Here is a 136,325-nt window from a genome sequence, read left to right as displayed (position 1 = left end):
TCCTCCGTGACAGCATGGGCAATAGCCGTGGCGTCGGCTTTGCACGGTAAGATACTATTATCCTTCCGGCAATCATGTGTGACATTCGAACTGACGCACGCCACTAAAGCTTTGAGAGCCGCGATGTCTGCGAGCAGGTCATCGACCACTTTCACGGCATCCCGGTCGGTGAGGAGAATTTCTTGATTCAAGTTCGGTACGCCGACACTCCTGCGCAAAAGGAACTGAAGCGCATCACCGCCGAGCGACGCCAGTATCGTACCAACGAATACAACATCGGCGCCTACGGCACTCATGCCGTTGGCATGACCCCAACCATCTATGCATCTGGCATGTGGGGACGTCGTTCCGCTTCCGTCCCTTACCAGTAAGACTTTGCTTGTCCCCTCTCTAGAGCTCAACTCATGCTGACAGAAGTAGCAACACGACCCTCCGTCCGGCCGATGACAACGCTGATGCGGGAGATGCCGAGCAGGGAACCACTGAGGGAACCCAGTATGGCATCTCCCAATCAATGATGTCGTGGGATATACTAATTAATTTCTCTCAGCCAATGCAAGGCTGAGCCCTCAGCCACTCCTTCCGAAGCCGGCACAGCCGATGAAGGAGTGACCATTGTCGACTCTCCTGCAGTCAAGACGGGCAGCTCGTCTTCTTCGCCTGTCAAGAAGGACTGACTCTGAGGTGTTGGTCATTGTGCTGCAGAAAACATGTCTTATCACGGCATTTGCATCATCATTAACTATGTTCATCATCATACCATTTTGGAGCCCCCTCTTAATCAATCTCTGGTCATCAGTCAACATCCCTTCGGATTCTTGTTGCCAGAGATCCCTGCGAGGGTGGTATTATCACATTGATCTGCGTCTGTCGAGGAGGGAGACACTACAACATCTCCGAGTTGTTGAAACCAAGGATGGATTTTATCGGTGCTCTTAACACTACCATGGGTGGAGTTTTGAGTCTGACAAGCTATCACATTGTCTTGTTCTGTGTTCTTTTGTTGAACCATCTAGTTTCCAGTCTCCTTTTTTCCAATTGTCAGGGTTTCCAAGGAAACTAGATCGGATAGCACTAATTGACCCATCATGTTACCAATATCATCTCGAATGCCATGTGCCGCCGTGAACGGTAGCTTCTCTGGCTGGAAATGGGGTATTTAAACACATCTAACTGCCTATGGGAACTTGATTGGAGTCCAATCTGCCTACTTCGTAGCAGCACTGCCAATTGACAGGTTGGCCATGTCGTCTCTGGGTATCTCGACGCCTTTGTCCTTTTCTGAAAGCGGATCGCCAAGGCCCCCTTGCTCTCTAATCTCTTCATCTGGATTGCTTCCCCTGTCACTTCCTTCCTCGTATTCCTCGTCCTCTTCGCTGTCATCATCGCCACTTCCTTCATCACCTTGTCCCTCGTTACCCTTTGAAGCGTTTTGCTCTCTGATAGCAGCCTCGAGGTCTTTGGCCATCTTCTTCGTGAATCCCGACGCTTCCAAAGCAGCGTCAATACGCCTAGCTCCGTCCTTGCCTACACTCTTCTTTGCATCTTTGAAATATGGCCCCTTTTCCGTGCTGATAAACTGGAATCGCCTCTCAAAGAAGCGCTTAATACAGTTGACATCCCGATCAAAGTACATCTCGGCGTTTTGGTGATCCATCGAAACCATTTGCGGAAAGTCGATGATGACTGGCACAAGCCTGACTGCTTCTGAATCTCCATGATCGCCAGTAGTCGTGGATTCCCCATCAGCTGCACCAGAAGAATCGACTTTCTCCTCTTTGATCATAATGTTGAACTCGTTGAAGTCTCCATGAATGAGGCCATGCTTGGCCAATCTGAGAAGGAGAGCTATGAGCTCGGCGTACAAGCCAGCCGGGTCTGGTATTGACGATATCTGGCGCAGAGGGAATCCGTCGATGAGTGACATGACGATGGTGTGCCGTGACTGCGCCAAAGGATTGGGAACTGGGAAACCTTCTTCGTGGAGTGCCTGCATGAAGGCGTACTCTTTCATGGCAGCTAGCCTCGAAAGGTACATCCATGAGCCGCCCTGTCTCTTTTTGAGGTAGTCCCTGTTGGCCTTGACCGTGCGAAAGGATATGCGCCCGAGACGGTGGATTTTGAGCACTCTCTGTGTCCCGCTGTCGTCGGCCACGATCATGATATCGCTCTCCTTTCCCACGCCGATTCGGTTTCCCACGCTGTACACCTCCTTTCGCGATGCATACGTGTGTAGGGCAAGATAGTCGAGCCCGCCATAACTCAACCGGTAGCCGTCGTACTTGGCCTCTTTGACACGCGAGATAAGGCCGATCTTGGCAAGGTTCGATATGCTCCTGTGTACACCGCTGGCACCACCTCGCAGGCGCGAGAGCTTTTCTATCAGCGGGGTCGGGACGATCTCGTGATTCTTGCTGCCCATCTCGACCTGCACAGAAGACAAGAAGATTAGTTTGAGCGTCACTAAAGTAGTACTCCAAGGCTGGTGAGGGGTCTGCATACTGCGGTCAGGACTCGCCAGTCGTCAGCAATGAGGTGGCGCATGGCCTTGCTGTCTAACTTCATGATGGCGAGATACTCAGCGACACGTCTACAGCAGTTATTCGTACAAGTGAGTGCTGCGGGCCTTGGAGATCGAGGTGATGCGCAACCTCGAAACGGCGAAAAATTCCATGGACGTCAGGCTGGAAGGTGGGATGGCGATAAGGAAATTTCCGATTAGATTAGATATGGGCGCATTCTGGTGTACCACATATTCGAGACGGAAGTCGGATTATTTGCACCTTCCAGGCTCACAGCGGCCCACTTTTCCACCCAGAAGGTTTGATGGGGCGTGCCCTGCAGTCCAGCTAGGCGGCAAAGCCTCGCGTACCCATCCAAGAGCTCCAGTGTACAGTTGGTGCTGCCATCAACTCGACAGAGCTGTATCTCCATTACCTCACATCGACCTCTTCATCCACCCACGCGACTCAATCACGTTTCCCATTTCTCCCTCCCTTCAAATCTATCTCCGCCGACCAGCGCTGGCCGATATTCTGCTCGTGTTCGCCAGCACATCCAGCTCGCCGAGACACTCTGTGGGCTCGCAGACATCATCCTAGCCACCTCACCCGCGCCCATCTGTGAACATGGCGCAAGACAGCGAGCTGCCCAAGGCCAGCGACAAGGGCAAGGAGAAGGCTGTCGATGGGAAGGCTGAGGACGCCCCCAAAGGAAAAGATGGCAAGCCTGTTGCGAATGGAAAGGATGAGAAGGCAGATTGTAGGTGAACCTTGAGACCTCAGTATGTGCTCCAATGTCTTGCTGACAAACATTGCTTATAGCATCGGAGGAGCTCAGTGAAGAAGACCAGCAGCTCAAGAGCGAGCTCGATATGCTTGTAGAGCGCCTGACGGTATGATCTCCCGGACTTTTCGCACGCATTCGTTTGATGCTGACCCAAGCCCAACAGGAATCCGATGCTACCCTGTACAAGCCAGCCATAGACGCGATGAAGAACTTCATCAAGACGTCGACCTCATCGATGACTGCTGTCCCAAAGCCTCTCAAATTCCTACGACCGCACTACGAAACCATGACAAAGCTGTACGAAGAATGGCCGGCTGGAGATGACAAGAATTCATTAGCCGACGTGCTTTCTGTCATTGGCATGACTTTCTCGGATGAGGACCGACAGGACACCCTGAAATATCGACTTCTCGCCCCTTCTCAGGACATCGCGTCTTGGGGCCACGAATACGTGCGCCATCTTGCTCTGGAGATCGGCGAGGTGTACGCCAAGAGGATAACGGCAGAGGAGTCAACGCAAGATCTCGTTGATCTTGCAACGGTCCTCGTTCCCCTCTTCCTCAAGAGCAATGCCGAAGCCGACGCTGTGGACTTGATGAGCGAGATGGAGATCATCGAGGACCTGCCAAAGTTTGTGGACGAGAATACCTACGCGAGAGTCTGTTTGTACATGGTCTCCATGGTCAACCTCCTCACCTACCCCGACAACGACCAGTTCTTGCGCGTCGCTCACGAGATTTACAACGAATACAAGCAGTACACCCAGGCCATGGTTCTGGCCATCCGACTGAACGACATGGATCTCATCAAGGCCGACTTCGACCAGGCGCGTGATCCTGCCCTCAAAAAGCAGCTGGCCTTCTTGATTGCTAGGCAAAAGATCTGGCTGGACAACATGGAGGAGCTTGAGGACGATCAGATCACCGAGAGCCTGTGCAACATCCGGCTCTCGGAGCATTTCAAGTCGCTGGGCAAAGAGCTCAACATCCTCGACCCGAAGACCACCGAAGACATCTACAAGAGCCATCTGGAGAGCAGTCGCGTCGCTGGCATGACCAACCTTGACTCTGCTCGTCACAATCTTGCCGCCGCTTTCGTCAACGCTTTTGTCAACGCTGGCTTTGGCAACGACAAGATGATGCTTGTGGAGAAGGACAAGGAGAGTTGGGTTTGGAAAACCAAGGACGAGGGCATGATGTCGACGGTGGCATCCCTGGGAACCCTGCTCATGTGGGACATCGAGAATGGCCTCGACAAGATTGACAAGTACACGTATGCCGAGGAGGAACAGATTCAGGCTGGTGCCATGCTGGCCATCGGTATCATGAACTCTGGCGTCCGTCTCGACTCCGAGCCGGCGCTTGCCCTTCTGGGCGATGATGAAAAGCTGGGTCACAAGAACCCTCTTATCCGCACCGCTTCCATCATGGGCTTGGGTCTTTCTTATGCCGGGTCCAACAAGGAGGACCTGCTGGAGAAGCTTTTGCCCATCATCACCGATGCTTCACAGGACATGCAGATCTCAGCCATGGCCGCGCTCGCCTGCGGCCTCATCTTTGTTGGCTCATCACATGCCGAGGTCAGCGAAGCGATTGTCACCACCCTGCTCGACGATGACCGGAAGAACCAATTGACCGATAAGTGGACACGCTTCTTGGCTCTTGGTCTCGGTCTCCTTTTCTTCGGCCGCCAAGAGGAGGTCGATGTCATCCTCGAAACTCTCAAGGCTGTCGACCATCCCACCGCCAAGCCCACTGCCGTGCTTGCAGAGATCTGCGCGTGGGCCGGCACCGGCGCTGTTCTCAAGATCCAGGAGCTGCTACACATTTGCAACGAGCATCTTGAGGAATCAGAGGAGAAGAAGGGCGATGAGCTGCTGCAGGCCTATGCCGTCCTCGGCATCGGGCTGATTGCCATGGGCGAGGATGTGGGCCAAGAGATGGTTTTGCGGCAATTTGGCCACCTGATGCACTATGGCGAGGCCAACATTCGCAGGGCTGTCCCTCTGGCAATGGGCCTTGTCAGCCCCAGCAACCCGCAGATGAAGGTCTATGACACGCTGTCGAGATACTCCCACGACAACGACAACGACGTCGCGATCAATGCCATCTTCGCCATGGGCTTGCTCGGCGCGGGCACCAACAACGCCCGCCTCGCTCAGCTCCTCAGGCAGCTAGCGTCGTACTACCACCGTGACCAAGAGTCGCTGTTCATGGTCCGCATCGCCCAGGGCCTCGTGCACATGGGCAAGGGCACACTGTCCATCAGCCCCTTCCACACTGACCGACAGGTGCTCTCTCGCGTCTCGGCTGCGGGTCTCCTGGCGGTTGTGGTGGCCATGATTGATGCCAAGCAGTTCATCACCTCGAGCTCGCACTACCTACTCTACTTCCTCGTCACAGCTATGCACCCACGCTTCCTCGTTACCCTTGACGAGAACCTCAAACCCCTGACAGTCAATGTGCGCGTCGGCCAGGCTGTCGATGTTGTCGGCCAGGCGGGTCGCCCCAAGACCATCACCGGGTGGCAGACACAGAGCACCCCGGTTCTGCTGGCATTCGGCGAGAGGGCGGAGCTCGAGGATGAGGAGTACATCAGCATGAACAGTACTCTCGAGGGTCTCGTGATCCTGAAGAAGGCAAGTCTCACACGCACACCGCGTCTTGTTTATGTCTGATTCTCGCATTATACTAACACTTTTCCCCCTCGCAGAATCCAGAGTGGGAAGATGGCAAATAAGGGGTGGCAATGGATGGTACAAGAGGCAAACACCCGCCGTCAGCATCAAGTTCTCCTCTGAAAATATCTCGACAACTTGGTGCAGGACGGAAAGAGAAAACAACTCATGTATAATTACGCGCGATAATCATCCTAACTGCCCGAGCCGGCTGCAAGCCACCTCGGGCGGTGATTGATCATAAGGATAGACGAAGGGGAGCTTTATTCGGTTTTTTTTTTGTTATGATATGTCAACTCAGTTGTTGTGACCCGTCTCGGTTCCTTTTCTTCTCCCCGAACGGGGAACTAGAAAGGAATTGCTCCTTGAGAGGAGTTGCGAGTGCCCGTTCCCTCCTGAATTGCCTCGCCTGGCCAGTGCGTGTGGAACTGCTATATATCTTGGTGCCAGATCGGTTAGACCGGCGGAGAGATGGGTCCCCATGGACGCTTCTTTTGGTATATTAGAACACGCGCAGTCACTAGTACTTGTACAGTTGTTGGGACCTGGCTGGCCATGCGTTTGTGTGTCCTAAGACGATTCCTGTAGCATAGGTCGGTAAGTAAAGGAGGTCCATCTACAGGTAGGAAATTGATCCATGATTCCAGAGGGTTCCATGTCAAGCGTGAAGGCTGAGGTGGTGGTGGCTTGTGGGGACGCGCCTAGATAGGTACTTACTTTTAAAGTGATGGCGCGGGCGCGGGTAACGCATCCATCAATGTGCACGGGGCCCCGGATGACGCCACTCATAGCCTTGAGCCCCCATCAGATCAATGTGATAACAGCTACTCCGTATTGCCTCGGCTTCGACTCCCGCTCTCGGAAGTATTTCCCCCACAACGGGCCTCAACCCCAAAGGACAACTCTGTTTGCTCATCTACTCCTCGGCATCCAAGTGTTCTTTATTTCGTGTTTCTTGTCGTCTCCCTGGCCTTTCTGGTTACTCAAGAAGCGTTGCCAATCGCACATCCGTCGGGCTGCGACGTTAAATAACCGATACCGGTACTCTGACTCGACGACCAACATCACGAGCACACGCAAGACATCGCAGAGTCCCATCCAGCAGACATGGCGCGAACACAGCCAGCCTCGACCCTGCTCCTTCCCCTCCCCAGGGGCACTGTTCTCCTCCCGGGCGTTGTCCAGCGCATCCCCGCATCTGCCAACCGACCCGACATTCCCGCCCTGTTGTCCAGCGTCTATAGCCGTGCAGCCTCCAAGACGGCCAACGGCCGCGTCGATACCGTCCCCGTAGCGTGTGTACCTATAGCTTCGCCAAACGTCGGCCCTTATGGACAGCTCTTGATCAAGGATGTCGATCAGCTCGGCGAGGCAGCCGACGCAGCGCAACCTGATAGCAAGCGGCCCACCAAGGGGGACTTGTTCTCGTGCGGTGTTGCCGCCAAGATCACAGGCGTCGAGGGCCGCAGCTCTGCTGGTGAATTCTCCCTCCTGGTCGAGGGTCAGGCGCGTGTGAGGATAGAGAAGATCACCCAGGAACGGCTGCACTTCGAGGCGAGGGTAACATATCACCACGACGATAGTATGTCCAGGGTCCTAGCGCACCGATCCCTCATGGCAATGTTTCACCGCTAACAACACTTTCCAGTAAATGTTACCGATGCAGTCCTCGAGGACCACTTCCAACACCTCAAGACGTTGTCTCGTGAACTTGTCAACCTTCTCAGGATCTCTGCCATCCTCTCACAAGGACGGACAACTGCGAAACTTACACCACTGCTGGCGAGGCGCCTCGATGTGTTCATCAGTAAGAAGAAGATTGGAGAGGCAGGCTCGCTTGCAGACTTCATGGCCAACATCGTCGAGTCCTCATACGATGAGAAGTTACAGGTGCTGGCCCTCTTCGATGTCAAGGCTCGACTCGCGAAGGTCATCGAGTTACTTGAGCGCCAGATTGGCAACATAAAGAACAGTGTTAAGATCACAACCATCACCACGACGGCAATCCCGTTCACCATTGAGTCCGACAACGAGCAGAAAGAAGGAGAATGGAAGCCTCTCAGGCCAATGCAGGGTAGGCGGCCTGCTCTGCCCTTCGGCCTGCCATTCCAACCTGGCCAAGGGGGCAACGGCCCCATGGGCCAAGGTCCTAACAACGAACAGGAACCCGACGAAATTGGGGAACTGCAGAAGAAATTGGAGGCTGCCAAATTGAGCCCGGAGGCTGCCAAAGTTGCTGAAAAGGAGATCAAGAGACTCAAGAAGATGATGCCAGCGCAGGCCGAATACGCTGTGACCAGGGGATATCTCGAGACCCTTGCCGAGATTCCCTGGTCAGCAGTCACGGACGACAAGCTGGGCCCGGAGACATTGAGCAGAGCAAGAAAGCAGCTTGACGATGACCACTACGGCCTTGAGAAAGTCAAGAAGCGACTCACCGAGTATCTTGCCGTTCTCCGCCTGAAACAGTCTATCAACGAGGACGTTGATGCGCAGATCAAGAAGGCCGAGGAGGAACTGGTCGCAGCTGACAGCGAACCCAGCACCGATCCCGCACAATCGCCTGCCGCGGAGAAGAAGCAAGCAGCTAGCGCCCGGCTCGACATTCTCAAGAGCAAGCGCATGATGGACAAGTCGCCCATTCTACTCCTCGTCGGGCCTCCAGGAGTTGGAAAGACCAGCTTGGCCAGGTCTGTTGCTACGGCTCTGGGCCGCAAGTTCCATCGCATCTCGCTCGGAGGTGTACGAGACGAGGCCGAGATTCGAGGTCACCGGCGAACCTACGTCGCGGCGATGCCGGGCCTTATCATGCAAGGTCTCCGAAAGGTTGGTGTTGCCAACCCCGTCTTCTTGCTCGATGAAATCGACAAGCTGGGGACCTCAAGCTTCCACGGAGACCCGTCTGCTGCTATGCTGGAGGTACTCGACCCCGAGCAAAATCACACATTTGTTGACCACTACGTCGGCATTCCTTACGACTTGAGCAAGGTTCTATTCATTGCTACCGCCAACAGTCTTGACACGATCCCTGCGCCCCTGCTAGACAGGCTGGAGATGATCTATCTGCCTGGCTACACGACTCTCGAGAAGCGGCACATTGCCACGCAACACCTTGTCCCCAAGCAGGTCCGAGTCAACGGTCTTGCCGAGGATCAGGTGGCTTTCGATCAAGACGTCATCTCCAAAATCATCGAGTCGTATACCCGCGAGTCTGGCGTCCGCAACCTCGAGCGCGAAATCGGCTCTGTCTGTCGTGCCAAGGCTGTGGAGTTTGCAGACGCCAAGGACGGTGGCAAGATCGAGACTTACAAGCCGCAGCTCACTGTTGAAGACATTGAGCGCATCCTTGGCATTGAGAAATTCGAGGAGGAAATTGCCGAGAAGTCGAGCCGGCCAGGCATCGTTACGGGCCTGGTAGCTTACAGCTCCGGCGGTAACGGGAGTATCCTATTCATCGAAGTGGCAGACATGCCGGGTCACGGAAGCGTGCAGCTCACTGGCAAACTGGGCGATGTTCTCAAGGAAAGCGTCGAGGTAGCCTTGACCTGGGTCAAGGCTCACGCGTACGACTTGGGCCTGGCTGAGAGCCCTGCCGAGGATATCATGAAGAACCGCAGCATCCATGTGCACTGCCCATCCGGCTCAATACCCAAGGACGGGCCTAGTAGCGGCATGGCGCAGGCGATCGCCCTGATCTCGCTCTTCTCGGGCAGAGCAGTCCCCCCAACGATGGCCATGACGGTAAGACCCCCTTGCTCTCCGAGCAGCCGATATTTCTACGCCAAAAGGACCCTCACATTTCCCATGTTCTCAGCGTGGACAACGTGGCTGACGCGAAGGTGTGACATTTTAGGGCGAGATCTCACTCCGCGGCCGGGTCACTGCCGTCGGAGGAATCAAGGAGAAACTAATCGGAGCGCTCCGGGCAGGCGTCAAGACGGTGCTGCTACCCGCGCAGAACCGTAAGGATGTCAAGGACCTCCCTCAGGAGGTCAAGGATGGCTTGGAGATTGTGCACGTCAGGTATGTCTCATCACACGTCCCTGCTTCAGCCCGTCGAGTCCACCCCTCCACACCGTGTGACGAAGCACTGCAACTACCGACCGGTATTCGATCCCTTTTGCTGACCCTATTTGTCATTTGTTTGCAGCCACATGTGGGAAGCGATCCACCACGTCTGGCCGGACGCGCACTTCCCTGGCGAGCAGCAGTATGCAGCCCTCGAGAGTCATCTGTGATAGATGCATTCCACGTCACAACGCTCTACGTTGGCAGCGGGGATTGTCGTCAGTGAAGACGGCATTAGTATGGACAAGTACCAAGACCTTTAGCGAATCAAACGTGTGTACATTACTTCCTCTACGTCCCTGGGGCACAACTCGCCTAACCCACGCATCACACTATGCATGTCTTGGTTGTTCCCCCTTCCCCTTTTCTCAGAGGTTCATTGGTATAGAAGGTAAGCGAGGTGTTGCCTTGGCTTGTGTTTCTCGCGGTTACAAGACGATCCTTCCTGAGGCATTAGGTAGATGTGTACAAATGTTTCGCAACCTTTTCTGCCCCCTTTTCCGTCCACAGTTGGCGACTCTTTGTCCTATGTTCCCTACATACTGCAGCCAGGGCCACGTTGTCGTTGCGTTGCGTCGTGGGAGTCTCGATCAGGATAGAGAGAGCACGCTTTGGAGCAGTGCCTGCATGACCGGTAGACGGTTCTACGTTACAGATAGAGGATGTCTCTCGTCTAGATACCGAATCGAGCCAATCCCAGGAAGCGAAGGGGGATGCTGTCGTGCCCCGACTGGCCCAGGTAACGGCGCCCGGCAGAGAATGCACATCGAAGCAGCACTCTGGCCTTTTTGCGCGGTTCCATATGCATATCATAAGCTGACGCACAGCTTGTCAAGGTCATGCCCTCCTCGGAAGCGCCCCGGAAGGCCCCAAGTCTGTGTGTGTCTTTTCGATCCATTTGGTGCGAGGGTCCCTTTTCGCTTGGGACAGAGTGGTTGCGTGAATCCATGTAACGCCCCTGTGCACGCACAAGGAAAAAAACCGTTCGTTCGCCAACGACTGCAGCAATGTCTCGGCTCCAGTTGCGTTGGCTTCTCTCGGGTTCCTCCCTGGGTCGCTGAAAAATCTGGGCCCTTACTTTCCGAGGTCTGAGACATTGGCCATGAAGTATCACACTGTGTTGGGATCACGGCCGGCTCATCGCGTTACCTGCAAGTGTCCGACCCCTACCTAGGTGGCGCGGAGAGGTTGAGTCTTTGCTGGGCCAGCAGCGGAAGGGTCGAAGCCGGGGGCGGACAGGCAGGTACGCGTGTGTGTGAGGCTCAGGAATCGGAATGCCGTTATACACTGGGTTTCGGTGCATCGTGGCGCATGAGACAGGCGTAGGGTCAGACCTTTGGGGGGGGCCACTCGGCCCAAGGAGCGTGCATCCTATCGAAGATGATATGTGACGGGGTCCAGTAAACCATCTTTTTTCTGAAAGTATGCAGTCTAGATTCTCGGTTCTTCCAAAGCCTGGCAGCCTGGTGAGATGGGCCGTTTGGCTCCGATAGCCAAGGCAAGCTCTTTCTCAAGATCCCGGGGTTGAGGAGAAAACAATCCGACGTTCACGACGTCACCCCGGCGCTCACGCATGGATTGCAACCCATTTGGGCGATACTATCTTGCACTTTAATCTACTTGAGAATCCCCCGAGCTCCCCGGAACGAACCTAGATCAGCTGAAGTTGCCTGTCTTGAATCTCGATGTCGACATACCTCACTTGTCTCTTTCAAGCTGTATTCCAGGAGGCCTCTTATCAATTTGGGGTAACCTCTGGAGTCAATTGCAAAAAGGTGTCAGCCAGTATGGTCTTGACTTGGTACAGACCTTGTTCTTCTTCCGACTTCGGTACTGATGGCAAAGGTTCCAAACCAGGATGCTGGGGGTACTCACTCTGCATTTCCCACACTACATCTGGTGCACACAACAACCAGGTACTTGTATTCGATCTCTACCCGTGCAATTACAGATTAGCTCCTCAGCGTCGACACGTCATGAGATGCGTAGCTTTTCTTGCCAACCAGCCCCATTCCCACGCGGTGAACCAGGCTCCGCGGGCATAGAATGCCCTGGTTTAGGGAAACCCCACCATCGCACCCACCGATAACCGCACGAGAGTTGAATTGCATGCAATATAGGAGGGAGGCTCTTTGAGCCACATTACCTGGTAAGATGCGTCCCAGAGGGCGTCGTGTCGGGCGGGATGGGTTAGAAGGGGGATGCGGAAACTCCGCCTCCGGTCCTTTCCATGAGTACCAAGCTTGGTATCTTTTTTTTAAGGCTTTCTTCTTCTGCTTCTTCTGATATTGGCGCACAAAAAGACCAGACACTGTCTGAATAGAGCATGTTTGTTCTTGGGTTAGACTAGGACGGCCATGCCATGCCGTGTGTACTGACTGCCTGCCCGTGCCCTCAAGAGTGGAAATTCACTTGTATGTGCTTGCAGGCGGTTTCATACAGCACTGGCCAGACCACTCATCCGCGAAGATACATGGAGAAGAAAGCCGAAAAGAGAAGCAAAAACGATCTCACTTCCTTCTATTGTGAGCTCGTGAATCGTCATCGAGTTGCCCGTGGGTTGCAGTGCGTTGATACCACAACTCAGTCTTTGTGCAAGAAGCAATATTGAGCTTCTTTTAACCGCGACAGAGCAAAAGGCCCATCTACGGACGTGGTAGCACCTTTTCATATAAGTAACCTGCTATAGGTAGGTAGGGTGGTTTCGGATTAACAGCGCAGGTTAAGGATGACCATCCTGTCAGCCTTATCCGGCAGTACTATGCACGAGAGTAGCTCCCGAACCATTCCCAATAATGGCCGTAACTGTGAATTCTACATGTCCCGGCATCCTACGAGCCCATGGTCGCGTGGAGAAAGGAGGCAGAAATGATCACCAGATCATATAGCCCAGGCTGAACGGTAGGAGCAGCATCGCGAGTTCGGGTCGGAGAGCCCTTCCCAATGTGGCAACTGCCTTCAGACAGCCTTGAACGCAGTCCAAGATAGCATGGGAAAATAGTGCGACGGCTTACACGCTTGGTCTGGCAATCCTTCGCACTGATCTGAGACTCCCGTTGTCAAAGACAGGGGGGGTCCAGAGGACGGCGGATACCAGTAGGCCGCGGATCGCCCTGGGCAGGGAACTGCCAACCTTACTGATGACAAGAGTGTACAAGTCAGTGTAATCCTGTTTGGAGTGTGACGTGGATCGTTCTTTCATCTCAAGTCGAGTCGCTGTTTGTCAGTGACCTGCATGCATTCGACGGCCCGTGTCAAGCATGCAGCCCTGGAAGCTGGGCAATGGAACCGGCGGCTATTTCTGTCAGTCTCTCACCCAGGCCCCCCCTGCTCTGTCCGTCAAATCCAGATTGGGTGCCTCCTTCTTTTGCTCGTCGCCCCTTCGCGAGGCGTGTCACAGCTGTGCGCAGGATGTAAGCGTCGTCTCCAGGGTCGAGACACTCTATACTTGTAGACATGATGTGGGCAAGAGAGAAAGGGTGGAACTTGACCTGGAGACGCACGGGCCAGGAGGAGGAGTATGAGACTTGGGAGAGATCTGTGCAAAATATCCGATGGGATTGACGCCCTGGGCAGATCGAGTGAAATTCATTCGGCATATTATCCCCTTGAGCATGCTCATTTCAGGTATATGTGGTTGAAAGCGATAACATATGCGTACAGACTGGGGCCGTTACGAGGCCCGAGGCATGGTGGTTATTCTCCGATAGGCGAAATGAGAAAGTTATGCGTCGTGTGCAGGGCAGACAGGGGGGGGCCGCGCTCGAGCACATCTCCAAAAACCTCGCTTTACGTGTGGAGGAGCGTGTGCATACTTACAAGTACATTGTGCTCCCTTTCGTGATCATCCCCGGCACGGTAGGATTGAGCATGGAGCAGCTTGCTAGACTGATGTCACCGACAGGTCAGGAGAAAAAGGGTTGGCGAGCTCATAAACTTCGTGGTCTAATATCAAAAGCTCCGGCTCATTTTCAACCCTGGTCAGCCTCGACGAGAGATCAGGCTGGACTTAGACCTTTCGTCATGCGTGGTCGTTCAGGACGCTCGTCGGATACCATGGCCTCCAAGGCCATCTCGCAATCTCTTATTAGATGATAGACAGCCCCATGTCGTCAACGATAAAGCAATTTCCGCAACTGGCAGAAGGGTGTCGTACAGGAACTGTGGGACAATTCACGACTTGACATCCCTCAATCATGTCCCGAATTCTGGCAAAACGGAGGGTCGAAGATATGTAGCGAACCTGAGCTTGGTAGCCCGAGCCTGGACGAGCATTGAATAAAACAGCCAGCCCACAAAAGGGCGGATGACATGGAAAGAAGGTGTTCCATGTGTGTCGGACGAGCGTTCCGGCGACAGCACGTTACGGAACAGCGTTTGGCGTCTCCCGTTCGCTCAGTCGGCGACCACAATCTTGAATCATTGTCGAGGTCACAGCCCCCCGGTCGTCTATAGATGCCAACTACCTAGAATGAGATCAGCAGGCTGGGCCTGGGTGCATTCCTTGTACGTACGTACATCTGAGCGCGTGTGCACCCTGCACCCCAGAAGACTGGCAGACGTCGTTAGATCTCTCTCTGACTGCAAGGATAGGTACAGGCTGAACAATCATTTGTGGAAGATGTGCAGCAGGTGCTGTAACTAATGTGTAATGAGCCCAAAGAGGTAAGTGGGAAGCTGCTTTGGATCCCCTGGGAGCCGTGCACGAGAAGGCCAGATGGTGGGCTCCGTCGCCCCGTGGAAGATTGCCTGGCACGCCTGGCACCCTGGACGATGGAGGCTAGGCACGGTAGTCATCCTTGTCCGGCCCGCCCCCTGGGTTATATTACCGCAATTAAAGACAGGAGAAGAACAGGTGTTCGCCCACCCGCCTGGCCTAATGCGACCTGGAATCTCGGTACGAAGGCTGGGGATAGCCGCTAGCGTCGTTCCGGGACCACCGTACCGTAACCACTTACCCATACCAGCCCGCACTTTGGCTGTGGACCTGCGGATATCCCTGGCTCACGCCTATTGTCCGCAACGACATCTGTGCGAAGAAGCGCTGACTAGGATATTCCCAAGAGCCCGACTGGGTGGGGAGAGAGGTCCGGGATACCCAGCCATGGACTTGCTGTCCGCGGGGACTCTGTGGTCGAGAGGTCCAGTTCATTGAGACGCACCTAGGGCGCATAATGTTACGGGAATACTGTCACACACGCCGTGTCGTGCATGCATGGATCCTGTCGATCGGATGAAGGAATGGCAACACAAAAAGTGATAGGATTAGGGTCGAGGATCTCAATTCGCCGCCAACCCTGATCATGGCTAGAGTCGAAATGATTCCGGACAAGGGCTTAGGTGGGATGATGGCCCAAGCACCAGACTGCTTGCCTCGGCCGTTGAGTAAGTGGCTGCGTTTCCAACAGGATGATGACTTGCATATCTTCTCGGTACACATACTTGTAGCCAACACTACAAGTAGGCATGCCGCGAGCAAGTGACAGGCTAGATAGGTAGCCTTGCTCCTGCTCTATTTCGAGGCGTGCCTACTCCGTACAAGGCACGTTGCCGAGACCTGCCTCGACTATGCCCGTGTCGTGGTCGTCCAACAGCTGCTTCAAAGCCGTTTGAACTGGGCAGTCGGTGTCGTCCATTGGAGCAGGACGTCGAGTCTGGATCATTCACCGGTAACGCATGAATGAACGGTAGAGAAAGGCTCCAGCGGCGTAGGTAGACAGAGCAGCACTGCATGTCAGGATGGACAGGAAGTCTGTGCTCCTCCGGGGCCCGGGGGTCCTGGCGCATGAAGCAAAGACCACCGCGGGTTCAGTGCTGTCAGGGTCAGGGTCAGAGGGATCCGCTTGAGGAGTCGTGCCCACAAGCTCGGACCCCACTGCTTGAATGTCAGCGAAATTAGAGTCCCAAGCCATGTGGTTGGAGTGCGTCCCGTATCGTTAGGGTAGCATTCCACGATGGATCTGGGCGAGGGTTCACCGTTCATCCCTGCCATTCACTGGTCAGATGTGCGCTCCCATGAAATTGAAATGACAGCCGCAGTCAGGATCAAGGGGTAGCATCTGTGTTCGTCCCAGCCTGGAGAGGACCAGCTTGGTCAAGAGGAGGAGCAAACGCGTTCTTCTGCATGATGTGGCCAGTCTTGCATCTCGCTAGTACCTGCATTGGCGCGGTATCGGGGTACACTCTCCTAGGAGGGTCGCGGAACGGCACCTTGGGTAGAAACCTTAGCCGTCGGAAGGCCTGAAGTGATCAGCGAGTCGTCGAGCATGGGCCAAGAGAGTCACCGTGCACCTGACAGGCCCTGGACCTCTGAGCTCTGAGCTCTGACGACATCAGCTAATGGCCACGGCGGCGCCAACGGTGTGAGGCCGCCGTCTCAGGTGGTTCTCCATTGGCCAATGGGTCGCCCCTCTGATCGGTCGTTATTGTCCGGGCTGCGAAGCGTGCCTTACTACGGAGCAGGGCAGACAACTAGGTAAATTGCGTCCTGTGAGAACTGTGTCGAGGCTTCAGAAAACAGGGAAGCCGAGGTGGCCGCCCTGCAAGCCTGAGCCGGGCCACCTTGCATGGGCCATGTTCGCATGTTAGACCCAGCTCCAGCCCCACGTTGGCACCAGTAGCGCGCTGATAGTTCCATGATGAGAAAGCCCGGGGGTTTGGTTGCGGGCTCCATCTAATATAAGATAGCGTTACCGTCTTCCATGCACAATCGTCAAGGGGACCTCCAGGAGCGAAACCGTACGTACAAGCTGCATGGATGTAGGTAAAGGTACAAGCACCTACGGAGGGAGGGGAGCGGAGCGGAGCTGCTGGGGGGGAGGGAATGCAGGTACCTACCTTTCTGGGATACCAAATCTTGCATTGTGATGGCTGCACAGGATTGGTTTGCTGGGATCTGTTGGACTTGGAACTCGAAAAGGATCATCTCAAGTCCCAAGTGATGATGGCACACTGCTCGCTGCACTCGGTACATCCTTCCTCGCGGGAATCCCTAGCACCCCCCGCCCCACTCCCCCTTGAAGAGCAAGAGCCAACGTCTGTGTGTTAGCGTTTAGTGCATGCGCATGTAAGTACAATATGTGTGTGTGTGTGTGTGTGTGTGTATCTGGGCGGTGCGCTGTCTGTTATTCCTGCCGTCTGCACCTGCATGTGCACGCACACATGCCCCATCACGCCCCATCGCCCCTTCTTCTTCTTCAAGTTCAAGATCAGATAGAGAGACAGACTTCCCGGGCAGGCAAACCAACCTTGGAAGTTCCTGTTGTATTGAACGTGATAGCCTCGAGCATCCCGAGCTCCTGCCATCCTTCACTCATGCTTACAATTGTAAGGCACCAGCTCCTCCTCCATCACGGTCACGGGGCCACCTTCCCAACAGCATCAATGATACCCCGAAACCCCTTGACATGAATTTGATGGATCATTGATCGTGCGATGCCCCTCAAGGATCAAAGATGCTCAGGCACCGTGCGGTAGATCTTGATCGCCGTGGTGCTCTGATTCCACTGTCGAATGCCTGTAACCGGATCTCATCTGACCATCCAATGCGCTCGCTCGGTACTGGTTTGAGTGTCTTATAGGCGCATATGCCAGCCACCCTTTCATGTTAACCAACCACTGAGCGACTCGCTTGTCGTGCATCCTGGCGGGAGATCTGATCTGCTTGGTCGTCTGAACAGAGGCCCCCGTATCACATTCAAGCCATTCTCCGTGGGTGCCAGCACATACGGCCGCCCTGAAACTCACGCACGCTATTCAACTGACTGCTAGAATCGAGCAACCAAGTCCTTCGAGATAACCTCGTCTCACTGGCGAATCATCTTGGCCTCTGCTTCTTCAATTATCGTCATAGCGCGCCGCGTGGACCATCTTGCCCATCCGCCGGTCGAGCATGGCTCGCAGCCGGACATGCCAACCGTGCCGTAGTTCGACATGGCTATCACACCCTCATCAAGGCTTATTTGAGACTGTGCCATGGCTTGGCAATTGCTGGTTCCAGACGGTCCTGCTGGACACAACTACCCACCCAACATGATATTTTAGCCTCGTCTAGGGTTGAAGCCATCGTCATCAGCCAAGTGTACGAGGATCCACCCAACACACAAACCTCATAGCGAAAACCATTCTTAGCGCAACGGCTTTGATCAAGAGCCAGAGCCTGGGTAGGGACTCAGATCGTCACGGCCGCGGCGCACGCGGGAATCTGACCAAGAAAGCTATCGTGATGTCTGTACTCCGGAGTGCCAGGAGGAGCGTCCCAATTAGACCCGTACACGGCGCAGCTCATCCATCCTCTTCTCGACGTGAGCTCAGCACGGCAACCAGCTCCGCAGTAACTAGTTGACAGCGTCGACTTCGACTCTACCGACCTCAAGATATGCGAGACATATCGCTCGCCCCCGAGCCAAATTGCGCTGGACTTTGTCTTACTGCTGCTGTTGCACATCTTTGCGCCAGCTTGATACGTTGCATCTAAGCGGAGAATTTGCGTGATCCAGAATAGACGAGCATGAGACCGCCGAGCCGTGCTTGCTGTCCGGGCAGGCATGCAATGCTTCCCCAGGGATCAGCACTTGGGAAAGAATCCTTGTTCGGTTTGCTTGATATTTTACTCCCTGGAACCATGAGGGTTCGAGGGCCGGGGAGCGTGGTGGTGGCATAGCTCCCCTACCCTTGATGTCCCTTGATTAGACGGCCACCCATGACCGTTGACAGGGGGGGCCTTGTCCCCTCTCTGTTCACTCTGGCTGGCATACCCCTGCTCTGCTGGGCTCTTGTCTGGATTGCTCCGTCACCTTTAAGTTGCACGACCACCAGTCTATTTCTCTACTTGCTCGACTTGCGCGCGCAACGGCTTTACCAGATAAGCGACTCGTCGACAAGTCGAATCTTGCTTTCCAGCGCTGTCTTGGATGGCCCATTCACTCTTTTCACATAGCCGTCAACCGCCTTCTCTAGAAGACCTGCACCTGTCCGACTCTCCAGCATCCATGAGCACCGCCGCATGCAGTAACACTACGATCCAGAGACTCATTGACCATAGTACTACAATGCAGCATTGTGTCTGACCTGCTGCTCCCTCGCGTACCGCCGCCGCCTCCTTCTCAACAACTGCTTCCGAGTTCGAAGCTCTGTGGGATCATCTTGTGGACCGCCTTGAAAAAGGGTCAAAAGCCGGCACTCTCTCGGCTTCCCGGTTGCTGAACCGCATCGCCTGCCCCTTCGCTGCCCCGGCCGCTTCCAAGACTGATCGCCTTCCCACAGCGCTGGAGCCCAGCTTCAAAAGAAGTCGGACGACTTGTTGAACCGATCCCTAGGTGTCTGATGTGGGCAGAAGAGGTGGCGTAAGCTCAACCAACGGTTCGACCTGCAAAAACGGGGCGCTCATGTCAACAGCCATCTCGAAACGGAGCCTCAGTATCGTGGTGACCGCTTCGGGAGTCCCGCAACCGCCCCATCTCCCACCCTTCCCAGCGCGGCGGTGAATGAAGATCTCTGCCCTCCCGCTGAGTCTGGCAGTTTCGAATCCATGCAAGTCCTAGGTCACCGCCTCGACGTTTCCAACAACACACTCGGCAGGTGTCGAGGTACGCCCCCGCCGGCGTTCTCGGTCCTGAATTGTTCCTGGGACACATCAGACTTGAAGAGCGCTACCCGACGCAGGGACTACCCATCTCCGCCGATGTCCGGAACTCCACCTCTCCCCTCGAAACCAACTCATGAGTCCGGTGGTCGAGCTCGGGATCCCTACCAGACAACACCAGACCAGGACATCTATCGAGGGTATGCTGCCACGCACGGCGACTTCAGAGATCCGCACGGCCACTCCCAACCGATCAGGCGTTATGGCCAGGCCGCAGAGGGGCCGCGGCCAGGCTTTGCTCGGACAGACGAGTCCATCGCCTTATCCCGGCCCTACCCGGTACAGCATGGAGAAGCCATGGTGCCCCAGCACTCATATCTGCCGCTGCCTGCTCCATTGCCTGTCCAGCCAAACTATCCCGTCGCTTCGCAGCCCCCGGCGCCCGAGAACCCTACGTTTTCTTCTCCAAAATCCCAGAGGAAAACAAAGGGCCATGTTGCCTCAGCATGTGTGCCTTGCAAGCGGGCCCACCTCCGGTAAGTCGTCGACGTCCGCCTCGGTCCAACCCATCCAATGCAAGGCTAATGACCCATAGGTGCGATGGTATGTTACTGCCTTATTTCCCCTGCCTGATATCTTCCCCCAATCACGATCAATCGTTCGTTTCATCGAGAGGCGGGCTCGAGTCCATATTGCAGCCGAACAACGGGAAAAATTACCCTCGTTGGGATCTGGCCCTGAAGCCATACCCTCAGTCTTTTCCCCTTTTTGTCTGCCCTGGAAACTGCAACGGGATTGTTCTTCGAGCAGTGAGCAGGGATCTGCTCGTTGATCTGAGACGGGCCCAAAGTAGCATGATTGCCCCGGACGAGTCAGAGCTGATGCAAGATTTGGCGGGTCTGAAGCGAGTGTCAGATTTACCCGTTTCTGGAGCCAAGGCAGGAGATCCCATTTTGATCATCTAGCAAATTTCTCTCCGCCTCGCGGAAGCTCGGCCCGGTGGGGGGTTGAAACCCTCAAGTGAGGTGCCGTCAAGCAGATCGATCTTGAAAACCTGTCTCGTTTTGGCGAGGAAGCAGGCATGATTCAAGTGTTCAGCCAAGTCAACTTGACGGCAAGTTTGGAGCATTGAAAACTCAGAACGCCCACTCCATGGACTTGGCACCGTTGGCATTCCTGCATGCGATGTTATCTTGTCTTCTCACATGGCAATGAAATCATGGGATCTCGTCCTGTCTGAGCCAGGCATCAAGCTCAGCAGAACATGAGTGGCTGGAACCTTGACTAACCAGGCCACAGCCCAAAGACCGTGTTCCAGATGCCTCAGCAATGGCAAAGAAGATGCTTGTGTCGATGTACAGCATAAGAAGCGTGGCCGTCCGCGATTGCGTGAGGACAGGGACCTGAGGTATGACATCCCTGGGAGATTGGGCTACCCACAAGAAACATCGGCACGGCGGCCTCTATCGTTGTACGCTTCCAATCCTGTTGCTCCAACATTCGAAGATTCACTTCGCCGTACACAGTCATATAGGGTATTGAAGTCGCAACCCGCTGATCCTGTGGTGCCAAGGTTCATTGAGCGAGGATCTGCATCCGACGCGAACATCATCCCAGCGCCATTGACGATCTCAACGCGCATACCCGAACCAGCGGCCTTTTTGACCATGGACTTCCAGATAGCAAAGCTTTCAGAGACCTTTGCCGATGCTGTAGGGATCCAGAACGCGAGGGGGTTGAGGCTGGTGGATCTGGTCGCACCAAGCGATCGCGATCGCCTTCATGGACATCAACGCCAGATGCAACAAGAGCAAGCCCGAAGAGACCCACACTACCTACCGCCCATCTTTGGCAGACAGGAGGAGGACAGGGTCATTCAGAGCCTGGGATTCTCCCCAGAGGAAATATCCAAGTACTCCTTGGACAAGCACGAATTCGTGACATTCATCAGCCAAGACGGCCAGCCGAGGAATTTTGCGATGCGTCTGGGCCTCGCGAAACAAGAATCGGTATACTTCGTGGTTGTTCACCTGAACACTGGCGTGCGATCCCTGGGCCATCCCACACCATCACCCAACCCCCGCGATGTTCGAGAATCGCATTTCGCGTATCAGCAGCCGTATCAGCAGCCCTTTTCGCAGCCGACTCCAGTATCGGCCACTTTTGAACCTCGACGACAGCGCCTTGGAGACACGGCATACGTTGGTTCAAGACAGACGGGACCCCCTGGCCAAGGCGCCCCGGGTCAAAGTCCTGGCTTGCCGTCATCCTACGCGGCATCGCCTAGTCGACCAGACTATCCTGCGGGGTCGTCGCCGTATCAAATACCCAGGAGCGAGTTGGGTACATCCCATATGGGCGTGCAATCATCGGGGTATCGCTTGCCTCCCATCCTGGCACCACAGCAAGCAAGTCAGACTCCAAACGAGCCACCAACGTGGCCACATCAACGAGATGACAAATCTCGTGTTGATATAGGCGGTCTGATCGAGAGGCCAAACCCTCCTGGAAGGCAACATTGATGCGCGCCAAGCCCATGTCCTAGTGAGGGGACGAAGAGGAGAATGATTGACGTGAAGCACGTAGCACCTGGCTTGGCTCACCGGTGCTAGCCACGCTGAGCAGTGCTGCTATCATGCTCAAAGGATCGAACCAGCAGTCGGGACCGTCAATAGGGCCGGAACAGGGTCGACTTCGAGTCCAGAAGGACTCGCGTATCCTCTGCGGCTGGTTCTCCCGAGCAGGTATCCCATTGTATTCTGTGGCGTTGTGCGAGTCGGTTTGATAGACTTGACATCGAGTATCCCATAAACCAAACTTTTTTGTACAACAGTATGGCCGAGAAGATGGATTCTAACACACACACTGGCGGAACGGGTAGAGTTGGCTGTGTGGGGGAGGGACGGATGATTTCTATTGCGATCTAGACGGCCTTTTGTATTTGAGTCGGCGTGGTCGTTGCATTCCCGAGTTCATAGCGGAGCGAGTCTTTGGAAAGTGGTGTCCTGTGATCGGTGGTTCGTGGCCACTAGAAGGGCTGTAACATAATCGGCGATGAGTTTGGAGATTTTTTGTTCAGGGACAATTTGAGAAGAAGCCGGAGTTTGGGAGCCCAGAAGAGAACCTTCACATTATCGGTATTACTTGGAGAGTTGTCGGTTGTCCTCTGGCCCAAAGCCGGAGGCGCGTCTCAACGCGCCAATGATGGGTGATATCGTTTCCAACACACACAAAGACAAAGATCAGGAAAATGGGGTCCGCCTGTGGTCTTCTTCATGATGATTCCTCAAGGGAAAAGAAGGCTTGGATCGTATGCGAGAATTCAGGGTTCTGGGTAAGGAGAGCGGGTGAGGAGGGAGGTACAAGTTTGCAAGCCGAGGGAGGTTGGGGCCGCCAAAAGAAAGAAATGGATGCGTGTGAGAGTCACGCCCGCTGGTGGCACGCAGGCAACGCCAGAGCCGACAGACAACACGCTACCTCGATGTGGGCAATGGTTGTTGGGAATCCATCGATATATAACACGAGGCGATATAACTAATACGTTCGAGGTTCGGCGTCACAATGTGGGCTCCAGGGTTACTTGGATGTAATAATGTCAGCGCGGGTATAACTGCCATTATAAGTAATACAGGGCAGGAAGCACTCGAGGCTCAAAAAGATATTGCCTGTTCCGTGCATACATTGATCCGTCTGTTGTCAACACCCACGGAAGCGCGCGCCTTTACACCGCATCGTATTCCTGGGCCTCCTGACAGCGGATCGGCGAGATCTTGGCTGGCAAGGGACTGGGGCTGCTGGCAATCGGGGAATTTTTGGCGGGTTTGCTTGCCTTAGGGCTGCTGCAGTGGAGATCACTACATCAAGAGGCGCACCTAGCCTCAAGCGGTACCTGAGATGGGTGGGAGGGGATGGTGCCCACAGGTGGTTGGTTGGGTGTCACTTGCAGCACCCGCGGGTAGGTGCCCAGGTGGTTTGCGGGCGTTGGCGCTAGCGCTAGGGCGCAGCCTAGAAAAAACCCCGATGACCTCCCGGGCTGGCGCTGGGGTTACCCCGTCTGCGAGGACGCCACGAGGCGGCACCGCCAAGGGTCAACGTTGGATGGCGGTTTGGTATGGGCGGCCCATGTTCCAATTGCGTGCAGGAACAGACCAAAGCCGACTGGGCGTCTGCTGGAGATTGTGTCTCCCCAAGATTATGCCATCTCTTGATACCTAATACTAAGTATGTAGGTACTTTGTACAAGACAACCAAGCGAGACATAACGATACAGACCATCACCTTCTGCAAGCGCGGCCTATGGACATGGTAGGTAGTGTCTTGATACTGAACTGGAGAGAAAAAAAAACCGATCAAGTAGAGGCCATGTAGGACTTCGGCATCTCAAAAATGGGAGAGCGTCTTTTGCATCCCGTACGTCCGGCCGCATATCATACAATATCTTGATCCATTGCCCGAGGCCGCGGCCGAGACGCAGGCTGATAAGATCAGGCTGACTCGATCAGGCGGCTTCGCCTACGTTTCCTCTTCCTCTTGTGGTGGACTGCCTTGCTCGGATGCTGGTCCCATCCGATCCTCGCTTGCCTTTCCTTCTCGCATAGCTCCTTGGCAGCATTCAGTCTCGTGCTTCTCTTGCACAGGCCCCTCGTCGCTGGTTTGTGACGCAGAGGGTCCTTCTTTCACCTTGATCCTCTTCCGCTTTGGCTGGGCCTCCGTCACTCTCTCGGACTGTTGGGAACTAAAACTCGAAGCATCGGCACCCTGCTTCAGCATCTTATCGAGATCTCGCATCAGCCTGTCTTCTCCCGGCACGTCCGCCTCATGCCGGCTCTGCTCGGCCGATCTTGACCTCTTGATCCCCCGCAGATCATCGTCCATCTGCTGCTGCCGCGCCCGGGAACGCGTCATGGGCCTCGGTGACGGGACAGCCAGCAGCCGCGAAGATGCTCCTGGGCTGGATGTTGCGCAGATGATGCTCTGCTCCGCTTTTGCTGTGCCGGCGGCATTTTCTGCACTTCATTCCGCCTTAGAGACTAAACCCAAGGGGAATCTCATCATCTCGGAAGGTTTCAATACTCACCTTCGCTTTTGTCGACTCGATGGATTGTTGACGGAGGGCGACGGCTCGTCGCCCCCTTGAAGAGATGACTGTTGACTCATAACCACTGAGTTGTTCAATCCCTCGACAAAATGACAAGGGTCAAATATGGCTTCGAGAAAGTTGTGCAGTGTATATCACTGGCTGGCTGAAAGGACAGCTTCTATGACTGATGGTGGCTTCGGTGGTCAACCCTACGAATGAATGGATATCAACATCGGTCAGGACACGAGACATATGGGGAAACCTTCTCGAGCTTTATATGATCTGGCGGTGGTCAAATGACTTTCTGCGAGCATACTTCACAAAAAAAACAAGAACAGTTTGCCCAGTTTGCCCATCTCGGGCGGCAAACAGCCGAAAAGACCGCATACCGAAAACGCCATTATCCCAAAGTCACATAGGCCCATGATTGACAGATGCACAGTCAGAAGTGAACCAACAAGGGCCTAGTGGCTGCCTTGCGGCACACGATCAGGTGCAAGCCTGGAAAAGGCAGCTCATGCCCCGTTGTAGACAAGGAAGCTAACCAAAGTGATCAATAAACTCCCGGAAGGCTTGGCCAATCTATGAGCACGACTTACACGGGCTGGTAAGGGGTGGTAGTCATCCCTGTTTTCCGGCGAGTAGGGGTCGTGTTGGGGGCCAGGAATCCAACGAGCACCCAGGCAGCATGTTAAAATCATGCATTGGCGGTCAGCCAGCTTGCTTGTGACCTGAGTCAACTTCAGCCATCGTTGAAATATCGGCTGGCTGGTCCTACAACTTGGACAGCCTGCAAAGACTCATCGAAAACGCCGAACTGCGTCTTCAAGGGACCAACAGGAAGGGCTGTGTACTACGCAGCCACACAACGAAACTGAGACATTTGAATACACACGGAGAGAAGCTGGTGGTGGTTCAAAAAATGAGGCTGTATACCTTTGCCCTGAATCTGAAGTTGGGCACCGGCAGGGCCTGGGCAACTTGTTTGCCGGTCTTGGCTGTTTTGTTTCTGGGTCCGCTCGTTCCTTTCATACAAGAGAGATATGTTATTGCGAGGATATGCAACCCGCCCATGCCAGTGAGCAGTCAGGGTTGTGACGAGCCAGCTGCCTTACGGAATCCGGGGTGCCTTGTAGGCTGTGAGAGCCGCTGCTGAGGCGCAATGCGTGTAAGTGGAGACAAATAGCCGCCTCAGATGGACGACCTCGGAACCCTACACCTCCAACTCTCGACCGTGATACTGGGCTGTCTGGTTTCAGGCGACAACGTAGAACGATTAACTGGGTCAATCTCACGTTATTATGCACAACCACTATGTTCTCTTCAAGCTCATTCAATAGTATCAAGCCCCCACAATGGAGTGATCCATCGTCTGGTGGACAAGTTGAGAATAACCCCTTCATTCCTGTCCGAACCTCGTGGGCCATTGAACAGACTTTGCGATTTCATAGCCACGTAACGCCCATAAGTATTCCCGACTCTTGTGAACTCAGAAATCTGACCCAGAGATAAACAACATGTCTATCTCTGGTAGATCGAGCCCGATATATGTGAAGCCACAGTAGTGGTGCGAGCTAGAAGGGATGGCTGGAAGTGGCCTTACCAAAGCCCAAGGTCTCATTACTATTCTAGCTCCGGCCTGCTCCTAGAGTCTGAAGTGGTTTGCCACTATTATAGGGCTGGCTTTTCCCAACAAGTGATTCGGAAGCAAAACACCTGGCCTGCCGCTTCGTACTTGGCGAACAACGGGAACTGCCGATTTGGGCGTGTGTCTGGTCTAAGCCAGCGGCTTCCCATTCCGCAAGCCGGGGGATCGTCATGTGGGGCCTAGGCACCAACACCGCCGCGCTAGGCCTTCCACCCGCGCTACGTGTAGTTACATACAGTGGATGCCAGCGCCTCCAACTCAAGCATCCATTTCATCAATGGACTCGAGCAGGCAACCTTACCCCATATACTGCAGCCCTCGTTTGATACTCACGCGCGAATTGACGCAGACACACCCACGCCCTGCATGGGATGGTCTGCCGACCTGTCCGCTTCGTAGATCAACCGCTTTCACATGCCGCCCAGGCTATGACTTGTCTCCTCTGAGCCGCCTATCATGTCTGACGAGATGGATGTGGACTCCCCTCGTGGCACCAAAAGGAAAGCCGACGAGGTTGAAGCCGATCCCACCAAGCCGCGACGTATTCAGGTTAGGCTCCCGTTTTCACGCGTCCTGGCGGACAAGGAAGGGCTTCTTGCTAACGTGTGGGGGCTATGCCATAGGCTCTGGACCCGGATGTGGTCAACAAGATTGCCGCCGGGGAGATCATTGTTGCGCCTGTTCACGCGTTGAAAGAGCTCATCGAAAACGCCGTAGATGCAGGCTCCACCTCTCTTGAAGTCCTAGTCAAGGACGGCGGCCTCAAACTACTGCAGATAACCGACAATGGCTGCGGCATTGAGGTAAGCCCCCGGGCTTGGCTACCCCTGCCCTTGCTCCCAAGGTTGCATCTGTGTTAACATGGTAGGTAGAAAGAGGACCTGGCCATACTATGCGAGAGGTTTACCACTTCCAAGCTGCAAAAGTTCGAAGACCTGAGCTCCATCGCGACCTACGGCTTCCGTGGCGAAGCTCTGGCCAGCATCAGTCACATAGCTCACCTAAGCGTCACCACCAAAACGAAAGACTCTAACTGTGCATGGCGCGCCCATTATGGCAGTGGCAAGCTCGTTGCGGCCAAGCCGGGCCAGGCTGCGGACCCGAAGCCGGTTGCAGGCCGGCCCGGCACCCAGATCACGGTGGAGGACCTGTTTTACAATGTCCCCACCCGGAAACGCGCCTTTCGCTCTCCCTCGGAAGAGTACAACAAGATCATGGACATGGTCGGACGGTATGCCATTCACTGCAGTCATGTCGCTTTCTCTTGTAAAAAGCACGGAGAGTCGTCCACCAGCATAGCAATCCAGTCCAGTGCCGCGACCACGGACAGGATCCGGCAGATTTACGGAGGCAATGTCGCCAACGAGCTCGTCGAGTACGAAACGGCAGACGATCGATGGGGCTTCAAGGCGCATGGGTGGGCGACGAATGCGAACTACCACAGCAAAAAGACCACCCTCTTGCTCTTCATCAATCACAGATGCGTCGAGTCTACCAACATCCGGAAGACTGTCGAGCAGACCTATGCCGGCTTCCTTCCCAAGAATGGCCGCCCCTTCGTTTACCTCAGTCTCGAGATTGACCCGCAAAGGGTCGATGTCAATGTCCACCCAACCAAAAAGGAAGTGAACTTCCTCAACGAGGACGAGATAGTCCAGGCCATATGCGAGGAGCTCCGCTCCAAGCTCGCGGATGTGGATAAGAGCCGCACATTCATGACCCAGACGCTGCTCCTCGGGGGCGCAATGTCCGGCACGACCTCGACTATTCACAAATACAACCCTGATGGGGAACCACCAGCGTCAGCATCCTCGACCAACGCAAAGCGCACCGCTGCCTCTACAAGGCCGTACGAGAACAACCTTGTTCGCACCGACACGAACATGCGCAAGATCACCAGCATGCTGGCCCCAACTAGTGCAGGTGCAGACACCTCAAACGGCGATTCACAAGCTGCTGAGCCGATAGAGTATGAGACCACACCGGATCGGGAGCCCTCCGTCTGCCGCCTCACCAGCGTGAAAGAGTTACGCGCAGCCGTTCGCGACGATATGCACCATGAGCTGACCGACATCCTTGCTAATCACACCTTTGTCGGCGTGGTCGACGAGCGCAGGCGCCTGGCCGCTATCCAGGGAGGCGTACGCCTCTTCCTCATAGACTATGGGCGATTCTGCTACGAGTACTTCTACCAGGTTGGGCTGACAGACTTTGGTAACTTTGGCGTTATCAAATTCACTCCCGCACTCGACCTGCGTGGTGTGTTGGCCATCGCCGCGGAGCGAGAGATGGCCGCCATGTCGAGCGAGGACGCCGCCGGGCTGAGCGTTGAGGACATGGTTGATGCCGTGCTAGAACAGCTCGTGGAGCGGCGCGAGATGCTGCTCGAATACTTCTCTCTAGAGATCTCGCCGGCCGGCGAGCTCATCAGCATACCCTTGCTGGTCAAGGGCTACCAGCCGTCCATGGCCAAGCTCCCTCGCTTCCTGCTGCGGCTCGGCCCGCGCGTGGACTGGACCGAGGAGCAGGCTTGCTTTGACACATTTCTGAAAGAGTTGGCGACGTTCTACGTGCCGGAGCAGCTCCCCCCCGCGGCGGTGCCGACGACGGAGGATGAATCCGGCGAGGGGCAGGCCGCTGAAGCCCCCGAGGAGGACCCGGAAATCAAGGCGAGGAGAGCACATGTGCGGTGGGCTGTCGAGCACATATTGTTCCCGGCGTTCAAGGCCAGGCTGGTGGCGACCAAGACGCTGATGAAGGGCGGCGTCCTCGAGATCGCAAGCCTGAAAGGTCTCTACAGGGTATTTGAGCGCTGCTGAGTTGATCCGACGCGTTGCTGTTGTTCCGAGCGCATTAATCATACAACTGAATGTGAGGACTCGTCCTATTTTGATACCCAATAGCTTCCTCGCCGCCTTAGTGTACTTTGCTTCGCACTCGTAGTCGTGCGTTCCGTAACCATACAGAGGAATCACCGAATGTTGGTACTAAGGTACCGTACTTTACTCTTACTGAAACATTTGGATGCAAGGCACCTGAAGGTATCAACCTTTCGTTAGAAGTAGACCTACCCAAAGAAAAGTGGAGCCACTTTAAAGTGGTTTTCCGTCGCGTCAACCATCAGATTGACGCGTCCTGCTATCAACCCACCCCACCATTCGAACATCATCATCACTCCCATCGCTCGGAGCATCTTCTGCTGCTACGACATAAGAGGACTTGCCACGGACCTGATATCTCCTCTAGAGAACTTTCTGCACTGTATTAGAAGATGGGTGCGTGTGCTTCTTGTGTCCCCGCCCCCCAGACAATGTGGTTTTCTTGCTCTCTAACTGTACTAACTAAACCCTCTCCTCGACCAGCTTCCTACGGCGGCTACTCGAAGCCCGCATACGGCGCCCACGGCGGCGAGGACGGCGGCGGCTTCATGAGCGGATCCCAGCAGGGCAGTCAAGGCCAGGGCGGCAAGGTATGAAGCCCTCCTCCCATTACATACAAAACACCGGCCTCCCCCCCTCCTCCTCCTATTCTTGCACCGAAAAAGACTGAACTAACACATGCATGTGCCCGCCAAAACGGCAGAACTACGCCGAAGAGTCCCTCCGCCCCGTGACGATCAAGCAGCTCAACGCGTGCGACGAGTCGACGACCTCGCAGGGCGCCGAGTTCGTCTCGGACGGCCACCCGCTGACGCAGGTCACCCTCGTCGGCCAGGTGCGCGAGGTGAACCGGCAGCAGACAAACGTGACGTACCGCGTCGACGACGGCACGGGCGTCGTCGACGTCAAGAAGTGGATCGACAGCGACGCGCCCGAGGGCGCCGACGCGACGGCCCCGGGCGTCGAGCAGGACCAGCACGTGCGCGTCTACGGCCGCCTCAAGTCGTACAACAGCAAGCGCAACGTCGTCGCCACCCTCATCCGCCCCGTCGACGACTACAACGAGGTCAACTACCACCTGCTCGAGGCCACCTACGTCCACCTGTACCTCACCCGTGGCGCGCCCGGCGGTGCCGCCAACGGCGCTGCCAACGGCGGTGCCGGCGGCGAGGACAGCATGTTTGTCGACGGCGGCGGGTACGGCGGCGATGCTGGCGGTACCAACGCCAAGCTCGGCCTGTGCTCGGCGGCCGCGCAAAAGATGTACAACTACCTCGCCAACACGTCCGGCGGCACCCAGGGCCTCCACATGCAGATGATCTCCAGGGGGACGGGCATGTCAGAACAGGAAGTCACCGGTGCCGCGTACGAGCTCCAAGATCAAGGTCTTGTCTACACGCCAGAGGACAACGAGACGTGGGCAATCATGGAGTTCTGATCTGGGCGGGTGAGAAAGGATATTATTCCCGGAGAGGAGACTACGACGGATGGCATGGGGGGGCTTCTTCCAAAGGCAAGAAAGAGAGGCAAAAGGAGGTTCACTGGCGTTGGTCGTCATCACTGTATGATTTTGCTTTGTTATTGATGTTAATACCTAAAGGAAGGACTGTAACATGTGGAATGAATGATCGAATGACGACTACGCACGAGACCAAGGTGAATGGAATCGCAGGAGTAGAGGACTAAACGAGGGTAAGGAATCGAAAAAGTGATGCGATGGACCATCATCAGTCTCGCCAAAAAAAAATTGGCCAAAATACCGAAGCGGTCATCCATGAGCGAGCATCAATCTGCTTTGCGCAGGATCAGAGATCAGTTGCCCCTTGGTCGGCTCCAAAGTTCAGAGGCCATTGGCCATCTGCTGCGCCTTCTTAAGATTGCCGCCGACCTGGAGCTTGACACTGCCAGCAGCGGTGACGGCAGGGCTAGAGTAAGCAACCTTCCGAACGGCCTGGGGCTCACGGACCATGATGGACAGCCGGACGGGGATGTGCCCTCGCTCGAGGTAGATGTCCCTCTTGACCTCGAAACCAAACTTCTTGTAGTACGCATTGTTGGCCAAGGAGCTCGACTCGAGGTAGACTTGGCGCTTCTCGGCATCGGCCTAGACGGAAGGGGATCAAGGGGACGTCGTCAGCCATGACCAGCAGGTTTCCTCGTTAGAAAGGGGAAAAGAATAGTCAATTTACCCGCTCGAGCATATTCTCAAGGAGCTTCCTCGCGTATCCGCGGCCGCGGGCATTGGGTTTGGTGCCGAGGTAGACCAGATACCAGGCGTTGTCATCGCCTTCACCCAGCACCTCGGTCTTGGTTTGGTGGAGGAGCGGGAGCATCTCCTCGTAGTACCGCTTCTTCCCTTCAGGGGAGAGCTGATAGTACAGCCTCCACATGCCGCTCCGGAGGACAGTCCACCAATCGTCGACGTTCTTCCCGGGCGGCATCCTTATCGTTATGTTAGCCCAGATCGACCGGGATAGACAACGGGGAGTGGGATATGGAGGCATACCAGAGTGCGACTCCCTCGTAGTCTGGGCCAATCGTGGTCACGACTCCGTTCAGGCAATGGGCTGCCACCATGTAGGTCATGATGTCCACATGGAGCCTCCATTTCTCTTCTGCAGAGAGGTTGGACATGTCGTCCGCGTTCAAGAGGTACTGAGACAGGTCGTCGGAGGCGAACGAGTGGGACAGGGACAGCGCGGCCTCCCTGTACTCGGACATGCCGATGACACGGACGCTGTCCTCCCACTTGGCCGGGATGAGCGAACGTTTGAGCTCGATGAGCGTGAGGTTGGTCTTCACATTCGCCATGCTGGGCAGTTACGATCTTGTGAATCCTGAATGCGTAGTCCGGATGTTGTCAGCTTCGGTTTCATCGAGGCTAAATAAGGCATAAAGGCGACTGCCAGACTGACAACAAACCTTTATATATTCTGTATACTGTCACCCGTATGAACCCTTGATAATTGAGTTCTTGAGACGGGCATAAATCTAGAAGGGTGGCGCAGGCAGTGGAGGGCTGTCCGAAGTTCAATAGACATCAATCTCGGTTTTGACGGGGCTTGTCACGCAGGTGTGAGTGAAGCTTTTGCGTTATCGCGAGGTCGAGACGTATAGCTCTGTGCGGCACAGAGAAAAAGTCCTGTAGGGTGGCGAGGTCAAAGGTCAAAGAAGAAGAAGAAGAAGAAGAAGAACGCGAGAGTGGGCTGGCGAGACTAAGAAGCGAGAAGCTTCCAAGTTCAAGGGTATCCCAGGGGAGGATAAGGCAACTGAAGTCAAGCGGCTTCTCGGGTTGTGTTTGATGAGGATGGTTGATCAAAGGTAACGATGCTTGAGTTTCGGCCTACCTACAGTTATGTACCTTGATGGAAGACTGAAGACCTGTAAAGCGGCCCAGGGAAGGCAAGAACTGGGCAAGGTAGTAATAGCAAGGAGCAACCCCATAACTACAGCTGGGGATGAAAGGATCATTCCCCGCGACGCGGCACCGACAGCAAAGTGCGAGCAGATAGATCACTCGGGTGTGACGGTCCACCTATAGGCCGGACTGGATGGAGCAGGCGCGGGATGCTTGCAGTAACGTGCATCTTGTTGAGTAAGGAAAGGCTCACGGCGAGAGCCTCAAGGCCAGTACATGCGGAGCAAGATCCTGGGCAGGACGGAGGAAGTAGGGCTTTCCCTGCAACCACTGGATGCGGCCCACTGGGGGCGCCTTGATTCGCAGTCTCAACAAGCGCCCCGGCTTGGCCGTTGAGAGAACAGGCCCTTGATTGCAAGAGCGTGTCGGCTCGGTGCGCATCTGGGGCAAGCACCTAAGGCATGTAGATAGGTAAGGAGAGGAGGTGGTCGGTACTGCCGGCAGGGAGCGGACGTAGTACAAAGGCTTGGCTGTGAAGCACGGGAAGATGAGACAGGTAAGCGAAGAGGAGGAAGCCCATGTTTGCGTGCTACTGCGGTGGACGAACAGGTTGGCCACGGCCGGCCTCTACGCGTAATGACGAAACCGTCACTCCAAGGCAGGAAAGACAGGCAGGCAGGCGGTCTGGCGACGTAGGTAGGTAGGCCACGGGTCAGCAGGCTGACAAAGGAAGAAGCAACTTTGGCTCGACGCCAGAAGCCGCGCGCGGAGAGACGGGGCTGGACGCAAGGGATCAAGTGACCGAGGATGCTGCAGCGGCGAGAGGACGGATGTAGTAGGGGCATGTAGGTGTGCCCAGAAATCCCGGCCTTGTGTGTGATAAGACAACATGACACTTGTGTTGGCTCTGATACGTCGAGGCGATTTCCCTTCAGGGCCACAAGCATGACCACACGTGGGGGTTCATAGGGCTGGTTTGGCAGAGCTGCTCCGTATCGCCCGCCCTAATGTTACCGTGCTTGCTCTTCGGCCTCAACAGCATGTTAGAATCCAGAGCGTGGGTATTATTTGCTTCTTTTCTAGGCAGGTAAGGTATATATGCGTGCCTTAAAACTGAACATCCGTTCACAGACACCATGCCATCAACTCCTCATCTTCTCCAGCTCGTCCAATACCTTACATGCGGCGGATCTCTTGCTCGTTCATAAACTTCTCCAGGCCGGAATCAAGGTGCTTCCACCACTCGAACAGCATGGAATCGCAGATGAGTTTGAACCAAGGCGTAAACTTGTACGAGGGATCCGTGAACAGCTGCTTGAGCTGATCGGGCGAGACGTATTTGGTATCCCGGACCTCATTCGGGTTCACATCAAGGTCGACATTGGCCTTGATGAAGAGGATGTAATCGACTGTCTTGTGTCAGCATACCTTGCACCCAGAAGTAAACATATAATCAGGGAGGCCGCATACTTTCGTGTTCACCCCACTGGCCGTTGCTCGGCGCCTTGTAGTGGATGCGAGTGAGGAAACGGAAGTCGTCGATAGGCACCTGTTCCGGTTTTATGCCCAGCTCGTGCTCCAACTTGCGCTGCGCAGCTCTCTTGACACCCATGATCGAGTCTGGCAGGTTCGAGCCGGTCTCGCTGGGCACACCGAGAGGGTGCGAGCAGCAAGTGTTGGTCCAGAGATCGGGGAAGGTGATCTTCTCGGTCGCCCGCTGCTGCAGCAGCAGCTCGTTCTTGTCGTTGAAGAGGAAGACGGAAAAGGCTCTGTGGAGGAGACCCTTCTCAATGTTGGTCATTAGGTGGCCTGGCCAGTAGTCGGAGGTTAGTCCATGGAGAGACGAGAGCGTAGGGGGGGATCTTGAAAGACGCACAGATCTTCTTGCTTGCCTTGCCGATGGGAAGATCGTTGTTGTCCAGAACAATGCAGACCTCGTCCATGAGACGGATCTGCTCTTCGTCGTGGCCGTCGAGTGCCTCATTGTTGGTGTCGATGTCGGGGAAGAGTCGGAGGATGGTCTCGGCCGTGATCGGCTCTGTGGCCGTTGTAGTAGTGGAGGTCGAAGCCATGATGTCTATGCGCGCGCGAGCTGCGGTCTCTACTGCTAGGACTCGCGTGTGCTTCTTCCGTCTCGTATGTCGGGCCCAACTGCTTAAAGGGAACGGCGTCTTATCAACAGCAGGGAAGAGTCTGGTTGGTGTTCTGTCTTGCGAAAGCCGCCACTTCGGGAGGGTATCGTTCCTTTCGCGGGGCCCCTTGTCAATAATAAAAAAATGCGGTGGGGCCAATAGGTGCTCTCATTCTCATGGTTGGGGCGCTAGAATGGGTTTGCATTCGCTGGCTAGCGAGTGGCTGCCCAGGCCATAGCGTGCTCGAATATGCTCAATTAGCCCCCCAAGTGCTGTCAAGAGTACCGCCAGAGGGCCAGAGGCAGCCCAGATTAGGTAGGTCACTAGCATTTTCTCCACTGAAATGCGTGCGTGCGCGTAGTTGCTCCTGGACTTGGTGGTCGGAATTTGCGCCTGCAAAGGCAGAAGAATAGTCAGACTACCTGGTAGGTAGGATAATACAAGATATAAAAACAACTTGAAAGTGCATGATGGCTTGGCATTAGCATCACTCTTGGACAAGATAGATATCCGTTACGTCAACAACGGCCCGAGCCAGCCAGTTGTTTCTTGCCGCTTGCTCATTGATCTCCTGACTCGCTCAGCTTGTTGACGACGAGGAGTGTCACACAAGCCCCGATGATGGAGATTGCGATCGCAACCATGATCTACCGTGCAGCGTGAGCGGGAAAGGGTCTGGTCGCATCAAAGCGTCGGGCATTACTTACTATCTGCGTCTTCCACCCGGACTGCACGATTGCTGCTCTCCTGCTGTACTTGTTGACAGTTTCTGTATCTCATCAGTCCCACAGTCCCGAGTTGGCATCTGATGAGCGTTTATAGGACGTCTTAAGGTGTGTGCGTACTGATGTAGTTTGAAATGCCCATCACCAATGTGATGACAGACAGGGCCCAGAAGATGGCCCCCAGTGGCCTGGCCATGTCAAGCTCCACCTGCGTTGGCTGGTGCTTCAGATGGAAGGACATGACGATAGCTACCGAGACCACGGCCATGGTCACCGAAAGCCTCAGGTAGGACAGAAAGGTGCGCTCGTTGGCGCAGTGATCTAGGTAGGTAGCGCGTGTGAGTGCACACCCATGTCTCATCTTCCATCATCGCGAGGGACAGGGGCATCATACCACGAGCATCACTGCTCTCGTTCTCAAAGAGCAGCGGGCCCAGCAATGGCCAGACCCAGAAGACGCTTTCGCCGGCATACCCTCCAAACCTACAGATTCAAGGATGTCAGCCAAGATCCGTTCTCGAGCTTGATCAGAACTAGAGAGGGACACCGTACCCTCCAATGTGACCGACATCTACCGGCTCGCGGATTCTGGCCAGTGGCGCACAGCATCCCGTCGGTGGCGGCGCGTCCTCCTCGTCCAGAGTCCGGAGCAGCGGCATCGTGAAAAGCAATGACGAGTTCTGCGGCACGGATGATCCCGACGCGAAAATCAATACTCGGAACCACCAACAAGTCGATAGCCTGTACGTACGGGGTTTGAAACCTCGCAAGTGAGGCGTCACGATTTGGCGCTGAGGCCGCTCATCTGGGACAGCAGGATGGTATGCTCCGCACGCCATCGAAAACGCGCGACCAAAGGTGGGCATGCATTGCTCCCATCCATGTCAACTACAAGTACAACTGCTCACATGCCGCACCGCTCTGGCATTGGGGCCGGATCCGCGGCGGGGGGGGGGGGGGGGCGTGGGCACTCGGTAGCGGCATCTGCAGGTCTGGCGTCCAATGACAAGGTGCAGCTGATACCTGCAATAGCCGCTTTCGTCAGAGGATCAACGGTGAACCTATTGAACTTCGTACACCCATTCGCCCTCTGAGCAAACCGGAGTTCGTTGATGCACCCGCATTATCATCCGAGACATTCAGAATTAGTCGCTCAGCACAGCGTCGGAAGCTGAGATGTCGCGGTCGGTCAGGCAAGTGGTCAGTATCAATCCAATCTGCGAGGTCTCTTGACAATTACCTAGATCTGCTCAATTGTGAGGGATGCTCGTCTGTTTGTACTTTACTGGAACCCAGCTACACTAACATTTACAGGGCGTCGTCCCTAGTCTGGACTTGGCTAATAAATGGAGAAAACGGGCCTCGTGGACTCGATCCAGTTAGTAACGCGGGTGTCTGCTGTGGGCTCATCTCCCGCCATCACCGCCGTTAGGTATCCGTCTTGTTGCCATCGGTGAACTGAGTCGCTGCTTTCCCGAGATGTTCTGAGGTGACATTGCATTGACCCAGAGGCCGTCGGGTGTGACTCAAACTCCCAATACCCCATGTATCTGCTGTGCTCTGTATCACGATCTTCGATGACTTGTAGATTCACTCACGACAGAGATTTTTCCATCTTTCTTCCACTTGTTTCCCTCATCTTGGCCATGATAACCGGCTGGGACTTCATCGTTGAAATTGGCGTGCTGGGGGCCAACCCTTGATCTCAAAAATTGCCTCTCTGAACACACACATGTGGTCGTCGCCACTTCACCCTATGACAGCCTATTACAACAACTACTTTATCTGACTTTTCTAAGAACCTAAGACGACAATACAGAACCGGGGCGACTTGCAGAATGTCGGAGGGGCGAGGACAGGATATCCCAGCCGGGCCGTCATCCTCTAGGAACAGAAGCCTGAGCCGTGATTTTGCCTCCTCTTTTGTGGCATCGTTTACCGATGCGTCGCCAATTGTCCACGAGTACATCGCCAGGGACCTGGCAGACTGGTCTACCGACGAAGACGTCGATGACGAGGGGTCTGGTGATGACGATGGCTCAGATGACGAGCACCCGGGCCCTAAGCTATATGCTCGCCCGAGTGGCATCGCCTATGGAGGCTCTCGCCCAGCCATGGGACGGTCTCAACTCGAAGAGCCGAAGCTCACTCGCATCGAGAAGCAGCAGTCTATAGACGCCGAGCGCAGTTTGCTGAGGGACAACCACATCTTGCCGCCGAAGCATCCTGCGGTGGAACGACCGAGCCTATTTTGGCAAGTCTACAAGAGGCTGTTCAGCACAAAGGTTCCTCAACCAAGTCCGGATGAGGAGGTCCCTGATGTTTCTATAGTCCCTCCGACGCCGTCAGAAGAGACCCCTCTCTTGCAGCCTGCCAATGGAGAGGCCGAGCCGGATGGGCATGAGAACCTCAACGAGCAATGGGAAGCCGCCGTCGCTGCGGGCCAGATCCGCACAACATGGCAGAGAGAGGCCAAGACCATCGCCGTGTATTCGCGGTCTCTGGTCGTGACGTTCCTACTTCAGTACTCGGTCAACATCGCCAGTATATTTGCTGTCGGAAGAATAGGGAAATTTGAGCTTGGTGCTGTGAGTCGTAAGTACAGAGCGAAACCCTCTAGGCCAGCTGAACTTCAATGAGCATCTTCCTGAAGGGAAACCCTCGGAGAGAAAGCTCCTGCTAATATGGCACAGTTGCCACTATGTCCGCCAACATCACCTTTTATGCGCCGGTTCAAGGACTGGCCACCTCGCTCGACACTTTGTGCGCGCAAGCATACGGATCTGGCCACAAGCACTTGGTTGGCCTGCAGCTGCAGCGCATGACTTGCTTCCTCATGCTCTTAGTAGCACCTTTTGCCGTATTGTGGTGGAATGCTGAAGGCATCCTAGCCAAGATGCTCCCAGAAGCAAGGTCGGCCGAATTGGCTGGCCTTTACCTTCGGGTCGTGATCCCGGGTATGCCTGCATACGCCATCTTCGAGTGTGCCAAGCGGTTCGTCCAAGCTCAGGGCCTATTCCAGGCGAACACATATGTCCTCTTGATTTCCGCACCTATCAACGTACTTCTCAACTACCTATTCGTCTGGCATCTTGGCTGGGGCTTCGTTGGAGCACCTATCGCGGTGGCCATCACGCAGAACCTCATGCCCTTTCTTCTGTTCCTCTATGTTATCTTCATTGACGGCTATCAATGTTGGGGAGGGTTCAGCAGACGCATGTTTCACAACTGGGGTGAGTTCAAGTCTTCGATCGAAACCCGTTCTGTTCCCTCATCCCCTCACAGCCTCAATCTAACGGGTTATGACAGGTCCGATGATTCGCCTTGCCTTACCTGGAATGATCATGGTAGTGGCCGAGTGGTTGGCATTCGAAGTCCTGACATTGGCTTCTGGCCAATTCGGTGCTTCAGCTCTCGCCGCCCAGAGCATTCTGGTGACTATCACATCGACAACGTACCAAATCCCGTTCCCAATGTCCATCGCTGCGTCGACACGCATTGCCAATCTGATCGGGGCAAAATTAGTAGACGCAGCTAAGACCTGCGCCAGAGTTGTCAGTAATTCCCTGCCCTATTGTGTATCGTCTTGAACCTAATGTTAACCCCCTTTTCCAGGCCTTTGTCGCCGGCTGGCTTATAGGCATTTTTAACCTGGTAGTAGTCGCCACGCTGCGTTACAAGATCCCTCTCCTCTTCACTCAGGACCGCGAAGTGATCGAGCTGGTGGCCCGCGTTATGCCTCTTTGCGCCGTCATGCAGGTCTTTGATGGGCTGGCCGCAGTGTCTCACGGCATTCTTCGCGGCGTCGGGAGGCAGGAGATTGGCGGATATGCTAACCTCATCGTCTACTACATTTTGGCGGTGCCTTTATCCTTTGCAACCGCTTTCAGTCTCGACTGGGAGTTGTACGGTTTGTGGTTCGGAGTGTCTATTGGCCTATTTCTGTGAGTGTTCCATTCGTGATTACCAACCAGATCGAACATCAGCACGGCGGAAACTGACCATCAAACGCAGAGTTGCCCTCATTGAGTACGGGTACTTGTATCGCTATGACTGGGAGCTTGCGGTCCGGGACGCTGAGCACCGGAATGCCAATGCTTGAGCAGCCAAAGAGTTCATGACGAGAACAAGATTGGATATAGACAGCATTATGGGCAGTCCGGGCATGCGTAGCAAAATTTAGCGACATCTGTTTGGGTATCGACTGGACTTTTCAATTCAATTCTAGGCACATCATCGATATAATGAAGTGTTTCCAACACAGGCTCTGGCATTAACTAACGTGAACTCAAGACATAACATCCCCCAGGTCGCCGTGCGCTCATTCTATTTAGGCTCGTTCTTCTTTTTGTACTGAATAAACCGCCTCAGGTTGATCATCACCTCGTCCACGCGACTTCTGAGCTCTCCGAAGGCCCGCTTGTCGACGCCCTTGGCCATGGCCTTGAGCTTGGGCTGGCTCTCCTCGAGATGCTTGAGGAAGCCGTCCTTCCAGAACACCTCCTTGTCGCAGGCAAAGTTTTCGTCTCCGTAAATGTCAAATAGCTGGTTCAACGCCTCGACGACGTCGGCCGGTGCCGCCTGCGGCAGCGATCCGACGAGAGACACGAGGAAGACGCCGACCTCGCGGTTCAGGGCGGTCGGCGCCGGGTCGCGCGCCAGCTGGCCGAGGACGCCGATGCACTTGACGCCGAGGCCTTGGAAGGGATCCTCGGCCGCCTCGCCCTCGTTGCTGGACGACGCGCCCTTGGATGCTTGGTACAGCGAGATGAAGCGCCGGTGCTCGTCACCCTGGAGGGGCGTGCTGCCGCCGAGGCTGCGCGAGACCGCCCACGCGAGGCTGGTCACCAGAGTGGCCAGGCTGAGGTCCGCGGTGTCGCTGGAGAGGATGGGCGTGATGGCGCCGGACCAGATGCTCCGAGCGGCGGGCTGCCAGGCGGCGTAGACGCCGGCGTTCTCGCCATTGGAGAAGTCGAGGCAAGATACGGTCCAGCACAGATTGTTGAGGGCGGAGAGCGCGGCGGACTGCACGGCGAGGAGAGCGTCGCTGGCGGGGGAAGAGAGGTTGGCGAGACGGATCATCTGCGGGACAGCCTTGTGGATAAGCTCGCGAAGGGTGGGAAGATCGTCCAGCCCTGCGTCTTCTTCGTTCAGATCGTCCGGGCCTGTTACCATGTCCATGTCTGCCTCCATCTCCTCGGCCGTCATCTCATTGTCTTCATCTTCATCTTCCGGGGCCTCGTCGTCCTCGGCCTCATCGTCCATCGCGTGGTCTTCATCGTCTCCTTTAGCTGCTGGAGGCTCCTTGTTATCGTCGATGCCGGCCCATTCCGCCTTGTTGCCCTTCTCCAGAGCGGCTTGCAAGTCTGTGCCAATGACTGCGAGTATCTCAAGCGCAAGTTGCACAACCTCGGCCGAGCTGAGGCCGAGTTTCTCATCGCTCATGGACTGCTCATCCAGCTTGGTACGTTCGAGCGTTCTAGCGAGAGCAGGGACGAGCAGGGCATCGCTCGCGCCTCCTCGGCCGGGAGTCATATCAAACCACTCCAGCGTTGAGAACGCATTGTGGAGGAGACCACAAGCCAGAACGCCTCTGGAACCACCGGTCTGGGTGAAGGACAGCAGCTTAGAATAGCAAGGGGAGGCGTACTCGTCAGTGACAGCCTGTGCTACAGTGCGGCTGTCCTCAGTCAAGGTCGTGAGGCACTGCAGTGCTTCGTCGACGAGCTCAGGCGGCGTGAGAGCGTTCGAGACTATGGAGAGGAGAAATTGTGTCAATGCAGAATTGCTGGCGACCGCTGCGAGGATCTCATCACGGGCTTCCGAGAGAGCAGCAAGCAGAGATATCAGCGACCTGACGATCTCCCACACGAAGCGTTGCTGCGCCTTGGTAGCCTTATCGAAAGGCGGGTCTGAAGCCGTGAGAGTAGTGATGACCTACGAGTTGTCATGTTAGTAAGGAGAGGGTTCATGCTGGGTAAGCATTCCAGAGCGCTGACCAATTTGGAGGCGTGTTCGAGGGCAGTGAGAATGTCACTCCGGAACAAATGGACACAGAAGTCACTCTCTTCCTCCTCGGCGAGCACGCGGAGAATGTCCCAACCAGCGGCTCTCGACTCGAGACTGCTGTCGGTGAGGGTTTCACTTAGGACAATGTGCACGACCTGCTCCCGCAGTAGAAGCTTCCTGCATTTCTCGTCATGAATGATGTTGGCAATAGCCTCTGCGGCCGTAGTACGCGACTTGGGGTCTGAGCTTTTTAGATCCTTCAACACTGGTAAAATGCTCTTCTCTCGCAGGGCAGCCAGCTCCGGATCTGTGGGCGGCTTGACCGGCTTTGCGATGGGATCCGTTCGGTGAGGCCGAACCCTGTTCCTCCTGTTCTTCGCCATGTTGCACGCGAGTTTCTGAAATCTTGCGAGTTCAAAACGAGAAGAAAACACTTTCAAGTAGTTGAGACGAAAGGATCGGTTGTGAACAACTGCCGAATCAGCGCAAATCTCACAGCATGTCTCGACTTACAGGGTGAAATTTTTTGACACAGAACTTCCCACTTAAATCGACATTAGAGAGAGACATACGGAGTACACCCACAACAGAATTTTGAGAGTCGAGGTGGGGTTTTCCACCCGGCCGCTTGGCACCCGACTGAGCAACGGCAGCTATTCCTGATCATAGTTAGCGCTCCAGTGGGGTGGAATAGCGGATCGCTGTCGATCCTTACAGGGGCTTTGACCACCTAAGATTGGCGGGAGATTCGCGGCACGCGCCAGCAGCAGGACAGCTGTCAGATAAGGTTTGTTCCATTCATTCTGCAAGCTTCAGTTGCATATCGAGCTGATTCCCATCTCCTCCCACCACGAGACGAGGTCATCCACGCTGCATTGTCGTCCTTCTGCTAGACGCAATCTCCCCCGCAAAGGCATGTCGTGCCTCCGCACATAATACGATCCTCGAGCTATTCATCCTATACTAGGCTCTGATGTCAACTACCCTGTGACGTACCGCGAAAGCACGACAAAGCAGACACGGCTGCCCAGGCACTCGCGCCACGTAGCTTCAGGTCCTCCAGGAGCATGAGACACTGCTCCGGTCCATGATGCAGTCATTTTTCCTAACCGACGAAGAGCTGGGCAAGAAGGATGACGACCACCAGGCCTCCAAGCATATCCTGCGGCCGAAAGGCTGGGCCCCTGCGCGTGTTCCTCCACGCAAGTCCGTGAAGCGATTGTTCATTGCTTTGATCATTGGTCTTGCTGTGTATCTGTTCATAAAGAACATACCGACTGACCTGGGTGTGAGGGATCATCGACGCCCGTCCTACTACCACCCTAGCGATCATAGCGACCTGAAGACCGACTTCCCTGCAAAGCCGGCCCCGCCACCGCGTGGGAGAACCCCAAAGACACCCACGGCCGCGTCCTCGAAAGATCATAGTTACAATGGGCCTCTACGATTCCTGAACCTTGCCTCGTCTCTGCACGGGATCACAGGCACCAGAGGAGGTTATTTGAACAATAAGAACGTGCTCTTTGCGGCGGCAAGTTTGAAGAGTGCTGCAACACTGTTGCCATTGGCATGCTCGATGGGCGCCGAGCGGCTGAACTACGTCCACTTTGCGCTTATGAGCAGAAGTGATATCAGTATAACGGAGCTGGGGAAGGTCAATGGGGTCGACGAGTCGTGCCAGATCATCTTCCATGGTACGTAGGCGCATGCCCAAGGGTCATTCTCACGCAGAACTCGACTTTCTAATGGCCCGCAGATGCAAGGCCCGATGCCTCGACTATTTCCACAGATGATCGGCTTGAGAGCAGCAGTGCTCGCGCTTTGTGTAGGTAGATTTGGGATCGAGAGGCCAAGAATGAGATGCTGACTGACTTTTGCGCAGATCATATACAAATGTATATGCACCCACAAGCTGTCATCGTCGACGGTTCAGACACAGAAGAGCCATTTTTCAAAAAGGGCATGCGGAAACAGGCAGAGATTTCCAAGATGACATTGATCGAAGTGCCTCGCAACGCTGCCAAAGAGCTGACTTGGATGACGAGGCTGGAAAGTGCCTCACTTGCAGCTTGGAATCAAGTCAGCATCGACATCCTGATCCACGCCCCTCCGGACGCATCTGGGAGTCTTATTAGATTGCTGCGCTCTTTGAGCTCTGTCGACTTCTCCGCAGGCTCGATTCCGCATCTCACCATTGAGCTTCCCCGGGAGATCGACCCGCCTACTGAGAAGTTCCTAGAGTCCTTCCAGTGGCCTCCAAAACGAGTTCAGAACCCGAGCAATGCTCGATTGCTGTCGCTCCGTCATCGGATACCCCGACACGGGGTGAGTGAGGATGAAAGCTCGGCTCGGTTCCTCGAATCATTCTGGCCAGTTGATCCCCAACATTCCCATGTTCTCGTCCTCTCCCCTCAGGTAGAGGTCTCTCCGAACTTCTTGAATTGTATGTCTTCAATCTGCCTTCGCCGCCCGAGACCTCCTGCTCACTTCTTTTTAGACCTCAAGTACACAGTGCTTCATTATCGGTATTCGAACACGGCTCTGGTCGAACAATGGGACCAGCGGCTCTTTGGCATCAGCCTGGACCTGCCTTCTACGAACATAGATGCCTCTACTGCCTTTGCCCCACCGTCGCCTCTTGTTGATACCAAAGGCTCCAAGCCCAAGGTCGACGAGGTCGTCAACTTTTTATGGCAGGCGCCTAACAGCAATGCGATGCTGTTCTTGGGGCAACGATGGGTTGAGATGCACAGCTTTGTGTCCCACTTACTAAACAAGGAGCAAGCCCTTGAGCAACCACCCCCGCTTCTAGCGGCCAAGGTTGTGAGCAAGAAGTACCCAGCTTGGCTCGAGCATGTCTTGAGGCTATGCAGAGCGCGAGGCTACTGGACCTTGTATCCGGGCAAAACTACTGCGAGCAAAATCGCGACAATCCATACCGAACTGTACACGCCGCCCGAAGAATATGACAAGGAGCTGGAAGGCGATCATGAAGATGTGAGCGAGGCCGACCTGGTGCCCGGGTCTCTCCTCGAGCATCTTCCTAACAAAGGGTCGCTGGCACCATTTAGCGAGCTGCCACTGATAGGCTGGGCTGGCAACAAAGTGACCTTGGGAGAGCTAGACTCGACCGCCCTGAAATACACTGCGGATTTCAAACAGCAGGTCGGAGGCTGTGATGATGCTGCATCCAAACTACAAGCACCACACAAATTTGCAGACGACTTGTTTTGCATCAAAGGGAAGAGGGATAACGCAGCTGCCACGAAAGGTAAGAAAGGGTCGACAGCAGCGGACAGTGACACGTCCAAGAGTGAAAAGGAGTCCCGGAAACAGACTCCTGCGGAACAAGGGTCAGCCTCAGGGCACTGAGAAGTCCCGGGACGGAGTGAAGGACCTCATCACAGAAATGTTCTCGATGGCGGTGACAACCGTTTATGTTTGATTAGTTGGGTTCAAAGACGAATCCTAGGTGACAGCTCACCATCTTGCGGCAATCGAAAGCTGCTTGAAGCCATATATCCATATCTATTTGATATCGTGGCCATGTAATCTAATCCGCGGCTGGAGCGTTCCCTCGCGCTGAGGATAGGTTAGGAGAACACAGCATGGAATCTTCTGAAGACAATCAAACTCACGGTGACTCTGTTCGGCTTCCCTGCGCCGAGTCATCCCAATACGCCGGCTCGTGGCATCTAGTAAAAATCAAAGCAAAAAATCATTAGCCATGCACCAACACCGCAGAGTGCTTTCAGCCAATGGGCTTGAGCTTCTTCTTCTTCTTCCCGCCGCCGTCGGCGCTGCCGGACTTCCCCTTCTGGAACTGTCGCCAGCTGTTGATCCGAACATCTCTCGTAGCCTCCCAGTCTTGCTCGTGCTGCCTCTTGCGCTTCCGCTGCTCGATCTCCTCCTCCTCGCGCCTCTGCTCCCGTCCCTCCTCCTGCATCTGTGCCTTCATCTGTCGCCGCCGCCTCTGCTCGTTCTCGATGAGCACGAACTTGGTCTTGTCCGCCCAGAGGCGCTTGAACTCGTCGGTGCGCGTCTCGGGGCTGTCGGCCGTCCACTTCTTCTCGCGCATGAGCAGGGTGCGGGCGTCGGCGATGGCCTCGTCAAGCTTCTCCCTATGCTTCTCATCCAGGAGCTCGGTCTGGGCCTTCTTGAGACGGTCAAAGGCGTCGGGTGCTAGAGGGTTGCGGGTTTTGTCGGGATGGATCAGCAGTGATTTCTTGCGGTAGGTGACCTTGATGTCGGAGTCGGGAACGCCGGGCTGCAGGCCGAGGACAGCATAACTAGTGCAGGGTCAGCATTGAAAGTCGACTGAGGCAGAGAGATCGCGGAGGTGAGTGACTTACGCATCAAGTCTGAATGCATTCAGAATGCGATTAATCTCGGCATCCTTCGTAGCCTCCTTGGTCTCAGACTCGAGGATGTCAAGCGCATCCCGCGTGTCAACGGGCTTTTCCTCCGTTGATGGCGATGCCGACGCCATTATCGAGGTCTTGTCTGATTATCAAGTGCGTTCCAGTAGGATGCTGAAATCCCAAGTGTCGTAGTAGCAACTAGTCAATTTCGCCAAAGCACACGACAGTTGCAACCGAGAGATGATGAGATGCGGTTGTGACAGCAGGCTGGCGTTGTTGGCTGCGCACCATGCGCCCATGCGCGCCAGCCCCCGATAAGATAAAGCGATAAGCCGCCCCACGTCTCAGATAAGAAAAAAAATTCGGGGATCTGGTCCATGATAACGGGACGATAGCGCAGAGACAGCAATTCTTGGGCTTGTGAACCACTTCCTCACGAAGGCTCTCTGTAGCCATACCAGACCGGCTTTTTCTTTTCTGCCAAAACCATTCTTTGTCGAGTCGCCAGGTGTAACATACACCACGAACTCAACATGCGTGGCCGCGCAGCTTCTCCGGCCATGTCGGAGAACGAGATGGACATTCTCGACTCCCTCTACACCGACGACGTCGAGACGAGCAAGAGCAATGGCAAAGGCAAAGGCAAGGTTGTCCATGACAGCTTCGACTTGGACATGGGCGGGATCTTGGATGCCGCAGGCGATGGTGAAGACGGTGGCAACGACGGAGATGCGGCGTTCATTGCCTTGAAGCAAGCGGCTTCCTTCCGAAAGAACACAAATCTGAAGGGCAAGACGGTCAAGAAGGGCGGAGGCTTCCAGGCCATGGGTCTCAACGCGAAGCTGTTGCAGTCCATCACTCGCAAGGGCTTCTCTGTTCCGACCCCAATCCAGCGCAAAACGATCCCCTTGATCCTGGACCGGAAAGATGTCGTCGGCATGGCGCGTACTGGTTCCGGAAAGACTGCTGCCTTCGTCATCCCGATGATCGAGCGCCTGAGAACGCACAGCGCCAGAGTTGGAGCGAGAGCGGTCATCATGTCACCCTCTCGTGAGCTGGCCCTCCAGACGTTGAAGGTTGTCAAAGAATTCGGCAAGGGCACCGATCTTAGGACGGTGCTGCTGGTGGGTGGTGACAGCCTGGAGGAGCAGTTCGGTTTCATGGCGACCAACCCCGATATCATCATCGCGACTCCCGGTAGATTTCTCCATTTGAAGGTCGAGATGTCTCTGGACCTGTCTTCCATACAATACGTCGTGTTTGATGAGGCCGATCGGCTGTTCGAGATGGGCTTCGCGGCCCAGCTCACAGAGATTCTCCATGCTCTGCCACTTTCGAGGCAAACGCTGCTGTTTTCTGCTACTCTGCCTACTTCTTTGGTCGAGTTTGCGCGTGCCGGCCTCCAAGATCCTAGCCTGGTCAGGCTGGACGCAGAAAGCAAGATATCGCCGGATCTCGAGAGCGCATTCTTGTCTGTCAAGGGGGCCGAGAAGGAAGGAGCGCTACTACATATACTTCACGAGGTCATCAAGATGCCCACGGGCTTGCCAGAGGGCGTGCAGGAGGAGACGTCAGAAAAGCCATCCAAGAAAAGGAAACGTGAGTATAGGCCGAATCAAAAGGAGAAACCGACTGAGCATTCGACCATCATCTTCACGGCGACGAAGCATCATGTCGAATACATCGCCGCTATCCTGCGGGAATCTGGATTTGCGGTATCCTACGTCTACGGCTCTCTCGACCAGACAGCGCGGAAAATCAACGTTGACGATTTCCGTCGGGGTAGGACTAATATCCTGGTGGTGACGGATCTGGCTGCTCGAGGTATCGATATCCCCGTGTTGGCCAACGTCATCAATTACGACTTCCCTCCCCAGCCCAAGGTGTTCATTCATCGGGTTGGTCGTACTGCTCGTGCCGGCCAGCGGGGTTGGAGTTACAGTCTTGTGCGGGAGACTGACGCGCCTTACTTGCTTGACCTACAGCTTTTCTTGGGCAAAAGACTAGTCATTGGCCGGGAGAGCGGAACGTCGGTCAACTTCGCTGAGGATGTCGTCGTCGGTGCGTTACCCCGGGACCAAGTCGAATCCCAGGTTGAGTGGCTCCAGAAGCTCCTTGGAGACAATGTGGATATCAATTCACTACGCGATGTCTCACTGAAGGCTGAGAAACAGTACTTCAGAACACGGACTTCTGCTTCCAGCCAGAGTGCAAAGAGGTCGAGAGAAGCTGTCGCTACCAAGGCTTGGACGCAATTGCACCCACTTTTTGGGGATCTTGACAATGCTACGGAGCAAGCCCGAGCGAACATGCTCGCCGTCATCAGTGGTTTCAAGCCTCAAGAAACTATTTTCGAGATTGGTCTTCAAGGCAAGAAATTTGTGCGCAACGAGGCTGCGGAAGTTGTCAAGAACATGAGGGCCAAACTGAAGCCGCGAAAGAAAGCCGAGGCTGACGAGGAGAAAGACGGAGGAGATGAGGAGATGGCTAATGAAGACTCTGAGTTTGATGACGAGAATCTGCCAAAAGCGACTGAGGAGACTAGTGATGCATTGGCTACATTTGATTCGGATTCATCAGAGGAGGAAGCCTCAGATTCGGAGCTCGAGGTCACGGTCTCTAGCAATGCCGCTCACAACAAGAAGAGCAAGGGCGAGAACTCATGGCAAGACCCCGAATTCTTCCTGTCGTACACACCACGCACGACCAACGCGGCAGAGGAGCGCGGGTACGGCGTGCACTCAGGCACTCAGGGCTCCAACTTTGTGGAGGCGGCAAGAGATGCCACCATGGATCTGACCAACGACGATACCGCCAAGGCTTTCGGCGTCCCGACGCGGTCCAAGATGCGCTGGGACAAGAAGAACTCCAAGTACGTCGCGCGAGCCAACGACGAGGACGGCACCAAGGGTGCCAAGATGATCCGCGGCGAGAGCGGCGTCAAGATCGCGGCGTCGTTCCAGAGCGGGCGCTTTGACAAGTGGAAGAGGGCCAACCGCCTGGGCCGCATGCCGCAGGTAGGCGAGGCCGAGAAGGCCGGCCTGGCGCGCCAGGTCTCGTCGGCCGCCCCCGGCAGCAGCGGACCTCTGGGAAGCGGCGGCCCTCGCTACAAGCACAAGAAGGAGCAAGCGCCCAAGGAGGCCGACAAGTACAGGGACGACTACCACGTGCGCAAGAAGCGCGTGGCCGAGGCCAGGGAGAAGAGGATCGGCAAGTTCAGGGACGGCGAGGGCAGCAAGCGCGAGCTCAAGAACGAGCACGACATCCGCAAGGCGCGCAGGGTCCAGGAGCTCAGGCGGGAGAAGAACGCGAGGCCTGCGAGGAGGGGCGGCAAGAAGAAGTGAACTGGTTGATGGCGGCGGGGGAGGCGCGGGAATGTGCATGCGGCTTTGCTGACGGGCGGATAGAGTTCCTGAAGGGGGTACAAGGCTGAGCCAGGGGGCTTGACATGAGCCTCATGATCGCGGCCTCGGGGAGCGATTTCTTCCCTTTGATTTATCTATAGGATCTACCCAATAGAACGAGCGGTGGTGTCCGAGCGGACCTGCTGCGTACCAGAACATCTTTTTTTCCCTTCATATTCAATCACCCTGTGAGAAGTGCACCCCTGACAAGATCTGACACCCGAGGTCAGCATACCCTTCTTTTTCCCTGCTGAGGCCCGGTCTGCCATCAGCCCAGTGGCGCATCTAGACACAACCATAATGTGACGAGAGATTGGGAAAAGGTGAGATCTGACTTGCCCCAGCTAGCGACTCTTCACAAACGCGACCGGCCGGGCTTACGTCACTGGTCAGTTGCCCTTCTTCCAAGGATAGAATCTCTCGCTCACCTCACACACTAAGCCATTGCAGCCAGCCTCGTTTCTCGACTCTAAGCAGAAACTCACCAGGTGACAGACAGCGTGGAAAAGCAGAGAGGATGCTTCTGGTCAGACTGAGGTTCCATCAATCAATTGCGGCCAGCGTACGCAAGCGGGCGCCACGATACCCACGATGGCTCTGAAGTTATGTGTCTGCACACCCATAGAGAGACACACACACATATACATATATATATATGCCCAGAATCTTCCCGTCGCTGATCTGAGAGAGTGTGGAACAGAAGAAGTCTTCATCACAAGTCGAAAGCACAAAGCCCCCCCCCCCCCTCAAAGCCCAAAGAACACCTTGTAACCAGAGCATCGTCAAAACTCCCATTTGTTGCCATATATACATTCTCGTTTCGTTAGACCTCGTCAAGTCAAAGTCAAAATGGTCATCCGCAAGCGCTGCCTCCTCTGGGACTACACCAACACGCGCGACCGCCCGGGCGCCATCGACCAGCTCAACTTCAACGGGCCCTTCCGGTCGGTCGCCAACTGGAACACGTGGGCGCCGCCGGAGCTCAAGGGCCGGCTGCCGTACTACCCGCAGGCGCGCACGCCGGCGCAGCTCCAGGACGGCTCCGAGGACTACCGCAACTTCCAGGCCGTCATCGGCGCCGCCGGCAGCAAGCCCATCAAGGTGCTCTTCCTCAACGAGCCCGAGCGCATCCCCTGCAGCCCGCAGCAGGCGGCGCAGCTCTGGCGGCAGAAGATGCTGCCCCTGCGCCGGGGCCACGGCAACGTCAAGCTCGTGGGGCCCAGCTGCGCCTCCGACGACGCCGGCCACAAGTGGCTGCGCGAGTTCATGGGCGCCATCGGCGGCGACAAGCCCGACTTCCTCGGCTGCCACTGGTACGGCACCGACGCCGGCGCCTGCAAGAAGTACCTCGAGGGCCTGCACAACGAGTTCAAGCTGCCCCTCTTTGTCAGCGAGATCGCCAGCATCAGCCGCGACGGCAACCAGGTCAACGCCTTCACCGCCGACATGGCCGACTGGATGGACCACCAGGGCTTCGTCGAGGAGTACGCCTTCTTCGGCTGCATGGCCCACGTCGCCGACAACTTTGTCAGCCCCGCTGCCCAGCTCATGGCCCCCGACGGCAAGTTCACCCCGCTTATGAAGCGGCTGATGAACGACCAGCCCATGAAGAAGTAAAGGCCCAGTGGCCAGGTTCTCTTTGTGTCTCTCGTATGCATATCCATCCCTATTTCCGGAGTTCTTGGGGCCAGGCTCGGGTCGATGAGTTGGCGGTCACTTGTATATGTCGCGGCCCCTATTTTGCTTGTCTCTATTAGATCTCTATTCGTTAGAGTTGGATGAGAGGTTTATCTTTTTCTTACCACAGTCGCTCATTCTCAATACACTTAGTCTCGAGTCCAGTCCTCTTTGCACATGGACATACATTCCCTTGCCCATATTGTCGCTAAAAGATGGTAAAACGTTTCACTGAATAATAGTAGAGCCCCAGTGACATCATGGCCTCGAACTGAAAACCTGCACCGTTCGGAGCCGTACCACTTTGGTGTCACGCCTGGCTGGTCGTCCAGGGAAAGGTCATTTAGTGCTCACTGCAAAGTCGATCGGCTGCCTCCAGACTTTATTCTTCATTGCTGACAAGAGTCTATATGCTTCCAAGCCTGATTTATTTGAATCCATTTCCTGGTCGTAAAAGTAGCAGGTCGCCGCGAAGGGTATTATTACATATGCGTTGAACTTTGTACAAAGGAGAAGAAAATGTTGATATGCAACGTATTGGTGCGAGCCATATTTGCCAAATGAAAGGCACCTTCGAGTAGAAGCCTCGTTACTCGCTCGCGCTCTCCTTGGCCGGATACCCTGTCAGAAGAATTAGCACTGAGATAAGATGCACAAGGGTCAAGTTGCACAAAGACTTACACCATGAACAAACGGCAATAATGCAGTACAGGCACATCAAAAGCATGCCCTCGAGCCAATGGCTCTTGCCGTCCGCAATCAGGTAGTTGACGAGCAGCACGGAGACAAACAACACGGCGACCTGGAAGATATCGAAGCTCAAGGACATGTCGTCGAGGCCCATACCCCAACCAATGACAACCAGGAGGGGGATAATGAACAAGGCAACCTGCATGCTCGAGCCGATGGCGACACCGATGGCGAGATCCATTTTGTCCTTGATGGCGACAGTGACTGCGGTAGCGTGCTCGGCAGCATTGCCGACAATGGGAAGGAGGATCAGACCTAGGAACTCCTTGCTGATGTGGCCCCGGGTGGTCACATCATCGATGCTGTCGACGAGAAACTCGGCACAAAAAGCGATGACGACAGTGGAACCAGTGAGAAGCCCAAGGGCTACGAAGAAGTGCAGTTGCGGCTCTTCGCCTTCTTCTTCATCTATGGGCGGCTGCATCAGCATCCTGGAGAGACGCTGATTGTCCTCATGGCCCGAGACGCCATGGGCGATCAGGCCCACTGGGTTGGCCAAGCCCTGCTTGATGTCCTTGGAGTGCTTGAAAGGCTTGGCAGGCACCTTCTGACTCTCCTCCGCAAAGACCGCTTGATGGGTCTTGAGCTGGAAGAAGAGATAACCGCCGTAGACGAAGAGCAGGATAATAGATGTGCCGCGGGAAAGGGCGGCAACATCGGCGACCGAGGTGATGCTGGCCACGTCAAAGACGGTGGGGACGATGACTCCGGCGACAGCCAAGGCCAGCAGACTGGCGGCAGTTTGCGCCACCGTGGTGTTGAAGAACTGCTCCTGTCTTCTAAGTCCACCAAAGAAGAAGCACATGCCCATAACAAGGAGCAAGTTGGAGAGGATACTGCCAATGAGAGACGTCTGGACGATGACGATCTGCTTTTTAACCAAGGCCATGACGGCGACAATCAGCTCGACAGCATTGCCAAAGGTGGCATTGAGCAGGCCACCAAGAGTTTCGCCGGTCCGGAGCGCTATTTCCTCGGTAGCGAAACTCAGCATAGCAGCCAAGGGAACGATGGCAACAAAGTTGACAACGAAAATGGCGACGGGATCGACAGAGGTGAAGTGGAGGCCAATGCCGACAGGGGCCGCGAAGAGGAGTATGTTGATCCACGAATTCAGAAAGGTCCTCTGCAGCTGGTTGCCAACCGTGAATGGCTCCTTGGGCTCGACATGCTTGAACAGCCTATGGTCCTTTTTCTTCTTGCCCTTCTTCTCATCCTCGGCATTCTCCCGAGCCTCTCCCGTCGGCGATGCAGAGGATCCAGCCACGCCGCGTTTCCTCATGCCAGAGGTCGTGTTGGTAGGCGTCAAGTGGTCGTTCAGCTCCGTCTCGCCGCTATACTGGCCACCGCTGCTCCCCGTAGGATCTGGCACGTCCTCCTCCTTGGACCGCTCGAGTTGCTCGGCGTGGATGTCATTGTTTGCACCCGACAGGTAAGACGTGGGGGCGGTCTGAGCATGTTCGATAGGCGACCCGACGTCTTGGGTCTCGTCTCGATCTACTTGGCGCTGGGCCTCGACATCCCGCGGGAATGTTTCGCTCCGGTTGTTTTTCTTGCGCCATTGGATGTGCGCGAAGGGGCTGAAGCGCGCGTCGGTTTCCTGGCGACTAAGGGTGTGCGCTTGGCGCTTGATATGATAATGACTGACTGGAGCCTCCATAATGGTTAATAAATGAGGTCTTGGTCAGACGCAGGGCTATGATGCCATTTCCCGGGGAGTTTGGGGAACACAGGCCGAACGGATGACGACTGTGGCAGGAGGGTAGGGAATGGGCCGCAACGATTGGTCTCGGGTTTTAAATATGAGATTTGGGGAGACAAAGAGAACACTGCTCGAGTGCTCCCCTGGAAAGATACAACAGCGATACAGAACAAGAAGAAGTAAGAGTAAGGATATCTGCAGTGAAGTGAAATGAAAGCCACAAAAAGGGAGGGCTGTGCACACCGAAGAAGAAGAAGAAAAGGAAGCAGGTGAGCAGCAGGAGGAGTGAGTGGTGCGAGCTAGCCTGGAGTGGTGACGAGGATGCAGCACCTATGGAAATGGTGAAGTGGTATCAAGTATCGAAGTGAGCGTGCTAAGGTGCAGGTGGGTATTGCTGCCCGGGAATTGCCAACGAACGGGGCGCGTGTTTTTAGTGTGGGGAAGGGAGTTTAGCGAGCAAAGTGCAGGGCTCATTCAATCCCCCCATGGACCATGGGTGAATGAATGTATGGAAATAACTTAGGTAAAAAGAAAAGAGATGGTGTGGAAAGGGGGAATTAACCTACACGCCATCGTTCCAGTCCAGTTTTCTTGCCGCTTCCTCGGCCTAGCTGCGTTGGACTTTGGGGCGGGCCCGCGACTTGTTGACGCACCACAGGCGAGATGGTCTCTAAATAAGCGAAACGGGGAGCTCGCTCTGGTGCATGTAATTATCCAGTTATCTCTCTGGTCGGAGGCCGCCGAGTCAAGTTACTGCACGCTATTCCGCGCCGCGCCTGGACTGCTCGAAATAGTGAAACTGGCCGGACAGAGTCGAAAATTGCGGATGTGGGCTTGCTGAATGTGAAATGCTTTTCTGCCTCGCAGGCTGACTGTCGTCGTGCCGTTCGCTTTGAAGCTATGTTGTGATTGACTTGTCGTGCCGTTTGGACTTGGCTGCTTTCGGCTTCCGACGATGGAGGGAGTCGTGGCCTTGAATCGAACAAAGCTGGTAGGAGGAGATCTGGTGAATTTATACTGCGCGTCTGTCGTGATGCCTGTGAGACGCGTTGGGGAGTGACCACGACAACCAGAGGGTCTAGAGTCGAGTTCCAAAAGTAGCACGGAGATATACGTGTAGGAGTGCGTGAGAGGGGAGGGAGAGAGAAAAGAAGAGTAAAGCGGTGACACGCAGAGCAGGAGAGACGGGGAGTGGGATGGATCGAAGTAAAGTATCCCGGGTGCTCTACTTGGGGAAACAAAAGAAAAGCAAGATTCGCATCCCCAGCGTCGGCAGCCACGAATAAGGTATTAAGGTAAAAAAGGTTAACAGCGTTTCAGCAGGGGGAAGCTGCTTCTGCCGATATTGATTGATCCCAATGCAGACTACCTACATGCAATTTCATCTCCCGAGCAGCAACGCCCCTTGTCGATCGCTGCTGGTCAGGTACCTCCCTACTATGCCTACTGTCATCAAGGTACCTACGCTTGTTTGCGCCCTAGTATGGGATATGGATGACGATGTGTTGGATTGCACACAAGGGGCAGCTTGCGCGCTTGCTGGCCCATCTCGCCTAGGCCACCAAGGAGGTACCTACCTCAGCTGAAGAGAGGACCGACTCTACTTCGCTTTACCGCAAACAGACAAATGGGCCGCCGCGGACTCAAAGCAAACATGAATTCATTCCCTTTGACCACCACAGTCACATCTCGCTCGTGGTACTCTCCCTAGTAACTGGAGTCGGGTCGCTCAAAGGGACAGCTCAGAGCTCGACTGCAGTCATCCAATGGGCAGGCAGATGCCGCCGGTCGATTGATCGCCCTGGCCTTGGTCTCGATATCCATGATGGCCGTCCGTGAGGCGAGTGTGCTGTCATTCATCCCTGGTCCGTCCTTCAACTACCGGCGGCGCTCCAGAGTGTCCCATGGCTGCCCGTCCACCCTCCCACACAACACACACCATTTCCCTGGAATCGATACCTTTTGATTCCGCGCCATGACGTCGCCGTGCTTCACCAACTCCGTCAACGTTGTCGCACCCGAGCATACTGGCACCAAAAGCCCTCAAATGGACACCCTCCGTCGGTGGTGACGACAATGCCCAAGCAACGGGTACCACCAGACGAGGCCGATGTCAGATCAAGCAAAGAGCCAAGATGGCTCGGCGCAGTCAAGATCTCTTGGGCATTCTTGGGGGATGCGGGTATTACCCTCCCAAGCTTTCTTGGCGCCTTGGCCCCAAATATCCTCTGTAATATTGCTCTCTTGGCGAAAAAGCGACGATCAATACGCTAAGGATGAAGCCTGTTCGCAAGTACGGAGTAGGTAGGTATGTTGGTATGTAAATACTGACATGTTGCAGGGCGCAATTAAGGCGCGTCACTGCAAGATATGCGCATGGATATATTTACTACAAGTACCTAGCTTGACCAACACGTGTGGCATCAGGGTACAGTGCAGCATCGCGCATCCAACTCACCCCCAGCATCGCTTCCTGTGCCTCCTATTCGCTTGATACCTATCCTGCCAACGGTTGGTCATCTGGCCTCACCGCATCAAAGATCAGGTCTGAAAGAACAGTAGCCAACGAATCAGGCGCGTACCACTGTGGCTGAGCCCGCTTTGCCCCTATGTAGCATTCTTAACTACCTACTTGGTAACGTGGTGGAAGACAACTCCAGATTCTATATGTCCCGTGGAGGGGATCACCACGCAGGTGGTAGGCCCCGAGCGCGAATCGGGATCCGAAAGGATCCTTGTACATGACCATGCAGACAGAGCAACTATCAAATTTCCCTCACACTGAGCGCCCAAATGCCCCCCACGGGCGGCCTCCCGCCTCCCGGCTTACATGCAAATCGCTACGCCAAAAAAATATAATCATACAACACCAGATAAAGCCTCAGCGCGGTCTACGAACGGTCCCTGAAGCTCTGACCGGGTATCCCCTCCTGCACGCTCCCCCTTCTGAAAAATCGCTGCGATGGTGTCAGGCTCACGGCCGGACTGCCCAGGCGCGGCCCGGGGCTCATCGCCGGCGGTATGCCGGTGTCGAGCCCCCCGAGCACGCTGGCTCCCAGACCGAGCGCGGGGATATGCGCGTCTGGTATTGGGCTCAGCGTCGTCGATGGCGCTGCCGATACACGCGGTGTCGCGGCCACCGTTTCGTTGCCCTGGTCAAAGGCTTCCTTGTAGAAGGCCTTGAGCGCATTCGCGTCCTGGCAGAAGGCCTCGAGCTGCTCCAGCACCGATTCGGGTTCGGGCGCCGTCCCTGACTGTAGCGGGCCCCCTTTGACCGTGATGTTGGGCGCCTGCGCCTCCGTGTTGGCCGGTCGCACCATGGGCGAGTTGAAGAAGGTGGGTTTCACGATGGGCGACGAAAACGGCGTCGCTTCGGGTGCGGGTCCCGGGAAGGGAGTGTACCCACCGCCCGATACGCCGCGCCCCGGTAGACCAAGTCCCCGGTCCGCTGAACCTTGTTGCTCGAAGCGTTGCTCTTTTTCGCGCGCAGCCACGGCCCTGGCACTGTAGACTCTATTGGCGAGAATCAGGATGTCGCCCTCATCTGTAATCTCGGCGAGGAGCACGCCGGAGCGGTGGATGAATTGCGTATACTTGAATTCCGGCTTGCCCCAGGAATAGCTGACATCAACATTGCTCGGGAAATTTGATGCTGCCTCCACGTCAAGAACGAAGTCGAAACGACGTAGCAGTGCTCTCTGATAGAAGAACTTCCCAGGCTGGGCTTGCGGCGCAAGCGAGTTTGCTTCGTAGTAGTTTACGGGCTGCTGTTTAGGCGGCCGTTCGGCCAATGGAATGATATAGGGCCTCCGGAAGGGATTCGTCTCAGAGATTGAGCACGCCTCACCAAGCGGGACCTCAACCAGACGCAGCCCGTATGGGAGTGTTTCTCTTGCCCATAACTCGATGACGTCCTCGATCAGTTTCGCCGTAACATTAATCCAGTCGATCCTGACGTGGTAACAATTGTCCGGGTTGTGGAGTCGGTCATAGTGAAGATCGATCCTTTCGGGTCGGTATGAACGTTTCCGATGATCAACATCATACTTGATAACCTTGCTGAGAACAACTCTTGGTTTCTTGCCTGGTGGGATCAGCGTTGTGGGCGTCGATGTGCCAGAGATCGGGGAGTAATTCTCCTGAATCGAGGTCGATCGTGGCCCCCCTGGACGTGGAGAATCCCGTGGTGCCGTTTCGGTCAGCGGGGTGGCAGGGGTCGACTGCTCCTTTCGTCTTTGATTGAACCATCCTTGCGATGGTTTGGCATAGTCTGCGGCGATACGGTAGAAGTAGTTGCCGTCTTTGAAGGGATGCCGTTTCGAAACGTGGACAAAAAGGCCTGGCTCCCGTCTCACCTCTTTGCTGACACCATCTTTGTTTTCCTTGTCTCTCTCTTTCGCCCTGTCCTCTTCAGTAGCCATGAGCATGTTTCCAAAGTCCACCGCATCCTCTCTCGTATCCAAGTCCTCGAAGTTGTCAAGCAGCCAGCTGGTCATATCGGAGCCAATGAAACAGTTGTGATAAAGGGTGAGATGCCACCTGCGGTTCTGCATGCGTACGCCCCCTGTCTCCACAGGCTGTTGCATAGCTTCAGCTAGGGCAGTGATGTTGACATTGGTTTTACGAAACTGATCAGCATTGGTGACTAGATGGCCCTTTCTGCTGCCTGCTTCCAGACCTTCTAACAAAGGCAGTGTTTCGAGCTCCGCGGCAATGACGACTGAGGGATCGTCCGTTTTGTAGACGATATCCAGCGGGTTGGGATCTCTTGTTTGACCACGCCCCACGCTCTGAAACCGGCGCTCGGATGGCGGGATGTATCGGTGCTTCTGCCATAATTGGCCAAGCCTGCGAATACCCTCGAGCCGACATTCTTCTTGATCCTGATCAGAAGCCGCCGGCCCCTTACAAGGAATGGGAATGAAGACAAATCTGGCTCTCCAGAAGCGGAGGTTTTCTGTCATCTCATCGTGATGGCCGGCAAGATATGAATCGATGTAATTCCAGTTTCGCTCAACGCGAGGGGTGATAATGTCAATGTGTGCGGTCTCATAGCTCCGATCCAGGATTGTGCGGATTGCCGGCTTGTACACAGGCATCCTTCCGTCGCCGCTAAATGCCGAGTCGGTCGATTTGCGAATATATATGTTGACCTCAACCTCGCTTCCATTGACACATGACAACTGGTGAATGATGTTGCCGACAGTCATGAAAACGCTGGTGCCATCCTCTGCCGCATGCTGTCGCGAGAATACATCGGCAATCTTGAGTTGCTTTTGGCCAAAGGCATTTGCGATGGCTTGACCTACAATAACCTGGAATCCTTGCGAGAACCGCAAGCTCACTAGTTCACGGAGCAACTCTTCTCTGCTCCTCGGCTCTTCGCTCATCTCGTCTTCTAGCTCCTGGGAGATATTGTAGGGCTGCTGTTGGTACTCGGATTCGAATTGTGTTTTGGTGGGGAAGTATTCTGTTGTAAGTGGTACGGCAGCAGGAGCGCAGAGAGCACGCCACTTCATAGCTTTCATTTCTGACGGTCGGGGAAAGACGTGTTGCCAACGGCTGTAAAGTGCTGTGTCGTCGATCTTACTTGCAGCAGGGTTCGAAGGATTGAGGATGGTCAACCAAGGTGACAAGGCTGCAGTCGGCGATAGTGTTGAGGGCAGCTCAGGGATCGCATCCGCAAGGAGTTTGGAGTTGTAGAGCTTGGAAGCAGCCTTCTGTGCCTCTTCGGCTCGTAGAGCATTTGAGAATCGCAGGTCTCGATCGTGCGACGTGAGGGTTTTAGACGTCATGGTGGTCGCCATGACAGAACCGGAAGCCATCGCACCAACGCCGTCTAGCGTTTCTTGAGCGCTTTTGATGACGATCGGTCGGCTGGGGGTACCCTCCCGAAGAGAGTTTATTGCGGAAGGGTAGCCATGAGATCCAACCCTACCCGACGAAGGCGTGCTGGTCCCGCTCACTGCAGTCTCAGAAGATGATGGCCGCATTTGGCCCTTAGTCGGCGTCATTCTGGACGAATGTCCTGCCAGGGGCGTAGGAGCCACAGACCTCGACGCGGCTACCGTCTCCGCCTTGACCTCTGCTACAGCAGCCTTTGGCGCAGCAATGCCAAAGCCTCGCTGGCCTAGACTGATCTGGCGCATGAACTTGGGTGCTTTGACTGGTGACACAGTTGCTTTGGTGCTTAACAAATCAGTGCCCTTGCGTACGCTAACCATGGATTCTCGTCTCTCAGCGCCAGATCTCTGTGTAAAACTTGACGACAAGTGTGCTGTAACTGATGGGCGGCGGTCGCCGATTGATGTACCGAACAATGTGCTGTCTTCCATCAGTTGCTTTCGAGTTCCCTCTTCAAGCTCCCGGCCAGACAAGTGAAGTCGGGAGCGTCTGGTCTTTGGTAAACGTGCTCTGCCTTCGTCAAACTCTCGGAGCTGCTTCCATAGCATCTTCTCCTGTGGGTTCGCATATCTGTCGGGGACAAATCTGTGGCCGTAAACATGGTCGTAGAGCGTGTCTGGGATCTTTCTGTTGTGGATGACAAGCATGTCTTCGAAGTCCGTGTGGCGTGGCCTGGGGGTGGTGAGTGGCTGAATGGCCTTAGATGGGAAGTACGGATCAGTGTGCAGAGGAGCTGTCTCGATCTCGTTCGTCTCGAGCACACTTCTCATTTGCAGGTCATACATCCGACAGCGAATGGTGAAATGTTCGCGAGACTTCTGATCGGTGTTCTCGAGGACAGAAAGCGCGATGCCCTGGTAGAAGAGAGTGTCGTCCGAGGTCCCATCCCAGAAAGAGACATGAAGCCATTGCGGGAGTGCATAAGACCACTCATTCGCAGGGTGACTAGAGAAGGAATCTCCTCTAAGAGTGATATCAGTACCTTTACTGGGAGAGAACGAGCCCACAGCACTGTTGTAGCTCCCTACAATCGGAGTCTGCTGTTTGGGAGTGCTGTCATAGCTGAGATAGAGCTTTGGTCGTGTTGTCGCACGACCATCGCGGTATTGAGGATTGCGGTAGCGGAAGAGGGGCACCGAATGAAGCGGCATCTTTGGAACGCAGATGAGATCTATCCCCAGTCCATTGCCAACCAATGCCTCTGTGGTTCGCAGTAGGGCATCGTACTCCACTTCGAAAACACCAGGCCCTGCAGTAATCACGGCGACCGAAATACCGGTCCGCATCAAGTCCCTGTCGATGTAGTCGTGGGCGAATAAGGAAGACGCCATATTGATAGCCTCCAAGAGATTGCCGTACATAGCCAAAGACGGTTCGGCTTTGATCTGGTGTATCGCTGATTTCTTTCCTTCAGACTGATCCATGGAGAGTGCCCCGTCCGGCTGCATCGCTGTTTGGTGGTAGAGATTGATGTCACGGCGAAAGTAGTTAAACTCTCGCTTGAGCTGGTATAATATTTTGGTCCACTCGCCACTGGCCATTTCACTGACCACAATACGGTAGAAATCCTTGTAGGGCCGCTTGTTTCCGGAGCTCTGAACGCCGGTGTAGTAGTCATCGAGGGTGTTGCTCTCCGCAAGGTCCGTGCTTAATCCCGTATCGTATTCCACACGAGCAAACATGGCAATACTCACGAGATGTTTGACCTTCAGTACCTCCCACTTCTTGAAGAGGGCTGGCAGAAATCCGTTCACCACCTTGTTGAACATGATTTCGCCGGAGCCGTCCGAGTCGAAGTCCCACATCTCCCTTGACATCTGGATGAACAGTACATACCGTGCAGATTCGCTTCGGAAGACTGGTTTCGTGTTTGACCCAAAATACGCAGACTGAACTTTGCGGCCTTCCACAAAGACGGCTGTGATCTTGGCTTTGATCGTACCAAGAAACAAAATGGATTGGCCCTTGTACACGGTCCTCTCTGCCAACTCTGTCCTTGTCAGCCTCCACATATCCGACCTCGAGAGGTACTGGTCCTTGAAGGAAAGCTCGACATGCGATGCCTCGATGGCAGGGTTGCTGCCATCAACCTTGGGCAGAGTGCTATTAGCTCAGGCTCGTAATGGCGACAAATCATCATGTCACATAGCATACCGGAGTCAGAACAACGCTTGCGCCATTTTTCATACCAAAAGCATCGGCTATACGTTTCGCAACATAGAGCTCAATCTTTGGATATCTCGTCTTGAGATCCTTTGGCATATCCTGGGCAATGAACAAGTATCGGCTCGCTGCAACACCATCGCTGTTGGACGGCTCCTGGCTTGATTGATTCGGCCACTTTTCCTGTGATGACTGTCGTCGAAGGCTTCCGTAGGAAGGCTTCTCAGACAGGGTATTGATGGCCATCAGGGTGCCAGGCTTGATTTCATGGTCGAAGAGGTCGAGGTTGAGCATAACATCCTCGCTGACGAGCGACTCGTTTACCGTCACGACGCATTTTCGCTCCAAGCCATTGCGCTTCCCTTGGGGAAGCTCGCGCACTGTCGAATGGCTAGACATTGTGTCAGGGGATCTAGGGCCATCGAGATGTTTGTCAAGGCTTGTTCGACTGAACTGGCGAAGGTGTGACGACCAGTGCGGAGCCTTCCGCGGCGCCGACGACGACGAACCATTGCGGGACAGCGGCATGGCGGAACTCATATGTGGCACCGGCTGAAGAAAGGAATCGCATCACCATTTTGGGGCTGCCCGTCTCTAGTTGAGGGCGGAGAGGTGTGCACAAGGCGAATGCAGAGGAAGGTAGTTCAATTGCGATTAGAAGCTAGAATTGGCTCGCTGAAGCTAATGATGCATGCATAGCGGCAGAATGATGGGAGCTCTGATTGTGGTGGCACGCAAGGCTGTTCACCGCCTTTGATTTCCCCACGCAGCCCCTGCACCAAGGTAAGTACAGCGCTCTTGACACCCCCCACTCCGGCGGAGATCTTGTAGCCCAGTAGCGAACTATCACCCGGAATTATCCCCTTCAAGTGTGGTGACCACAGGCCTATTTTTATTACCCAATACTTGATCCCGTAATAGGTGGCACCCCCCTAGAAGGGACGTGCTTGTTCAGTTGCCATGTTTGTGTGGTCGCCACACTTGAAGGGGGTTGTTTCACGATGATGCACAAGGCCTGAGCGCGCTCCTACACTCAGGCGTTTACTCACAACATCTGGCAGCTCCGTGTGAGACCCGATCGGTCCTTTGTTGGCAAGTACACAAACAGGTAGTGGGTGATCCAAGTCGACACCCGACTGGAGTGGTCACCATACAAACTGCTCATCCTTGAGGCAACACGGACCCTTTTGTCAGACTTGGGTGTTTGCTGAAAGGCAGGTTGATACAGAGAATGAGATGCGTTGGGTCAGTGTAAGTGCCAACTCAGGGGGCTAATGCAGCGAACTGAGGGACTTAAGATACCCATTCTTTATATTTAGACACCTACCTGCTAGGTAACTTGATACCTATACCTAGGTAATGTATATCCATATATAGGTTAGGTAGGCACCTAAATTATGAGGCTACCTACCTGAAGCACACAAACTACCTAAGACTAGATGATGTGGTGTTGACAGCGGCGAGCGAGCCCCTTGCGGCGGTTGCTTCAGCGCCTATCTCCCCGCGGAGAATAAGTGCCTCGGGACCTAGCGAGGATCCTTGCAACGGCGGCGAATGTCCCCACAGGGCCAAAGCTTGTTACACTTTTTGGGTCCTAAGCAAGCGCAGACTTATTTCCATATATCGCCGCTTCCCTTCTCAAAAGTCGCCGCGGAAGCGTCACCAGGTCCCTTGATCTGTTTCTGTTTCACGTATCCTTCAATTATTGTGTTCCCATATGATCCTATAAATTCTTTTTTATTTTCTCTCTCTTGCTCATTTGCACATCCTCTACCACCTTCAGAGTAAACCTGTTCGCCCGCAACGTAATCCGTCACCTGGCACAGCTCACGTTTCGGGGCGGCAATCACTTGTTAACGGCGAACTAGCGACCTGCGTGACACCTCGTTCTCGACATTCTACCCTGTCCTTTCATCTACCTACCTGCCTTACGTTAATTCCAATCTCCTTGGCATCCAGCCGCAATCATCGCCCAGGCACGCTCACGCAAATAGACGACCTAGAGGAAAGGAGAGCCTCGCGAGAAATCGAGACGAATAGTTTCAGGATGGCATTCTTCAAATTGACCCCGAAGCGACGGCTCATGGTGACAATTGGCATATCATTCTCATTCTTCGTTGCCGAGATCGCCAGTAAGTTCCCGTCAGATCTTATTGCCAAGCTCTGATACAACTGGTGATTAACTATAGCCTGCAGTTGCCTTCCTTACCAAGTCGTTGGCCTTGTTAGCCGATGCTTTCCATTATGTAAGACCTACCAGTGTCTCATACTCCTAGGGACTTAATATTTTTGTCCTGGCCTGACCCCCAATCAGATGAATGATTTGATCGGATTCATCGTCGCCCTTGTGGCCATAATAGTGAGTCAGTTCTGCAAAATTTCCACTGACAGACAATTAACGGTCTCCCGCAGATTTCAGAGCAAAGCAATTCTCCCCAAGACTTGTCTTTCGGCTGGGCCCGAGCCAGGCTTCTCGGAGCCTTCTTCAACGGCGTCTTCCTGTTCGCCTTGGGCATCAGCATCTTTCTCCAGTCTATCGAGAGATTCATCTCGCTTGAGCGTAAGGCAACTCGTTCAAAACTTGTAGACAGTTGTCACAATTGTCACTCACACTGGCCATAGATGTCCAAAACCCCAAGCTGGTCCTCATCATGGGCTGCGTTGGTCTCGGCTTGAACTTGATCAGTGCCGCGTTCCTGCATGGTAATCCAAGTGTTCCAACAATCATAGTGTGCATACATGTCAGGCTAACGTCTCAACAGAGCACGATCACGGTCCACCAGGGGGTGCAGACAGTCCTGTTCAGGAGCATACTGTCAACGGCACCAATGGGTCTGTTGAAGTGAGTTCAAGGTAGTCCGTGATCAAGTCTCTACACTGGCGCTAACAGGTTTGTTACAAGCTGCCTCGACCGCACGCCGAGCATCGCCACAATGTTGCCAAGCTTAAGAGTCCAGGCCACGACCTCGGCATGCTTGGTGTCCTCATTCATGTCATTGGAGATGCAATCAACAACATTGGCGTCATCATCTCGGCACTCGTCATCTGGTTGGCGGATTATGATGCACGTTTCTATGCGGATCCAGGTACTAGTGTTGGGATCGCCTTTATGATCCTCATCTCCGCGATCCCTCTCGTCAAGAATAGCGGCACGATCCTTCTCCAGAGTGCTCCGCGTGGTGTAAACATGGAAGACGTCAAGCATGACCTTGAAAAGGTTCGTACAATTCAACCTTAACCCTCGACGTCCAGTGCTGATCCCGAAGTTCAGATCGACGGCATCGAATCCATCCACGAGCTGCACATCTGGCGGCTGGACCAGAAGAAGGCCATCGCCTCTGCTCATGTCGTCGTCGAGGACCAATACATCAGCAGTTTCATGGACAAAGCCCGCACAGTGAGCGAGTGCCTGCACGCCTACGGCATCCACTCTGCCACGCTTCAGCCCGAGGTGGCTGTATCATCTCAGATTATTGCTGCGGCTAGCCGCGATGGGGAAAACGCCGACTCGTCCGCAACCGGCGTTGCCTCCATAGCATCCTCGCTACGCAGGCGGAGACTCGAAAGTACAGAGTGCCAGATATTATGTGGCAGTCTCTGCGAGGATCTCATGTGTTGCAAGTGAGGCGAGGTTGGCAGCTGAGCTGCTCGTCGTGCCTGCCCTCCACTAGAGTCGGCTGAGAGGCGACTATCTTATGCATAATGACATTTGCATCGCATTGCGCCTTTGGGCTAGACTACTCTTAGGGGAGGGCCTTTCAAGCTCGTCGCCAGCCAGTCATGCCCGAACGTGGCTCTTCTGAGAGGGCTCGACAGGCCGGGGACTGCCGGCCCCGATCCCGTGGCTTCGGCGAAGAAGCTAGAACAAGTCTGCAGAAGCGACCACCTAGCAACAGTGGACGTGGGGGTCATGCGAAATTCAAGTTGGAGTTTGGAGTCTGGATGGGTGCACAGGCAGAGATGATTCTTGCTCGTCGCGCCAACGATTCTTGCGACTTGGAAAGCAGTGTACGATACTACTTGGCTTGTACAAAAGCGTGATGACGATTCAGTGCCGTCTCCATATTTTCTCAGGGTAACTGCACTTAGGAAAAGGAAGCCATCTGGAACCCTCGGGGCGGTCAAGCGAAATAGACATCGGTTCTTCCCATTTAGGCAGATGTGCTGGGAGCTTCTGTGCGGACGGTACGTCATTGCGTTCTCTGACGGGACGGGCTCCTTTTTGAGACCCGGGGGCAGAGAGAATGAAGACACATACCCTAGGAAGAAAAAAGAAGAAGGAAGGCGCTCAGCCGCGCCTTTGCAACGTCACCTGCGGGATGTGGGAGCGGAAAAGTTGCGGTGAAGAATGGATGGGCGGCGCCCTGCTTTTTGGCCCGTGGCTCACGCCTGTCCGTGATGTCGCACCAGCCGGGGTAAGGTAGGCAGGTAGGGAGCCCGTGTACAAGTAATGGTATCTCTCAATGGACTTCCGTCAGCCATTCTGACCCCTGGCTGGCAGGGGTCACGGCAAGCGAGGGCCGGTCCGTCGCAGAGACGAACGATGAGCCGGCCGACATGTGTGAAGTCATGGTTGGAAAAACGACTGTTCACTTTCTTCGATGCTCTGTGCAAAACGCCAGGGCGAAACGGGGGTTTGATTGCAAGGGCGTGTGTGTGTGTGTGTGTGTGATGTAACTTTCCAGGGGTCCCGGATAAAAGCCATGTGGCGGAGCGGGAGAGAGCGAGACCTAGCTAATCTTTGAACAAGTGTGATGCTCAACGGACTGGGCGGTACATGGATAGCCCCGTCAAGCTTGCAGGTCTACCATCAGCGTAATTTGCAGCTATTTGTGTGCTTGCTCCGCGGAGCGACATTTCGTGAGTCGGTTCTCGTGGCCTTTGGACATGGAACCTGGGAAAGTAGTACGGGGACGGATGTGTAATGGTAGTTCAAGTACTGGCTCCTGGCAGACCATACATTCTCTCTTTTCTCTTTTTTTTCCGGCCTCGGAAGTTAGGAATTGAAAGAGTATTGTTCGCTGCCCACACCGGGTTAGTTAGTCTGGAATGGATCGGAACATAATAAGTGTGGTGTGTGTGGCCGGAGCATGTTGGAACTCGATTGTCAATGGTTCCCGCTAGACTACCGAATGTTGGTTTCGGGAGCTGGTCCCCTAAAGAACGCTGAGAAGAAAAATTCAAAGAAAAAATCTCGGACGAGTGAGAATGTCGACTCTGGTCTCAATGATCCCTCGCTCGAGAGGTGCGACCTATGACATGACGGTGCTCCACGGATTGTCAGATAGGCGGATGCAATGCAACTTTAAAAGGTCTCATCGAATATGTATACACAACATTTGTCGGTCATCATGCGCGACCGTTTCACTGCGCCCCGGGGGCCAGCAAGGCAGTCCTGGACGGACTCGTCACTGGCTTGGGAGAGGAAGGACGATCTCGGCCCAGCCCATCCAGCCAGCCAGGCTACCTACCTGCCTCCGTAAGTACGGAGTAGGTCTCTAGGCGTGGATGTCAAAAGCTGCCCAATATGGGGCCTCCATTCTTGTGAGGATCCATTGGTGCCGAGTGTGGATGCGAGAAGCGCCTTAGGAGAGGCTACCGAACAGACGGTCTTGGACCCAGTCCCTTATTTAGCGCAGCTCGCTCGGCTCAGCCAGGCCCTCCCTCGCACGTACAGGTATGTACAGGCCCACCACCACTGTCGTTGCATCTAAGTAGGTAGGTAGGTAAATCAAGGAAGAACCTCCAGGGCTGGCTCAAGTGAATCACAGCACACGAGAGGTGATGTTTTTGGTTTGCCACAGGAGTTGTTATTGCTACTGAGTATGTCGAGGCCCCAGCTGTTATGTGTATAATCACGATGAGAATCATATGGGCGATTCCGAAGACCTCGGTCTGCGAAGCGGATGTGTTGAATAGTCGTAGGCTGGAATGTTGACCGAGTCTAAAGTGGGCGGGAGAGTAGCCCAGGGAGTGGCATTCTGTAACATCTCAGGATCAAGGGAGCTGAAGATCTCAATCCTGTAGAATGCTCAGCAAACCTGTCCTTTCCCCAGCTTGGGGTACAGAAAGTCCCCTTCCCTTGGCCCTGGCCCTCGTCCTCGTCCATCTCCTTGTCCTTGTCCCCGTCCGACAGAGCCGGTCCTCACCGCCTGGGTCGAGCAATATCACTCTGATCCTGGAAATACTACCGATGGCAAACAACGCATTATGCAGACATTAATAAGTCGCTGGCAAGGTGGCTGGTGATTGGCGGGCACTGCCTGTCGTCATACCTACTCGGGCGGGCCTTTCTGGTCTCCTCGGTCAAGCAATGGATGAAGCAGCCAGGTAAAAGGGCCTGTTCCCGGAGTAATCACATGTTTTTGAAGAGCCCTCAGCTGTCCATGTTATGGGATGCTCGTTTTCGTGGTCAGACTCGTGTGTCGGACGGCAGGGCAGCCACTCCAGCCCAGCTGCATGTACCTAGGTGTGCAGGAGAGCCATGATCAAGAATCGTGTGGGATAGTCGGCCAGTCCGTTGAATTTGGATGGATGCGAGGTGAAGTAACCAAGCTCTTGGGAACAAGATCGGGGAGCTCGAGGTACTCAGGACCCAATCGTCACCACCACGCTCCACCAACTAGCCAGGAGAGCCCACTACTACACTCCACCGCGACGGGGCCCTGTTCTAGCCCTGGCCAGTTGAATGAAGGCCAGCCCGAGGCCCTCTCCAGTGCTGTGTTGGATGTTCTCCATGCCGCCGCTGAGGTGTTCCTGGCCCGGCCGCAGCCATCCATCCATCCATGCTCGATTTGAGCGTGGGCGTCGTGCACCAGCCTGCAGGCACTTTACACATCCGTGTCTTGTCTCCTCTACACCGCAACTTCTCTTCCCTTGCCCGACTCTTGTTGATCCTGAACCTGTCCTCGTGGATAAACACCTTGGATGCGCCGCCTTTCCGCGCTGCTGGTGCTGGGCTGCGACTTTATCCTTTTTCTGCATCTGTGGCACGCTCTCTGTCTCGCGTGCGCACAAAGACACACACACGGCACACACACACACACACAGAAGCACTCGGCGCAAGGTCAAAGAGGGCCGGTTGCACTGCACCGACAGGCCATCATCACACCTTCTCTCCTCTTAGTATCTCATCCATATCCGCGACTCTCTCCGATCCGATCTCTGCCGGTTGACTGGTAGACTACACCACCACCACTTGAAAAAGTAACACCAGGAAAATAATAGTCATTCTACCAGAGCCGGACCGCTCATCAATCTCTCCGGATCCAGAGCCCGTTTCCGCATTCTCCCTGTCCCTGTGTCTGAGCCGCCATTCCGCTCCAAACACCAAGCCAGCTGTCTCGCTCATCTACACCGGCATTGGGCTTTGGACGGCCGGCCCGAGGCAGCGCCTGTCCACCCTCAACCCAGCCATAAGTTGCACGCAGCACATCCCTCTACCCTGTCCTCTGATGGAATATCCCGAGCGCAACGCAAGCACCGGCTACTGAGGCATAACCATCACCCGACTCTCAGTTCTACCTCTCTCTGGTCCGAGGTCTCTTCTTGTCGACATATCACACGCGATCACCCAGCGATCTAGTCCAGGAACGGAGTGGTGACCGACGAATTTATTAGAGTTCAACTCGTCAAGCCCGCACAGCGTAGACCTCTCCCTCCACTCATCCGCCGCCACCTCAACATTTGATCCAGAACCCCTCTATGAGCTTTCACCTGCTCACTGCTCACTGCTCACTCAATTTCAGACACTCAAACTTTGGATCGCATTCACTGCACCGAGGACATACCAGCAACGCCAGCGTCGTAGCTAATAATCTTCGACAGTCGACTCGAGCCCGTGCCAGAAGCCTCGCCCAATTATCCCCGCCATGCACTTGCGTCTCCGCTCATCTCTATCAAGGATGTTGAGCTCCGGCTGGGCGCAGTGAGCCTTTCCCAATTGTTCAGGACTCTCCTGTGCCTCTTTCCGCCCACAGTAGCCGGAGATGCTGGGGAAACTCTTCAATCTGACCTCGACCGCTCCGGTCGCCGCCACACCGGTCACGCCGGCAGGGCCTTCCAAGCCAATCTCATCCCTTGAATCTGTCCAGGAGGATGTTCACACCAGGAATCTCCTGTTTCCGGACGCACAAGCCCTCTTCCAGCACCGCAATGACCAGGTCTTTCCTCTGTCTGCGCCCTCGACTCACCCGGCCGCCTCGAGCGCCGATGCTTTCGACTATGAGGGCGACATAGAACTAGACACGCGCGATGTGCGCGTCCTTATTATGCAGGATGCCCTGAGCTCCACGCCGGCGACCGTCTTATATGACAGCCAGCCGCCGCCTCCTGTTCCCACCTCACCTGCCACTGAACGCTCCTCCACCACCGGCTTGGCGCATGTGAACCTGTCCGAGTCTCGCAGGCTTCCGACGTCGCCCCGGAAACCCAGCATGGGACATTCTGCAAGACCGGTCATCATTCAGCCAGGCAGCCCGCAAAGGCATGGAGTTTTCGATCGCCGCCCCTCGATCCAGAGCCGCGCGCAGCCTCGCGCCGAGTCCGAATCGCAACGTGCTCATCGCGAGTACACGGAGGAGCTGGCTGGGTTCTCGAGCTGTATATTCGGCAATTCCGAACTGCTGGCGTACAAGGGAACCTCGACCAAAATGCACCTGGTACCTAGCGACAGGGGCAATGATTTTGCCAGCCCTCTCCCCGGCGACGGCCGTGGATCGTTTGGTCGGGCCAGCATGCGTTCAAGCAAACTTTCTCAGTCCTTCTCTTCCGAGGCTGTATCTCCAAATCCAGCCACAGGCTCGCCCTCTGCTACTTCAAGAGCTGGGGACAGAAGGAAGGTCTTGATCACTCGTCTCTTTCCTGTCAGCCTGCCCAGCGACGATGATGACATGGTCACCCCACACAGCCGCTTCTCTGACGACAGTTCGGGATATCCGTTCCCGCAATATGGCGAGGATACAAAGGGCAAGAAGAAGAAACCGCAGCCAAAGCAGAAGCGCACACCCATGTATGCTGTCGCGTTGGTTATCAGCCTACCTCAAGGCTATTCCCAACCTAGCTCCGCCGCGCCTTCAAAGCCCAGCTTCCGCGGTCAAGGTTCCTATACCGAGCAAGACTCGTTCCCGTCATCGTTTGGATCGGCCCGCCGCTCAGGATGGACCATGGTGGGGATGGACTCCCTAGACGCCTCGTACACGAGCGATATCGAAGACCGTATCGACGCTATCACTCAGCATTGGGACATCATCATGAGGACCCTGACGCACATGCAGTCAGCGGTCGCGGCAATTCTGTATTCCATGCTCAAGCATGCCGATATTGCCTCTCCAGACCCGTTCCCTGCTTCCATCTCGTCACATATCTCGCGCACCCCCTCATTTTCCGGTCGTCGCCGCAGCGAAGATGGCGGGTCGACTAAGCCGCCGAAGTCTAACGCTAAGCTGATCAGCCTTTTCCCCAACTGTCTTTTAGACAATGAACAAATCAAGGCCGAGGTGGAGGTTGCGCGATCACGCGTTGTCAATGGACTGCGGGCAACACGAGTCGTCACTGGCCAGAACCGATGGAGCATCTGGAGAGAGGAAGCGAGATGGGTCGCCAGATGGGCCGCGGAAAAGGAGCAAGCGCCTTTCTTCTACAACCTACTGACGGGGTTCCTTGCCACTCATACCGACTGGCTGCAGGCTCTCAGTCCCGCCTGGTATCGGCGGCGGCATTTGCAGCAGCAGAAGGCGAAAGGGGATGAAGACACATCACTCCCTGCGCGAACCATCATCGTGTCTCAGGACAAGATGGCAGCAAGGCGTCTCATTTTCCTTCTGTCTGCCTTTCTCCCCGCCAACCAGCAACTTCCGACCATGCGGATGCACAGGCCCAGTACCTCGACCTCGTGGGGTGCAGGGTTCTCCCAGTCGCCCCCCTCGTTCGTCGTACCGATCCTCAAGGAGGAGTCATTGCGGCGCAAGATCAACCGTCGAAGCGGACTGCGGCGGGCTTCTCACTCGCGCAGTGCCAGCATGCAGGGCCCCAACCCTCGTACTTCAGGTGTTCCTGTTCACCTGGCGCACCTTGCCATGGAGAGGGGCCATGAACGAAGGGCATCCGATGCATCGTCGATACGGACCACGAACCTTCCGATAACGGGCGGTGACTACGCCAGCAGGAAGAGCAGTACGGCGACCGCTGCTACGATTGCTCCAGAGCCCACTATCCCTCACTTCGCAACGCTGCAGAGGGCCGAGACTACGGGATCGCACATGCGACCAGGGAGTGCCAGCAGCGCTGCTGCTGACGACCTGAAACGGACATTGCGGAGGGGCGACAGCGTGGGCCATGCTAGCATGGGAAGCACGGACTCGAGGCAGAGCTCGCGCTGGGGAAGCGTCATTAGTGGCTTGTGGAATGGGCGGCGACGCTTGTCAACGGACATAACCGCCCAGACGAGAGACTCGTTGGACAGTCGTGACAGTACGACATCGTCACCTACCAAGTCTCATCGCAAGAGGGCGTCTTTGACACAGATGGTCAAGGAAGCCCAGAGCATTGATCCTGCTGACAAGATCAAATCTCGCGATACATCGCCCCGGACCTCGAGAGATCTTGTCCAAACGAGTGGGCTCGGAAATGAGAGCTCGGACGCTCGGCAAAGCCGCGCCTTGGAGCAGTTCCAGCGCACCCCCGACCCGTCGGGTGCGTTCGAGTCGCCCGTCAAAACATCCATCAACGCCGAAGATGGCGTCATTGATGTCGACGTGCCGTTCCCGGAGTATATCACGTCTTTTGAGACTGCGGTGAGCTCCCCGTCGAGCAGTGGTTACTTGTCGACTCCCGGACTCGGCAACGGCCTCGAAGCTTTCGAGCAGTCCTGCCGCGTTGCCATCGACGGCGACGTACCGCTGAACGTGGCGGGATGGCTGCAGAACTACCATCCGGATTTTGTGTTGCAGGGAATTCCTCCGCCGAGTGGAGATCTCTTTGAACACATCCGGGACTCGCTCCGAGCGGAGCCCTCGCCGCCGCTGTCGTCGTATTCCATGTCGGTCGAGTCGCAGCACGAGCGATGGGTGGAAGTATCCAATGTCATTGTCGCTGACACTACCAACTTTACCATTACGCGCATCCGCTACCGGCGCCTCATCAGACCCGTCATCCCCAACGACAGGAGGACGCCGTCGCTGGCAGGCTCACTTACGCGCTACGGCTCGCTCCAGCCGACGCCGCTCTTCTCGCCCCCGGACATGCAGCTCGAGGAGGAATTCATTGAAGAGCCGGTGGCCTGCCTGGATGACGTCTTGATCGAGGCTGTCGAGAAGGTCATTGCCCATAGCAGCGACGCGAGCAAGGTCAGCTCCACCTGCTCGTCCCGGTCGGCTAGCATCCGACGCGACCGTAGCAACAGCACCTCTACGGGATCCGACGAGCCGCAAGGGCTGCCCCGGTATCTCGGCGTGACGTCGGCACCGCACGAGGTGCCGAGGGCGGAGTGCAAGACGGTGGTGCTCTCGGCCCTCGAGGAGATCGTCAGAGAGGTCATCGAGAAGCGGGAGAGGGAAGGCCGGGAGGGAGACGAGCACAAGAAGGTGCAGGAGAAGGAGGGCTCCCTGAGGCGGGCTGTGCGGACGTGGATGGAGAATGTCGAGATGGGAGAGTGAGTGAGTTGCCTTTGTTGTTGCTTGAAAACGTGATACCCTGAAATGCTCTTCCCCCCCCCCTTTTCCAATGCACTCGACGGCGCGAGTGGCTCGTATAGCGTCTGCTCTTTTGCCTGTCTTCTACTGCTTTGTGTTTTCTTTTCTTTTTATTTGCCTTGCTTGGAGCGTTCTATGTTGCTGTAACACTATCCATCCACCCTTTTGCCCGACACGGGGCAAATGATGATACCCTATGCTCTTTGAACACGTATCCATGTAGACTTGTTTCGGATATCTATGGCACAGCGGGTTGCATTTCATCCTAGAAGGACTAGAGAGAGTGGTTCATCGTTTAAGGGCATTCTTTCGAGACATGCAGGAAATATACTCTCTATAATTATACTACACACATTTGTTCGGACTTGTCCCTTTGTTTGTTCCCATTCTCTGCCTAATACGTGATTGGAGACGAGAGCCGAGCCGACTGGCCACCGGAATCTCCATCCCGATGCTGGAACTGGGTGTCTGGCCACTCACCGATGTTCCTTGGCCCCGGCTCATTCATGCCCTACGCTAAGAACCAGACCGCGGCATTTTTTTCTCCTTTCCGCCCACACACCAAAAACTCATTTTACTTTTCTTCACAAACCGAAATTACGGGATGTATCAGACATCGAGAAGGGGATATGGTCTAGTGGTATGACATTCCCTTAGCATGGGAAAGGTGTTGGGTTCGATTCCCAATTTCTCCAACCTTCACTTTTTGCAGTTTCCTCAGGCTTCCATGTAGTTATGTACACTGACCTACGTACTGTCGGGCTGCATTTTTGTTGTTTGGTTTTTTTTGTTCTTTTACTTCGACATTCTTCCCTTTTTTTATCGAGGAGCTCTCGTCACTTGGAAGATGCATTTATCTTTTTATTTGGTTCTTTGTTCGTGTTGTTGGGATATTGGGCTATGTAGACCTCAAGTGGCAAGTCTAACTTTGCGGAAGGCTGGATAACAAAGTCATGGAATAAATGCCATCGAGCCATCCCATACTTCTACCAGACTTCAGAGTACAAGTCACAAGTCGAAATATACCGCCCATCAGATTCTTAGGGTTGAGACAAAATCAAGATCATCAAAGACACTCGCTTCTATTTCATAACAAATGTGGTGTGGGAGGTTGATGCGCCTAGGATACGACAAAAGCGTAATATGTACAAAATGCCTCGCAGCTTCCCTCTCTCTCTCTATTCTGACTCTACGACATGACAGACAAGCCCTTTGCTCTTGTTTCAGCCCTACCCGGCAGCAGCAGGAGGGGGCTCCCTCGGGCTCCGAGACCGGTTGGACGAGGCGCCGGCCCCCTTCCCAATGATCTTCTCCTGCGTCCAGTTCCACGCGCCCGCGAGCGGGCTCGAGCTCCTCTTGGCGTTGCTGTCCTCCCCGACCTCCAGCGACCCCGTCGCGACGCTCAGCCCTGCCCCCCCTTTGCCACCGCCCGGCCGCGACTTGTTCATGTCGTCACCGTCCTCGCTCTTGCGCCGCGGGGACGGCCCACCGCCGTACGCGAGATCGTGCGCCTCGGCCTCGCTCTCGTCCTCCGTGTCGAGCCAGTCCCGGTCGCTCCAGCTCACGCTGTCGAGCCTGTCCGAGCCCGGGCGCGATAGGGGCCGGCCGCTCTCCTCGCGCAGCGGTGTGCGCGGCAGCTCCGGCACCGTGTCGGTCGCCTCGCGAGCCTCGCTCACGGACCGCTCCAGCTCGCGATGCGCATCGCCGCCGACGGCATTGGTGGCCGCGACACGCTTGTTCTTTCCCACGTCTGCTTCCTTCGCACCGCCACCACCACCACCACCACCGTCAGCCTCGTGGCTGCGGCCACTGCTCCCGCCGGGCGACCTCTCCGGGCCCTCGTGCCCCCCGCTCCGCAGCCCTTCCGTCTGCGCCTCCGTCTCGGCGCCGTGCCGGTCGGGCGCCTCGCCCATCGGGAACGCCATGTCGCGGCCGCTCTCGTCCTCGTCGCGCATGCGCGCCGCCGCCGAGTCGCTAAAGTGCGCGTCGACGAGGTGCTTGACGACGGGCCAGCCGAAGGCGTTGGCAAACATGCGGCGCACGATGAGGTTGTTGTGCGCGTCGGGCTCGAGCTTAACGAGGACCTTGCGCCACGACAGGCCGCGGTGGTAGGCCCGCGCGATCTTCTCCTCGACGCGCATCTGCGAGCTGTCGACGACCTCGCCGGGGTCCCGGTCCGGGTTGGTGTTGGCCGCGTCGTCGTAGTCGTGCTGCGAGGCCATCGAGTCCTCGCGCGGCATGGTGGGAGAAGGGGGGTACGGGGACGAGCTGCCGCTCTTGGCGCTGTTCTGGTGGGTGAGCGTGGAGCCTTGACTCTCGCCAGCTTGGGGCACAGAGTTCGAGGACGAGGTGCGTTGGAACGATTTACGCCGAAGAGAGAGGGCCCCTGTGGGACGCTTCTTGAGGGGCGGTGGTGGGATGTCGGAAGGATGGTACACCCGATCGTGGAAGATGGTCCGTGGTCTCTTGGATGGGTCGATGAGGTACTCAACGGAGGGCAGTCGGGGATTCAGCAGATCGGCAGTCGACTCGAAGAAAGTAGTCCTTGGAGGTGCTGACACGCCCTCAGGGTCGTCGCCGAGCTCGTGACCAGTCGTCACGCGTGATCTGGAGGACGAGGCAGAGTTGTTGTCTGTCGAGTCGTCACCAGCCATCACTTTCAGAGTCTGGCTCCTTTTGTATATCCTATTCTGCTTCTCGCTGGGTGGCGGTGTCGGCTTGGGCGGCTCATGGCTCTTGAAGAAATTGAAGATACCACTCAGAGGGTTTGGGGTGTTGGTCGAGGCTGTTGAGTAGCCCTGTGCGTCAGGACCGCTGCCCTGGATCCGCTCCGGGTACGGGTTTGTGACCGATCTCAGGCTTTGCCTGTCGTCCTCCAGGACCGTGTTTGCCGATGGCTGTGGAACCTCGTGGTCGTTGTGCCCATGCGCAGTTGGACTTGTAGGGCTTGTTGATACTGAATCAATCTCCTCTTGGCTCGGTTCTCCGGTCTGCTGGTCTGAGGGTTGGTACGGCGCTGTTCTGGGCGAGCTCACGTTCGCGCCCGTCAACTCTGCCCAGCCGAAGCCGACGACGGCCTCGACCAAGCCAGTCTCGCGTCTCGCCTTTTCCACCCGCTCCAGACCCTGCCAGTCCAGGAACAACAGGCAGCTCGTCCGGAGGGGAACGATTCCGTCGTTCACAACATTCGAGTAGACCGTTCGGTTCCTGAACTTCTTGAGCGCGGTGTGCGCAGGCCCCGTGGGAAGGATGCGCAGGAGCGGCTTAGACTCCGGCTGGGCCTCGCCGAGCACCCTTTTGTGTGCATTCTCGCCCAGGTTGACGATAGCGCCCCAACCGCTCCTGGCAATTGTTGGCGCCCTCCACGTCAGCCCCAAGTCCTGGCCAGTCCGACCTACAAAGCCGAAGTCAAGGGCAAACTTGACATATAGCGGGTTCTCGTGGTTGAGTCCAAGAAATGGAGATGCTAGCGCAATGAAGTTGATCGGCTTGATCAGATCGAAGAATTGTGGCGAGTGCTTTTGTATATACGCGACTGCGTAGGTCTGGACCAACCCGCCTAGAGAGTGGGCAATGAAACTGATCTTGGTGATCTTGTACGCCCGCCTCTCGACTTCGATGGGCGCCTTGTGAATCGTGCTGTGTTTGTGGGACGGTTTTCCCTCGGTCCCGTGCTTTGATGAGGACGCATTCCCCGGATGGAAGACGTTGGAGACGGACTCTGAGGCTGCCTTGACCGCAGGCAGAAAAGGCTGGTCCGGGTACGTCATCGAGAGAACATAGCGAGCCATCCGCTTCCCCAGATACTTGATACCTTTCTCTGTCCGGGTAGCGTTGCCCGAAAAGCCACGCACGATTACCTCCTCATCGTCGTCATCCTCCATGTCAGGGCGGGTCTGCGGCTCGGCACTCTCAGCGCTGGTAGCTTGCTCTTTCTCGCCACCCAGGTCTGCGTTCTTCTGCGCAGCCTCGGCCTCAGCCCTTTCCTTTTCTCTCCTCGCCTTCCGGTCTATCCGTGCTTGCCTCACTCCCGCGTCGATGCTCTCCTTCAGGAAGAGCATGTCGGCGCCAAGGTTACTGTGAATCCCATGGGTCAAAAGCACGAGGTGGACCTCGCGCAGCTTTTCAGGGGCCGAGCCGGATCTGGCATCGCGCTCTCCTGATGATCTCCTCGGCGGCGCATCCGGCACGACTGTGACATTGGCACCTGCTGCGGCACCTCTACCCTTGGCCCTGGGGCCGACCTGCCAGCCAGGGAGCTCGGGCTTGTTCCACAGCGCCGCCGTGTCCTCGACCTTGAGCCGCACCGCGCGGGAGAAGACGCCCCTGGGCTGCTCCGGGTGGTGCCCGTCGCGGCCCTTCTGGTAGTCGCTGACCTTGCCCGGCTGGGGCACCTGGGCCTGCCCGCCGACGACGGGGATGCCGGTCGAGGAGGCGCCGATGCTGAGCGACTTCTCGTCGCGGGCGACCATGACCTCGTAGTTGACGGCGGCCGAGGCCGAGAATATGACCTGGCTCGCGACCTCGACGACCCACGAGACCGACTGGCCCTCCTTGTCCGGGCCGCCGCCAAAGTAGCCGTGGCGCGTGCCCTCGCCGGCGGTCTGGCGGACGTCCTCGGGGACGACGAGCCGGCAGCTCCAGACGCCGCCGGCCTTGAGCATGGGCTCGAACTCGGGGACGCCGTAGCGCCGCGGGTCGGGGAATTTCCGGTTGGGGTCGAAGTGGGAGGGGTAGGCGGCGACGGAGAGGGTGTAGGGCCCGTGGACAAAGGCGGCGCGCAGGGCGATGGCCGAGGTGTTGCGGATGCGCAGGTGCAAGACCTCCGGGGAGGGCAGGATGCGGTCGTGTGAGGGGGTGTAGGTGACGGTGTAGCGGACCACCTCGCCTACCTTGACGCTGCCGATCTGGTGTAGGAGAAGCATCTTGTCGAGCGCCGGTCTGCCTCACGGACAGAGGCTAGTTGGATGATGCCGGCAGGATGATAGTTTGTGTTCAGGGGAGGCTGCTTCGATCTGGTCGGGGCAAGGCAAAAAGCTGCGAGGCTCGCACGCTCATATGGGTGCGAGCGGCGGCAGCGTCGGCGGCGGGTTTCTTATCAGGACCGGACGTGTCGGAATGTTGGTGTAGAGACCATTTTCGCAAGAGGTAAGGAGGAAGTACTAGGTATGTAGGCGGGAGGGATGGAGCGGAAGCTTAGTCTAAGTCCTTAGTCTTGGCAGGATGAGAATAATTGCCGAGACCCAAGAAGCACTTGGTTGTACAAGATCCGAGCTCTGTATTCACGGCTGTTGTGCGAGAGAGGGAGGGAGAGCATAAGCACAAGGAGGCACAGTGAGATTCCAGTCTTTATGTCGAGGTCGGTCAGACAAAGAGATGGGATGCAGGGCGGTCAGAAAGGTCCAGTCCATGGGTACTTGTATGATCACGGGTGGGTTTGGGCGCTACAACCTAAAGCTAATAAAGCACTGGTGGCCCGCCCGATGACGTTTTCAGCTACTAATAAGCAACTGAAGGGTCCCGAGGTCGCATGCAAGGAACCCCTTGGCAGGCCTCCAAGACGCTAAATTGGCAGCTTGGGACTGCTGGCTTTGGATGGATTGAGTGCTCACCCAGAGAAATAACTGGAGGTCTGCAGACACTTATACAAGTACCTACATACCTTAGCCGTCATGTTAGAACGGGGACAGTAAGGATTGTTTATTTGCCAAAAGGATTACCTTTTCTTGGCCCTGGATGGTGGGTAGGTTGAGGATCCATCCTACCGAGTAGAGTGTTGAGATCGAAATGACACCAGTGTTGATGTCACAAGACCTTAACTGTACTTTTAATTCGTGTGCTCACGCATCACATTACCGCATCTGTCCAAAAGATACGCATTGCCCTGTACTAGGTAGTATAAGCACGCACCAAGCACCAAGCACCAAGCACCGGTTAGTTAGTTCAGCACAGATATTCAGAAAACCCCACGTGGAATTGCTATCTCCTCCTCTCTGAACAAGATCAAGATACATCCAGAAAGACAAAATACAACATCCAGCACAAAGAGGGAATTCCTGAGGAGTTTCGAGTGTGTACACCCCATAGTGTCCTGCCCAATCCAGCCCGATCCTCCTCTTGCAGCAATTGATACATTACCCCAGTCAGTATCTTTCATCAAATCAAGTCTACCTACAACCCGCCAAATCCTCACTAGAACAAAGAGCCAAGCATCCAACTCCCAAGAACGCCCAAAGAATAATACAAAAAGATTGTCATCAAGATTTCGTGCTGTCATGGCCATTTCGTGTCGTGAGATCTGTCGTGTGGCATCGATGAATTCTGTTTCTGTGATCAAAAGAGAGAAAATTTGGAGAGAGAAAAAAAAAAAAAAAGAACAACATGTGCGATAAATGCATCAATAAAACAACATCAGGACCGCGTCGACGCCGGGGGCAGCTGCTGGCCTTCCTCCGGCGGGCCGGGCTCGACGTGGTTTCTCCACTCAAAGACCCTGTTCATCCCGGCTCCGGGTCCAGTGAGCCCCGCGAGCATCGAGCTCTTGATCTCGGGTTCCTCGCGCTGGTGCTGCCGGTGGTGGTGATGTCGTCTGCGGCTGCGGCTCGACGTCCGCGGCCGCTCCTCCTCCGCGTCCTCCGCATCCTCTTCGTAGATCTCCCGCCGCCGGCTGTAGTTGGCACTGGGCCGTTCCGACGATCTCTGCCTGTGCCGTCGCGGGCTGTCGTAGTATTCCGGATCTGCCACGCTGTGCCTCCTCGGTGACGAGGGGTAGCCCGGTACCGCCGGTGGCGGGACTGGAGCCGTGGGCATGGACATGGGCGGCATAGACATGGATTGCATTGATGGCATGGATGGCATAGACGGCATGGGCTGCATGGGCTGCATGGGCTGCATGGACTGCATGGGCAAGGCAGACATGGAGGGCTGCGTGTGAATCATTGCACCTGGCGGAGGTGGAGGCGGGCCAAACCCAGTCGGAGCATGGCGGTGCGTCGGGCTCGTCCTGGGCTCCGTGCTGAACCGATCTGCGAGTCGTCTTTCCATGCCCGGCGCGAACACGCCTCGCGCCTTGTTCACGCCGGATATGTAATCCGTCGCAGAGTTTGACCTCTCGAGCGTGGCAGCGTGTTGCACAGGAGGAGCTGCGGCCGGAGGCGGCGTCGGTGCCGCTGGCGCCAATGGGTTCATAGGACCCCGTCTGTAATCTTCGCTCGCAAAAGGGCCTGCCTGATGCCCCATGCCCATCGGGTCGCCCATACCACCCCGAAAGTCATCATCAAGTGGCACAGCTTGCAGCCTCCGAGCTAGTGCGTCGTCATCCTGCTCCTGTGGCATCCGACGCCTCCTGTCATCGTCGTATACATGGGCATTTACATGAGGAGGTGCATGAGGAGTATGAGGTGGAGTGTGGGGGGACATGTGGTTTACCACCATCGGCATCGGGGCAAACGGAGGCGGCTGCATGGCCGGCATGTGGTCTCGAGGTTGCAGCGGCATCGGGCCCATAGGGTTCGCCCGGATGTCCATGGGGATTTGCATGTGTGCAAGGCGGTCATTTTCAACGTCGTCGTAGTTGAGCCACTGACAGTCACAGGTCCTCCACTTGTTACCACATACCATACAGAACTCTGCTCCGCATCGGCTTTGGATAGGAAGTGTTAGTCAGGATAAGATGAGATTGCTTTGGGCTGTGCACGAGGCGGCTTACCACATCATATGGTTGCATCCCTCGTTGCGTTCAACCAGGCTCTTGCACTTGTAGCATCTCTTCCAGCCCTCCTTCTTCGCTTGTCGCAGCACCTCGTTGGTGTCTTCGTCTCTCGGGCAGTCTCCAGAGCTGTGCCATTTTCCATGGCACTGGCAGCAGATCTTGGTCTTGCAGTGGTGGCACCGGGCACATTTTTTGCCTTCGTCGCGATGGATGTCTTCGGGTGGGATCCATTCGCCGCACTTTCGCGACGGGCAGTAGACACGGTTGCGGGTGGAGTACTCGCGATATTTCTCGTTCCATGTCTTTTTGAATTGCGCGTTAAACAAGCGATCAACATGTTTCAGGGGGATGTGATCTTTGGTGCAACATCGGGGCGGCATGTGCTGGGGGTCTGTGATGGAGAGTTTGAAGCTCCGCTTGAGGCATGAGTGACACATTGAGTGGCCGCACCGAAGCTTGGCCACCTTCTGCCGGGGTAGGCCATCCATACAAACAACGCACTCGACGCTGGACAACATGTTAGCCAGGAGTTCTGCTCCAGCAAGTAGGCTGCAAGGGGTCTGGGTCACTTACTGTTTGACAGGCTTGCGAGACGAGGGGCGGGTGTGCTGATGTGATAAACCGAAGAAGCCCTTCAACAATCTTGAGGAACGTCTTGATGAGCTTACACTTTGCGTATCATGGGGACCACCCGTGGTGTTTGACCGCCTAAGAAGCGCGGGCTTCTCTGGGTATCGAACTTCGGCTTCATAGTAACGTGAGGACGACCTACGGGGTGTCATTAGTGGGACATGCGGCAATTGCGCCAGACCAAGCGCCGGGTTCGAGATCTACCTTCTAGACGATGAGCGGAGGTGAGGATCCCTCTCCTCGACAGGAGCTCGGTGATGTCGGTGAGAGCTGTGGTGGCGGTGATGATGGCGATCCGACGAGTGCCGGGACGGCGATCTATGGCGGTCAAGCGACGGTGGGGGCCTTGGGTCGGGGTCGCGATGGTCAAGCTCCTCCTCGAATATCACGTCTTCCGGCCTCGTGCGGCGGCGGCGGCGTTTGCTCCTGGGCCGGAGGCGGTCGGCAAGAACCGACTTGTCTGGAATGATGTCGGGCCCTTTCCCGCGGCCTCTGTTGTCTTGGGTGGATGCGGTCAGCTCAGTCTCTCCTTCTGACTCACAGACCGAGGTGCGCGGCGAGGAGCGTCTCGAGTCTGGCGTGGAGCGGTACAGGTGCGATGGCGGGCTCATGTCTCTGCGAGAGCTGCTTCTCCGGCTGTCGGAGTGGGAGAGGTCATCATCGTAGGAATTGGAGTTCCAAGCCTCATAAGTGCTCCTCCTGTTCGGCGCCGTCGACGATCTCGTCAACAGCGGCATGGCAGTTCTAGGTGGACGCAGGCTGGAGAACGAGGACGACAATGGTGCCCGAGTCGTAAAGGGTCGCCCGTAGTGGGATGACTGCCCACGATGGTGATCGGGTCTATGTATCTCTTCTTGGGCTCTGCGACGAGGCGGCGAATGGACCGGCTGGTAGTAGGTTCTGGTCCAATCATCCTCGTAAGCAGGGGAAGAATGGCGCTTGTGCCTCCTTGGTCTCGAGCTTCGGTCGCCCTCGAATGCGTCGTACCCCTCCATTCGTGCCGGCACAGTCAGCCCCGGGCAACTGGCGTACGGCAAAGGCAATCGATCATTAGAAGCTCGTCAGGGCTCCTCTGCAGGAATGGCATGCCTTTGTGGCAGCGTGGTAATGCCTAAGTGGCCGGACCGGAGCGTCGCTGCACGAGACTGTCAGCGCTGATTGGGCCTCAAAGTGTACTTGTGCATGACGGCCCTGCAGGCCTCCAGAGGGACAAGCCGCACCGGCTCGCCCTGCAAAGCTGTTTGACTGGAGGTCTTTGAAGCGGGCCCCGGAGCCCAAAGAACTGGGGGGTTGCTTTTGATCCTTACCCGCGATAATCGTTGGGCATCAGCGAGGGCCACGGAGAGCCAGCGGAGAGAAGGGAAAGACCGAGGCTCTCCCAAAAACCAAGGGCAAGCCGCCAGACAGGCTTGACAGGCTTGACAGGCCACTTGCAAGCAGAAGAGTGGCTCCAAAGACGTCAGGAATGTGTCAATTGCTGAGATCTTGGTGGTTTTCACCGATTGGGAACACAAGTTGGCGACTGGGCACGACTTGGAAGGATCCGCCGGCGGGGAGCCAATAGATATGACCAGAGCCCTCCAAGACAGGTATTGACGGGCGTCTCACAACAGGATTCTCCTTGTCGCACTGTCTCTGTGTGTCTCTGTGTGTCTCACGACGGCGACGCACGACGCACGACAGCTCTGATCATGCTCTTCCCGGACAGCCTGATGGTTTGATTCACAGCATATACCCCGCGGAAGAGCACATGGGCCGCACCTGTCGACAGTCCAGCTGATGCCGTTGTGGTCTGGTACGGTGGTTGCATTTACTTGCTCGGTGGCTGGGCCAATCAATAGTCGGTGTTTGCGTCACCAGCTGAGCGAAATCCGGCATCAGTGAAAAGGTCCACGGGTGCCTGAGGCGGGCAGCAGACCTCAACTTCTCACTCCACGTGACTGGCACAAAGGCCCATTCGATACCTAGGTAGATCGGGCTGCCTCCTTGTTGAATGAAAGCCGGTTCCGCACAGAGGATGGCACATTGGTGACTCTGTACTCTTGGGTTTGCATTTGTCACTGGCTCGGACCTGGAGGATTGGCAGTCGTCAGATGTTGCCCAATTTGAGCACTAAGTCCAGGCTCCCACCGCCCTAAACAGCGCCCTGAATCTTCAGAGCTCGTTAGCTCTGTTTCAGGCCGCGGGGCAGTGCCTGGTGCGAATGTCACAGCGGCTTCGGGACGCCCCTTTTAGTGCCCGCAGCTCTCCACTCTGCCCCGCATCCCGGCAAAGGCACCAGGGCACCGAATTCTCCGTCCGTTCCGTAATCTTCCACCTGGCTCAAGCTGCGACAAGACCAAGATCGGACGGGAGCCCGGTGTGGATGGCCACTGGCATATTCCAAGCTCGATGTCGATGACTGTTTGTCAAGGGTGAAGAATAACTAAATACGCAGCAGACCAGGCTGCTGAGCAGGAAAACTCCTGCTCCATTCGATTCCAACCCTCCAACCCTCCAACCTCCAACCATCGTCTTGGACCACCCTGCACCAACAGCACCGAACGGGTCAAATCCCGTCCGCAGCCTCAGATGTCATCCAACATGCTCCCCTGCATAAGGTCACCCCAAAATTGCCGGTGTCAAACATCGCTCAGCAGATTTGGAATGAGACCCATGACACGCGGTGACAGCGCCCTTCCAAGTGGAAGCTTGCATGCCCAAATGTCGTACAGACGTCCCCGTTTGGTCACAAGCATCAGGCGAGCGTCTCACCGACACGTTTGGAGAGTACAGAGTCCAATACAAGATCCTGCACACATCAGGCACTCACCTCGTCAGGTCTTCTCACGAATAGAGCCAATGAAGACAGACTAGAGGCCCATCGCAGGACAGCTAAGAGAGCCGCACAAGATCCGGCTCAACTCAGCCTTCTGCCGCCCTTCTGGAAGGCCCCCCCCCCCCCGGGCCCATCGTGACATGAATCGCATTTCGCGTACGTCCGTCCCCTTGTACCTCCAAAGCCTGGTCAACCGCCCTCACACCGACACCCTGTCCCACGCATGGCAGCCCAGTCACTGCACCAGACTGCCAGCCCTGGTACCCATCAACTACGCCATAGCGCAGGTCTAATAAGGTCTTTGTAAGACATGGAGCAGGCACCGCTTGGTCGCTTTTGTGCTCCCCTCCTTGCAAATGGACCAAAGAAGGTTGGGAGTCAAAACATACGACGTACATCACGCGTCGATTGCCTTGATGGTGGTCTTCACGCGCCACAAAACGTCTGTGCGAACACTTCTTCTACTTGTACCCAAGAATCAGTCAACCATCCGGCTCGAATCTCCTCTTAGAAATGGCGTTATAGACCGGGAAACTGCTATTAAGTCGTCTTTCGAAGCTTCCAACCGGAGTGGAGCAACAAACTGTCAAGCTGAGATGCTTTCCTGGCAGCATCCGCAGCGAGTTAACATGATACCTACCTCATTTGTCCATTGAAAAGCCCCCCAGTTCTGTTCAATAGGTCGATCAGGGCCCGGGTATGGCTGGAAGGCATCAAGATCACACGCCCATGGGTCGTGTTGCTTGACAGTAACCCAACCCACCTTGATCATGTGTTCACAGCCTGAAAGTCACGTAGTGCAAAAGCGAAAAAATGCTACGAATTAACACCCATGTCCCGGAAATGTGTGGTTTTGAATATAGCGTTTGTACATGTAAAAGTTATATATACGAATGTGTATATATATAGATAGTAAGGGGAAGTTGAAATGCCAGCTTTGATCCATTCAGAAATCCCACCAATACCTTCATGCATACTTTGCCGTGCATGTCTCTTCCAAGTCCTCTCCACCAAATGCGACCTGGTTTAAGTCCGTTTCGTGACGATAGCAATTTTCCGTGTAGGCTGATGATGGAAGACGGGATCAGGAAAAGGGATGGAAAAAAAAAAAAAAAAGGACGTCGTAAAGTCTCCCCAGTAGCTGCGCCAGATGTCCCCCCGGTTGCAGGTATCCGCAAGAAAAACAGACTGCGATGCTTTGCCCCCGAGTCCCAGGAACGAAAATCAACATGACAAAGACTCTCGTAAGAGCAAAAGTCTGGTATCTTCCCCGTTAAAAGACATGCATGCAATAAGGCCCAAAGAGGAAAGACGTACACTCCAAAACAAAACCAGCATCCAGAAACAAGGCCTGCTTGGATCGTCCAAGTTTAGAGATGAAATCGACAAAGAACGCCACTCAATAGGCAGTACTTGTACAAGTACTAGCTGTAGTTACCCTTGTATCCATCCAAAGACTAGGCTCGGCCGGCTGGCCACTTCATCAAACAAAACGTGCTGAATGGATCCCTCGGACCAGGTTCAAACGACGACGGTGCGGTGCAGCGACACGCGATGGCTCGGAGACTGAGGCAAGGATAATTTGGTGGGGTCCCTCTAAAATGGGAGTGGAGGCGACCTTCGGCTGGGCGGACCGACGAGCCTGGGATGGAGTCCTCGAGAGAGCTTGGGTGCGCCCAATGAGGGGCCCCACGCAGGTGACTGGATGGTAAAGGATGGTCATCCCCTTCCAGAGAGCGCTGCCCACCCCAGCAAATCTGCTCCGCTGTACCCCAGATGTCTCATGGCGTCGCGATAGCTGTCTTCCCCCTGCACAATGTACCCCCCAGTAGGTTGCAGCAATGCGGGAATCTGCAGGCTTGGTAGATGTCGACAAGTCGAACGTTCGTCCGGAAAGTGTCCGTACACTCGTAGTATCTTCCAGCATGGCGATCTAGACAACCCCGGAACTCTTGCCAGGCCATGCGCCAATCCCTCCCATCGGCCAATGGAAGTCGCCGCCCCTCCATCTCATAGGCGATGTGGCCACGGTTGAATCAATTGGATCGTCAAGCAGGCCACGAACATGGGAAGAAATCCGGAAGGTGATCATCTGGGGTGCAACAGCAAGCCCTCGATGGCAAATGCTGCTACAAGGGTTTGCGATGGTCAATGTTGCGACCCATGACCAAGCGCATGATGATAGCTGGGAAATCTCCACACGTGAATTTGCAGATTCTAGCGAGCTGTCAGACAGTAGTCACAGTCGTCCAACAGCTGCAGAGAGCCATGCGACGGACTGGCGAAGCTGCATGGCACCCATGGTCGGCGATCGCGGTGCTGCAGATGGCTGATGTCGTTCCTGGTGGTTGAACCTGCGGTCAATTTTGCCGAACGGATGCTGCAGGCTCGGATCCGTAAGGCCGGACATGGCCTTTTCAGCCACTGAGAAAGGTCCGCCTCCTCACCTCGGCCTCCTTGATAATCTCTGCGGCCAGGCTAAGGCTGGGCGCTAGCACCGCGTACCGCTCGATTTCCAGCACGACGTCGTTGATGATCTGGTCGATCGCTTCCCGGTGAGGCACCAGGGTCAGAAGAATGCTGGACAGGGACGGCGACATGGTCGCGCCCATGACGAGCAGCGTCTGCGACACGATGGAGAGCGCGCCTTGCCAAAGGTAGGGCATATGTCCGGCGTGACTACGGCGAATTGTTAGATTGACGGGATAATCAAGACCGAAAGGTATTGAGACAAGGCGGCGTGGCACGCCGACCAATGAGGGGCTGCATGAAACGGGATTGTGAATCGATTACTTACTGGGCGGCAATGTGCTCTAATTGCCGGATTGAGGCTTCGAGGCACTTGTGGCAGCTGTCCCGCACCGAGGGGTCCAACACTGCTTGTTCGTTGTCCAGCACTGCCAGAATGTAAGGCCGGTAGATAATTGTCCTGCACGCAAAGAACCGTAGCCGCAAGACCGTCTGAACGGGGTCTGGCAAGGGTGTGCGTGTGAAGGGGAACTGTAGCGGCATGGGCAGACTCTCGTACCACTGTGTGAGCTGAAAGTCCAGCTCGGCCACGACGGGCTCGAGGCTGGTTGTCGACGCCATGGAATCCTTGGAGTATATCAGCTGGCTCACCCTGTTCAGCAACCTTCTCAAGGCAATTTCCGCCAGGAAATACCAAAGGTCGTCTCGGCCAACTGCCTCTTGCTCGTCTCCTTCAAATCCTCCCGGGAGGCCGACATTCTCTTCGAACTGCACCACGCCAGAGTGTGGCAGGTCAAGCTCGGCCAGCAGATCACTCTCAAACAGCAAGGCGTTCCAGTAGATGCGCTCGGTAAGCTCCCGTTGGTCTTGAGGCACGCGGTTGGGCGTCATGAGCAGAAGCTGTAGCTTCGTGCTGGTAGAACAGATCAGGTTCCATGCCTCGAGCGGACGCACCAGGTAGAAGAGGTATGCAGCTGCTAGAAGGTGGCATTGCGCAGCTAGGACGCTGTTGGAGGTCATCATCCCGGGAAGTAAGGACCACGCCGCAGTGAAGTACTGTAGACCCGGGGGATCCTCCTGGGGCACAATCCTAGATATACTGCCTCTGAGGCTAGCCTGGCCGAGAGAAAGAACCAGGAGAACGATACAGCTCTCGGGACCCTCGCGGAAGCCGTTTGATAAGGCAATGCGGTAATGGCTTCTCCACGTGTAGGGGTTGATGCAGGCATACCAGATATTGACGCGTTCGAAATACGCCTCGATGAAGGCGGTGGTGTTGGAAAGGTCGACACAAGGCGTCTTGGTGAGCGAATGGAGAGGTTCCCTCGCCATCTCCATCTGAAGGAGGATCTGTGGATCATAAGGCCGAGAGACGAGATCCCTGATGAGCGGCCATTGGAGCAGATGCAGGGCTGCGTTAGTATGTATCTTGGGCATCGTTGAGATGTTCGTATTGTTGCCGCTCGTCCATGTGCCGATCCCGCCTGCTGGAATGATCGAGACAAAATTGGCAGATGGCCCGGGCAGGATGTTGTCTCCTCCGCTCAGCGCCGTCCCATTACTCATGTTGGGGGAATCATGAGGAACTGCCAAACCATGGGGGTGGGTGGCTGCCATGTTCATCTGCAGCAGACTCTCAATGCGGTTCAGACGTTCCAGGATGAGCTTGTCTCCAGCATCAAGCTTGATGCCGGGTTCCCGGTAGATGCATTCGGCGCCGAGTTCCGTGCAGAGCTTGCATTTTGGCTTGGTGCCATCACACCGAGACTTGCGGGACCGGCATACCTCACACTGCAGTTTCGTGTCAGCAATTGGTCGTCGTCAAGTGATATGGAATGAGGGGCGGTCAAATGAAGATAGGAAAAGAAATCGACCAGGTACATACAGCTATCGTCGCTCGCCTCCGCGGATAGTCGACGCCCGCATCCGTGTTTCGCCGCTTCAGAGGGTTCGAGCCCTCGTCGCTCGTAGGGGCTTCCAGCTTCTGCATCCCGTTCGGAGCCGGCTCCGGCCGGTTGTCTGAAGACTGCGACAAGTTGCGCGCTTTCTGCGCAGCGCCGAGGATGCCCTCTCTACTAAAGCTCGGGGCGCGCTGGGATTTGACCGAATTTGGTGATTTGATTGTGCCGGTTCCATTCGTGGAGGAAGCCGCCATTGGAGGGGGGACCTCTATCGAGAAGTCGCGGGAGGGCAGAGGGAAGCCTCGAGCGACGGTCGCCGTGCCAGTCCCCGACGCCGAGCGAGGGGAATCGCCCGTCGAGGACGGCGCCATGTAGCAAGCCTGCACGCGGAGCAAAAGCGCGGAGGTGGCAGGCGATTGCGGAGGCTGCGGTGGCACAGAGTGCGGCTGTTCCGCGAACAGCGGGAGGTCCGAAGAGCTCGCCGTGGCCGCAGTGTCGAACGAGAGACTGCCTAGGGCAATGTACGTTGGGTGGTTCGCTGCAGCTGAGCGGTTCCAGCTGCTGACTAGGCGTAGGTTAGTGTCAGCGTTGAGCCGTTCGTCGTCGTGTCACAGTGACGCTGTGTGTCGAAGATCCGGACGTGTCAGGACGAAGACTGGCGACTGCTGGACGGTGGTCATGAGCAGAGAGAAAAAGGGTCGTGCTCTGCAAGGCACGGTGGGGTCCCTATTCTGTTTTAAAAGAGGCCGTTCTCTTTTCTACTTACAGAAAGGAATCCCGGAGGCAGAGGTCAGTCAGTCAGTTGCAAAAGAAGTATGGGCATAGCGGAGCAACGAGGTGGAACCCACATGGCCCATAGTCTGGGGTACAAGTTAGGTACGAGAGGTACTTCACAGGCCTTGATGCAACTACAATACAAGAACGGCGGCCAAGGATGTCCGCCCAGGATCACGGCGGGGGACAGGGGTCCCGGGATGGTGGGTGGCCGGGGGGGAAGCGACATGGAAGGGGGGTGGGAGAAAGTGGAAAGGAAAGCCTTTTCGAGACGTGCTGGGGTGAGGGTGGTGGTGTCAAAGTGGTGACCCTTCTTCGACAAGCCTGCGAGATTGGATTGCTGCTTGGCTACTGCAGGACGTGGAGTCGTTGGAGGAGCACGCACGCGCTGGAGCAGATCTCCTCCTGCATTTGGGACTTTGACAGTCGAGCGGGGAGTGTGGACGCCGGGACCCAAGACGTGCCATCCCATCCCATCCCATCCCATCCCATCCTGGCCCTTGACATTTGACACTTGACATCTTTTGGCTCTCACCCAACGCCTTCTCCTCAACCGGCCGGCCGACCTGCCGCATCGACTATGGGGCACCGGTGGATGGGCGTGCTAAGGCGAGACCAGTCAGACCAGCGTAGCCGTGAACGGTATGGACTGTCACACTCGCCCCATATCGCCAAAATGTACCCGGGGCGGCGTTGCCAGCATCAAATCCCTCCCTCATATCTACTTGTATGTCTGCCACCAGCCATCAGTCCGGCGCTTGTTGCCCAAGTGGGTGGAGATTTGGACGGATGAGAACCGGCGACGAGGTCCGAAACAGACTGCTGCAGGATGCTATACAGCGAAAACTGTCTCCAACTTTGCCTTTCATTCATCAACAGCAAATAGCCACCGCAGAGTTGTCCCTGCCAGCACGGGCAATGAGCTAGGACGCAGGAGATCAAGGGTCCTCCACCCGCGATGCCGCACATCACAGCACGGTGGGCACGGTTTCTGGCCCCCGTGGACACCGGGGAGGGGAGTGGAGAGCAAACCCTATCTTGTCGTTCGCTTGACTTGCGCTCTTTGGTAGGTGGTGACTACAGACCCAGCCTTTTCCCATCTGGACCTTGCACCAGAGGGCCTCGCTCACACCCTGCAGGGCCAATGAGATGTTAAGGCGCCAGATTTGTACCGTGTCTGCCATGCTCGAAGGGCCACTGAAGCCTGCTTGTGACCAGCGCTGGCCAACCTCGCTTCATTCCGTGTCAGTCTTACTCTGTTATCATAGGATCATCTCTTGTCATCTCGCCTGCTCGAGACACTCCATACCACTTGGGAAGCATGTATTTTGTCATCCCGGCTGCCTGGACTGAGGAACCAACATGCCTGCCGAGCCTACGGAGTACATCCAGCCCTGGGCTGGGGGCCAGAAGGGAGGATGCAGCAGCACGACCACATGCTCTAGGCTGGCAGCGGGAGCAAGTGTTATCCTCACAAGGTAAGGGTAAAAGGCTACCTATCTTGGCCATGTTGTGCGGCTCCAAAGCCAATCATAGCTCCTGCATCCACCTTGACCTGCTCCACGATCTCCCTCAGACCAGCGACAAGCTCCGCCGAGTCCCCGAGGCAGTGGCCGAGTCTTGTCGCGAGTCCATTTAGCATAATCTTGCTCCAGTGACAGCACGTAGCCTGCGTGATCTCCGGAAAGCACTCTGTGCCTCGCAAGGGGTGGGGACGCCTCCGCCTTCTCCCTTGCACATCACAACCACACAGCAAAAAGATGAGACGAAAAGAATGCATAAGAGATTTGCGCCTCGTGCCTGCGGGGCCACGCAACAGTGTCTTGACATGTCCGGGTCTACCCCACACGGCCACACGGGGAACTCGCACATCAAGCACATTAACACGTTGATAGAATGCCTGTTATGGCTCGGGATACGACTGCATTGATCTCCAACGTTATGACCAAGAGCACCTTGGATTAGTATCCGACAATAAGGTCAGAATACGCGGGGCTTGCGACGAAAACAGCATCCATGCCGCCGCGAATGGACAGTGAGACCCCACGGGAGCCATGGCAGCTGACGTCCAGCTCTCTGGTCTTGACGGTTCGATATGAGCACGTAGCACGCGGGTCTGCTGGTTGACTCGCGGGCTGCAGAAGCGAGATCCTACGACTACCTACCTTAACGGCGAAGGGCCTCGAGCTGTAGCTGAGTAGCTGCTGCGGATAGTATCCAGGTCTTCAGCGGGAAGCTATTTCGGGCAGCTACCGTGCTCCAAGCAGGGAGTTCAGGCAGGCTATATTGCCCGAAAATGCTACCTCGTTAGGATAGATGCCACTTTCGGCAAGGTGATCTATCAACGTCCTGCACTGCATGCCGCCCAATTCGAGACAGATCTCTGTTTCTGACCCTCTCTCCTGCTGAGGTGTCCGCTGTCCAAGTCGCTCCCTTACTGCTTGGACCAGAAACCCCCACACCACTGTGTCTGTCTGGTACAAGTAGAGATTGATGAGTGACTGACTTGATGCTGCAAATCCCCGTCATCCAGTCCGGAACGGCACGGCACGGCACCTGGGCACCATCACTGATCTTCGATTGCGATGCCCTGTGCTACGTTATGTCCAGCTTTGCCGGCTGCCGCCTTCCAGAAGACCCACGGTTGCGCACAGACGAAAGACCTCTACAAGTAAAGCCTAGCTGTTGTCAGCCAGAAAGGCTAACCCAAACGAGCCTCTATCATCTCATAACTGGGTGACTGAAACCGGCCCGGATCCTTGGGAGAAATTGAAAGGCAGACGGTTGTCCACTACGAGACGACCCGTAGGATGCTTGGAGTGCGCAGAGCCCCATGAGCCGGGAGCATTCCTGGATCCACGGAGAAATAGCTATGGCATGCTGGCTGGCGGTACTCCGTAATCAATTTGATTGCAGAAAGGGCACTAGGCGCGCAGAGATCATGATGGGCCCATTCTCTTAAACCCTGCGAGGTCCTGTGCCCTCACTCCACTCGCCAAACCTGTAACTGTAGTTGAACGTTAGCGTGTAGCATGTGTGCAGCACTCAAGCTCGGCTGGTGAACGGTACTCAGTTCAGACGAAGATTCCTATCCTCGCGTGTTCACGGTCTGGGCCCTCCCCCACCTCTTCAGCGCAGACTTTGAGAGATCTGGTGGTAAATTTAGCTCTGTGACATATCAGACAAGTCCGCTTTGCAAGAGGCTCGAATCCCTCTTCCGGCACAGACTCCCCGAGGTTCAGCAGGGATTGTTGCCGTGTTGACACTCCCTGACTATTTCGTCCGAGCATGGATCATGAGGATCGAAGCAACCCTGGTTCGCCGTACATGAAAACAGATTGCCGGTACTCTCCCCACCTCACGATCTAGACCACAGCCCTGCCTCGACGTGACGGGTCTGATACCTAGTGTTATGTTACCGAGGTTGAGACCGCCTGATGCTACCTGCCACGGTACCCTATCCCTGCTCTGTCGACCGTCTGAAAGCTCGGACAGCTTTGAAAGTACTCTCTACTTTACTAGAGCCCTATTTGGCCTGTTGGTGAGCTGGGTACTTCCTCGAAGGAGACTCTTCGATTCAGATCGTGGGTGGGACTAACATGGTCAGTGAAGACGGATAGTCACGGCAATGGATACTTGGGTTACACGACGTGCCGTGTAGGAGGTCCCATCCATCCACCATCACTGGTCTCGGCGGCACACTCCTGCATCAATCTATGAGCTCTTGGCTGACGAGGTTATCGGCCATGTCTTCTTTCTCGTCTCTCCATGATCCTCCTTCGAAGATTGGTATAATTAAGGATTTCCAGTAATTCCCTTACTACCCTGCCCCATTGGCATCCATGGCCCCATTGCTGGAAACCAAGTCGAGTAGAGTGAAGTGCGGGAGACATCACATAACTGTTCTGCCGTCTAAAAATAACCAGTATCTATATTAACGACGAGACCAGGCTTCTTCAGCGGCAGGCCTGGTCAAGTGACACATGGCAGGGTCGCTGGCAATCACAGTCACAGATTGAAGTTGCATCTCCTAGTGTCTACAATGGATCTCATCCATGGAGGTCTTTTGAGGGTCAAATACTACACGCACATGAGGCTCTTCTCCACATCCCGGCCGGGGAAGTTGAAAATCGGTTGCATCCGCGGGCGGAGGGGAGGTGGGCTTACTCCCCGTCGTTACCGAGCCTACGTTCCCCTCCCCAGAAACCGACCCTTTCTTTCCCCAATAGCGTCACGACCTTTTTCAAGCACTGGTGATGAACTGCTAGTTTCTAGCAGGGGAAAGTCGGTTGACTTCGCTTACCTGTCACGAGGCCTCTCATGCAGCTTCATCGTGGCAAATCATCGCTCATTATGGCCTGGTTGGGGTTGAAATCGCCACCAAATATATTACCCCGATCCACCTCACGAAGATGACAACAACTTACACATGGCGCTTCGCCTGCGGAGAAGGACAACTTTGGTGGAGCTTCTGGATATTGCAGTGTGCGTCTTGCTTTGTACAGCGGTGTACCTCCATGCTTAAGCGTCTGTGTATACATGTAACTGAGAGTGTCTCGAACCCCACGATCCCCCCCCCTCACTCATGTCCAACGGAGAAGTGGCACGGTAGATGAACGGGTTCCACGGTACCTCTCGAGGTCGAATTGCGGAAGATTCATGTTACTCATCAAAGATGACGAAGGTCACTTCACCGTCCAACTTGATTTGCGCAACAATGTCCCCAAGCCTGCCTGTGGCAACGTCCCGTTTCATGATAACCACTCGGAAATCCTGCTGCAGACCAACAGCAACAAGAGTCCCAGCCTTGTTCATGGAAAAGTGGCGCGGCACCATGCCGCCCGCAGGGACAGTCTGTACCAAGGAAAGAGCACCAGTCTCCTGCTGAACCTCAAAGTTAAAGATGGGATCAGACGGGATCGCTGTCTCGTTCTTGGGATCAAAATTGGGAATGGATAGCGTGCCTTCGAGGCGAGACGACACTACCAGGTACTTGTTGTCGGGCTTTGAGGGAACGGTCAGTAAGGAACGGTACCGAGCTTGGCCCTACTTCCAGTTCAGAGCTATTGCTAATCAACTCACAGAAAAGACAAGTTCGGCTGCAGCAGCGCCCTTGGGCGCCGTGTTCCCTTCGCCATGCGTGCTGGTCACATAGACTTGGTTCAAGACAAGGCCAGCGTTGTTTGCCTGGTAGATTACTTCGAAAACGGTGACAGTGTTCCCCAGCTCGCTGGCCAGATACGCAAGAGTTTTCCCCTCGGTAACATGGAAGACAAGGTGGCGCGGCCCGCTGCCCGCAGGAGTAGCGTGGGGTGTAAGAGTGGTCAACTTGAGAGTGGTCCGGTCGATGGCGAAGATGCGGATCAGGTCAGCGCCCAGATCCGGTACCAAGATGAAGTTCCCAGTGGGATCGACCACCGCCTCGTGAGGATGGGGAGCATTCTGGGGATTGGGGCCGGGCTTCTCGAGCTGCCATGTCCACGATTCGAGTTGCTGGAGCGAGGCGGGATTGGCAATTGAGTAGGTGCTCATGGCGGACCCTGAATAATGGGCGACCACCATGCCCTTGCCTCCATCGCCGTAGATGGACGCGTGAACGGCCCCATATGGCGTGACGACCTGACTCAGCGGGGTCAGACTGCCATCTTTACTGGTCTGGAAGGAAGTGAGCGAGCCGTTAGGAGTTCCGAACCCCTGGTTGGTGCAATACATCAACGAGTTATCGTGGTTAAAGGTCAACCATGACGGTTTCCCGCCGCACTGGTCCGTGGTAGCCACGGCCCGCAAACTGGCGGCGCCATTGCAGCCCGGGGCCGGCAATGTCAGATTCAACGTGTGGACAATGCCGGAGTATGACGTGGCATAAAGCAGATACGAATCCATGGCCGAAGATTGACTGCGGGACAGCACATCGTTGTGAGGAATGGCCTCGGCAAGGAGGAAGCACAACCCCGTAGCAATTAAAGACTTGGACAACATGACAGGCTTATCTAACAACGTGTTAAAATGCGTAAATCAGTAAACAGATAGTATGACCAACCTCTCCTCGTAAGTCGAACCTAGCTTGTCTCTTAAAAGGAAGCAACGCGTCTCCATATCTGGCCCATCCCGGGCACAACAGCTCATTTCCGTGAAGCTTGAGGCTCGTAGGATTGATATCCGTTATGGCATTCCGAGAAGGCCAGCTACATTTCCGTCTTCCCTGACCCAAACAGGATGAGCCATCCTGTGGCACAGCGACGTGCCTCAAAGCTGCAGCCGGTCCCCGCACCCCGCACTGATCCCGCACCTTGGACTCTCTCTATCCCACATTGTCATGGATCAGGGCTTTTGACGGAAGTTGAGCTGAGGTCTGTCATCTCTCTTGTTCCCTAGAACAGTACCGATTAGTGGCCATCATATGTAGAGAAAACGCCATTGAGGCGGAAATGTCATTCAGTAGGCTCTATGCTGTCACGACAGCCGAAGATCCCGACTTTGGCATACGCCTTGAAGCATGACCGAATTGGGTTGCCGCTCCTGGCTAACAAGTAGAGGCAGAGTGCTGCTTGTTCATAGGCGGGTCGAAGTCTATCATGAGTTGATATATATAGTCAACTCTGAAAGACCGGCTGCAGGGTCTTGATGGCCTCACGATCTGTAGTTATCACCCATCAAGTTATCCCAAGACATCTCTAGCAGCCTGGGTAGCTGATCCAACCGTTTCCGCAATTTACAACGTTGCTTCGTTCCTTCTTAGGCCAAGGCCAAGCCCACACCGTTACTACACCGTTACCCAAGCTTGTGCAGTTTTCTTCTTCAAGTGACTATCGGGGCCCGTAGGTCAATGTTCCAATTACTAGTCAGCGCTCCAGCACTGGACGTCTTGGCTGGCGGAGATTGTCCTTCGAGTGCGGAGAAGGTGGGGAAGGTTGGGGCATCGGCCGAGAGAAAGTCTCCTTTCGCTCCAGCTTCCCCGAGAAAGCTAACCTCAGTGTTGCGTAGGCCACGTGTGAGAGCCGTTCGCGGGCTCAGGGGGCGAGTATGATCACATGCAAGCGGCGGCATGGCAGAGCAAACGGGCCAGATCATCGGCCGCCCTCCTCCTCTAGATGCCATGAGAGAATACCCAGGCTCTGAAAGGGTTGGGCCATGGCCATTCGTCGAGGCGTCGGGCCTTGGGTTTTAAGCGACAGGGTCTCAACCATGGTACTGCCCCTTGCCCAGCCTGCAGCTTTCCAACCTGGTCGCTTCTCACTACCACCACGAAGACTTGGTTGGAGGCAAGCCACCACATCAAAGTTTGCACCTCCTCTCATCTGGTTTTAATTAATCAGAGCCCTTCCAATCCCCACCAGAGCCTCGCAACCAGTCTTATCCACTGGCTCGGACACTTTTGGGTGGTCTGATGGCCAGCCAGTCAAATCCGCGTCCATCTTCTAGTCGCCAGTTAAGAGACAGCTTCTTGTCGCTAGGATTCTCCTCGAGGCGGAGCAATTATCAAGGTTTTCACGGGCTTGACCGAGGCATGACCAGGTTGGGAGACCGGTCATGAGATAGGCTCCCACTCTTCCTTACTTAGGAGCTCCCTACAGAGGCCCTTCGTCTCATTCACGGCCAACCATGGCTCTCTTCGGGTCCCGCCCGGGTTCCGAGGATGGTGTAGCTTCATCTTGCTCTCCGATCGGAGTGGCACGGACGTCTTGTTCGTTTGGGGACCTCTTATAACTGTTGGCTTTGGAGCACCCAACAGCTCCAAAGCGGAACATTTCGAATGCAGGTTGGTCTCAGTCCTCGAAAGCGGTCCTACTCCGCCCTCCTACGGAACACTCCGGGGGTTTCTGGCAAGTTGAAGCGAGGGTGGACAAGCCCTTGATTTTGGATGCATGGGTGATTGATCGGCTCGAATATTATGTACCAGCTCTGTTATTCGTGACAACCGTAGCCTGGCAATTCCGTTCAAAGCTCCTTCTTGGATCGAGTGAGCGATACAGGGTCAGCACTCTTTATGGAGGCACGCTGATGGCTGGCTAGGCTGGTGTTATGAACTCTCAGAGATGCATCAGTTTGACGTATTGCTTCCCGAACTCGAGGAGCCTTGATCTCGTCTATGGCTCGGACAGTAATCGATGGCCGAGATCCATTAATCCGGACCATGTCTATGGCCCGATCAGCCACCTCAAACCCCGAACTCCGACCTTACTCGCCCTTCAATTTCCAACCATGAAGCTTAACTCTCGTCAAGACTGTGAGTCCCACCTTTGACTTATCAGGTTGAGTACACATGATCGACGGCTCTGCACGTCTCAACAGTCACTACGATACACACAGACACTAGGGTGGGATCAGATGCATGCACATTATGCCAAATTATGCGTCTTGTGTCTTATCCCGTCAGCTTCTCCAGGCGTCAAGGACTGCCCAAAAAGTGTTCTCAGGCCCATTTTAGTCTTAGCGTTCTGCATGCCGCTCGTTTTGTTCAGAAGTCATATCGATGCATGCCCGATGTGACTATTAACATCACGTCTTAAGGTTGAATACCGGGCGCCCTCAGACGTGACGCGTCTGTCAAGAGCCTCGTATTCCCTGACAGACAGTGTCCCTTGGAAACCCTATCCTTCTCTGTTGCAATCGCGCTTTGGACTACATGATAATATGCTGTCTAAGACACAGCCAGGCCGTGATGCTCAGTGCTACATGACCCCGGGGTACAATTCCTTTCACTGCACCTTCGCGGAAGCTTGATTTGGACCATGTGTCAGGGTAGTAGCCAACTTGAGGCTGGTGGTGATGTCGTATTCTCCCGGTTCCGGCAAAATTCAGTAGTGCAACATCCAACCCAAACGGTGGCGAGCATCGCGTAGCTACCGTTCCACCTGCAGGTTAAGAGTAACCGATGCCAAATATGAGCTTTGTTCTAGTAGGCTCATAGTCCTCAAGGGCAACCAAAATACTCCTTTCGGGCCTCCAAAAGTACAACTCTCCCTGCCAGTTCATCATCTGGAGGTCAGTGTACTCGGTACCAACCAAGATGGACATCGACAATTTGAGCTGTCCATGTATCGTCTGGCAATGGGATAGTGCTGATCCTGGATAGTCGTTAAGCGAGACCCGACTTTCTGACGGAATCTTGCCGAAATAGCAAGGCCAACAGCAGTAGGCAAAGAAGACAGATCTGGCCAACTCTAGGCTTGTACAGCTTTGGAATTTGGCTCTGTGTATTCTCCGCAGAATGCTACCTGCGCCGGGGGTTAGAAGCCGCGATGCTAATGTAGCACCACTAATGGACATCTACCGGGCTGTCAACCTCACGATGGTGTTCCCTCTTATGGCAACTTTTGTGCAGGAACGGCAGGACTATGTCTTTTTTTGAAGGCTATGACCACTTTAAGGCTGTTCGTCGAGGCCCTATTGCTTGTACCTTGTATGTACCTAAAAGTCTCGTTGTTGGGTGATTCGCAATGGACTATTTCTCTTCGTCTTCTTCGTCGTCATGTATCCCAGCTAGCTTGACGCCGAGCACATATCTGCAAACCCCACTAGCCGTCTTCTTGACCCAGTCAAGCTCATCGTTGAGATCACCCTCCTTTGGCTTCTCGAAGACCAGTCCTGTAATTCTCCCAACGGCGTCATCGAGGCTGTTTCCAGCCGTGAACATGGTGTTGACTTGGAACACCACATCAATGCAGCTCATCCCTGTCCAGCTCCGGATCATGTGCACAACGCCCATCTTCTCGTCAGGCTTGAGATCAGCCCCCTGTGCCAACGGAGTTACAGGGAATGTCGTGTAGATGAACCACTTGTCATCCATATCCTGAGGCATGAACCCCAGGAGAAGGCGGTTTAGCACTCTTCTCGATAACGGCACATCCCATGGTGCCGAGGTAGGATTCTCGAACGGCTTGACGTCCCAGTCCATCACTCCCACCGGGTCCTGGGGCGCATCGCCGCCCGGCTGGCCGTAGATGGCGTGATGCAAAGCGCTGACTTGCTTGACACCAGTGTCATCGCCGTCTGCCTTGTCACTCATCGCTATCAAGTGGATTGATAAAACGCGCGCAAACCTTGCCTTGCTCGTGGTTTGCTAAACCAAAGGGACTCGAATGATATTTGCGCGACGGAGGGAAAGGGTTGAGACCAATAGTAGTTCAACTTAGTAGAATGGACATTGTTTGAGATGAATGTGGAATGTCTGACATTCGGTATTTGAGAGAATCCTAGGAGTGGAGTACTGCTGACAGGTCCGCAGTTGTGGCCAGTGATTAACCATTCATAGATGACCTTGAGATGAAATTAGCAATGCATTGTAGACAACAGCTTCTTCTTATGGACGGACTGATGCAGATCCATCTGACGTGCAGAACGGATACTATTCGCCAGGTAGGCATCTATCACTAGGACATCAAAGTACAAAAGCTCGAGACTGGTATCTTTCTATGGATGTATTCGCCTTGCTAAAACCGCAAGTATGAATGTCTTCAAGCTACTAGGGACCACTGAACTACATGGGCTTGTTGCTGCCGCCAACTCCGGGTTGCGATGCGATGCCCTATGCGTGTATGTGCCAAAGCGGGTATCAAAATAATGAAAATGCAAATACTCAAAGATGCTTGGCTCGTGCTGAAGACTCTCCCCCGCCCCAGACGTTTCGAAACTCTTCTTCCTCATCGACATCGTATCTCGGCGACACATTGACCGGCGTGACATCGTGCTCCTTCCACTGGCGAGTCTCCTCCATTCCTGGGCTCGAAACATTCTCGTGCACTGATGGTTCAGGCGACTTACCCTTCGAGACGTCAAAGTCTATCTCTGACAGGTCGGGCTTGTCATCTACTTGCAACCCCGGCCGGAGCGTTCCTCCCGGGGATCTCGGTGGTCCCGCCGAGGTAGACCCACGCTCCTTCTGTTTGCCTTTCTTGGAGGGTTTGACGGCTTGGCCCTCTGCCGAGCGCTGTCCACCCTCGTCCATGCGAGTTGAAGCAGGAAAGTATGAGCCGGATGCTCGCGAGGAAGACTGGTAAGAACTGGGGCGCGGCGTCCATCGTTCTCTTGATGCATCATTTGCTGGGATAACCGGATACTAATATGGTCAGCGGCTGGGGAAAGCAATGGAGAGGGCTTGAAGGTATTCTTACATTCCAGTCGCCATACTCCAATTTTCTTGCGTTTTCGTAGAGATTCTCGTCATCCTGGTCCAGTTGTGTCTCCTCAAGTGCTCCGTTACTTTGCTGAGAATTGGCACGGCTGGGACCCCCTCGAGATCCAAGCAACGGAGTATATGGATTGATCTCGGCGTTGATTTCATCAGGTTTCGGTATCCAATACTTTCCCTTGCCTCCCCTTTCGTACCTCATACCCGCCTGCACTCTTGCCAGCCGGGATTTTGAAGCCTCGTGCGCCATGATCTTGTCGCCCGAATCAAAGAGGCGGTAGCCATATTTATTGCCAGTGAAGGTCTCCTTGGTGTCCTCGATGAGGTCCCGTGGGCCGAATGCATCTCTGAGAGCATACTTGACTGGCATTCTCGCTGCAGAGACTCGGTTGTCGGCAAAGTCGTGCCACGAGAAAGCGTACCAGTGCGCAATAGCGAAACCTGGCATCTCTATGCAAATCAAGGCATCCTGGATAGCAGCAGCCAGGTTGTCTGGTGTATACCCCTGAACATTATCCGGAATGGCACCAAGCCAGACAAGTATGGACAGGAAAAAGCCTTGCCAATACGAGGCGAAAATGATGAGCTTGATGCAGAGAAACTTGGGGACGGGCCGAAACGGTTTCAAGTCTTCGTGCATGCATACCCAAAAGAGTGCTAGGGAATACAGACTGATTGTGACGCTCGCATTGTACGCCAGGCCACTCCAGAAATAGCCCGAGTTCAATCCGATATAGCCTTCTTGGTAGACGCCTGTGGCCTTCATGATGATGGCCGCCAGAGCCAAGATAGGTTTGAGCCAGGCATATTGCAGAATACCTCGTTTCACACCGAGAAATGTATATGGGTCGGAGATGTCAACCGGAGGGAGGACGTAGTTGAGAGGCCACAGATGATGCACAGGTTCTCGACCATGGGTTGCGATGATGAGGGACCTCTCGCCGCCGAGGTAGTTGATGAGGAGCTGGAAGAACGTGTATATTGTAAAGGCCTACGCCGTCAGCATCTCTTTACAAGGCCGGGACACAAGGGGCTTCACCTCGTATATGTCCCTGATAGGGTCAAGCCAGAAAGCTAACTTGAGCGAGACCATGCTTGCCCATGATGCGATGGAATAGATAGGCACCCTACTGAAATGAGCACGCGAGGTCCTGCCCAGGAAGTGCTTGGAACATACATGAGCAAAATCCGCACCACATATCTCTGCAGAAGTGGCTTCCGATAGTTCTTACTACATCCTTGGGTTAGCCGGGCCTGGAGTTTCTAGGACGTCGCCCAATTCTTACGTCTGAAGCCATATCGACCTGCATCGCCATTTGATTAGTACTCGCGTGCCGAGCTCGGATGCACGTAATACTCACACAATAGACATCAGTGTTGCAAGGAGGGACGCGACACCTGCGACTATGATCGTAGCTGTCGTGAGCTTCTGCCCTGTACCTCCCGCCATCTTTCGGGCGTATCACCTCGAGCAATGTCGAGAGTGGTACCAAAAAAAAAACTTCAGAATTGTCGGGGTCAAGTAGAAGGCATTCCGAGTACAATCTATCGGGACGTCCGTCGTGGGCGAAGAGGTATGGAAGAGGAGAGTGACGTGACGACCCCATGCACACCCAAAAGTTGGAGACAGGTTTGCTTAGTGGGGGCCAACGTCGTGTTTTAGGCTGCCCCGTTCTGGAAATTCCGCTAGACAATCCCAGTATCGGGCCCGGGAAGAGCTACCCATATGCGTGCTGGAGGACTAATAGCTCTCCACGCGTCATTCATGCCCACAGGTGCTACCCCGGCATCGCATGGGTTTGTGCGCCCCTGATTCGCTACCGCATCATGGAGCTCTCGGGAATCGCGACTTGACAAACACTCTATCCAGAAGTAGACAGCAATGAACATTGAACACAGGCAATCGCGCTCGACATCCTCGACGTTCCCGACGAAACATTAACCCGCTGCGTTGAACGACTGCGCAATTCCCAGAGTACCTACTTTCAAGAATGGAACCAACATAGACGTTGATTGATTGGTATTCGAGGCGAGCGTGGTACAGTTCGGGGGGCCATTCTCGAGAGATTGGAATGTTCGGCAACATTCCCAAGCAAAATGGCGAGCGATGAGACTTCACCCGAACTTCAAAGGGGATCGATCTTTCGAATGTATGAAATCCCCTTTCATCCACGAGCTCTCGAGTCAACGAGCTCAAGAGCAACTCGATGCTGATCCAACCTTTCTCTTCTAGCCTCTTCCTCGTCTACATCGTGATCTCTTGTGCCTTGTGAGTCCCCGAAACAGTTTTGTGGGCGGCGTTCGTCCTGGCGGGCACTGATATCCAGCAGGGCCATCTTCTTTCTTCTCTATTTCAACAGAGTCTTTTCGTCGGTCGTATCCTGGGCCATCCGAGGCTGGACGAAGCGCCGCTATGGCATCTACATCGAGATACAGGCGTTGCAGATCTCTTTACTGGGAGGTCGCATATTCTTCACGGGCTTCCGCTATCATGGGAATAACGAGACCATACTCATACAGAACGGACACATCACATGGTCATATTGGTTGCGGAGGGTGAGGCACGTGGAATTGGCAGGCAAGAATGCCGCAGACAAGGAGAGACCTGGAGAGAGCGTAGGAGGCAACGGAAAGGAAGCACGTTTGCCATGCCGCATCAATGTCTCTGTCTCTGGCCTCGAATGGTTCGTCTACAACCGAAGCGCCGCGTATGATACGGTCCTGGCGGGAATGATTAGGGAGGACCCCCCTTTGGACGCCCTTCCCGACCCGGAAATTGATATGCACGCAAAGCTTCGGAAAAGGCGTTCCAATGACGCTGAGAAACCCAACGGCGCCATCTTTGGCGACGGCACAAACCCGACGCCTCACGGGGAGAAGCATCGGCGCCCGTCTCTCTCCTCGGAAGGGGAGCACACCCTGAGCTCACAAGATGGCCGACATCATACTAATTCTGGACCTGAGGCTGAGACTAATGATATTCCCTTGATGCTGCGGCTTTTCCCCATCCATGTCGACTGTCAGAAAGCAGCGCTTGTGATGGGTAATGAGAATACGAAAGGCGTCTTGATTATCAAAACAAAAGGTCTTCGAGGCGAGATCAGTGCTTCTGCGACCGACACTCCTGATCCTTACCGTCAGCTCTTCGATCTCCAGTTCGAAGACCCCGTCGTTGAGATGAGAGACAATGAGGATTTCAGGGAGGAGCAAGCTGATCGTGCCGCTCGAGAGCAACGAATAGCTCGCGAGACCGAGCCTCCTCCTCGCAAATCGTATTTTCGCAGACAGAGGCGGAAGATCTACGGCCAGCTTCGGAACTTGGTTCCATATTGGAGGCGTTCCGTCGAGTCTTTGTCCTCAAGCACAAGTAGTGCGCCTAGAACCGCAGCCACCCAGGTCCCGGGTTCCAATCATTGGCAAGGGCTCTCCCGATATCTCGACGACTACGACCAGGACGAAAGAACTCGGTGGTCTTCTGTTGAGTATGCAGCCCTCAAGACTATCGTGGAAAGCCCCAGGGCTATACTCTCCATCTACTGGGATGCAGCTGGCAAAATTCCTGCACAGAACAGTGCCTCCGGCTCCTCCAAGCATGCAAAGCCCTGCAACATAAACGGCGCCCAGCCTCCCGCTTGGGGCATTCGTTTATCTGTACAGGGAGGTACGGTAAATTATGGCCCATGGGCAGATCGGCACCGGGCAGATCTGCAGCGAGTCTTTTTTCCCGGGCTATGTAAAGATGCCTCACCGGCACAGGAACTTCTCCCTGGGTCATACCGTGTACCTACCAAGTTTGAGCTGTACGTTGAGCTCAGTGAGGAGGTCACACTGCGAGTCCCTACGCGAGAGGTTTCAAAGAACTGGCGATGGAAGGGTCAAGAAGCGGAGAACAAGAACCGCCGTGTTCGCGACAAGAGAAAATCACGAAATCTGTTCAAGAAGTCTGATCCCGCGCCCAATGCTGCTCATCAACGACCTTACGGGTGGCTGGACATCAAGGTGGCGGCCAATGCGACTATCTCATACTCGATGGATATGGTTGCTGGAGCGGAAGGCTATTCGAACAGTCTGAACCTCGATCTTCCAAGTACGGAGATTTCGACCAGTGTCAATCAGCAGCCGCTATGGCGCTCTGGGGCCCAGAATATCTCCTGTGACCTCTCGACACCACTGAAATGGAACGGTCTACGCGAGTGGCATTTCGGAATCGATAGTAAAGATCTCGAGCTGTTCATTTTACGGGATCACGTATTCCTCTTGATCGACCTGGTCGACGACTGGTCAAGCGGGCCGCCAACAGAATACCTCGTTTTTACGCCCTTCAAATATCATCTGGACCTCAAATTGCAGAATATCAGACTTTTCCTCAATGTCAACGACGCCAACATCATCAACGATCCAACGAGCTCGGACGACAATATTTTCGTTGTTATCTCGAGCCCTGTACTGGAGTCCCGGACCTGCATCCCCATCGATCAGTTCCGGCCCCCGAAAAACATGATTCCTTTCGATGTCCGCGCGGAGAAGGCCGAGATAGATCTTCAAGTGCCTCCTTGGAACACTCAACATGCTTTCCTCACGTCGAAACACATAGGCCATCTAGAGAACCTTGTTGTGAGCGGCCAGTACCACTACAATGCGACCACATCGCCCGCAAATACTGATACACTGGTTTTGGACGTGACTGGGCAATCGCCGGAAGCGAACCTCCATGGCTTCGTCGTTCGATACTTTTTGAAAATCAAAGACAATTACTTCGGCGATGACGTCCATTTCAGGACTCTAGATGAGTACCAGGAATTCTTGCGGCTCAAGCAAACCGATCCCGAAGCAGAGGTGGCGAGTCGACCGCCTCACAAAAAGTCCAACGATTTGGATGTTATTCTCAGCATTAGAGCAGATGATCCCAAGATACTGCTCCCGACGAATTTGTACTCGGCCAAGGATCATGTCCAAGGGGATGCTGCGTCGCTTTCCGTCGATCTACGATTTACGAACTACTACATGGATCTTGAGTTGATGGTGAGCCCCTTGAGCTTGTCCTTCGGAAATACTGAGAGGGGGATGGAAACCCCATTCAGTGCGACCTCAAGCACGCAGCTGTTCATTGACGGACTGCGCGTTTACGGGCACCGTGTTTTCGGGCTCCCACCCACTGAGCCGACCTACTTGTGCAACTGGGACCTTGCTGTCGGCGCGGTGACTGGAGAGTGCACCGCCGATTTTCTGAGTGCCTTGGCGAGAGCAGGCCGAGCTTTTGCTTTCACCTTTGATGACGACGAGAATGCACTCATCTCGTACTCGTCCATCGTGTTCTATGACGTGACGTTCCTGCGTGTCTCGGTGGATACGATACAACTCTGGATCCATCTTGGAGAGGCTGCGTTTTTGTGCTCAACAGCCGCCATCGATATCAACTACAACGATTGGGCAAGGACTCATTACTCTAAGCGAGCTAACGTCTCTATCCCAGACCTACAACTTTCATGTGTCAACTCAGAATCGGCGATTAGACACAAAGCTCGAGCACAACATCCTGTCCAGACGGATGCCTTCTTCAAGACCAGCATCCAAATGGCCATGATTGGTAGAAAACTGGAATTTTCCCAAGAACGCAAATTACAGCAGGAGTTGGTTAGACGGCATGACCAGCGAACTCACAGGACGCCGTTCCTCATTCTCCCTGAGCTACTCGACCCTCCGACCCCAATTGCTATTGACCCACCTGCCCAAGCAGCACCTCCTATCCCTCAACCCATCAATTCAACACATTTGGGAGATGAAAGTGTATCAGTGGCCTCCCAAAACGTCTCGGCAAAACGACCGAGGGCACTCCGCCACAAGACCTCGTTCATCTCAATTGCTAGCACGTCAAAAAGCAGCCTTAGACAGACCTATGGCTCGTTTCAACATCGGAGTACGGAGAACACCGAGGACCAGCACACTATCCATGGACGGAGAGGTGACGAAGAGAGAAGCTTTGAATTGGGAACTGGGGTCTCAGGACGCGCACAGCTTTTCGCGATGGACAACGCAACTACCAGGACAATGGAGCGTCGTGATCCAGTCCACAATACCGTTGCTTTCTCGAGTCCCTATTTCGCGCCCTATTTTCCTCTGGAGAATGTTGTACCGGATACTACTGAAGCCACAATGCAAAGCATCGAAAGGGACAGTGGTGAATCCGTGGAGAAGACGACCCCAGGGTTCAACCTCGAAGACATTGATCCAGACCGTCTGGATGAGCACGCCACTTATTCGAGTCTCATTATCGAAATGAACCCCGGAATTACAGGGTTCCTGAACCCGACCTCAGTGACGCATATCGCAAATCTAATCTCGGCGTTGAAACCGTACGAGCCTGACGATGTACTCGATGCCATTCAGCTCGACGCGATGACTGACATCTTTGCTCTGCAAAAGGAGCAAAAGGCGAAGGGCACCGTGAATGATCTTACCCTGAGACTGCCTCAGGTGAACGTCCGCTTTTTGAACTCTTCGGACACAGAGTCCCCTGATCCATGCGAAGAAGAGCAAGACCAGTACGATTTGGCATTGTCTGGGATCGCTTTGGCAACACGCACTGAGAAACAATGGGCCGACGAACATAGGCATGCGTCCAGAAAGTCACGGCAATCTTTTCACTTGAGGGTCGGTTCTGTCATTGTGAAGGCATCGGAACGCTTGTTGAACATGGATAGCCCTCAAGCAGCCTTTACATGTCGACTTGGGGACATCATGGTTTCAATGGGATCGCGAGATCTCACTTATCTCGACGCCGAGATTGGGTACGTTCAAGGACATATGGCGTCTGAGAAGATCGAATATCTTGCGTCACTGATCCATCGGACAAATGTGCTCGCTTCCAACCTGGAGAAAACCTTGTCCGGCACTCTGTCTGAAGGGGGGCGCGTAAACAAGTTCCTCACTTACACACTTGTCAAACAAGGGCAGGAGATTGCGGATCCTAGCTTTCTTGTACGGCCATCGGCGGTGCTCAGATCTGCAACCAAGCATCTGCGGACGTACGACTCTTGGAAATTAGCAATGCGCATTCGTCAACTCTGGGCGGTGGCGAGTGAGTCTAGGAAAGAGCAACTCGTCATGCACTGCCGAGCGCGTGTGCAGAACTCACCGGAGGATGCTCGACAACAGGTGACGGCTGCCTTCCAGCGCTGGAGAAACTGGGATTTGGAAGATCTTTCCAAATCTCTGCTTCTGAACAATGTTTTCGGTAAACTGAAAGGCATGGCAAATGTGGAAACCGATATGCCTCCTTTCATGGCGGTGCTCCGTGTCAAGGAATCTCAACTGGCCCTGGACCCTGGGCCAAAACAGAACGAGATCACCATCCTCGATCTGACCGCTAGATTTCAGAGTAACGCGAGCAATGCCTCGGTCAACACCAGCCCCAGCATTCCCACGGCCGTGCTGAATGTGTATTGCAGCGATGCAACCGTCGGTTTGAACTGGGAACTCTGCGAACTTGTCGACGATGTTTTGAAGCTTTACAAGAGGATGCAGCCGGCGTCAAGCACCGCAACGACTGAAATGCAGCCTGGCAAGGCTACTAAGCCAAAAGAGACCGCGCCTAAAGCACTTCATATCGTTCTAGCTCTCGGCCAGGGCTCAGTGATACTTGACACCATCAACTTGAATGCAAGATCCATGAGCAGTGACCTCAAGATCTCCTTGCTCTTGCAGAACGGCGCCAACAGCGATCAGGTCTCCAACTTGATCATCAGTTGTGATGCCGTTTCTTCTAGGATTAAGAGCCATTCACAAGTGCTGTCCATGTTCCAGTTACGCGGCCCGAGTGTGTTCGTTTCCCACGAGTTGCAGACCTCGGAACGGATACCCACACATACTGTCAAAGCCACAGCAAGTAGCCGGGAACTCACGCTCGCTATTAAGCAAGACCCTTTGATCTTGATGGAGGTCGCCGACTTGCTCATCAAAGACGAGGTGGCACAGCTTTACGCACTCAAGCATGCGCTGCCCTCATCACCAGCGGTGGCAAAGCCAGTCAACAACGGCATTAAGGCGTCGCAGGCCATATACAGAATCAACGCTGCTCTTTTCCTAGACGAATACACCATCAGCATACCACTCCTCCGCTCGCTCGAGTACACAATTTCGGGTGTGGTGGCAAGAGCTTCCATGGCTGCGAATGTTGGCAAGGAGATCATCTTCGACTTTGATGTCAAGGAGAACTCGCACGAAATGGAAATCAGTACAAATAACTCGCGCCGAAGTATCTCTCTTCTGCAGATCCCACCGACCAACGGCAGAGTCACCAGTCGCATGGGCCAGGCTGAACATTCGATCAACATCTTCGCGTCGCTCGAGCTCGTACAGCTTGATGCGTCCGCGGTCTACAGTCTACTTTCAGCTCTGAACCGTCCAGAGATATCCAACGCGATCAACGATGCTCAACACCAAATGAGAGTCATGGAGGAGCATATCTCAGAGATATTCGGCAGTGATCGCCAAGTTCAGCCACAAGCAGCCCAGGCACCTACTAACCCTCTGGTCTACGGCATACACCTGACCTTTGCAGGTCTCCGAATCTTCGGCAACAGCCCTCTGAAGAGTGCGCGAGAGCCCCTGGCATATCTCTCCTTCCGCTTAGATAGCGTGCACCTGGCTGTGTCGAACCGTGTCGAGAACCGTGGTCCAACCCTGGAGAATCCCGAGATCCATGTGAACCTCGGTCAGATCGCGCTCGAGATCCAAAAGGGGACCAGTGAAGTGATGAACACCTGCGGTTCACTAGCGTTTGGCGCTTTGATCACAGCTACGTCGAGGTTGACAGACGATGGCAAAGAGGGGCGACTTTTCAACGTGCGCAGTGACGAGTTCAATGTTGCTCTTTCGCCCCAGACCATTGCGACTGTGGTCGATATCTCGGGCTACATGAGCGACAAAATCAAGGACCTGGACACGTCGAGAGAGCTTGAATACCTGCGAAAGCTAAGACAGTCCAAGCCACGCATAGCGATTAATGATCAAGAGGAGGTGGAGGAACCAGATGTTATTGACTCTTTCCTTTCGTCCATAACATATTCGTTCGAGATTCGAAGTATCCGAACAATCTGGTCCTGTGGCCTTGGTCCAGATTCTGCCGTGGCTGGGCAGGAAGACCTGGTAGTATCTCTACACAGGATCGAGCTCGCCACTCGCACGCGCAATTCTGCTCGGCTCACTATCGAGAATCTGCAGGTTGAGATGGCACCACCTTCACAAGATCGGAAGATCAGGTCTGCAAACTCGGCTCTGCTTCCTGAGGTAATCTTCAACATCGGCTATGTCGCCACTACGGAGACCCGGCGTCTAGCCTTCCAGGCCGTCGGCAAGTCCCTTGATCTCCGCTTGACATCTGGTTTCATCATTCCAGCTGCCAACCTCCGGGACTCGATCAAACTGTCGATCAAGAATGCGCGAACAGCGTCGCAGCACTGGAATCCAAGTGATTTGTCCAAGCCACAAAATCCATCTGCAACGCCAGGGACAGCTAAACCAGATGAAACGAGACAAAAATCAATCTGGGGAAGCCGCAGGACAGAATCTCTGCTCATTGACGCCGATTTCGCTGGTGCTGTCGTACATTTGACCGGAAGGCGAGCGACGGAAGAACACAGCAGTCGGGCATCCGCCCCAGGCCATGGCGGCAAATACGGCCAATTCAGTACAGATGAGTCTGGGAACAGCACCGTGTTGAAGTCGCCTGGCTTGGCCTTCAAGATGGAGTATCGTGACTACGGCAAAGAAGACCCTTCTGTCTACGCCGAAGTCATGCTGGATGCTTCGACCAACATTCTTTATCCTTCAGTCGTTCCGCTGGTCATGGACATCACTTCCAGTATCAAAGAAGTGGTCAGAGACGACGAGTCAGATGAGCCATTGGTGCAACCAAGTCCGATTGAGAAGTCTTCGCAAGGAGATAACATTCTCACAACCGATCCTAGTGCAGTGCTGGGACGCACAAAGCTGAATCTAGGCTTGCGAATCTGCAGACAGGAATTCTCACTCAGCTGCCAGCCCATCGCGCGGGTGGCAGCTACGGCCAGTTTTGACGATGTCTATTTCACAATGAATACTGTGCGCTCCGCTGACCAGGGCAACTTCTTCGCTATTTCAGGGACCTTCAGCAGACTTCAGGCCTCGGTGCAACATGTGTACTCGCGAGAATCGACAGCGAACTTTGACGTGGACTCAATCGTACTCTCCCTGATGAACAGCAAACATGTTAGCGGGACGAGTGGCGTGTCGGCTATCGTCAAGGTCAGTCCTATGAGGATCTCAGTCAATGCTAAGCAGGTCCAAGATTTCCTCCTATTCAGGGAGATTTGGATTCCGCGAGACGTTCGCCACAGCTCCACGGCGCCTGTTGCGAAGCTGGTGAGCGAGACTTCGCAAGGCCACCTCGTCCAGCGTTATCAGCAGGTCGCCGCGACTGCAGCGTTTCCCTGGACAGCCACCATCTCTATTTCAGCGCTGGAAATCAATGTCGATCTTGGACAAGCTATTGGCAAGTCAGTCTTTGCCATTACGGACTTTTGGGTATCTTCCAAGAAGACATCGGACTGGGAACAAAATCTATGCCTTGGCTTCGAGAGGATTGGTATTGACAGCACTGGTCGAATGAGTGGATTCGTTGCCCTTGAAGACTTCAAGCTCAGAACCGTTATCCAGTGGCCTAAACGTGAGGAGGCGCTGAACGAAACCCCGCTCATTCAGGCCTCGCTTGCCTTTAGCCAGCTCAGAGTCAAGATTGCGTTTGACTATCAAGCTTTCCTGGTGGCAGACATCACTTCTATGGAATTCCTCATGTACAACGTTCGCCGGGGCCGAGAAGGGCAAGGCGACCGACTTGTTGCGAGCTTTGAAGGTGACGCAGTTCAAGTCTTTGGCACGACCACGTCCGCGGCGCAAACTGTCGCATTGTACCAGGCCTTCCAGAAGCTGGTACAAGAACGGAAAGCCAACTTTGCGTCGTCACTGAAAGAGATTGAGAAGTTCATGAGAAGAAGAACCTCGACTGCCGCCGAGACCAAGCGTGTCTTGAGCATGGGCCAGGCATCTGATGACGAGGCCCTAGCCAAGTCGCCCATTTCACTCGACACTGACGTGGTTGTGACGCTGAAGGCTCTGAACCTGGGCGTGTTTCCCAACACATTCTTTGACCACCAGGTTTTCAAGATGGAGGCGCTGAATGCGCAAGCGAGGTTCTCGGCAAGCATCGACCAGCGTCGTATCCATAGCACACTCGGGTTGACGCTGGGCCAGCTAAGGATCGGCCTCGCGGGCGTGAGGCATATCGAGGCCCCGAAGAGTCTCAGCGAGTTGACCGTGGAGGATGTGGTGCGTAGCGCGACGGGATCACGAGGAGGGACGATTCTCAAGGTGCCCAAGGTCGAGGCAGTCATGCAGACCTGGCAGACACCAGACTCGAGGAAGATTGACTACATATTCAAGTCGGCATTTGAGGGCAAGGTGGAAGTGGGCTGGAACTATTCCCGCATCAGCTACATCCGAGGGATGTGGGCCAACCATTACAAGATGCTGGAGCAGACCTGGGGCAGACGGCTACCCCTGTCGGCCATCAAGGTGACTGGTGTGCCCGAGCCAAACGAGGAGGGCAAAGACGGCGAGGCAGGGACGTCGCAGACCAAGATCACTGCAGAGGTTCACGTTCCCTTGAGCAAGTATGAGTACCGGGCCCTGGAACCGCCTGTGATCGAAACGCCGCAGCTCAGGGACATGGGCGAGGCAACGCCGCCTTTGGAGTGGATCGGGCTTCACAGAGACCGCTTACCGAACCTGACTCACCAGATCGTGATCGTCTCACTGTTGGAGCTCGCCGGCGAAGTCGAGGACGCCTATTCTAAGATTTTGGGCTCTTCTTGACGAGAAAAATCGAAGGGGCGACAGGTGGCGGAAGCAAGATGACTCACGCGGCGAAGAGTAAAAGCATCAGCATTGATAGGCGTTTGAGCGAGACTGAGCAAGTCACCGGCATATGAGAGGCGTTTCTAGAACATAGCATTTTCATTCTTACAGCATGAGCAAAAGATTAATCCCCACTATCGTGAGAGCTATGCACTGAATGAGTGAAGCCGGGGTGTTGCCTCAGAGACGGAGGCGGAGGCGGAGCTAGAGTTGGAGAGCTTCGGAGAAGTGACGGGAGAAAGTGGGGACACAAGACCCGACTGAACACCACTAAAGCTTGAGCATCACACCGAGTAGTCATTGGCCTGGAGCTCATCCAATGCTGCCTCCATGGAGGGTTACTTAAGAAGAAAGAGGTGAGGTTCTATTCGAGGCGTCTTACAAGGATAGAAAGATCATTGAATTGAAACTTCATGGAAAAAGCCATGTAGCTGTCTCGATACTATCAACGAAGCCAACTTCATATTGTGAAATTAAAACAGGTCAGTCCTTTTACTCCTTGTATTGGCCATCGCGGCTGTTCCCAGAGGTAGTGCGGTACGGCTTGGGATAATCAGGGCAAGGTTGCCCTCTTGCAGCCAAAAAAAATTCCCGCCACCTTTTTTTTTTTTTTTTTTTTCAAGCAGCAAGCTGCCGGTGCTCTACCTCAAGTGGGGTTGTTGCTGTGGGTGGGGCAGCTCTTTTCCAGTGAATAGGTGAAGGTGTAGCAAAAAAGAGGCCCAAGCACTGTTCAAGGCATCCCTTTCGAGCGAGAGTGCTTTTTTTTGGGCACAAAAGAAAATCCCACTGTCTTCTGGCTTTCTGTCATTTCCACCTGCGACACTCTTTTCCCCACTGGTCCATTTCGAGGTCGTTCTGGAGGAACAAGAGGAGTAAAGTCGGCTCGAGGTTCAGTACTCATATTTTTTAGTCAGCAGGTGCCCCACCCTCTACCTATCATTCCTGATCCAACCTTGGAACCCCGCCTAGGTGCCGCCCGCCAGACACAACTTTTTCACTGACTTTTTGCCCCGCCGTCCAGACTTCCAAAACTTCTCCCTCTTCAACCCATCAAAACATCACCAGTTTTAGGATCGGACCCCCAGCAATACCGTCAAAATGGTGAAGTAAGTAACCCTTGTCCATCTCCCTTTCGATGCCTACATGGCCAGCACTGTCTCTCGTGTCTCATACTCGAGCGCGAGCTTGACCAGAGACCATGTCGCCGTCCTCTTACCCCTCCCCGGACTTAGGAGATATGGAACAGTTTTGCTAATTTTTTCATCACCTGCTCTACAGCTTCACGATCGACGGTATGTTATATTCTCACGGCTTCTAAAGCATCCTTCACGGCAGTTGTCGAGCTCGGTGGTGCTTGCGAAAGCTTGCAGCTTTGCTCGCGGGCGCAGACAAAGTCGACTCGACAATGTCCCTCCGACGGCCGCCGCAAGTCTCAACTTGATCATGAACACCTTTCTGACTTTTACCTGCAGAGATCCGGGCGTTGATGGACAAGCCGACCAATGGTACGTACCGAATACACTTGATTTGAGCTCCTGTTATATTCCAAGTCTTTTTTTGCTAACATGATTTCTTCCAGTCCGGAACATGGTAATGCGCACCCAAAGCAACTAACCCCACTTGCCCAAAATATCTCTACTAACACACCCCTGTCCAGTCGGTCATTGCCCACGTCGACCACGGAAAGTCCACCCTGACCGATTCCCTGCTGGCTAAGGCCGGTATCATCTCCACCGCCAAGGCGGGAGATGCACGAGCAACAGATACTCGTCAGGACGAGCAGGAGCGTGGTATCACCATCAAGTCTACCGCCATTTCCCTGTTCGGCCAGCTCGAGAACGACGATGATATCAAGGACATTGTCGGCCAGAAGACTGACGGCAAGGACTTCCTTATCAACCTGATCGACTCGCCCGGTCACGTTGATTTCTCCTCTGAGGTCACTGCTGCTCTTCGTGTCACTGATGGTGCTCTCGTCGTCGTCGACACCGTCGAGGGTGTCTGCGTCCAGACCGAGACTGTCCTTCGTCAGGCTCTTGGTGAGCGCATCAAGCCTGTCATTGTCATCAACAAGGTCGACCGTGCTCTTCTCGAGCTTCAGGTCTCCAAGGAGGACCTGTACCAGTCCTTCTCGCGTACCATTGAGTCCGTCAACGTCATCATCTCCACCTACATCGACAAGTCCCTCGGTGACGTCCAGGTTTACCCCGAGAAGGGTACCGTTGCCTTCGGTTCCGGTCTTCACGGCTGGGCCTTCACCATCCGCCAGTTCGCCGTTCGCTATGCTAAGAAGTTCGGTGTCGACCGCAACAAGATGATGGAGCGTCTGTGGGGTGACAACTACTTCAACCCTGCCACCAAGAAGTGGTCCAAGTCTGGATCCCACGACGGAAAGCAGCTCGAGCGTGCTTTCTGCCAGTTCATCCTTGACCCCATCTTCAAGATCTTCTCGGCTGTCATGAACGCCCGCAAGGAGGAGATCGCCACCCTCCTCGAGAAGCTTTCCCTCAAGCTTCCCGCTGACGACCGCGACAAGGAGGGCAAGCAACTGCTCAAGGCCATCATGCGCACCTTCCTGCCGGCCGCCGACTCCCTGCTGGAGATGATGATCCTGCACCTGCCTTCTCCCGTTACCGCCCAGAAGTACCGCTGCGAGACTCTGTACGAGGGTCCCCCTGATGATGAGGCTGCCATTGGTATCCGTGACTGCGACCCCAAGGCTCCTCTCATGCTGTACGTCTCCAAGATGGTGCCGACCTCCGATAAGGGCCGTTTCTACGCCTTCGGTCGTGTCTTCTCCGGTACCGTCAAGTCCGGTATCAAGGTCCGCATTCAGGGCCCCAACTACGTCCCCGGCAAGAAGGAGGACCTGTTCATCAAGGCCATTCAGCGCACTGTTCTCATGATGGGTGGCAAGGTCGAGCCCATTGATGACATGCCTGCCGGTAACATTGTCGGTCTGGTCGGTATCGACCAGTTCCTGCTCAAGTCTGGTACCCTCACCACCAGCGAGACCGCCCACAACCTCAAGGTCATGAAGTTCTCCGTCTCTCCTGTCGTGCAGCGCTCCGTCCAGGTCAAGAACGCCCAGGATCTGCCCAAGCTTGTCGAGGGTCTCAAGCGTCTGTCCAAGTCCGACCCTTGTGTCCTGACCACTACCAACGAGTCTGGCGAGCACGTCGTTGCCGGTGCCGGTGAGCTTCACTTGGAGATTTGCCTCAAGGATCTTGAGGAGGACCACGCTGGTATTCCCCTGATCATCTCCGACCCCGTCGTCGCCTACCGTGAGACCGTCACCGAGAAGTCGAGCATGACTGCTCTGTCCAAGTCGCCCAACAAGCACAACCGTCTGTACATGGTTGCCGAGCCCATCGATGAGGAGCTTGCCCTCGCCATCGAGGCTGGCAAGGTCAGCCCTCGTGACGATTTCAAGGCCCGTGCCCGCACTCTGGCCGACGACTTCGGCTGGGACGTCACTGACGCCCGTAAGATCTGGACTTTCGGACCCGATACCACCGGCCCCAACCTGTTGGTTGACCAGACCAAGGCTGTCCAGTACCTGAACGAAATCAAGGACTCTGTCGTCTCTGGTTTCCAGTGGGCTACCCGCGAGGGTCCCGTCGGCGAGGAGCCCATGCGCTCGGTTCGCTTCAACATCCTGGATGTGACTCTGCACGCCGATGCCATTCACCGTGGTGGTGGTCAGATCATCCCCACCGCTCGCCGTGTCCTGTACGCCGCTACGCTCCTTGCCAACCCCGCTCTCCAGGAGCCCGTCTTCCTGGTCGAGATCCAGGTGCCCGAGCAGGCCATGGGTGGCGTCTACGGTGTCCTTACCCGCCGTCGTGGTCACGTCTTCAACGAGGAGCAGCGCCCTGGTACTCCTCTGTTCACCATCAAGGCCTACCTGCCTGTCATGGAGTCCTTCGGCTTCAACAGCGATCTGCGCCAGGCCACCTCCGGCCAGGCCTTCCCCCAGATGGTCTTCGACCACTGGCAGACCCTGCCCGGTGGCTCGCCGCTTGACCCCACTTCCAAGGTCGGCCAGACCGTCCAGGAGATGCGTAAGCGCAAGGGTATCAAGGTCGAGGTTCCCGGTGTTGACAACGTAAGTCTACGGTCCCCTTTGCCTTTTTCGTGTTGCCTTGGCTCCTTGCTCCAAAAGATGGATGCTAACGTTGTTCTTTACCCTTTCAGTACTACGACAAGCTGTAAAGTGTTTCTCTCGATGCTCATAGACTGGACAAGAAAAGCCCTGGGCGGATTACCTCATAGAAATGCCCCTTCACTGTTGGTGTCAAGGAGCACTCTCAGTTAATGACAAAAGGGAGGAGGGCTGGGAAAATGCCGGGTCTTGACGGACTCGAGACGCCCAGAGGATGTGAGGACGAGGTTGAAGCAGGACACGCCAGAACTTTCATGAATTCAGTTCAGTTAGGTCGAGTCAGCTTGCTTTGTAGTTTGTGCCGATTTCCGCGCGTCAGTAGCAAGAAAAACGAAGAAGATTTTTCAGTATGACATTGCTGGCTGGCCCAGAGCAGCTCGCATGACATGACACGCGTGGCCCGATGACTGCTGCTTTATTTGTCTACTTGTATGTACATGTGCGTGTAGAAGGGTTGTCGTCGAATGTTCGTTCCCGCAATGGATGGATGTGTTCTCAAGCCAACCTTGGTTGGAGTGTGCGATGCGATGCGATGCGATTCTCGGGGGATGGTAGCGTGGGCCAATCATCTTTTCGGAAAGGATGAGATCCTCAGCAGAGCTCTCCACTTCTGGTTGCAAGGCTGCAAGTCAACTCTCGCTACCACAATCTGCCAATTTTTATTGAGCTCACGTTCAGTTTGATATTCGCAATTCCTTTTCATATTGATCAGGCCATCCTCTATCCATGACTCTTCGCAAGTAGTCGACGACTCGAGCAAAGGCTTTGTCGAGGGAAACGAAGATGCTGTTCCCAGAGGAGGATACGCCTCTCCTCAAGGCCTGGATTGTCAAGCGTCTCGAGAACACGTGCGTGGTCCCCTGGCGCTGTCCTAACGCGTGTATCGCGAGAGCTGTGCGACTGACATAGAAATGGTTACAGGTCCGACGCCGATCCCGATGTCTTGGCTGATTACATGCTCGCGCTGCTGGGTCACGATGCAGACCCTGCCGGCGTCCGCAAGATGTGCGAGGAGGAAATGCCCGATTTCCTAGGAGATGGTACGTGCTCTGCATGCGGATTTTCACGCTCTCCAAGTATCCTCCGAGTTAGGAACAAGGCCGCTGACTCCGGGGGTGTTCTGGTGCCCACAGACACGACCGCATTTCTCAACGATGTCTTCGAAGCAGTCACTTACAGGTCGTACCGTCCCGGCGCTCCGCCACCACCGCCCAAGCCAGCTGCGCCGCCCATGATGTCGCAACTGCCCCTGCCCACGGCTAGCGGTGTTATCGTCCCCGCGGCCGGCCTCGACCAGTCCCAGAGTAGCGGTTCGAGAAAGCGGTCCTTCCACGATGACATGGGCGACGGAAGCGGCGGCGGCGGCGGCGGTAGATCCTCCAAGCAACAACGTCGCGGTGGTTTCGGCGCTCGCGGAGGAAGGGGCGCGATGGGCGGCCGAGGCGCGCATTCGAATTTCCAGAATGCGCAGCCCTTCGGACAATTCCCTGTGGCCGGCTTCGACCCGGCAGTCATGGAGTCCATCATGAAGATGCACCAGATGGGAATACCGATCCCGCCCATGCCCGGCTTCGACTCGCCACAACAGCAGGGCGCATACGGGAGGGGACAAGGGCCGAGAGGTCAGCAGCCGCGTAGGAGGGGCAAGTGCAGAGACTACGAGAACAAGGGGTTCTGCACGAGGGGCAACAGCTGCATGTATGAGCATGGCGATAATTCCATCTTTGTCCCTGGTGGTACTTCCGCCGAAGGTGAGTCCGCGTTTGTAACCGGCGTCCATACACCAGTCTACTAACATGAACGTTCAGAGTATGACCCCAGTCAGGTCAGCCTGATGATGGGCAACAACGAGAGCGACAAAGCGCAGTTCACGCAATCTGGACGAGGCGGGCGCGGTCGTGGTCGAGGAGGGAATGCCCGAGGGCAGGATCGGCACAGCCAAAAGCAGCGCCGGGGCAGAGCCCCCTTCTCAGCTGATGGCCCTATTAACGACCGGAGCAAATCGACTGTGGTGATTGAGAATATCCCCGAAGAGAATTTCACCGAGGAAGAGGTTCGGTCCTACTTTACGCAGTTTGGAAACATCCAGGAGGTGTCGATGCAGCCGTACAAGCGACTCGCGGTGGTCAAATTCGACAACTGGAACTCGGCCAATGCCGCATACCGTTCCCCCAAGGTCATCTTTGACAACCGATTTGTCAAAGTGTTTTGGTACAAAGACGACGCCTCCGCCGGCGTGGTGCCAGCCTCCAAGGGAGCCAGCGGCCAGGCGAACGTCAGCAAGGACGTGATCATGGGAGAGAATGGTCAAGAGGGCGAGGCCGGCGAAGGTGAAGCGCCGCTCGACATGGAAGAGTTCAGGCGGAGGCAGGAAGAGGCGCAAAAGACCCACGACGAAAAGCTGCAGAAGAAGCAGGAGCTCGAGCGGCAGAGACAGGAGCTCGAGGAGAGGCAGAGAGAACTGCTTGCGAAGCAGCAGGAGGAGAAGCAGAAGCTGTACGCCAAGATTGCTGCCGCTAGCGGCAATGGAGCAGCAGCAACGAGCGAAACCGGCACTCCTTCCTCGTCGACGGCGAACGGCGGGCCGCCGAGCAAGAGCGGTGGTCAACCAGGGTCGCAGACCGAGATGCTGCGCGCGCAGCTCGCCGCCCTAGAGGAGGAGGCCAAGTCGTTGGGCATCGACCCCAACGCCGTGGAAGACGACGCCGCGTCCCCGTGGCCGGGCTCTTTCCGGGGTCGCGGCCGCGGCCGCGGGGGCTACTACCGCGCCCGGGGCTTCGCGGCGCGCGGCGCGCGAGGAGGCGGGCCTCGCGGCGGCGGCGGCGGCGGATCGCCGCACCAGGCCTACGCCGCGTACTCGCTCGACAACCGGCCGCGCAGGGTGGCCGTGTCGGGCGTCGACCTGTCGGTGCCGGAGCGCGACGAGGCCCTGCGGCAGCACCTGCTGGGCATCGGCGACTTCACCGACATCAGCTTCGCCGCCGACGGCAGCGGCGCCGCCGAGATCACCTTCAAGGACCGCCGCACGGCCGAGAAGTTCTTCTACGGCCTGCCCCCCGCTGCTCCTGCTGCCGGCCCCGCCGGCGCCAATGCCAAGACCATCCCGGGCGTCGAGGGCCAGGTGGAGCTCAGCTGGGTCGCCAACACGGGTCCGGCACCGGCGCCGGCGCGCGCGACGGCGACGGCGACGGGCGACAACAAGACGGAGGTCAAGGACTTTGGTGGTGGTGGTCAAGGTGGTGTTGCCAAGACCGCCGGCGGCGACGGCGATGCTAACGGCGACGTCGCGATGGATGGCGACGACAACAGCAACCACAACGGGCGCAGAGACACGGGGGTCGCGGCGCACCAGGACCAGCGACAGGCGGCGGATATGGACTACGACGTCGCTGCCGAGGAGGACTTTGACATTGGCTAAGACTGCCCCCCCCCCGTGAGATCGTGGCAGGGCTGGTCATTGTGTGGCGGAGAAACATGATGGCCAAGGGCCCAGGTGCAAGAAGAACAGTGCGAGGGGGACAAATTCTACTATTACTATTCTTTCCTGTATAGATACTTTGTATGAATGTATGAAGTCTCGAGGTTTCTCCTGAACAAAAAGCATGTGCTGTACGAGGTCTCAAAAAGGTGGTACACATTTCACAGGATGGCATCAAGGACTTGGGAAAGGGCTCAAAATAGGAGTGTTGGCATAGGTTGTTGAGTTTGCCAATAGCGGCGATGCATATCGCGTCAACATGTATTCGAAGCTGCCTGCGCAGCACAGCCTGCTACTCTCCCATGATCCCGATCCAGGTCCCGACCCATTCGAACAGCTTGTGTTGGAACAGCTTGTTTCATATCACTCCATCTCCATCCTCCTCCCAGCGCGACTCGCCCATTGAAAAAATACGCGGAGGATAAGCTCCGTCCCTTTGATTACTTTGAAAAATGAATGCCCCCAGTGTGAAAAGCAGAGGCGACAAGAACTCCTAGCACCCAGATGATTGTTGAATTCAAACCCAAATCCTTTGTCGCCTGTTTCTCTGTTCCTTTTTGGTCCGTTAACAGGGGGTATCGTTGAGATATGCATCATGCCCATTCATTTCCATTCTTTTGCCCTTCAGTCGCTCTCTCCCCTTACCGGCATACCCGGGTCCCCAGTTGGTCCCGTGGTTGAAAATGGCCGTGTTTTGTTGAAAATAGTCAAAGTTATCCCAAAAATCGAAATCTTCGGGAGCCAGAAAACGCCTCTAAGTTTTTATGCTCCAGCCTAGTCCCAGTTAAATGTTGAAAATTGGTCATGTATCGTCATTCGTAGTAGTCGAGGCGTTGTTGAATGCCTCGAATCATGCTCTGTCGTTGTATCGCTCTACCAGGCTCGTCTGCCTCCCTCCGGCAGAACCTAGTTGTGTGCAGCGCCCACACCGTTGGTGGCGGACTTTGGCTCGACCGGTGTCACAAGGTTGTTGACCCTGAGGCCGGCAAGAACCTCGAAAATGGTCTTGGGCTGATGGAAGTCGTTGTTCACTGTGACGGATGTGTCAGCAATGCTCTAGACACGGCATCAAGGAGAGGAGGAAAGACCGAGATCGTGCGACTTACCAATGTTGATGAGATGCCAGTTCTCGACGATGTCAGTGATCAGAGCGCGACTGGGGCTGTCGACATCGTAGCATCTCGCCCAGTCAGCGCCGAGCTGGAAAGCCTCGTCCTTCCAGGCCAAGAAACTGATGCTTTCGACAATGGTGGGTTGAACAATCTCCTTGCCCGGGAACACACCCCAAGTGACAGCATTGGGTCCTTCAGAGGGCGCGTTGGTATCCAAGTCGCCAGTCTTGGTGACGGCGTAGTAGGTAAGATCCGGGTTGGCCCGGATGCGCGCAATCAGCTGCGGGTACACCTCTGGCGCAACGAGAAGCTCCAGGTAGGCCTTCTGGTAGACGTAGCCATTGGGGGGTCCCCAACCGTGTACCGGGTGGGAGGACTTGAGGCCGTTCACAGCAGGTTGGGAGTTGATAGTGATCAGACCTCTCTTGTTCAGATCGACGAGGTCGTCCTTGATGGAATCAGCCTCGTTGGTGAGGGGCGCTTCACTCCACGGCAAGGACTCTATATCGTTATCAAGGTATCGCAGAAACAGGGAGGCGATGTCCTGAACGGACTTGGGCTCGCCCCATTTCTTGCGGTTCTGCTCGTTGGTTCCAGGCAGGCCGATACCGTAGGCATCCAACTCGCCAAAGGCAGGAGACCGTGAGTCACCCCAACGTCCGTTGGGGAACTCGTCCCAATCCTGTGTGCGGGAGACGTACGACTTGTTCCGGTTGCGCCAGAAGATGGGCCGCACGTCCTCCTCCCTCCTACCAAGACTGAGGGACTGCTTCCAAGGCAGGGCCTGCTTCAAGGGCTTGGCAGCAGAAGGCATCCAATCCAGCTCCTCGAGTACCATGCGCGTTGCCTGAGCCAGGTTCATGGTGTAGAAGTGCAGATGCCTAATACCGGCGGCAAGAATCTTGCGGCACATATCAGCGACGAGGGTCTTGCCAATCTCTCGGACAGCGACATCGTCGTTCTTGACCGGCTCAAGGGCAGCCATGAACTCGGGCGGGACGTTGCAGTTCATGTGGTTGGCGCGGCGGATGAAGCTGGCGTAGGTTGCGATTGGCATGATTCCGGGCACGATGGGGATGGTGATGCCGCGTTCCCTGACACGGCCAACCCAACGGATGAAGTTGTCGACGTCGTAAAACATCTGAGTGACGATGAAGGTGGCACCCATGTCGACCTTCTCCTTGAGGTGGTCCAGCAGCGATTCTTCGTCCTTGTTGTCGTCGCAGCCCTCGGGATAGCCGGCAACACCGATGTCGAAGTGGTTGCCGAACGTCTTCCGGATGTAAGCCACGAGGTCGCGGGCATACTGGAACTGGCCGTCGGTGGCCTCCCATTTCTCCTGGTCCCTGGGGGGGTCGCCGCGGAGGGCGAGGATGTTGGTGCAGCCAGCCTGGTAGGCCTTCTTGAGAGCGTTGTTGACCTTCTCCTCTCCCATGTCGGTACAGGTGAGGTGCATACACGTCTCGAGGCCAAAGTACGTCTGGGCCTGGGCGACCATTTCACACGTCAGCTCGGCATGGCGGCCACCAGCACCCCAGGTAATGTCGATGAACTTGGGGCCCATGTGGTACATGCGTTCCATACGGTCGTAGAGGTTCTGCACACCCTGGGCGGTCTTGGGCGGGAAATACTCGAAGGAGAAGGAGGGTTGACTCGTCCTCTCGGCCTCGGCCAGCATCTCCTGGATATGCATGGTGTCGGCGGCGGTCGGGTAAGAAGGGGGAGGATATCAGCACCGGAGCCGGAGGAGCAGCTGAAAAGTGGAGGAAGAAGCGGTGTCAGTATGGACTACCTATATAAGGGACCGGGGGGGGACCAGGCAGCGGTTCGGAGTACAAAGACAGCAGGAACTGGTGCCAACGTGTACGTGCGAGAACTACCGAGGGGATATGGTCTTTGTTGGAAGAGAGGATCAAGGAGGGAGACGAGGATTTCAAGTGCTGCAGCAGCTAATTCCTCGAAGCAAGGAGACAAGCAAGCCGAGGGTTGCAGAAGGAAGGAAGACGGAAGAGATCTTACCTTGACGATCAGTCTGTGTGGGCAGCAGCAGCCTCGAATGCAAGACAGATTCACAAATCACCTGGCAGGGCGCAAGGAGCGGCACCTTTGGCACAGGGAAAAGTAGAAAGGTGTCGCTTGAGGGACGGGAAAGGGCCTCGCTCGAGCTCTGGAGGAGGGACAGTAGTAAGACGAAGAGAGAAGAAGGAGAGAAAGGCCGGTTCGGTGACTTTTTCGAGGGTCTTTCTCTACCTAGGTAGGTACGTGTAGATACTGTGCTTGGCTTAGGTACCAGGGCGGGTCCCAGCGCTAGTTACAGGGAGTGCAGGACCCGGGAGCAGGTACCTAGGGTGGGGAGCACTAGGTACCTTGTCCGGGAACGGTGAGCGAAATATGGGGGGGGCTTAATGACAGTGTACCTACCTCTCTTTACTCTACTTTATTCATTTGTATTTGTCCTCATGTTTCTCTCCTCGAGCAATTGGTCATCCTCGCATGCCCAACTACTACTCCTCAAGTAGATCTCGAGTGGTATTGCCAGGAAGGGGCCCCAAGATAGGTTACTTTCAACTATTTGCTGGCAAGGGGCCGTGTCAAATGTGCATGAGACCGTTTATTTGACTTGCCATCCCTCGCTCGACAGCCCTAGCATTCCCCAAACCCCAACGCTGCACACCGCGGGTGGTGGCTCCAATCGAACAGCAGGACGTACAGTAGTGCATCTGTCTATCTGTCTCTCTAGGTAGCCAGCAGCAGCTTTGCAATTGTAACCCATAAGGTAGGTGACTGCATCAATTGACACGATCCCATAGCACTCTGATGGCATTGGACGAGAGCTTGAATATCATAGTATTTGCTACCCCTCCCTCCCTCCAAATGATGCTGTGCCTGCCCCTCGCCCGACCAGTGTTATCGCTGTTATCGCGACCCGGATCTGCCCCTCCACAACAGCCCAGGCCGAGAAAAAAAAAAGCTTGCTACCTTACTCCGTACCTAGGTAGGTACTGGACCCGGCGCCTGGTTCCGGCTCTCCAAGGGCGGAAGCAGGGGTGGCCCGGCCTTGAAACCACCTACCTAGGTAGTTAGCCCAATCGTTTTTGGGGTGGTGCCAAATCAAATGCACCAAGGCACTCTTGGCTGCCAGCAAGCATGCTGCGACTCTGGCCTTTCCAAGGTTTCGAGTTCAATCACACAAGTTGTTGTTCTCCCTCAGACGGCCGAGAAGAGATGGTCAGCCAGCCATGGATGGCTGCGAGGGCTGCTTACGAAGTACCTATGTCTTTACTCAGTGATAGTGACACAAATCCCACACCGGCCGGCCAGCCACATTCCTGACGCGCAGACCCGACCAGAATGCGAGGTCTCACAACAGCGAGCGACGTGCACTCATGCCGCGCCGCCCAGCCAGTCAGCTCACAGCCCGGATGCTACAAGTGTCCCTGAACGCGGCAATTGGCACTGAAGCTTCCTTTTTTTGTGTCTCATTGGAAAGTCTCACCAGAGCATATGGCCCGAGTACTTTGATCAATGAAAGAATAGGTAGCAAAGTATTGTACAGTGCCATAGGTACAGTGATACTAACTCCCGGCTCCTGCCGCCGGCCCCATCCCGGCCATCATCCCGAACCCGCCGCCGCCCATATCCATCCCATTCCCGCCGCCGCCGCCGCCGCCGCGACCCAGGCTCAGCCTCGCCGCGCCCCTCATCTCCCTCCACCGGTCGCTCTGGTCCACAATCTCGCGGTCAAACATGAACCACCACCGCTCAAACACCACCTGCCCCACCTCCCACGCCCCGGCCTCGTACGGGTCCGCGCCCCAGATCCGCAGGCCCTCGGCCCCGTCCTCCATGTCGTACACCAGCCGCGACAGCACCAGCGCCCGGTCGCACTCGGCCCCGCCCCCCATCGGCATCATGCCCACCAGCTCCGCGTCTTCCTCGCCGCCGCCGCCGCCGCCGCCGCCGCCGCCGTCCGCGCTCGTCGGCAGCGCCAGCACCTGGATCATGCGGTCCCGCGCCGCCGGCCACGGCAGCAGGTCGAGCACCGGGTGGTGCGGCACCGTGCGCTGCGTCGCCGTCGGCCGCCACGACGCCGGCAGCGCCGCCGCCGTCTCGGGCTTGACGGTGCCCAGGTAGAAGGGCGACAGCGTCTGCGGGTGCCAGATCTCCGAGCTGATGCCCAGCCGGAAGGCGACGCGCAGGAGCCCCTTGAGCAGGGTGAGCTGCGGCATCGGCAGCAGGTAGGTGTCGGGGAAAGACGGCGGCGTGGTCATGGACGTCGAGGTGGTCGAGGGTGACGAAGAGGAGAAGGCGGTGAGTATGGAAGGGTCGATGGTGGACGGTGTCAAATCGTTGCCGAGCGCAGCCCCCAGTGTCAGATCCGTTGTCGAGGAGTCGTCGGTGGTCGAGAGCGCAGGGCCTGCAAGAAATTCTGCCGTAGTTGCTGGCCAGGACGGGTCGATTTCCCCGTCGAGAAACACGTCCATGTCCAACGGTACCGCTTCAGTGGACCTGGCCAACTCCAGGTCATTCTGTCTGCCCGCGGCTTCCTCCGAGCTGCGACTGGAGCTAGCTCCTGGGGTTTGGCTGCATGAAGATGGCGCTTGAGAAGATGTTGTGGCATCTCTCTTCTTAGACGTATCACTGGCATTGTTTCCCTTCCTCCTGCGCTCTCCTGCGTGCCATGCATTAGCCAGACTTCATCGTTCAAGTTAGGACAGCGCCGGGGATGGCTCACGATATCTTCTCTGGGCCAGCACGTTCAGCACCCTCTTCCGTTCCGCAGCATCGTCATTGATATCCGGCACATGCAACTGAGCTGGGGTCTTCCGGATCCGTTGCCTCGTTCGAGGCCTCGTGTAAGTCATGTCCGAAGATGCGCTGACCTCCACGGAGCTGGCAGTGTCAGCCGGAGGGCCTGCCGACTTCCCTGACATGTTGTACAAATCTGGCAATCGGCCGGCTGACTAACAGCAGTGTATCGATATGTACTGACAGAGGATCGCCAGCTTCACGATAACGAATAAACATGATGATGTGTCGGTAGGATTTCCGCATGTTCAAGACGAACGGGCTGGCGGTCTTTTAAAAGAGGAGGTCATGATGGCTTGGCATAACGTTTAAGCATTACTGTTGGGCTGCTACAAGACGCCTGTGGGTTCTCTGGGCCAAGATGTGCGTCTAAATGCCGGAGCGTGAAGTACTCCCTAACTATTTCCTTAGCTCTGATGTTTCCGAGTGTAAGACGGACTAATTGTTAGTCTCACTGAGCGGCCAGCCATCTTTCCCTTACTGTGATTACCTGTATTTCAAGTTGTGTGAATATCACAAGGAACAAACACCGTCGTCTTGCAACTCTCACGGCCAAAGACCGTGCTGCCTGCCCCCTTTATCTACTCTACGCCTTACGGGCATTCCGGCGGTCCATTTTTGGCGTAACAGAGGCACTTTCTCGGCCCAATCAAAGATGGCATGATCTTTGCGGCCGTCAGCCCCCAATACACACTGCCTCCGGCATCCAGCTCGACCAAGCCTGTGCGGTGTCATCGCCTCTCCCCTGCTTCTAGCGCTGACAAGCTGAGCATTGTCTGCCGGGCCTCGCGCCAATTTTCATCTCTGCCCCCAATATGGCCCGTTTGCTGTTCGCGGCCGTCGCACAACACCATGTTCATCCAATCCAGTGGTCTTGGTCGTCCTCCGAGGGAGGGGGGGGGGGGGGGACGCCTTCGGTCTGCAGAGATGGCCCGGCTCCCAGCTCGCCGCGGGGGCCAAGCCATTCGGTCAGAATCCAACTGTCACTCCGCGCAGATCTGATGCCCTCCAAGCGGCTGTTGGCTACCCTTGCACGGCTTACACACATGGACCTGCATATCGTCCCTCTCGCATTCGCTGATCGATTCTCCTTTCATCTCCCAAAGTGCGTGCATGGCCATCGTGAGCTTTACTCATCGCCAGCGCGGCCGCATGTCAGCGGGTTGCATCCAGAGGCAAGGCCTGCAGGTAAGGGGTTGCGAGGCTCTGGTATTCCCCTCGCTCGTCTCTTTCTCCGAGTACATCAATCCTTCCCCGTGCCCTTCCGGTGGTCGTCGTTTGCCCATGCTCCCAGATCATACTCTTCCGGATATCAAACAGTCTTTGATATACCAGATCTGAAGAAAGCTTTGCTGCCAACGCCCACAATGGCCGACCACGAGCACCAAGATCCCCGATCTCCCCAAGATCATCAAGAGCACCAGGAGCATCAATATCCCCAATCTCCCCAATCTGCATATAGTCAAGATCCCCAAGACCTCCTATCTCCCCAGACCCCCCGCGAACCACAAGAGCACCAAGAACGCCAGGCGCAAGATGAACCACCCCCGCGAGCAACGTCCCAGTCCCCGTACCCCGAAGTCGCCCCGCAGGGTGATCGGTACCCAGAGCACAACGAGTACGGATACGGAGAGCACTCCCCCTCGGGAGCAGCCTACCCGGCCGCCTACGGCGGCGGCGCGGCCACCTTCTACGACAGCACCGTCTCGCCCAGCGTAGCGCAGCCACCACCGCCGCCAGAGACCGTCCTGTTTCCCTCCTCCCAGTCCTCCTCCTCCCAGGGCGGGGACAGCAACAGCAACAACATCAAGGAGGAGATCGCCGGCGGCAGCGGCAGGAAGCCGCCGAGGGGGTCGACGATCTGGGGCTGCAGCGTCGCCGTCTTCGTCCTGGCGACCGTCGTCGCGCTGCTCCTGGCCGCCGTCGTGGGCCTGGCCGCGGGGACGGGCATCGAGGCCCGCAGGGCCAGCGACGCGGCCGACCAGCTCGCCGAGCTGAGCGCCTCCGCCTCCGCCGCCGCGGCCAAGACCGTCACCGTCACCGCCCCGGCGCCGACCGCGACGCCCTGGGCCGCCCTCGACCACAAGTGCTCCTCCGACCCGGACAACGTGAGCGGCCAGACCTACACCTCCTTCACGCGTAAGTTTTTTTTTCTTTTCCCTTCCCAACAACTCAAACACCGAAAAGAAAAACGGGGAATGTTGTTCCCCCGGAAAGAAAATAGAAGATAAAAACCAGAAAAAAAAGAAAAAACTAACCATATAAAAACCCCAGTCCTGGGAGCCCAGACCTTCACCATCCAGTGCAACAAGGACACGACGGGCACGGACCTGCTCTCGCTCTTCGTCGCCGACTTTGACGCCTGCATGGACGCCTGCTCCGCCTTCACCATGTACGAGACGGCCAACTTTGGCTCCGCCAACGCCAATGCCACCTGCGGCGCCGTCAGCTTCATCCCGCTCTGGACCATCAAGTCCGACGCCCAGAAGGGCAAGGCCCCCGGCAACTGCTACCTGAAGCCCGCGCCCCAGTCCCTCAAGACCTTGAAGACTCCCAACATCGGGACCGAGTGCCACGCCGCCTTTGTGAGCCGGGATAAGTAATAGGGCAAGGCAACTAGTGGCGTTGGTGTGGTGGTTTTTGGGCTGATACCAGCGCTTTGGCTTATTTGGAAATGGATACAAGCGATTCGAATGTATACTCTGGGACTTTGGACAGATGTTGGTAAATTTGACAATGGTATATTGGGTACTCCAAAGGAAACCTGTGATATATATAAACCAAATGGGAGAGCAGCCATCCAAGACCCAAATCCACGCTCTCCTCGTAACTTTTTCTGCATCAACATTCAACGCAACGCTCAGCCTGAAGTCGGCCTGTTCGTATACTTCAGTGACTCCGCCCTCGCCCCTTCATGACATTCGTTGCAACAAAAAGAAGACTCCCGCCCCAAACTCCTCCACGTCGTCCGACTCATCTTAAACGAGCGGCGCACCGCCGCCGCCCAAGTCAGCGCCCTCGCCAAAATCAAAATTCATGTCCATCAGGATATCATTCAACTCGTGCTCGGGGATGTCGACGCCCAAATCCACCCCCGTAAAGTCAAGCTCGTTGCTACCAGCAGCAGCTGCTGCCGCCGCAGGGGGTGTCATCGTCGAGGCCTGGATCCCGCACTTGTCGCGCACCATGTCCTTGAACTTGGCCAGCAGGACCTCGTCGTCAGCCGGCGTCGTCGCCGTGCCCATGACTTCGCACGCCTTGGCCTTGAGCTGCGCATCCGAGGGGAACAGCGCGCCCTTGGCGACAGCCGAGGCGCCTCCCGCCGCCGTCTCAGCGATGACGTAGTCAATGAGCGCCTTCTCGAGCTCTCGCGAGCAGAACACCGTCGCGGGCGCCGAGTAGCGCGTCGTGAGCGACTGCAGAAACTTGTTGACCGTGCTCGAGTCGGCGGCGTACGTCTTGGCGGCGCCGCAAAGCTCGAGCTGCACGTCATCGCCAAACGGCGCCATCGAGGCCTTGGGGAAGGCGTATGGAGGCGCGAAACCCGAGCCGCCCTGCGAGATGGCCCACGATCCGTTGGCCACAGGCAGGCCAGGGCCTTCCTCGGGTGGCAGGATGCCCACGTCACGCTTGAAGCGGCGAAGCCATTCGGCGTTGTCCGCGGCTGTCTGGTTCCATGGATCGTCGCTACATTGAGAAAGTATCAGTAAACATGCGCCCACAATGATGATTCCTGATCCAGGAGGAACAAGGCTTACCTATCATAAAGAATCCAGCGTGCTTGGTGCTGTAGCTCCTCGTCACTAGGGACGTGGGAGTTGGGGTTGTTGGGCGATGTAGTAGACGCGACGAATCTGGTCAGTTCCTTGGCCAGTCTGCGGTAGCAGTTGGCATCGTTTAGGAAGAAAGGCGACGTCCTCAGCGAGGAGTTGCGGCATGAGAGACCCATCGTGGGCGCCGCACCGGCCGTATAGGCATCAGACAGACCTGCAGTGCTGATCATGGCCAACTGCATGCTCGATGAAGACTCAGGGGTGACTGTGCCAGCCGCTAGCGTGGTATCGGAGGATTGAGCCGCAGGGCTATTCTGGTCGACATGTCGAGCCCGAAAGGCAGCCAGCCACTCCGCATTGTCGGCGGCAGTCTGGTTCCATCCGTCGTCGAACTCGTAGATGATGATCCTCGCCTGCCTCTGCAGACTAGCATCATCAGGCTCGATGCCCAGAGCTCGCTGTGACTTGACAAAGTCGGCCAGATCGTTCTCGAGCCTACTGAAACTGTGGATGGTGGAATCGATGGTCTTGGGGTCCTTGGACCGCACACCCTCATCGAACATGTCTTCAGAACGAGCCAGCTGGGCTCTCTGCCTAAAGTCGGCGAGCCACAGCTTGTGGTTGTAGATCAGACGGACCAAGAAGTTGGCAACGAAATCTGACGGGCTGCTGGAAGATTCCTCCATCCGACTGATGATCTTGCAAGCCTCCGCCTGCAGCTCGCTGTCCGTTGCGGTTAAGCCGAGGAACCGTCTGGCCTTGACGTATTCGTGCAGCTCGCATTCCATGGGACAGCCTTCGAAGAGATTGTCCTTGCCATTGATCTTCATGATGGACATGCGGTTCTCGCTTTGCCTGCGGATGTCGCCAAGCTGAGCTTGCAGCTTGATTTGCTCAGAAGACAAGACCAGATCCCGGAGCCAGGATGGCGCAGGGGTTGCAGAATGGTTTGTGGAGAGGATCTCTGAGCCAAAGATAATCCGGCAAGCCTCGAATTGTGTTTCTTCGTCCGTGGGATCCCGTCCAAGCTCCTCACGCTTACCGACAAGCCAGAACATGAGTTCCCACTTGAGCAGGTCGTAGGCATTCCTCGGCGTCTCGGGAGAGCGGTGGTCCGCCGTGAAAGGAAGAGGGCTATTTCGTTCATCGTGAATCAAATCTGCGACGTTTGTAAGCATCCTGGTTGTTCGGGGAAGGACTTCAAGAGATATGACTTACATGGAGGAATAGAGTTCTCGACCATTTGCAGCACCGGAGCGTCGAAACCCCAGTCACCCTTCCAGTCCGCCATGGTATTACCGGTCTTGAAGTGCTCTGCGAGATGGTCGATTCTGATAGTCCAGGTATCCATGACGATACCACAGAAACCACAGCGAGACCGGATTTCCGGCGTGGCAATCTTCCAGGGGTCCATAGCCCAGTTGAGGAACTTGACATTGTGCACAAGTTTGAGATGCTGACGCAGATGATCCTTGCGATAGAAGGTCCTCTCGTCCAGGTTCTTTTCCTGGCATGCGGAGCAGTTGTGCGCTTCGAGATGAGCCTCGTCGGGATTGGCGTGTCCGCAAAAGACACAGGAGACCAAGTTTGTTTCCGGGTTCACAACAGTTGCGCCTTTGGGCGCGCACACCCATCGCTCCAGAGACAAGTGCAGGGACTTCTCGTGCCGCTGCCAGTCATGCTTTGTTCGGAAGGTTTCGGTACAGAAAGTACATTGGTAGGTCTTGGTCTGTGGAATGAGGGCAGTAGTGCCATCTTCAGGCCTCTTGGGCGTAGCCCGCCTTCTCCTTCTCCTACGTCCTCGGTTTCCCATGGAGCCGAAGGAGCCAAAGGAGCCTCGGGAAGCATGAGAGTATGCAGACGCAAAGGAGCCACCACTGGAATGAGACGTTCCCAAACTGCTAGCTGACGACTGGTTGCAGAGAGACCGGCCAGAGCCGTCGTCAGTGAACCGGAAACTGTAGGGGCTGTTCAGGCCGGAAGACAGGGCCGACGAGGACGAGGCGCCGACGGCACGAGCAATATCGGAGACGGAAGCCGGTTCGTTTTCTGGGGGCGAGTTGGCCCATCTTTGCAGGGGGTTCATGCTCTCAAAGGGGATGGGTGTGCCTCGCCTGAAACCACTGTCACGGACGGAGGGAGTGCCAGGCCGGGGCGGGATATCAATGGCGCCCGAGAAGCTCCTGACGTGAGGCGAGGTGGATCGAGGAGCCTGGATCTTGCCACGACGGCGAGCATTGGCAAGCCAGTTTGTGATCTGCGTTTTGTTGAGACCAGTCATCTGCTGAAGTCTCTCTTTCTCCTCGTCAGTGGGATAAGGGTGTCTTCCATGAGTCGAGAGCCAATTCTTGAGGATCCGGACAGACTCTCGTGAGAAGCGGGCGCCGACCTTGGGCGGGTTCTTGTCTGCCGGGGTCTGCTCGCCGCTGGTAGCAGTAAGACCTCTGAGTTCAGAGACGGAAGACCTGTTGGACATGACGTGGATGCTCTCATCGAACGGGGCCGAGCCATCGGGACGGAATCCCAGACCCAGAGTGGGCATGACGGGGTTCGGATGGTCTCCTAGAGTCGGCCAGGGGTTGAAGGGAAAGGCGTTGGACTCCTCACGCCCGCTGGTAGCGGCGGGTCCAAAACTACAATGGCAGCGGAGAGCGACGCAGCTTGTGCAGTAGCCCTTGTAGCGACCTTCTCTGATGGTCTTGCAAGAGAAACCTCCCGCCTGGCAGTGAGCACACGGGACCCCGGAAGCGTACCAATCCATGGCAGCGAGGGAATCCTCCCGCTCGGGAGCGTTGTCCAGAAGGGGATTGAGAGCGGAGATATCGGTGTTGCTGTTGCTGTTATCATTCAGGGGCTGCATGTTGGTCTCGTAGTGCTCGAGAGCCCAGAAGGAGAAGTCGTCTCCAGTGACGTTGGCGAGAGCCAGATTGATGTCGTCCGGGCCGCCGTCAAGTGCAGCCAGCGGAAGCTGCGGGTCCATGGTGAGGTCAAAGGCGGCGGCAGCCCCAACGGGGGGCTCTGCTTGGTCCCAGTCGACGAAGTTGTCCATGGCTTCGTCCTCGGGGATGGTAGGCATGTCGAGTCACCGGGGGATAGGGCGTGCCAGACAAAAGGGCGTTGCGTCTTATAAAGCAACACTAAAGGCGGGCTGGGCTTGCGAGGCTAGGGCCGTCCTCGATGTTGACCACAGGGCGTGGGAGGGACACTGGCTGAGGAGGGTGTGGAGACGGCGTGCAGTGGTAGCGCCGGAGAGCCCTTGCTGCCTCCAGTTTTGGAATGCACGATGCCCGCACGGCTGACCCGGTCGAGGAGAAGATAGGTATATAAAGCCCTGATCGCCAGCCGGTTTTGCGAGCAAAGAAAGTGGAATTGCAGTAGGCCGATGGATACTCGGTCCTTGTCCCCGAGACGACGACGACAGATCAAATCAAATAAGAGCCGCAACACCAGGCACTCGGGGCACAACGGCTTGGCGTGGACCAAGGGAAGAACAGATTGCAATCATGAAGTGGGAAGACAATAACAAAAAGCCCTGGAGGAGAAAAGGGGACATTCACCTGGCAGTTGAGTCGGAGTTGAATCGGGGCCGTTGCACGCGACTTGGCGGTGGCAGCAACGGCGGCAGCAGCAGTAGCAGCAGCAGGGGTTCAGATCACCGGTGGACAACGGTCATGGTCGTGTGCACAGGCATCAATCAATTGGGATGCATCAACCCTCTCACCGTCATTACGATTGTGATATGGACAGGAAGGGATGCGATTTTCGTGGGAGAGGCTTACATTGCTGACTTTCCTGCATGACTCCCCCGGTTCTCCGTCTTCAAGATGCAGCAGGAACGACCAATGGCGAGTGGGGCATGGCCATGTCGAGCTGCGCATCAGCAGTGCGCCCTTCTTTTGACAAAGGCCCCACTTGTCGTTCGGCTCTTTCGACGTCGTCCCTTCGCTTCTTGGTGGGTGGTCCACTGTCCGGGTCCACTGTTCTGGTCCACTGTCCACATTGTTCTGCAAGCTTCTTTTGGCTCGGTGGATAGATCGGTGGACGATGTGGGTGGGGAGATGTAAAAGGACGGGCTGAACTAACACGCAGTACCTGATGTCCACGCTCACCACGGCTGTTCCAGCAACCAAACAGCCTCCCGACGCATGTCTCTCAAGTCAAGGCGGTTCCAGCCCTGTCCAGGCTGTCCCAGTGTCCCCCATCCGACCTGGAGCCGGCCTCGGAGACGGCGCAGAATAATGACATACCGCACATCCTGCACCGCTAACGCCCGCCCAATAACGCGGGACTCGACTGCAAAGCTGGCCTGAAGTTCGGGGCCGAGGCATCCCCATGGCAGGGTGGTTCTCCTCAACTCGAACCGGTTCTGGAAGCATCCCCCAAGCCCATCAGTGCGGGAGACAGACCGCGGTCCAGTGCGGAATGGACCGTCTTGTTCCTGACGCGATCCAATAGCCAGCCTTCAAATTTGAAGCAGAGGATATCGAGCACTCGAGTTAACCTTCCAAACTGGGTAAGAAGGTCAGGACCCGCAGAGCAGATTGGGAAAATTCGATACGCTCCGTCTGTCATTGGCCAGGCTAGAACGAAAGCCGTTCTCGAATTACTAGTTGTAAGCTTAAGTATATTTATCGGACTTGTTCTCGGACTGGGTCGAAAGACGTTGTCCGCGGGCGGGATTCACGAGCGGAGTTTGCAGCTGGCCGACCGGAGTTGATGGTGCTGGCATTATTGAGTCCGGCCACAGAGTCAGCCAATTCAGCCAATATTGCTGGCAGAGATAGCCTTCAATATGTGTGGCTTGATTATCTCGGTTCGGGAGAGAGGATGATGTTCTGGGAGTGCAGTACTCCGTACATACTGCCTCGACTGCCTAACTACTCCGGGGTATTCGCATCGCAGATCCCGGGAGAGCAGGCGAGATGCACACCGCCACACGGCCTGCCGGAGGCTGCTTTCCAGCTCAGCAGGCGGCTCCGGCAACCCGGATCCTTGCGTGATCTCTCTCGGGCGAGAGCTTCCCCAGATCCCCGGATCTCTGGATCTGACGATTGTCGCCTTCTATTATGTACCTTAGGCAGTTATGGACTTTGCGATCCGATCTGCTGAAACACCTGGAATGGGCTAAAACCGGCAGTGCCCGTTACCACTCATAGTCTGCGGGTAGTTCGTGGTGGCTTGCAGCATGAGTGAACCATGGCGATCAATCACTCGTCTGTCCAGGGATTCTTTTTCAGCTCGCAGCTTTTGTAAGACATAGCTTCTGGTCGTCGACGAACCTCCATGGGCGGGACATGAGAAGAAAGCGGCATCAGCCATGCTGTACCTGTGGACAATTGATTTCACTCCCGCAATTGGGCCTTTTTCCCCCCCCCCCGGTACTGGCACTGGCGCTGAAACTCTCACTCACCTGCGAGACGCGCGCGGTAGACTGACTGCATGCCTCCATCATTTGAGTTTGGCGTCCAGTACAACATCTCACATCCATCGCAGACACAACCTGGGCCCGACGCACTGACGCAGAATCTGTAAGCCTCCTGTCCCTCCCTTCATCTCCCGCTGCGACAATCTGGAGGCGAATGCACACGTGCCATTGAACAAGCTGAGGAGCACATCCCGAGACAACGCTCCAGCTTGTGTGTCTTGCAAGCCATTCGGACCTCGACATCGACATCGACGTCGTCGTCCATGTGCCATCGTCGCATCGTCCCATCGTTCCATCGTCTCATCCTTGGCCATCCAATCCTGTCGCTGCGACAGCTTGTGTTTTGACGACCGTCCATGCTCCTGATCCTGCCCAGGCACAGGCCGCCTCTTCCCCTCCTTGCCCTACCATCCCATCAACAGCCACACATCCGTGCATCTCACATCCAGGTCCGATATATGAGGCCATCCCAGATCGGAGATTCCCACCCCGGACCTCCAGCCGTCTCCCACCATCGAATTGGACCATTGAACTGGAAGACTAGTTGCCTGCAGAAGTTCCAACTTTCTCTCTGTCTCCCTCTCTCGTGACACTGCGTCATTGGCCCTCATAGTTTGAAACTATTTCTATCCATAACCACCATCACATCTCGCTTCCCACATCTCTCTCTCCCACACCGGCGACGCGTCTTGTCCGAGAGGTCCGCCAGCAACTCCATCCCTAATGCCCACCTACCTCTGCCACGGCTTCCGCTGGCAGCGGCGCAGCATCCGCGTCTACGTCGTCGTCCAGAACCTCGACGACGCCGCCCCGGAGTGGATCATCCGCCGCGGCACCTCCCGCGCCCTCCTCTCCTCCTTCTACTCCCTCTTCGACTTCCTGCCCCGCTGCGCCGCCCCGCCGCCCGGCTCCTCCTCCGTCACGCCCGCAGCAGCAGACCACCACCACCACCACCCCCACCACGCGCAAGCCGTCGTCGACGGCGGCAGCAGTCGCCGCCGCCGCAGCCGCTCCCGCAGCCAGGGCGGCGACCCCGCGCGCGGCCGCGCCGCCTCCTCCTCCGGCCACCAGCCCGCGCC

At 55.6% G+C, this 136,325-nt stretch overlaps 31 protein-coding genes across 31 annotated transcripts in view; 15 read left to right on the top strand and 16 right to left on the bottom strand.

The window, feature by feature from the left end:
- Window positions 1-677, top strand: part of E0L32_010764 (uncharacterized protein) — a gene marked incomplete at both ends in the record, with an annotated part of 1,896 nt that extends 1,219 nt beyond the window's left edge. The window contains 4 exons of the mRNA XM_031133418.1: window positions 1-46; window positions 110-367; window positions 421-495; window positions 551-677. The exon at window positions 1-46 is cut by the window's left edge and continues 46 nt beyond it. Of these exons, the coding sequence (XP_030989053.1) occupies window positions 1-46; window positions 110-367; window positions 421-495; window positions 551-677 (506 nt within the window). The remainder of the gene's footprint in view (window positions 47-109; window positions 368-420; window positions 496-550) is intronic.
- A 530-nt stretch (window positions 678-1,207) lies between these two features.
- On the bottom strand, window positions 1,208-2,565 carry E0L32_010763 (uncharacterized protein; the record flags this gene model as incomplete). The annotated part of the gene is made up of 2 exons (XM_031133416.1): window positions 1,208-2,428; window positions 2,503-2,565. The coding sequence occupies 2 exons, from the start codon at window positions 2,563-2,565 to the stop codon at window positions 1,208-1,210; spliced, it is 1,284 nt and encodes a 427-aa protein (XP_030989052.1).
- Window positions 2,566-3,128: 563 nt separating this feature from the next.
- Window positions 3,129-5,965, top strand: E0L32_010762 (uncharacterized protein; the record flags this gene model as incomplete). Its single annotated transcript, XM_031133415.1, has 3 exons — window positions 3,129-3,261; window positions 3,324-3,394; window positions 3,452-5,965. The coding sequence occupies 3 exons, from the start codon at window positions 3,129-3,131 to the stop codon at window positions 5,963-5,965; spliced, it is 2,718 nt and encodes a 905-aa protein (XP_030989051.1).
- Window positions 5,966-7,072: 1,107 nt separating this feature from the next.
- On the top strand, window positions 7,073-10,203 carry E0L32_010761 (uncharacterized protein; the record flags this gene model as incomplete). The annotated part of the gene is made up of 4 exons (XM_031133414.1): window positions 7,073-7,547; window positions 7,614-9,706; window positions 9,819-9,988; window positions 10,116-10,203. The coding sequence occupies 4 exons, from the start codon at window positions 7,073-7,075 to the stop codon at window positions 10,201-10,203; spliced, it is 2,826 nt and encodes a 941-aa protein (XP_030989050.1).
- Window positions 10,204-19,357: 9,154 nt separating this feature from the next.
- On the top strand, window positions 19,358-22,138 carry E0L32_010760 (uncharacterized protein; the record flags this gene model as incomplete). Its single annotated transcript, XM_031133413.1, has 5 exons — window positions 19,358-19,377; window positions 19,430-19,620; window positions 19,672-20,152; window positions 20,212-20,219; window positions 20,916-22,138. The coding sequence occupies 5 exons, from the start codon at window positions 19,358-19,360 to the stop codon at window positions 22,136-22,138; spliced, it is 1,923 nt and encodes a 640-aa protein (XP_030989049.1).
- Window positions 22,139-26,800: 4,662 nt separating this feature from the next.
- Window positions 26,801-30,661, top strand: E0L32_010759 (uncharacterized protein; the record flags this gene model as incomplete). Its single annotated transcript, XM_031133412.1, has 6 exons — window positions 26,801-26,893; window positions 26,968-27,147; window positions 27,217-29,145; window positions 29,613-29,619; window positions 29,707-29,813; window positions 29,927-30,661. 6 exons carry the CDS (start codon window positions 26,801-26,803, stop codon window positions 30,659-30,661), a joined length of 3,051 nt encoding a protein of 1,016 aa, XP_030989048.1.
- Window positions 30,662-31,063: 402 nt separating this feature from the next.
- On the bottom strand, window positions 31,064-32,034 carry E0L32_010758 (uncharacterized protein; the record flags this gene model as incomplete). The annotated part of the gene is made up of 3 exons (XM_031133411.1): window positions 31,064-31,327; window positions 31,413-31,665; window positions 31,730-32,034. 3 exons carry the CDS (start codon window positions 32,032-32,034, stop codon window positions 31,064-31,066), a joined length of 822 nt encoding a protein of 273 aa, XP_030989047.1.
- A 1,723-nt stretch (window positions 32,035-33,757) lies between these two features.
- On the bottom strand, window positions 33,758-34,653 carry E0L32_010757 (uncharacterized protein; the record flags this gene model as incomplete). The annotated part of the gene is made up of 3 exons (XM_031133410.1): window positions 33,758-33,990; window positions 34,052-34,390; window positions 34,458-34,653. 3 exons carry the CDS (start codon window positions 34,651-34,653, stop codon window positions 33,758-33,760), a joined length of 768 nt encoding a protein of 255 aa, XP_030989046.1.
- Window positions 34,654-37,276: 2,623 nt separating this feature from the next.
- On the top strand, window positions 37,277-39,540 carry E0L32_010756 (uncharacterized protein; the record flags this gene model as incomplete). The annotated part of the gene is made up of 5 exons (XM_031133409.1): window positions 37,277-38,033; window positions 38,132-38,671; window positions 38,748-38,992; window positions 39,054-39,382; window positions 39,453-39,540. The coding sequence occupies 5 exons, from the start codon at window positions 37,277-37,279 to the stop codon at window positions 39,538-39,540; spliced, it is 1,959 nt and encodes a 652-aa protein (XP_030989045.1).
- Window positions 39,541-39,764: 224 nt separating this feature from the next.
- E0L32_010755 (uncharacterized protein) lies at window positions 39,765-41,830 on the bottom strand (the record flags this gene model as incomplete). Its single annotated transcript, XM_031133408.1, has 2 exons — window positions 39,765-41,375; window positions 41,438-41,830. The coding sequence occupies 2 exons, from the start codon at window positions 41,828-41,830 to the stop codon at window positions 39,765-39,767; spliced, it is 2,004 nt and encodes a 667-aa protein (XP_030989044.1).
- A 707-nt stretch (window positions 41,831-42,537) lies between these two features.
- Window positions 42,538-44,819, top strand: E0L32_010754 (uncharacterized protein; the record flags this gene model as incomplete). The annotated part of the gene is made up of 4 exons (XM_031133407.1): window positions 42,538-43,141; window positions 43,204-43,272; window positions 43,330-43,890; window positions 43,945-44,819. The coding sequence occupies 4 exons, from the start codon at window positions 42,538-42,540 to the stop codon at window positions 44,817-44,819; spliced, it is 2,109 nt and encodes a 702-aa protein (XP_030989043.1).
- Window positions 44,820-45,198: 379 nt separating this feature from the next.
- On the bottom strand, window positions 45,199-45,936 carry E0L32_010753 (uncharacterized protein; the record flags this gene model as incomplete). The annotated part of the gene is made up of 2 exons (XM_031133405.1): window positions 45,199-45,736; window positions 45,800-45,936. The coding sequence occupies 2 exons, from the start codon at window positions 45,934-45,936 to the stop codon at window positions 45,199-45,201; spliced, it is 675 nt and encodes a 224-aa protein (XP_030989042.1).
- Window positions 45,937-46,341: 405 nt separating this feature from the next.
- Window positions 46,342-49,152, top strand: E0L32_010752 (uncharacterized protein; the record flags this gene model as incomplete). Its single annotated transcript, XM_031133404.1, has 1 exon — window positions 46,342-49,152. The coding sequence occupies one exon, from the start codon at window positions 46,342-46,344 to the stop codon at window positions 49,150-49,152; it is 2,811 nt and encodes a 936-aa protein (XP_030989041.1).
- A 909-nt stretch (window positions 49,153-50,061) lies between these two features.
- E0L32_010751 (uncharacterized protein) lies at window positions 50,062-50,829 on the top strand (the record flags this gene model as incomplete). The annotated part of the gene is made up of 1 exon (XM_031133403.1): window positions 50,062-50,829. The coding sequence occupies one exon, from the start codon at window positions 50,062-50,064 to the stop codon at window positions 50,827-50,829; it is 768 nt and encodes a 255-aa protein (XP_030989040.1).
- Window positions 50,830-51,478: 649 nt separating this feature from the next.
- E0L32_010750 (uncharacterized protein) lies at window positions 51,479-53,299 on the bottom strand (the record flags this gene model as incomplete). Its single annotated transcript, XM_031133402.1, has 2 exons — window positions 51,479-51,510; window positions 51,571-53,299. The coding sequence occupies 2 exons, from the start codon at window positions 53,297-53,299 to the stop codon at window positions 51,479-51,481; spliced, it is 1,761 nt and encodes a 586-aa protein (XP_030989039.1).
- Window positions 53,300-56,232: 2,933 nt separating this feature from the next.
- E0L32_010749 (uncharacterized protein) lies at window positions 56,233-61,807 on the bottom strand (the record flags this gene model as incomplete). The annotated part of the gene is made up of 2 exons (XM_031133401.1): window positions 56,233-61,335; window positions 61,400-61,807. 2 exons carry the CDS (start codon window positions 61,805-61,807, stop codon window positions 56,233-56,235), a joined length of 5,511 nt encoding a protein of 1,836 aa, XP_030989038.1.
- A 1,648-nt stretch (window positions 61,808-63,455) lies between these two features.
- Window positions 63,456-65,033, top strand: E0L32_010748 (uncharacterized protein; the record flags this gene model as incomplete). The annotated part of the gene is made up of 8 exons (XM_031133400.1): window positions 63,456-63,540; window positions 63,605-63,654; window positions 63,723-63,767; window positions 63,821-63,968; window positions 64,031-64,111; window positions 64,171-64,250; window positions 64,299-64,625; window positions 64,680-65,033. 8 exons carry the CDS (start codon window positions 63,456-63,458, stop codon window positions 65,031-65,033), a joined length of 1,170 nt encoding a protein of 389 aa, XP_030989037.1.
- A 4,363-nt stretch (window positions 65,034-69,396) lies between these two features.
- On the top strand, window positions 69,397-73,062 carry E0L32_010747 (uncharacterized protein; the record flags this gene model as incomplete). Its single annotated transcript, XM_031133399.1, has 1 exon — window positions 69,397-73,062. One exon carries the CDS (start codon window positions 69,397-69,399, stop codon window positions 73,060-73,062), a length of 3,666 nt encoding a protein of 1,221 aa, XP_030989036.1.
- Window positions 73,063-74,327: 1,265 nt separating this feature from the next.
- Window positions 74,328-78,023, bottom strand: E0L32_010746 (uncharacterized protein; the record flags this gene model as incomplete). Its single annotated transcript, XM_031133398.1, has 1 exon — window positions 74,328-78,023. One exon carries the CDS (start codon window positions 78,021-78,023, stop codon window positions 74,328-74,330), a length of 3,696 nt encoding a protein of 1,231 aa, XP_030989035.1.
- A 1,486-nt stretch (window positions 78,024-79,509) lies between these two features.
- On the bottom strand, window positions 79,510-82,176 carry E0L32_010745 (uncharacterized protein; the record flags this gene model as incomplete). Its single annotated transcript, XM_031133397.1, has 4 exons — window positions 79,510-80,740; window positions 80,807-81,316; window positions 81,383-81,577; window positions 81,644-82,176. The coding sequence occupies 4 exons, from the start codon at window positions 82,174-82,176 to the stop codon at window positions 79,510-79,512; spliced, it is 2,469 nt and encodes an 822-aa protein (XP_030989034.1).
- Window positions 82,177-86,674: 4,498 nt separating this feature from the next.
- On the bottom strand, window positions 86,675-91,043 carry E0L32_010744 (uncharacterized protein; the record flags this gene model as incomplete). Its single annotated transcript, XM_031133396.1, has 7 exons — window positions 86,675-86,936; window positions 87,055-88,517; window positions 88,612-89,192; window positions 89,476-89,487; window positions 89,540-90,005; window positions 90,487-90,634; window positions 90,898-91,043. The coding sequence occupies 7 exons, from the start codon at window positions 91,041-91,043 to the stop codon at window positions 86,675-86,677; spliced, it is 3,078 nt and encodes a 1,025-aa protein (XP_030989033.1).
- A 3,020-nt stretch (window positions 91,044-94,063) lies between these two features.
- On the bottom strand, window positions 94,064-95,380 carry E0L32_010743 (uncharacterized protein; the record flags this gene model as incomplete). Its single annotated transcript, XM_031133394.1, has 2 exons — window positions 94,064-94,405; window positions 94,484-95,380. 2 exons carry the CDS (start codon window positions 95,378-95,380, stop codon window positions 94,064-94,066), a joined length of 1,239 nt encoding a protein of 412 aa, XP_030989032.1.
- A 3,466-nt stretch (window positions 95,381-98,846) lies between these two features.
- E0L32_010742 (uncharacterized protein) lies at window positions 98,847-99,410 on the bottom strand (the record flags this gene model as incomplete). The annotated part of the gene is made up of 1 exon (XM_031133393.1): window positions 98,847-99,410. The coding sequence occupies one exon, from the start codon at window positions 99,408-99,410 to the stop codon at window positions 98,847-98,849; it is 564 nt and encodes a 187-aa protein (XP_030989031.1).
- Window positions 99,411-99,980: 570 nt separating this feature from the next.
- E0L32_010741 (uncharacterized protein) lies at window positions 99,981-101,842 on the bottom strand (the record flags this gene model as incomplete). Its single annotated transcript, XM_031133392.1, has 3 exons — window positions 99,981-100,460; window positions 100,516-101,496; window positions 101,819-101,842. The coding sequence occupies 3 exons, from the start codon at window positions 101,840-101,842 to the stop codon at window positions 99,981-99,983; spliced, it is 1,485 nt and encodes a 494-aa protein (XP_030989030.1).
- A 787-nt stretch (window positions 101,843-102,629) lies between these two features.
- On the top strand, window positions 102,630-112,442 carry E0L32_010740 (uncharacterized protein; the record flags this gene model as incomplete). Its single annotated transcript, XM_031133391.1, has 3 exons — window positions 102,630-102,715; window positions 102,766-102,801; window positions 102,863-112,442. 3 exons carry the CDS (start codon window positions 102,630-102,632, stop codon window positions 112,440-112,442), a joined length of 9,702 nt encoding a protein of 3,233 aa, XP_030989029.1.
- A 1,140-nt stretch (window positions 112,443-113,582) lies between these two features.
- On the top strand, window positions 113,583-120,067 carry E0L32_010739 (uncharacterized protein; the record flags this gene model as incomplete). The annotated part of the gene is made up of 8 exons (XM_031133390.1): window positions 113,583-113,590; window positions 113,763-113,776; window positions 113,957-113,989; window positions 114,064-114,074; window positions 114,142-116,592; window positions 117,394-117,497; window positions 117,559-118,400; window positions 118,458-120,067. The coding sequence occupies 8 exons, from the start codon at window positions 113,583-113,585 to the stop codon at window positions 120,065-120,067; spliced, it is 5,073 nt and encodes a 1,690-aa protein (XP_030989028.1).
- A 966-nt stretch (window positions 120,068-121,033) lies between these two features.
- On the bottom strand, window positions 121,034-122,932 carry E0L32_010738 (uncharacterized protein; the record flags this gene model as incomplete). The annotated part of the gene is made up of 2 exons (XM_031133389.1): window positions 121,034-121,158; window positions 121,234-122,932. 2 exons carry the CDS (start codon window positions 122,930-122,932, stop codon window positions 121,034-121,036), a joined length of 1,824 nt encoding a protein of 607 aa, XP_030989027.1.
- Window positions 122,933-124,814: 1,882 nt separating this feature from the next.
- On the bottom strand, window positions 124,815-126,173 carry E0L32_010737 (uncharacterized protein; the record flags this gene model as incomplete). The annotated part of the gene is made up of 2 exons (XM_031133388.1): window positions 124,815-125,911; window positions 125,975-126,173. 2 exons carry the CDS (start codon window positions 126,171-126,173, stop codon window positions 124,815-124,817), a joined length of 1,296 nt encoding a protein of 431 aa, XP_030989026.1.
- Window positions 126,174-127,415: 1,242 nt separating this feature from the next.
- On the top strand, window positions 127,416-128,651 carry E0L32_010736 (uncharacterized protein; the record flags this gene model as incomplete). The annotated part of the gene is made up of 2 exons (XM_031133387.1): window positions 127,416-128,187; window positions 128,323-128,651. 2 exons carry the CDS (start codon window positions 127,416-127,418, stop codon window positions 128,649-128,651), a joined length of 1,101 nt encoding a protein of 366 aa, XP_030989025.1.
- Window positions 128,652-129,026: 375 nt separating this feature from the next.
- On the bottom strand, window positions 129,027-132,897 carry E0L32_010735 (uncharacterized protein; the record flags this gene model as incomplete). The annotated part of the gene is made up of 3 exons (XM_031133386.1): window positions 129,027-129,735; window positions 129,807-130,980; window positions 131,040-132,897. The coding sequence occupies 3 exons, from the start codon at window positions 132,895-132,897 to the stop codon at window positions 129,027-129,029; spliced, it is 3,741 nt and encodes a 1,246-aa protein (XP_030989024.1).
- A 3,072-nt stretch (window positions 132,898-135,969) lies between these two features.
- E0L32_010734 (uncharacterized protein) lies at window positions 135,970-136,325 on the top strand (the record flags this gene model as incomplete). Its single annotated transcript, XM_031133385.1, has 1 exon — window positions 135,970-136,325. A coding segment is annotated over one exon (356 nt), but the record flags the coding sequence as incomplete, so codon positions are not given.

This window comes from Thyridium curvatum, assembly GCF_004353045.1.
Source record: "Thyridium curvatum strain D216 chromosome Unknown NODE_90_length_160628_cov_78.948000, whole genome shotgun sequence".
NCBI classification, from domain to species: domain Eukaryota; kingdom Fungi; phylum Ascomycota; class Sordariomycetes; order Thyridiales; family Thyridiaceae; genus Thyridium; species Thyridium curvatum.
Note: the sequence above shows the minus strand (reverse complement) of the source record. Positions and strands in the feature narration are given on the sequence as shown.